This window comes from Leptosomus discolor, chromosome 8 (genome assembly GCF_034619465.1).
Source record: "Leptosomus discolor isolate bLepDis1 chromosome 8, bLepDis1.hap2, whole genome shotgun sequence".
NCBI classification, from domain to species: domain Eukaryota; kingdom Metazoa; phylum Chordata; class Aves; order Leptosomiformes; family Leptosomidae; genus Leptosomus; species Leptosomus discolor.
This window is the reverse complement of record NC_141398.1, coordinates 38,444,486-38,586,661: the sequence shown is the minus strand read 5'-3', so window position 1 is coordinate 38,586,661 and position 142,176 is coordinate 38,444,486. Positions and strand designations below refer to the sequence as shown.

Genomic DNA, 142,176 nt, shown 5'->3' with positions numbered 1-142,176 from the left:
CACTGGGTGCTGCTGTGGGAAGGGTGGCCAAGGGGTGTGGAGTTACATGCAGCGGGGTTGGTGGTCCCAGCTCGCCTCTGCCAGGTCCAGATGGCACTGTGGTCCTTGCAACAGGAGCTTTGGGGAGGAACAGCACCATGCTGGAGCATTTTTGTTAGAGTTTTATGGCCTTTACCCTCTTTTTCATGAAATCTCTCCAGATTTCTTCCAGGGGTGGGGGAAATGAAAGGTCTCAGGGCCTCAGGCCCTGCCACCTCCCCTCTGCCAGCAGTGGCATCGCTGGGTTTAGCAGTTCTGGCCCTTCTGCCTCTCCACTTGCAGGCATGACTGCTGAGGCAGCTCCAATGCTGGGGATCCCAGCTAGAAGGACAGCCCATTGCTGTCAAGCTGGTCTTGTTCAAGATGGGTAACTTGGAGAGGGAGGTGGGCTTGCGCTGGTTTTGCTCTGGAGCCCCAGCAGCATCCCCATCTGCCCCACATCCTGCCACACCATGCTGAAAGCAGAGCTGTTGTTAGGTGCCTAAGGATGCCTTGTGGGCCTGGCAGCCCCTGCCTGGGCCCAGCTGCTCTGTGCCTCAGTTTCCCTACCAACAAATCCCAGAAGAAGACCTCCTATATGGAGATATGGGAAACCTTCACGTGGATGTTTCTGGCTTGCAGTGGAGCTTGCTACAGCTAGATGGTGTAAAACCCCATCCCCACCCCTGCGTGTAACCCTGGGCTTCAGGGAGGATGCTGTCACTGCATAGGGTCACCCAGATCTGTCCCAGGGCCTGGGACCGCAGGTGTCCACTGCTCTCTGGCTATGGTGCTGTGACTCAGAGTGGCTCTAGCCTGGGGACAGAAAAGAGCTGCCACTTTTGCATTGGTGACCGCAGCCCCTCCTGTGCTCCCCACACCGCTGCAGGCATTGGCAGTGCCATGGAAAGTTACTCTGTGTTGCTGGTGGAGTAAAAGCCTGCATGGGGGAAGGAGGGGGCTGCAAAATTATGCTGGCCGAGATGTGTCCTTGGGGAATAGGCAGCCAGAGTAGAGGGGACCAGCTCCGTGACAGGAGGCTTAAAATAGTATCTCCTGCTGCCTGGCTTGGCCCCCTCTGCTCACCATGGGGGAGGACAGAGGCTGGTGGGGGACGAAGGGGTGAATGGCCCTGGGATGGCACACTCTGCTCCAGCCCACCAGCCCACAGTGGCAGGGCAGAAGGTCAGGTCTGGTGAGCGGCACCATGCTTCTGGCAGCCTTTCCTATGCCACTTGTGACCTGACTCACGCTGCAGCACCCAACTTCTTCCTCCCACTTTTGGCTCCCATCCTGCTGGGGCAGACACCCGGCACACTGTGACACAAACAAGGTGGCTTCCAGGCTGCTCGGGCTTTGCAGGAGCCCAGCTAGGACTCCCCGTGCTGTTGGGGGGGCCAACAGCTGGCTGCCAGGTAGGGATGCCAGCCCTGAGAGGCATGGGGGGACAGCTTGCTGTGAGGTGTATTCAGAGCTCAGTTTGTCCCCTCAGACCCACTTGCTTTGGTGGACCGAGGTTCAGGGTTTTGGCCTGATGGCCAGCCTGAGCCTATATCCATCACCACTCAATTGCTCTGGTATGTGTGGCAGCACAAAGAAGGTGGGAGTCTGGCCCCCAGTCCCAGGAGACTATAGCAAAGCCCATTTGGGAGAGCCCAAGGGGTTTGGCTGTGGCAGCACTTGGTGGATAACCCTTTCTGGGTGGGCCCTGGGGAACATCTCCTGTGCTTCACATATCCCCAACACGATCCCCCCTCTTTGGTGCAAGGGATGGGACATCCCTCAGACAGCTATGGCACAACTGCAACCTCATTGCTGATATCTCCAGGCAGAGGGCTCCTTGGGAAGCACTTGTGCCACAGCAGCACCTGGAAATGAGCATCAAGGGGGTGTGACTAAATGCTGGGAGATGACAGAAGTCTGCAAGCACCATCCCCAACCCCCCAGCAAGGTCCTGGGGAGTCCCTGTCCAGGGCTGTGCCCTCCCTGATCGCATCTCTGGAGCCAGACCTCTGTTTGACTGTCTTAGTGTCGCATGGCTGAGCTAAAAGCACAGGGAAAGCCACATGGAAAAAGCCATGTTGATGTGCATTAAAAGCACAATAAAAAATAATGTGGAAAAATCCATGCTGTAAAACTCACTTGCTTCCTTTTAATCACGCAATTCAGGGTGCGGAAGGCTCCATGTGCAGACAATTTCTGAACCCCCATGGGGGGTGATACTCCAGTCCCTCCAGCTTAGAGCACGGAGAGCTTGTGGTCTTCTCAAGCCTAATTAACTGTGCAATTATTTCAGCCACATGGCCCTGCTCCTTTGGCAAGGTAGCCAACTAAAAGCTGTTATTTGATAAAGTTGGACTTCACGCAGAGAAGATAAATCCCCAGTGTGAAAAATCATTTATTCCCTTAGAAATCCCTGGCAATTGGAGGAGGAGGAGGTTTATGTTTGCACAATGTCAGGAAGATCTGAATTTGATCCTATCTCATCCCTGACCAGTTCAGAGGAAACCCCTTGGTTGCTGGACCCACAGGAGAGGGAGAAAGGTGGCCATGAAGGCAGGGAAGATCAGGCCCCATTGAAGTGCTGGGTGCTGGCCTGGGTCCTAACTGAGGGACTAAAGGGTCCCTGGGCTCCATGACATCCCAGGTGTTTTCTCCCTTCGAGGTGAGAAGGTGAACACAGCCTGGATGCAGAGCTCCTGGTGACTCAGCAGGAGAGGCTGAAATCAGCTGAGAACTGGTTGCCATCCAAAAAGCCTGGGACAAGCTGTTAAAACAGATGTACCAGGGATGGAGATGAGTGTTGATATCAGCAGACATTCTTCCAGCTCCTCAGCAGGCGTTTGTAGGATATGGCTGCTCTCAAGGCACCCCATGGCCCAGCAGTGAAAGGTATCGTGAAGCACAGGGCTTTGTTGGTCACTGCGGCTGGCCAAGGGGCATTGAGGCTGAGGTCTGGGATGCCTGATTCAACCCAGGTGCCGAGAGCAGCCGCTGCCATCCTGGGAATTTAGTGTTGGGTGCAAACTTGGATCTCTGGATTAAGGTAGTGCTAACAAGACCTTGGTTCAACCTCCTCGAGATGCCAGCACTGCTCCCAAGGCCCACGGCTGGTGGTTACAGGGACCACCAAGAAATCCCTTTCCAGGGCCACCCTAGGTGTGCTGCCAGCTGGTCTCCAGAACCTCCAGGGCAGAGGTTGTCTCTGAGATTGCAGCACCCAAATCCTGACCCTCTTGGAGCATCTTGAATGGACACCTCTTGATGTAGGAGAACCTGAGCCTCATGTGTCCTACAAGAAACCTCTGCTCTTGGGGACCCCCAGACCCCTTGGCCATGGCCCCATACTTGGGGTTCCCCAAGGCTCCCACTGTCCCCTGTTCCTGGGACCCTATGACCACAGGAACCCCCTGGACCCATTGAGCATCATGGTCCAACACTGGGACCTCCATGGTTGCCTATGGGGTGATGTGTGCCACCCTCCCCGGCACTGGTCCATGTCCTGTTTACCCCCCCCCCCCCGCACCGCTCCATCTCCCGTGTAACCCCCCCCGCACTGCTCCATCTCCCTGTAACCCCCCAGCACCGCTCCATCTCCCGTGTAAACCCCCCCCCCCCACCGCTCCATCTCCCTGTAACCCCCCAGCACCGCTCCATCTCCCGTGTAACACCCCCCGCACCGCTCCATCTCCCGTGTAACCGCCCCCCCCGGCACCGCTCCATCTCCCTGTAACCCCCCAGCACCGCTCCATCTCCCTGTAATCCCCCTGCACCGCTCCATCTCCCGTGTAACACCCCCCGCACCGCTCCATCTCCCGTGTAACCCCCCCCCCCCCCCGGCACCGCTCCATCTCCCTGTAACCCCCCTGCACGGCTCCATCTCCCGTGTAACCCCCCCCTGCACGGCTCCATCTCCCATTCAATCCCCTCCTCTCCCAGCCCCGGCCCGGGTCCATTGTCCTCCCGGTGCCCCCCGTTGCCGGCCCCGTCCCCTCCCCTCCGGCCGCGGCGAGGGGAGGACCCGGCCCGGCGGGGCCGTGCCCAGCCTCGCCCCTGCGCCGCCCCGTGCGCCTCGCACCGCCACCGTCACCGGCTCCACTCGCTCCCCGCGCCGGGGCCCGCCGCCGCCGCCCCCCCTCCCTCCGCCCCGCCCCCCCCCGCCGGCGGCTCCGGGACCCGCGGCTCCGGGATGAAGGTCCTCCGGCACAAGATCGAGCTGCTGACAGGTACGGCCCGGCTCGGGGTTGCTGGGGCGGATGGGGGCGCTGGGAGGAGCCGGGCGCTGGGGTGATGGGGTCGGGGTCGCGGGGGGAGGGGGAAGAGCCTTCAGCCCCTGCCTGGTGGATGAGGCTGGCACACCCCCCCGCCCCCACACCCCCCCCCCCCCCTCCGCCGCCTGCATCTTCTCCAGATACGGGCTGCTGGGGAAACGATGCTTTTGGGGGTAGGGGAGGTGGTGCCAGTGCTGCAGCGGGGGAAGCCCAGCTGGCGGGGGGAAGCGGGGGGACACACACTGAGTCGGCAGCCTCCTGGCACGGCGGCCCGCCAAGCAGCCATCCTGCAGGGCCAGCTCCTCTGCCAGCCTGCCCCGGGAGTCTCCCCGCTGCCCCGAGGATGGGGCTGGGGCTGGGAAGGAGGTTGCTTTTAGCAACAGCCCCTGCGAGACAGCCTGCGCCCCCGCAAACCGCCTGTCCTCTGCTGCCACCGCCACCCCCTGAGCCCGGGGTGCTCAGGCCCTGCGTCGGTGGCACCCGATCACCTGGCCTGGTGGGTCTCACACTGTGGCCTGCCCGCTCCTGCGATCCCCAGTTGGACCACAGCGCTAGGCTGGTTTGTGGGGGCCGCTGGGGTGCAGACCTGTGCCCTCCCGTGGTGGCAGAGCAAGCTGTGAGTGTTTAGCCTGTACCGGTGGGGCAGGAGGTGGCCCAGGCTGTGTGTCTCACTGGGGTTTTCCTCCACCCTATCGCAGCTCCTCAGTGGTCCTATGCGGGGGGCGATGCTGTGGACATGCTTCCACGTCTTAAACTGGGCTGCAGGTTCCCTTCCTCCCTCTCCCCGCCTCGCTGGAGGTTGTCTTGGCTTTGCAGCCTGGTGGTAGCCAGCTCTCGCTCCTCCGGATTTGCCTCCCTGTCTGCCACGCACTGCTGGTTAGTCTAGGGAATCCATGCTGACGTCCCGTGGGTGCCACAGCCATGCCAGGGCAGGACACAGGTGGTCAATGGAGAGACTCCTGTGACGCTGGTGCATTGTCCAAGGGACCCCTGCCTTCCAACAGCACGGCTGCCCAGTGCTAAACCCTTCCCACAGCCTTGTCATGACGATGATGGTGATAATAATAATAGGGTGTTTCTTTGCTGTGAGCTGGTTCTCCTCCGATAAGCCAACACTGGGCTGCAGATGCCTGGGGAAGGTAAGCCAACATGGCTGTTTCCATCCCTGCCTGTATATGCGGTGCCAGGGCCCCAGCGGGGCAGAGCACTAGTCCCAAACAGAGCACCAATATCCTGCTGGGTTTGGGAATGATTTGGGATTAGTGAGGAGGCATGTCCTAGCCGTGCCCAGGAAATGGTGGCACTGCCCTGGGAAGGCAGAGTGGGAGCAGAGATGGGTGCACTTGGAGCGGCACCTTGGGGACGGCTGCTGTTGGGGAGCACTGAGGGGAGCTGGAAGGAAAAGGGCTTGTTGCCAGCCACATGCGATGGGACCCAAATTGGTTTGGCTGGGAGACCTGGAGCCGTGGCTTCCTCACCAGCCCTCCGCAGTGACAGTGACCCAGCCAGCCTGGGTGACACTGCTGACAGCCCCACTGCTGTGCTGGCAGGAGAAGGGACAAGGACACCTGTGGGGTGGCATGGGAAGCACAGCACCCACAGGAAGCCAGCAGCATGGCTGTGATCCTGCTCGCAGCCTCTTGCACCCATGGGACTCCCCAACTTACCAATCTTTCCTCTGTTCCTGCTCTCAGCACCACTTAGGTGACTGTCCACCCTGCGCTGAGGATGCTGGTTGGCGCAGGGCTCTGTCATGTCCCTTGTGAGTCAGCTGCCCCCCCACCATGCGAGCAAGGTCATGGGGCCTTTCCTCATTGCTCAGCCACCCTCCCTCCCATATTAGCTGGAGGCTTTAATTAATAAAGGCGTTCACTATATGCTAAGTGCTGTTCCCAGCTGCCCTGGGGCTGCAGCCACACGGTGGGTTGGTGCGGTCGGCGTGGGACGCTCCTGCTCTCTTCCAGACCCAGCTACTGGTGAGGCTGATTTTCCTCCCATTTTTAAACCCCCGGGATTGTGCCACAGGGGATCGTGGGGTTGCTGGGTCCATGGCTTTGCAGGCTACGTTGTCTCAGCTGTGCTGGTGGGCTGCAGGGGAGGGCTGTCCCCTTGCACAAAGCCCAATTTCCCCAGCAGCAGCCCAGCCTGAAGCAGCATGCTCCAAACGTGTGCCTCTCCGTGGGGCTGTCGGCACCTCTCCCCACTGGGGTTTTGTGCGGCCTCCGGCCCAGCAGGAGCCTCTGTGCAGGGAGTGATGTGGAGACTCCTGGTGCTGGGCACCCGGGGACTCCTGAGAGGCTTTCCGGTTGTGCTTCTCCCTCCAAACAGTTCTAGTTTTTGGATGGCTCCCAAGGAGCAAAGCAAAGTGCTGTGTCTGCAGAAAGCAGCCAGGTGGCACAGCCTGCTTGGTTTTTCAATGGAAAACTCGGTCAGATGAGCAAACGCCAGCTTTGGAGGCGAGTTTATGACCAGCTCCTATATTCCTGGTGGCCTTGCAATGCTGGTGGCATTGCTTGGCCTTTCCACATCACCAACCCAAGCTGACCCTGGTTTGAAGATGGACAAAGCGCGGAGCAGGCTTGGCCGAGGCTGTGGATGGGGTGGGATACGTGCCTGCTGTGGTGCTAGCACCAGCCCCATATCATCCCGGGTATTGCTGGGGAGATTGCAAAGGGTGGGTAGCCAGCGGAGGGGGTGTGAGACCGGTGCTGGCCCATTCGGAGCAGCAACGATTTGTCTGAAGGTTTGGCCTTATGGAAGGCTTGTAAACGGAGAGTGTGAAGGCAAACACTTGAGGTCTGGACTCTGTCTGAGTGCAGATAATCCCCTTGCACTGGGATTTGTGGGTTACCCACCCCATCTATACACAGCAGAGCCTGGATTGTCCCCTGTGTCCCCCGTGTCTGTCACCCACCATATGCAGCCAGCTGCTGGGGGCACAGGCATCCCCTTGCTCTCCTCTGCTTTCTAAGCTGGGCTTGTGCCTGGGGGTGTTTTTGGAGATGCCGGTGCTGGGGGGTACAAAGTCCCGGTGCCTTTGTCAGCAGCAGCCAGTCTTACACCTGAGCTGAGTGGCAGCTCCACGGTGAAGTCTGTCCCTGCAAGCCCCGGGACTAAGCTGCCAGCTGGCCGCCACTCGCTTCACAGGCAAGGAGAAGAGTTTGGGAGTAAAGGCTTCACATTTGATTTTCTCCCATCATTGCAATACAAACCCAGGGCTGTCCCTCTGCTCCTCTGCTGCTCAGAGTATCCCTCTGCCTCCCAGCACGGCTGGGAAACATCACCCCTCATTCTGGCTGCGCAGATCTCCCTCTGTCCCACCCATGACTATCTGCAGTCTAAAACTAGCCAAAACGTTGGCTTTTCTCTCTCTGACTGCTGCTGGAAACTGGGGTGGGAATTGGGATGTTCTTGCTCTGGATTGAGTGCTTACAGGGCTGACCTGCATGGACAGACCAGGTTGGTCTCCCAGTTTGCCTAAGCCCTGGAGACAGGTCTGTCCTTAACTGGGAGAACTGGATCTGGGTGGCAGCTGGGAGCTGAGCTCCTCTAGGCACCGCCTGCCCTGTGCCTGCTTCCAGCTCCCAGCGCAGGGGCTCGCTGCAGCCCACGGACAAGCCGAAGCGCCAAGTCACCCATGGTAGACAGGTGGAGTGAAGCTGGTTTGGGTCTCATCCCCATGGGCAGGGAGACCTGGGAGGCTCCGGGGGGCTGGGGCGAAGGGGACAGAGGCAGGACCTGCCCTGACATCTCCCGCACCCTGGGCAGGGCTGCTGCTGCAGGAGATGACCATGGCGGGGCTGCATGAGCTGCGCTTCACTGAGGAGAAGCCATTGCTGCGGAGCCAGGACGCCGAGCTGGTGAGTCCAGTGACTACACTGGCTCTGGCTCCTGTGCGTGGGGTGCCAGGACATGGGTGCTTAAGTGGGAGTTTGGTGGAGTGTGTGTGCTGGTACTGGGTACACATGTGTGCACATGTGTGTTGCCGTTTGGTGTCTGTCTGTGTGCAGATGTATGATGGTATTGGGTTCACATGTGTGCACATGTGGTATACAGTGTGTGTGTGTCAGATGTGTGCTGGTATCGATGCATGTGCACGGGTGAGCATGGGTTCTGGTTGGCGTGATGGTGTGTGTGTGAAGATGTTGCAAGTACACGCTAATACACATGTGTGTGTGTGCACACACAGGTAAGTGCATGCATGTGTATGCGGGTATTGTAGCTGTGCGTGTATGTGTGCATATGTGTGGGTGTTGTGTCCCCCTGCAGCCAGCGCTGCCCCGGGGAGTGGGTGCTGGGGGTGTCGTGGGTTAGGTGGCAGGAGGACACCGTGTGAGTGAGGCATGGCAGGGCGATGTTCCTGTTCCTAATGGCTCCTTCTCTCCCCAGGAGAACTCAGATGTCTTCCTCTCTGCTGTGGACACAGACTGGAAGGTAGGACCAGCCACAGGGGGTGCCCCCCACCCCTGGGTCCCCTGTGGTACAGGAGCCTGCAACTGGGGAAGGCTGCGGGGCACTGAGCAGAGCCAGGGGTGTTACTGTCCCCATCTTCCATGGGGACACAATGCCTGCACAGTGTCTGTGCATGGGGCTGCACCTCCATCGTGGTCCCCAGCAGGAGGAGACGGTGTTGGGGGGGGGTGGGGGGGGGGGGGGGGGGCAGTATATGTCTCTGTGCTGGTGCTCAGATGTGGCTGACGGGGCACTTGGCGACGAGCTGGGGACAAAACCTCTTTAAAACTTGCAACTTCTTCTTAGGAGGGCCGAGCTGCTTTTCCAGCCCCTCTACCATTGCCATGGCAATGGTTTCCCAGGTAATGCCAGCTCCCTCCTTACATAAGGATGTTTGAAAGCCTCTTTCTTTTTTTTGGAGGGCTGAGGCATTGCCCCCTGTACCACCCACCTCTCTCAGAGAGCAGGGCCCTTCTGTTCCTCTGGCTGTCACCTGCCTGCCTTGTACCTTTGTTTCACCTCTTTGGAGGAGCCCCACGATGTGGCCTTGGGGCTCGCAGGGGTTCAGCTCGTGCCTGGCTCCCATGTTGGTCTTCATCACTCTCACACCTCTGCCCAAATTCATCCCGCACCAGGATCCCCATGGAGAGACCATGGTGCCGGGGAGGGAGGGTAGCAGGGCTGCTGGACGCCAGCTCACTGCCTGTCCCTCTCCTAAAGCATCACCCCTCCCAGCGGACACCAGTGACCCCACTTCAGGTTGTATGTTGCTGCTTTGCCAGCGGATGGGACCGCTGGGAGGGTGGGTTTGGGTGGCGCTGGCTGAGCTCTGCCAGGTCTGGCACTGAAACAGCAGCACCTGCAAGGATAAAATAAATCTGGATTTCATTCATCCTGGGAGGGGGACAGGGGAGTGCAGGTCCCTGTTTTGGCAAACCCAAAGTGGTGCCCAGGCTTTTGGGGCTGGCCTGCTTGGTCTCCACCACTCGTGCAGGTGGCAGGGTGCAGTCAGGCGGGGAGCAAGAACTTTTGTCAGAATGCTGGGCGATGGCTGCTATGGTTCATGGAGTGGATTTCTGGTGGCCCTCTTGGAGGCCACGAAACTATTCAGCAGTGGGAAAGAAGTGGAGCTCCAAAGCTGGCGAGATGCTGGGGCTGGGAGAAGCAGGGTGTGCAGGTCTGGGCTGCTCCTTGCTCTGCTTGCTCAGGGTCCCCGTTGATCACTGGAGGGGAAACCAAGTGTCCTGGTATTACCGAAGTAAGGGTGAGGAGGGAGAGGGAGGCAATGAGGGAGGGGGAGGCAGCAGTGCTGGGGTGCCCAGAGCTCCTGGTAGTGCCATGGGCTCCAGTATGGCTCTCGCTCAGCTGTGCTGGGGCAGGACTTGGTTGGCATGCAGAGGATGTTAAGGAGCAATGACTCTCCCAGGACAATCTTTGTATGACGGTATTTCAGGGATTAGCCCACGGCGACGCTGAGCTGTGTCCCCAGAGGCACCCAGGCGGAGCGGGTCCAGACAGCAAATGCCACAGCAATGTGCCTTCATGCACTTGGTACCTAAAAAAATGAACGGGGCAAGGTTCAAGGTGTCTGTTTCCAAGGCAACCAGGCTCTGTGCCCTTTTGTTTCCCCTCCAAGAGCCTCAGGATGGGGATGGAATGAGCTTCCCAGGCTGTGCTGGGACAATCCCCTCCTTTTCCCCACCCCTGCACTTTGCAGTTTGGTTCCCTGCAAAGGCTGGAGGCTGCCTGCCCTTCCTCGGGGAGATCTTACCCCATTTTCTAGGCTCACGTCTTTGGGGTAATTCAGACCAGCCCCCAGTGTAACTCTTTGTCCCTCTGCCTCTTCCCATAGCCAGTAACTGCTCCCTTGCCAAGATGCTCTGGCCTGGCTGGGGCAGTGCGGAGGGGAGCAGGGATCCCCCACGGCCACCACCAGCCGAAGTCAAGCCCTTGGGACGGCTGGCATAAGCCAAGGTGTGGGAGTGCAGTGGGGCAGATGCCTCTGCCCTGAGACCTGGGTGCCCTGGCCCTGCTGGATGTCTGGGCCACCTGCCAGGTGGATGGGCTAGTAGCCAGTGAGGTGGTGATGCCATTCAAGCGAAGTCAGCCTTGCTCAGCCCTCCAACTTACTGCCGCCCTTTCACATTCATGTCTTACTTCACCTCAGCTTTTCCACCCCTTCTCCCCTCTATTTTGCCACCTTCTGTCTTTTTTTTGCCTGCTCATGCCCCTCTGCATCTCTCACTTTTTCCCAGAGGCTGTGGCTGCTTGTGCTCTTTGGCTCCATGGGCAGCAGGGCTGAGGAAAGCAAAAGTGGCACCTGGACCCACAAACAGCTTTGCACCTGAGCCAGGAACCACCTGGGAGCTGGACATCCCCCTCCTATGTGGTCCTTTATTAGCATCCCTCCGGGCTTGGGCCTGAGCTCCCTGCAGGACGAAGCAGTGCAGAGGAAAGCCTCTTTGTTGGAGGCAAGGTGGATGCCGTCCCGCTGACTGTCTGTCCTTTCTTCCACATCCAGACCCCCTGGCTGCCCAGCCCTGACTTGTTCACAGGACACTGCTTTCAGTGGCTCCCTACCAGCTCTGGGTGATCATTTGTCCTGGTCAGGGAAAGGGCTTTCCCCAGGGAAAAGTGGCTCAGCCCTGTTATTAGACATGAGATGCTCCACAGGAACAAGCCTGCTGGGTGAAGCCAAGGACACAGGGCTTTGCCATGTGGGGAAGCCCGAGCATGTGCTGGTGGTGGCAGCTGGACCCCCTCTGCCCATGACTGCGGTGCTTGCCAGGGTATGGTGGTGGAAGCAAGCCATGGGGATGATGGGGAGGTGATGGCAGGCTCCAGCTGGCATGGAGCATCCCTGCAGTGGGCAGAGAGGCTGGAGGGTCCCCACTGAATCCTGCCCTGGTCCGGCACTGGCACATGGCTCCCAGACCCTTTGGGCAGGTGCTGGAGGGACCGTGGGACACAATCTGTGATTGCCCAGCTTTGTGCTGGAGCAGCTTGGGTGCCATTGTGCCAAGTTGGGCAGTGGTGTTGAGCTGCGCAGGGGCAGGCAGGGTGCAGGGGTATGGCCCCCAGAGACTGCTGGGGGGAGGGCGTTGGGGATGTGGCAGCATGAGGCCATCCATGGGTGCGAGCTGCAGGCAGATGGACTCACCCTCTTGCAAAGCCCCATTGGAATCAGGCCAGAAACCATCTGCCTATGTGCACATACACATGGGAATACACACATGTGTGCATGTGCACACAGCACGCAGCAGCCTAGGGCCGGGATCCAACCCCTCAGCGCTGCTGGGTTGTCTTTCCTTCTGCCTTATTTGCCTGCCACCGGTGATGTCCAGGTTGGGGCTAAATCCTGCACATCCCCGGCATGCCAGCATCCTGCAGCAGGCAGGATGACCGTGCTGCTGGGTGAGGTAACGCAGGTATCTGGGCAGTGTTCATGTGTGTACACGCATGTGCCCCTCTGGGCACGTGGTTCTGCGTGTGTGTAGGTTGTTGTGTATCCATAGGCATGAGTGATAGCTGTGGCAAACATGCTAAGCATATGGGAGAAGAATGCAGCAGGCATGCTCCTCTTATATGCACGTGACCATGCACATACATGTACAGGAACTTGTACTGATGCAGACACATAGCGGCCAGTCCCGTAGGAGTGTGCACAAGCATTTTGTGGGGTGCATGTGCTTCAGTGTGGGTCATTGTATTTATTTTTCCAAAGTCTGCATGCACGTGTGTAGGGGGACACAGTTTTGCCTCGCTCCTGTGTGTCTGTGTTGATACATGTTCCTGTGCATGTATGTACATGGTCACGTGCACATGCGGAGCGTGCCTGCTCCGTCCTTGTCCATTTGCGGGTGTGTTCATGCTTCCTAGTGCGCATGCATTGCTGCAGGGCCTTGGTCTGGGTGGCTGCAGGCTCGAGAATGATTCTGCATGTTTATGCAGAGCCGGAGCTGCATGTGTGTGTGTGCATGAACGGTGCGGGAGAGCGTTGCTGGGCTCTGCTGTGACAATGCTGTGCGTGTTGCGAATAGTGTGAGCGCAACCCTGTCTAGGCACCCCTGCCTGTCTCCGTCTGCTGAAGGAGGGAAGATGGAGCAGGGACCGCACGGTGCCAGGCGTTTTTTCTTCATAAACAAGGGTATTTGGGGCCAATTGGAGCACGAATAATTCCTGCAGCAGCCAATGGCTGAGGGCTGGCTCCATCACAGCGCTCGCTTGCAATGGAGGCCAAACCTGCCAGGGCTGCGTGTCGCGTTGAGGGGGAAGGGAGAGGGAGGGCTTAGCGCAGGGCTGGGGCTCTGCTATAAATCGAGGCGAGGGGCTGAGCCAGCGCAGAGCTCTGCTTCACCCCAACCTCCTGCACCACTCTGCCCCACGCCGGGACCCTGTGCTTGGCCCACCCTGCCTGTGCATCCTTGGCCACCCGGTTCCTCGCCATGCCTGAGTGCTGGGATGGGGTAGGTACCACCGTTCCCATGCTTACTGCCTTCCATTCCCAGGGAATTTTGCCCCAGGACACCCCCTGCTTGCCCAGGCTGGACCATTGCATCCACCAGGGCTTGATGCGGACCAGGCAGGTGTTGGTTTTGTGGGGGGATGACCTGCTGTTGGGGAGCCCTTCCTTCCCCCACCCCCCTGCTGCAGCCCTGACGTGCCGCAGGTTTCGGGGACATGTTGTCCTTGAGCATGTCCTCCCTGAGCCCGGCGGAGATGCTGCGCCGAGGGTGAGCGAGCGCAGCTGCAGCTGCTGTGGGCTGACGGCTGATGGGAGGGGCATGCTGCCCCTTCCCAACCCCACAGTTGTAGGGGGAGAGGGTCTCTCGCTGTTCTGAAGCAACCCCTCGGATACTTTCTGGCCTCTGCAGTGATGGCAACACCCGATGTCAACAGGCTGGTATGGAGTTGGGGGGAGGGCAAGCAAGGTAGGGGCACAGCGGTGGTGAGCAGCTAACCTGGGCAGGTGCTGCAACACCCACTCCCCTCCTCGCTGGGGCCACGGGTTGTCAGTGCCCCACTGCTCCTTGCTGCCAGCATCCCCTGCATCCCTAGCCTCTCCTCCCCAGTGAGCATCCCTGCGGCAAAGGGCAGGGCTGTGGTACCCTGCGATGCTGCAGAGGCTGCACCACAGGCAGGGATGTGCCTGGCTTGGCGGGGGTGGGGAGGGTGGGTAGCAGTGCTGGGGAAGGAGCCGCCACCTTGGGCACATGATTTTGAGGTGGGACTGCAAGCTGTTGGAGCTGTGATGGGGACCGTGGGCATGGGGATGGCAAGGAAGTAGCCCTGTGCCCAGGATCAGACCACATGGATGCCTTCTGCTCTGTGACCTTGGGCCAGGCCCTTCCTCTGCCTCAGTTTCCTCATCTGTTGTTGCAGAGGGCGATGTCCCCGCTCATCGCCTGCTGCCTGATACAGCCCCGAGGAGTGGAGGGACAGCGGTGGATGAGGGCTGTGGTCAGGGTGCCCTTGGAGAGCCCAGCATTGTCTCCACAGAGCCCTTGAGCCGCCCTCGGGTACTATGTCCCTCTGGGGACAGCGGATCTCGGTGAGGGGAGGCACTGCAGTGAGGAGACCCTGTCCTCAGGCGGTTCCTCCTACCCGAGGCCCATGTCCTTCAGAGTCCTTCGTGGCATGTAACTCCTGGGAGCATCCCTGTACCAGCTCCCCTCCTGCCAGCTCATCCATGGGACTGCCAGTAGCTGCAAGAAGGACCGTGCTGGTTGGGCACCCTGCCAGTGTCCCCTGCCCAGCCGTGCTTGGTGTGTGATGCTCCTGCACCCGCCAGATCCCAGCTTCGAGGTCACTGCTGGTGGGCTGGCTGACAGGCATGGACCTCTGGAGAGGACCCCAGGTGATGCCTTGATCAGCACTCGGGCTCGCAGCCTCAGTTTCTCTTGCTGTCTGGAGACGATGGCTGTGATGGAAAGGCTGGAGCCTTCCCAGCCGGGGAAACTGAGGCACAGGGTAGCCCTGGTCTCTGTATGGGGGCACAGCCATTTCAGACAAGGGATTTAAAAGTTACTTTAGCTGTCAATTTGGGATCAGGCTGCAGCATTTCCGAGGGTGGTGTGTGGGGTCTGACCTCTGCCTAGTTGTCCCAGGCACAGCGAATCCAGGCCAACTGGGCCATGCTGTGGTCCCCCACCCTGTTGCCAAAACTCCTTCAGTCTCAGGCCCTTGAAGATCTCCTGTCGCATCCTGCGGTCCACCTGTCCCGATCCTCCTCTCCCAAGCCCTCTTGGATTATTCCATCCCATCCCATCCCATCCCACCCCATCCCATCCCATCTCATCCCATCCCACCTCATCCCAAACCTCTGTCCCTTGATCCCATCCTGTGATCCTATCCCATCATACACCTGTCCAATCCTAAATCCTATTATCCTATCCAAAGTCTTCCCTTCCCTTCCTGGGTGGGGGAGTCGGTGGAGGCTGGGAGCATTTGTATGTGATCCAACCTTCTGCCACACCAGGATGCCCAGAGCTGGGTTTTTTTCCCAGGACAGCCACTCCTCTTTCCTTTGTGCTTCATGGCACCCACCACCCAGGGAAGGATGTCTTGGGGCAGGCAGTTGTCACCCCATCTCTCCTTTTCCCCCAGGAACATGACATTGAGACCCCCTACGGCCTGCTGCACGTGGTCATCCGGGGCTCACCCAAGGGGAATCGCCCGGCCATCCTGACATACCATGATGTGGGCCTCAACCGTGAGTGTTGGTCCCTGGGCCATGGGGTGCAGGGGCAGGTGGGAATGAGCCTGGGGCTGCACAGGGTGCTGGGACATTGGCCAACGCCCCTGGCTCAGCTCCTTTGCCTTCTCCCATGGAGGGTCCCCAGGCTGCACCGGGTCTCCCCAGGCATCGAAAGCACCAGGAGGGTTTGGATGCTCAGCTGAACCCAAAGCCTGGGCCAGGCATAGCCAGGAGCCCTTGGCCACCCCGGTGCTGGCTGTCTGCCTGCCCACACCAGGCAAGGTCCGGACGCAGAGGCTGCCAGGTCGGTCCCTACTGCTGCCGTCGGCCTGTTGATGTTCAGAGCACGGACCCAGCTGGTGGTGGGGCATAGTGGGGGCCGAAGGGAATAGCAGGGAAGGAGGAACCCCAAGCTGGGACTCTGGATGTGGGGATGCTGTATTCTCTGTTACCCTGCAGCCTTGGACTTGCGCCCCAGACCTCTGCCCCAGTCTGTGCCCCCTGGCTCAGCTGGGATGCCTGGTGCCCTGTGAGTGAGGAGAAGCATCTCCCCCTCTGCTGGTGGCTGAGGCTGAGTCACCAGCATGCTACGTGAGCTGCCTCACCATTACAGCAGCACGCTCGTGTCCAGGGATGTGTCATGTTGGTTGTGATGGATCTTACAACCTGCTTTGCCCCCACATTTTGGGAGGGGTGTCCCGGCACCGATGCTATGGGGCAGGACCCCTCCAAGCCTGGAAATGGCTGTATCCTGCTGCAACAGTGGTGGCCTGTCCACAGCAGCACTGGGACTATTTCTTCAGCTGTTTCCAAGCAGGGAGATTTGCAGCTATTTCTCAAGCCCCATGTTTGCTTGAGCCCTTTCTGGGAATTTTGTATAGGGCCAGTAATACCCCGGGCTGCAGCTGTGGATGGTCCTGCAGCTTCAGGCTTTGCATTCCCCTGTCCCATCCCTACAAGCAGACGAGGTTCACCCCAAACTCCTCATCCTCCTGGCTGTGTCTGTCCATCCTCAAGCCTCCCAACACCTGTAGGGATGCAGCCCTTGCTAACAGTGTCTGTGGTCTCTGCTGTGGGTATGAAGAGTCTGGAAGGAAGGGGATGGGAGGGCGTTGGTGGCATGTCACCTCCCGGTTGAAGGGTAGCAGGGGGGCAGGTGACCTCTCTCCATGCTCCCCTGGCCCACCGGGCCCCTGTGCTGGGGCATTTTGTCTCTGATCCCTGCCTGCCCTTTGACAGACAAGCTTTGCTTCAACACCTTCTTCAACTATGAGGACATGCAAGAGATCACGAAGCACTTTGTGGTGTGCCACGTGGACGCACCGGGCCAGCAGGCAGGAGCCTCGCAGTTCCCTCAGGGGTAGGTGCCAGCATCGGGGGCTCACTATGCCCGCCAACATGTCACCTCCCTGCCCGCTGGGTTGTTGCTGCCTGGACAGTCATGCCCTGCCTGCGGGTCTCTCCAAACCATGTCAAAGCCTGTGACAATGGGGCGGGTTTGTGCGTGGGTGGCATTTCCCTGCCCACTTTGGTCAGCCCAGCTGCCCTGTTCCAGCCTTCCCACTTTGCGTGGGTCCCATAACTGCTGTCCTATGCCTCCCTGGGCTGCAGGTACCAGTACCCATCCATGGACCAGCTGGCTGCCATGTTACCCAGCGTGGTGCAGCATTTTGGGTGAGTCAGCCTCTCCTCCTGGGGGATGGGCAGAGGGATGGGCAGGAGGCAAGGGTTTGGGGCTGGGGAAGTTATCCCTGTAAGCTGGCACCCTGCATGTCTTCTTGTGCCCCATGATGCGGGTGGAGGAGTGCCCCAGGGAACACATGCTGGGGCCCACCGTCCTCCCATACGCACCTCTCCTCTTTCCAGGTTCAAGTACGTGATCGGGATCGGTGTTGGGGCAGGAGCCTACGTACTGGCCAAGTTCGCGGTGAGCCTGGGGCTGGGATGGGCTGGCCCTGAGTTGCCCGTACCTCCTGTCAGCCCGGGGCATGGGGAAGAGCAGGAGCTGACAGCCCCAGACAAGCTGTGCTGCTGAGAAGGCTCCTGGAGGGCTGGGACGGCTGGCACCACAGTGCCATGGCCATGATTGCCAGGGAGTCTTGCCACAGGTCCCCCTCACTCCCAGAACAGGGCCATGTCAGCCCTGTGCAATGCCTGCGTAGCGGGCAGCGATGCTGGCGGGGGGCTGCCCTGGGTGCATCTCCCCTCCCCGCTGAGCATCACCCCTCTTGCTCACTGCAGCTCATCTTCCCTGACCTGGTTGAAGGACTGGTCCTCATGAACATCGACCCCAATGGCAAAGGCTGGATAGACTGGGCAGCCGCCAAGGTGGGCAGGGCCCTGACCCCCCCCCACCCCGCAACTCCCAGCTCCCTGGGGCCAGAGCCAGCCATGGCGGTGCTGTAACTCCCTGTGCTCCCTCCACAGCTCTCTGGTCTCACCAGCACACTGGCAGACACTGTCCTGTCTCACCTTTTCAGCCAGGTAAGGGCTGCGCATCCTGCTGGAACCCCTGCCACCAGCTCCCTACCCAGCATCCCAGCCCGGTCACCCGAGCTGTGCCCTGCCCTGCCTGCTGGGTGCTGCTGGACCTGACCCATGCCCAGGGATGGGGTTAGTTAAGCCTTGCCTGGATCCCTCCTGCCTGATCCGGGGCTTAGCCTTGACAAGTGTGCGACTCGTGCACGTGTCCTGCCTGGGAGTGCTGCCTGCAGCACTGCCATGCCCAGCTGCATTGCCCAGCATCCTCCCGCTCTGCCGTGCTGGCTGGCATGGCATGGGCAGGCCTGGGGGTGCAGGGTGTCTCTGTGGCACCCAGCAGGCCTGCCCTGATCTCCATCCCCTGCTGGCACAGGAAGAGCTGGTGAACAACACAGAGCTGGTGCAGAGTTACCGGCAGCAGATCAGCAGTGTGGTGAACCAGTTCAACCTCCAGCTCTTCCTCAACATGTACAACAGGTGAGCACCCTGGGTGGCCTTGCCAGAGGGCTGTCGAGAGGCTGCAGTGCTGCTGGGTGGCCCCGAGGACACCATGGGAACCTTGACCCCTGTTCGGTGCTGCCATCATGCTCTGGCAGAGTCAGGCAGTGGTGCAAAGCTGGCCACTGGTGCTGGCTGGGGATGGGGGAGTGGTGGTACCTGTGTCAGAGACTTGCCATGTCCCAGAGCCCATGGCCATGGGTGCACGTCCTCTGGTCTCCTCCTGCGCCGGGTGCTGGCATAGGCCTAGGGAAGGGGGTCAGAGATGCTGCCCCATGCATGCAGGGGGTTGGGAGCCTTGCTACTCCACTGGGTGCTGCATCCTGCAGTGTGGGTTTTGCTCAGGTCATGGCAGAGATGGCCTTGAGGTCCTCCATTGTGGTGTGATGCCAGGGTGCCGGGACAGCGGCGCTGGATGCTGCTTCCTGGAGTGGCGGTACCCCAGCTCTTGCACTGTGGCATTGGTGGCAGCACTTGCCCATGGGCTCACACTGGCCCTCTTTCTCCTCCATCAGCCGCAGGGACCTGGATATCAACCGGCCTGGGACTGTGCCCAATGCCAAGACGCTGCGGTAAGGGTCGTGCTGGCATGGTGAAGGGGGTCCCACAGCAGTGGAGTCCACCCGGGACAATCCCTGACTGTGCCCTTTCCTCCTCTCACTTCCAGCTGCCCTGTGATGCTGGTGGTCGGGGACAACGCACCGGCTGAAGAGGGGGTGGTGAGTGATGGGGTAGTGCCTGTGGGGTGGCACGCAAGCGGTGTCCACGCATAGGCAAACTCATGTTTGCTGCCTGCTTAGACATGTGTAAGGTACCATATGCAGGAGCATACCCATGTGCAACACCACCTGCTCATGTGGACATGTCTGCACGCGCATCTGTGCAAGGTTGCCACACCTGGAAAACCTCCCCTTCCTCATCTGCCCAGACATGCTCACAACGTGCATGCTCGGATGTATCGGCACGCAGGCACACTCCCTCCTTGGCCACATGCACCCAAACAACTCCTAGTACACGCGTGAGCTTGCACACATCCTTGTGGTTGTCCACACTTGCACAATCAGCCCCAGGTACTGTGCATATGGCCACATTTGTACATAATGTGTAACTGCATGCGCACACCCCCTCCTCCAGCACGTGTACCTCTATGCATAATAAGCACGTAAGCACAGTTGTGTGCTTGCACACACATGTGTGACACACAGGATGCCTCACCAGCCCCCCTCCCTTTCCAGCCCCCACCCTTGCCTGCGTGGGAGGTTGAAGGTCCCCCCTGTCCTGTGGCAAGGGACGGTGGTTCTGTGGACTCAAGGCTTGCCTAGCAACCTGTCTGCACCTGGCTGGGGTGGGATGTGCCAGCTGGAGTTCCACCAGCCAGGGGCAGGACTCATGGGCAATTTCTGCCATGCTCAGGGCACCCCAGGGTGGTATTATCATCCCTCTCTCCCATAGGTGGAGTGTAACTCCAAGCTGGATCCCACCAACACCACGTTCCTGAAGGTAAGCAGGTGGTAGGGGGCAGCCAGGCGGTCCCTGCTGCCCGTGAATTGCCCCATTGCCCTCTGCCCCAGGGTTGCAGGGTGTCCCCATCTCCCCATCCCAGGTCTGTCCTGGCCATGGGGCTGGGGACACGTGGGAAGAGCAGGGTGGCCACAGCAGTGACATCCTGCCAGTGGGTACCAGGGGACAGGGTGGATGGCAAAGGCACCCTCCCAAACTAAGCAGGACCTTCTCTCTGCAGATGGCTGACTCCGGTGGGCTGCCCCAGGTCACACAGGTGAGCCCCCACAACTTCACCAGTTAACTGGGTATATTGGGCCCTGAGACAGGCACTGGTGCTGTCCTTCGCTAGGAGGGGATGGGCTGAGGTGGGCAGAGGGGTCTTGCACAGGGGCTGCCAGAGGTGGCTAAGGGCTGAGCGGGGATCTGGGCCCCAGTGCTGCCTCAACTCAGCCTGCTCTCTCCCCGCAGCCCGGCAAGCTGACCGAAGCCTTCAAGTACTTCCTGCAAGGCATGGGCTACAGTGAGTGCCAGGGCTGGGCACGGGGCTGGCGTGTGCCTGTGTGTGCACATGCGTGTGTGTCTGTGTGCACGTGTGCTGACCCTGCCGCAGGAGAGGGGCCTGGCACCCCCACACACCTGTCCTGACGGGCAGCTGCCTGTACCTCTGTGGTGTTGTGTGTGCGGGTGTACAAGATGGCGTTCGGAGGGGCGTGCGGTGTACAGGCTCTGTGTGCACCCAGACGTGTGTACAAGGGCTCTGTGTGTACATATGTGTGTGGACAGGGTCTCCGTGCGTGCATGCACACTTATGTGTGTGTGTGCACACACAAGCAGGGGCTGTGTGTGTGCACAGACACACAGAGTCCATGTGCACAAGTCTGTGGGCCTATGTGTGTGTATAGGTCCATGAGCATGTGTGTGTGCAGGTCTGTGTGCATACCTGTGTGTGGGTGGACATGAAAGGTCCGTGTACACACATGTGTGTGTGTGTTTGCAGGTCCATGTGCGCATGCATGTGTGTCTGTGTGTGTGCAGGTCCGTGTGCACACGTGCAGGTTGTGTGCATGCACACACGGGGCTAGGCGTGGGCTCCTGGCCCTGTGGAGCGGCCAGCACAGCTGACACTCTCTCTCTGCCCTCCCTGCCTTCTCACACTCCACTCCTGCCAGTCACCCACCTGAAGGATCGGAGGCTGAGTGGAAGCACAGGTACCGCTCAGTGCTGCTCAGCCCGTGCCCGCTGCTGCATGGGGCCCACCTGGCCTGTGCCTTCGAGCTGCCTGGGCACCTTTGGGAGCAGCCTGGGTGCGGGGCTGGCTCTTCACAGCCAGGTGCCCTCTGCCTCACTCCGCTTTGCCTGAGATGGCACCCTGAGCCAGGGCCTGAGAAATGGCATTTGGAGAAGTGTGCCCGCTGTGCCCTCCTCCAGCTGGCCAGGAACTGTGCCTGCTGGACATCCTGGCTGGAGGAGGGTGTCACCTTCCCTCTGCACCCCAGAGGAGCCAGGAGAGCTCCCATTCCAGCTCACTCTTTCCCCAGAGTGTGGTGGACAGGGGTCCCCACTGCCTCATGCCTAGTGGTTGCATGCCTAGGAGATGTACCCGGTGGGCAGCGTGCCCCAGGACACCCCATCCCTTCCCTGCTGTCCCTTTCCAGTCTGGAGCTGCTCATGTTGTCACAGCACCACACGCTGCAAGCTCGTGCCAGGGGTCATTCGTATTGGGGAGTGGGATCGGCAGCTTTGCTTGCATGAGGCAATGTTGGCTCAGGTCCTGCTGCTTTCAGAGGGAGCTGAGCACCCTGGCTGTCTCTCTGTGCCTGTGCAGTGCCATCCGCCAGCATGACCCGACTGGCACGCTCCCGCACGGCGTCCCTCACCAGCGCCAGCTCAGTGGATGGCACCCGCCCACGTGCCTGCACCCACTCAGAGAGCACTGAAGCCATGGGGCAGATCAACCACACCATGGAGGTATCGTGCTGAGGTCCACGCCTGGTGCCAGCGTCTCCTCCAGAGCCATCTCCCATCCATCAGCATCCTGCCAACACCCACCCGCCCTGTGGATGTCCTCCACCAGGGCCCTCACTCCTTCAGGGTCGATTTGTCTTCTTTGCCATTGGCCTCATCCCCTTGTCTGGTACCGGAGAAGGAGAGGGGCTTCGCTTCACTGCCTCCGGCTCCTGGCTTCATCCAGCAGCCATGGTTCTGCATTGGTCCTCACCCTCCCTAGCATCGGCTTGGCCCTGGCTTGGGAGGGTGGGTGGCAGGGAGATGGGGCCAGGCTGGGGGTGCAGGGGCAGCATGGTGAGATTGGGACAGGATGGTGGGATGGGGCAGGACAGCAGGATGTGGAGAGTACACAGGAGGTAGGTTGGTCCACCGAAGTCAATTGATGGCTGGCCAAACCAGAAGGAAGATGGGGACAGGGAGCGGCGCTCACTGGGAGGTCACTGGGCCCTTCCTGGGGATGCAGCTCCCACTTCTCCCCACCAGCCCTCCCTGGGGAGAGCTAGCACAGGATCTGCCAGCACACCCAGGAGCTGCTGCCCCAGATCTGGTTGAGCATTGTGAGAAATCACACCCCAAACTGTCCCCTCGTCCTGGTCATGTACCCTGAGGGCTGCCCTATGGCAGGGGGAGAGGGCTCAGCCCTGCTCCAGGAGCCATAGGGCAGGAGGGTGACATGGGGGGGTCCCCCTGCCTCTGCCCATGCCCTTGCCTGTGGTGTCACTTCCTTGGTCCCTTGTGGCAAGAAGGACAATTGCCACCTGCCACCAAAAACGCACCAGGGGAAAGGGGGGCTGTATGCCCTGGCTTGCTCAGTCCCTGCCACCCCGGCAGTGGCACTCCCAGCTCTGGGACTGAGGCTGTCAGGGCCCAGAGGCCACCAGGTTTGGGGATGTTGTGTGGTAAATTCCCCCTCCAGTTTCACCACAGCCTGTGGGTGTCACCGCAGTGGAGCCATTAGCAATAAGATGAGACACTCCCCCGCCAGCTCCCCGCAGTGCTGTGGAGCCCTCAGCACTCTGCCCCGCAGGGTGCATCAGCGCAAGGTGCTGGCAGTGTGGGGTAACCCATGGTACACGGGGAGAACCCTGGTGTCTGGCTTTGCCCTCGGGCTGGCTTTGCCCACAGAGCTGGCCAGACCCACCACCATGGCCCCCCAAATCCACATCCTCCACCCCCAGCATCTTGCTTGAGCACTGAGCTGAGCATCTCTCAAGGGCTTGGCTCCCCTGGAGCTGCAGAGCCCCATCTGTCCAATGGCTCCAGGTGGATCCAGCCTCTTGTGCTTGGCATGGAGAGCCATGTCATCGCATAACCCCACTGTTGGCCACCCAGCCTCTGCTGCCATCCCTGTCCCACCCTGCAGGCAGCAGAGCCCAGCTCCTGCTGCACCCAGGATAAGGGAGCCCCCAGCTCTGATGATGGGTGCTCAGGTCTTTGTGGGTGGTCTGTGGGGGACCCGAGCAGGGACCTCTAGGGGACCTACCGGGTGCCACCATCCAGGTGAGCAGAACCAGCCAGCTGGGAGCAGGTCTGACACAGCCCCCCCTAAAAGAACTCACCCCCCTCAGACCCCATCCCTCCTCCCCAGCGAGGGGCACAGGGGTCCTGGGGCTCCCGGTGGGTGTATAAGGGCTCTTGGCCTGAGTCCTGTGCCCCACCCAGCCCCTCCCATATTGAATGGCCACCTTGAAACACTGGTGTCCCCATTTGTCCCCCACTTTGTTCTGCTGTGTGCTTCCTTCTCAGTGTGACTCTGAAAGCTACGTAGCTCGTTTTTACTGTAGATACCGCTGCAATCTCTCGTTTTCTCAGCGTGTCCTTCCAGATGATATATATATAAAAATACCTATACATAATATATATAAGGGTTTGTCCAGTCCCTGACCTTTTAGGGTTGATTCCCCCTTGCATCCTCGTCCAAGCAGTGCCATGTGATTCCCCTGGAGGTGGTCTGGCTGTGCTCGCCTTCGGTTCCTCACCTTGGTTTTGTTGGTCGGTTTGGTTTTCCCTGGTGGTTTGTTCTTTTGATTTTTGTTGGTTTTCCTTTTTTCCTTGTCACAGAGGAATTTAATGCATTTTTCCTGTCTGAGCATAACCTGGTTTTGTCATGGCGGCATCAAGGCTGCAGCACTCACGAGACGGCAATACGTAAACCGGATTTAACTAACCTGTTGCTGTAGAGAGGACTTACTATGTTGGAAACAAAACAACAAACTAATAAAGATGTTAAGAACCTGCTCTGCTCTTTTCAACTTCCTGCAGGGAAACAGATCCAAGCCCATCCTGGGCCTGCCTGCAGAGATCTGGTGGGCGGGGAGGACGAGGGGGATACCCTGGCCACCAACCCCACCAGGGGCTGCACAGCTGGGAGAGGGGGACCAGTGTGCCCAGGGAGGAGAACCCAGGAGCCCAGGGTGCATGTGGAGGGGAGCTGTGAGGTGCTTCGGCTTCAGTGCAGCCATAGGCTGAGGGCCCTATATGTTGGGAGTGGATGGAGACTGGAAAGTTGTGGCCCAATGAGGCTGGATCCAAGGAATGCCCACTGGGGAAGGAAAGACCCATGGCTGCACAACTCTGGGGATGAGCAGGGTCCTTGGGTGATCCAGCCTCCCTGCCGTCTTCTAGGACTGCAGGCTCCCCATCAAGGTCTGAATGTCACAGGCCACAGTCCTTTCCAAGTGCATGAAGCCCTCCCTCAAAGAAGTGAGGCTCTTGGATGACCTACTCCAATCCCTTTAGTTTGGTTTTCTGAAGCTAAGTGAAACAAATCCTACCCTGTGTCTGTTCCCTGCTCCGCCCCACACATGCTTCTGACCACCCTGCTGATTTTTTTCCCCTTCTAGTCAGCCTCTTCAATGCCAGCTTAAAAAGCCCTTCCACTTTCAAGGAGCTAGCTGCTTAATTTCTTCTGATGTGTCACAAATATTTGGGGATTTTACGAAGTCGCTTATTTGAATGTATTAAAATAATTAATTGTAGATAGTCTGTAAGTCTAACAAGATCTCTGAACACATACTTAATTTGTAGACACCTGATTAAGCCACAGTTATCAAACAGCCAAGGCTCTTTCAGCAGTTCTCTCTAACTCTGAAATGGACTTGCACCAATAGGCAACTGTGGGAGATTTTCTGAAAGATCCTGATCTATTCTGCAGCAATGCCTTGGAATACAAGCTTCTGGCCAAACTCGAACACGAAAGGAAGCATAAGAGGGTGGAAGCAAGGCCAGGTAACCTGGGAGGAGGTAACCTGGGAGGAATATAGATGCATTGTCTAAGCATCCAGAGACAAAATTAGGAAAGCTAAAACCCAAGTGGAATTGAATCTGGCTAGGGATGTCAAAGACAGCAAGAAGAGCTTCTATAAGCATGTAGGAGACAAAAAGCAGACTAGGGGCAATGTGGGCCTGCTACTCAATGAGACAGGGGGCTGGTTACCCAGGACATGGAAAAAGCTGAGGTACTGAATGCCTCAGTTTTTACTAACAAGACATGCCTTCAGGAATCCCAGGTCCCAGAGACTGGGGGTGGGGGGTCTGGAGCGAGGAAGATGTACCCTTGGTGGAAAAGGATCAGATGTGGGAATACTTAAGCAAACTAGACATACATAAGTCCATGGGCCCTGGTGGGATGTACCCATGAGTGCTGAAGGAACTGGCTGATGTCATTGAGAGGCCACTCTCGACAATCTTTGATTGATCGTGGTGACTGGGAGAAGTGTCCAAACATGGAAAAGTCACCCCCATCTCTGGAAAGGCAAGAAGGAGGACCCAGGGAACTAGAGACCAGTCAGCCTCACCTCGATCCCTGGGAAGGTGAGGAAGGAGCTAATCCTTGAAACCATTTCCAAGCACATGAGGGATGAGAAAACCATGAAGAGTAGTCAGCATGGCTTCACCAAGGCAAAGTCATGCTTGATCATCTCGATAAACTTCTCTGATGAAATGACTGAGGGAAGAGTGGTGGATACTGTCTATCTGGACTTAGTAGGGCCTTTGACACTGTCGCCCACAAGATCCTCCTCCTAGACAAGCTGTTGATGTATGGGCTGAATAAGCAGACAGTGATGTGGTTTGAAAACTGGCTGAAAGGCTGGTCCCAAAGGGTGGTGATCAGTGGCATGAAGTCTACTCGGAGGCCAGTAACCAGTGGTGTACCCCAGGGGTCGAGACTGGGTCCAGTCTGTTTAACATCTTCATCAATGACCTGGGTGTCCTCCCTTAGTGCTGGGGGCTTGGATCAGTCTCCTTGGGGTGCAGAGGGACCAAAGAAAGGTCCTTCATCCTCCTTGCAGACCCTGGATGCCATGGACAGCATGCTGCAGGTCTTGGTGCTCAGGTCTCCAAACACCTCCCCACTAGAACTGCAGAATAGCCTGAAGACCTGGCATCAGCAAAGTGTGGGGTTGGCAGGGGCTGTTCCTCACCCTGGAGGGACTGTCCATGTTTGAGTGGATGGTCCCCACCGCAGTGCCATGCACATAGAGCACTGTTACAGAAGAGTCCAGGAAGACATGCTCCAGGACTATTTTAATCCCCAAGAAGCACTCCGCAGGCAGGGTGCCCACCTCCCCTGGGTGAGCTGGGGGCTGCCTACCATGCTCTTCTGGAGCCCAGTGTTGCTTCTGTAGTCAAAGTCCCTTCTCCTCCACAGACTCCTGTCTCATGGAAAGCCTTGCCCATGGCAGTTCTGGGCTGTCTCTGCCCCCAGAGCTTTCCTCCCACCAAAGCAGTGGGAGGAATTTGACCTGTGGTGGAGGCACCACAGTGGTGGCAGCGCATCTCCCAGTCCCCCATGCTTTCTTCCCCAGACGTGACCAGGGCAGAGACCCACTGGGATCTAGCCATCTTGCATGGGGAGCCCAGGCCAGAAGCTCTGTTCTCCTGGCTTCCCAGGGGCCCATATCCCCACCCCCCATGGCAGGCACCATGAGAGGCTCCTGCCCAAAAGGCTGGCCTCCATGGAAAGGGGACACAGGGCTATGTTCTGGGCGAGGGCACTGAAAGCAGCAAGGGACCCTAGGGGAAGGAACCCCACTACAGCCTTTGCTCCAGCCTTGAGAAAGCCTTGATGGACAGCACAAGTCCAGCCAGGCTTAGTAATGCTGGTTCTGCTTGAGTGAGCATCAGCTCCCAGGGCAGACTGGCAGCTTTTCTCTTTGCAGATGCTGCTGCCCTTCACCAAGTCCTACAGAGCAGCTGCATGTGAGAGGGCTGTGGGGAGCATTAGGATGCTGAGTGATTTGCTGCCCAGCTGTTCCTCAGAGGAGGTGAGGGGCCAGGCCCCCTCTAGTCAGGCCACCTTCCTTCCCCTGCACACCAGAGCAGCCTGCAGCTCGGGATTGCCTGCAAGGCATACCTGGGCACCATTTGGGGCATTGAGCAAGGCTCTGCCCTGAAGCAAGGGTCTTTGCCCCTCATTTTCCCATGGGTTTCTCTTCCCCAGCCCCTCTCCACCAGAAGTCAGCTCTGCCCCCAGTCCTGTGCAGGACAGGACTGCCCAAGGAGCATAGAGGGAGCCCAGGCCTGGCAGCTCTCCCTGCCTGGGGCTACTGCCCACCTAGCTGCTTTGGGAGCCAGGGCCGGCAGGGCCCCCCAGAGCTCTGCCTCACTGCAGATCCATCCCTGGGCAGACTCTTGGGTTCAGGACTTTGCTCCCAGCTGCCTCCCCTCAGTCCTGCTGTCCTCCCTTACCCAGAACTGGCACCCCATTGGAGGAGATAGCGACAGCATTTTTGGCTCTGTGGAGATCCATATGCCTATCCCGGGAGACCTGGTGGGATGGCTCATTCTCTGCTGCACTTGCAAGGACTGGGACATCAGATGGGGGGTCTTTGGATGCTCTTCATTACCTCTTCAGATTCATTCTGCAGCCCAAATGTAAGAAGAGCTGTGGTGGGCTGCATCCCTCCACACACAGACATCTCCTGATGCATCTGCTTGTTTTCCTGCGTAGTGCGACGGACTGTTCTTGTGCTTGGTGAAGGCTGTCCGTAAAAGTCTGTCAGCTTCCCTGACCTCCTTTGCCCTTCACAGATGCTTCCCCTAGGATTCCACATATGTTTTGCTGCATGCTCATCTCAACTCCGGGATCTGTTCACTTCTGCTCTCTCCTGACCTACCTCAGGATCGCGAACCCTACTGTTTCATGGTCCCCCCAGCCAAAGCTACCATTGACTACCATGCCGCCAAACCAATTTTCCCTATGAGGGAACAGCAGATACAGCTGTGCCTATTCCCCCCCCACCGCCCCCTCAGGCTAGTCGCTCCAGTGCCTGTAGCAAGACACTCTCGCTGACACCCTCCAGAAATCTCCTTGCCTGGTATCACCCTGTTGCCTTGCAAGGCGATGTCATGGAGGTTAAAGTCCTCCATGAGAATCAGAGCTTGTGACACCATTTGGGAAACTTGTTGACAACAATGTTGTGTTGTACTAACTCTTCTGTGTTTCCCCTCCTGTTTAGGCAGGACACTGCCAGAAGATAATCCAGAACATTCACAGCTCCAAAGGAAAGCTGAGAACACCTCCTGGCTTTACTGCTGGAAGTGTGCTGGGGAGCAGGAGGTCTGACAGGAGCTCTGTGCCTAGGGCTGGCAGGGTGGCACCTGAGGGACTGAAGCTCGGAGAAGCTGAGGGAGACCTGCAATGGTTAATAGGGGCAGCAGCTGGTGCAGCAGGGGACAGAGCTCGGGCAGAGTGCTGCCTTGCCTTGCTTTGCTCCAGGGAAATGCTTCAGGGGCAGAGGAGCACTGTCAGAGGCATTTGAGGTATTCCTGAGCAGTAGCTTCCAGCTGATCTGTTTGTCCCACTTGCTCCCTCCTGACCAGGGAGAGAGATGGGTGGGACTGGCATGGTCTGGAGGGGATGTCTATGGCAGGGTCTCTGCAGACAGAGGGTTTTCATATCTGCTCCACTTCTTTCTGTCAAAGCCCTCCAGCCCTTGGTGGAAGACAGTGAACCCTCAATGTGTTTGCTGGCAGCTCAGACCCTGATGATACTGAGCTCTCCAAAGGCACAGACAACATCAGGACGGATCCTATGAGTGACATGCTGCTGGCCCTGCAAAGCCAGGGAGCAGTGAAGCTCTCCTCAGGAAAATGGCTGCATCTGATTAAAGCTGCAACAACTAGCCTGGTGTCCTTCAGACAGAGTCCTTGAGCTTCCTAGGCAGGCAGTGTCATTCCTGGCCTCTGCTGCTGCCTGCAGGACAGCTCGCCCTCAGCGCACCTTGGCCCCAATACTGTTTTCGAAGTTTACCCCTCAGTTAGGCCCTGTCCCACCTCCTCTGGGCTCCTGGCCCTTTGGGCAGCAGGGCTGCTCTGGCCTGCTTCCACCACAACAGCAGCAGCTGTCCCCTGCTCCTGACATGTCCCTTTTGCCAGTGCCACGGCACCAGCCAGATCCCGAATCCCGTTGTTGGCCTAGCAGCTGCCAGGGCTGTGCAGAGCACTATGGCTACAGGACAGGGCCAGGCCATGCCCAGTGCTATAGGCCAGGCAGTGGGGCCAGGGTGCACCACCTCCACACGGGCTGGGAGGAGGGAGGACATCGAGCTCCAGCAGAAGAGCTCCTCACCACTCCTGGCCAGCTCCCTGCTGTGGGGCCAAGCCCAGGCCATCCGCACGTGTTCCTGGGAAACCTCTTCCTCTGCCAGGGCCGGGCTGGAGGACTGTTCCCTACTGCCAGCCTGCCTGGCAGAGGACCCTGCCCTGCCCACGGTGTCCTGCTACAGGCAGCCAAGTTCTACTCCATGCACTTCGCCCTGAGATGCAGGGACACAGCCGGAAGGACAGCCCCGGGCAGGCCTGCGGGCACGGCCCAGCTGCACACCCCTGCATCTCTTCCCACAGCTCAGGCTTCATATTTTGCCCCTGTGCCCCTACTGTCTCCTGGGGCCAAGCCCTGGAGCTGCCCCGCAGGAGAGATGCCCCAGCAGCTCTGGGGACAGTCTCTCCCACTGGCCCAGGGCTGATAGTCTGGCCCAGCCCTCACTTGCCAGGAGACGGAGCTGCGGATGGGCCTGCCTGGCTGCAGGGGTGAGGACTCCAGCTCCCAGCATGCCACAGGGTGAAGGACTATTGCTCCCAGCGTGCTGCAGGGTGAAGCACAATGGCTCCCAGCATAGAATCATAGAATCATTAGGTTGGAATAGACCTCTGAGATCATGAAGTCCAACCTTTGACCTAATACCATGCCAACTAAACCACGTCCTGAAGTGGTTTTCGAACACCCTCAGGGATGATGACTCCACCACTTCCCTGGGCAGCTTGTGCCGATGTTTGACCACTCTTCTGAAGAAGAAATTTTTCCCATGTCCAATCTAAACCTCCCCTGGCACAACTTGAAGCCCTTTCTGCTTGTCCTATCGCTTGTTACCTGGGAGAAGAGACCAACCCCCACCTCACTACGACCTCCTTTCAGGTGGTTGTAGACAGCAATCAGGTCTCCCTTCAGCCTCTTCTTCTCCAGACTAAACAATCCCCATTCCCTCAGTTGCTCCTCACAGCACTTTTTGTCTAGACCCTTCACCAGCTTCATTGCCCTTCTCTGGACATGCTCCAGCATCTCAGTGTCTTTCTTGTAGTGAGGGGCCCAAAACTGGACACAGTATTCGAGGTGCAGCCTCACCAGTGCCGAGTACAGGGGCATGATCACCTCCCTACTCCTGCTGGTCATGCTATTGCTGATACAGGCCAGGATGCTGTTGGCCGCCTTGATCACCTGGGCATACTGCCTGCTCATGTTCAGCCAGCTGTCGACTAGCACCCCCAGGTCCTTTTTCTGCCAGGCAGCTTTCCAGCCACTCATCCTCAAGCCTGTAGTGCTGCATGGTGCTGTGGTGACCAAAGTGCAGGACTTGGCACTTGGCCTTGTTAGGGTGACGGACGATGACTCCCAGCATGCCGTGGGGTGAAGGGCCATGGCTCCCAGCATGCTGTGGGCCCGTCGCCCTTTGCTCACCACCAGGTGCCCTGGCTCGGCCCTTTCTGGAGCAGGTTGCCCTGCGGTGCCATGGGACTCAGCTCTGGCAGCGGTGGGTCCCTCATGGCATGCCAGACCTGGCTGGACCTGGCTGGGGCGCTCACGGTCATAGACACTGGCGCTGGTGCAAAGGGACACCGCAGCCATGGACCCTGCCACGTGCTTCATTGCAACCAGCAGGGAACCGTGTTTTCAAACAATTGCACTGCGCCAGTCTTGTTCACACTTTTATGTTCTTTCCTCAATTCTTAGTAAGGAAGAAAAGACAAACTAGCAATAAGCACCAATGAACGCTTAAGAACCCTGTTTATTTGTTCATGAAAAAGAGAATCTGTAGATACATGCAATTATTCATAATATTTAGCAAAGACGGGCACTGCCATCATCACAATGTCTTTTCATCCACTCCAGCTTCAGAGACATCCTTCTGCATCCAAAGCAGAGAGCAGGATAGAGAAGCTGTATGACTGTACACCAGGGATTTCAGCGCTCGGGAAGAGGAGGCGTTCCTGAAAAGCTCCAGAGCTCACCGCTGGAAAAGTTATTTTTTGCACTCTGAATGATCACCTGTTAGAGCCGGTCTCTTCATACAGCAGAGCTTGCTCCTTACTGACTTGCACAGTGCACTCAGAAGAGGAGAGATTTCTTTTGGAAGCAAAAGGAAGAAGGAGAAAGCAAAGAAATCCAATTGCTTTTCATTTAAGCATGAGCATTCCAGTTAGGAAAGCTCACAAGCCCTGAGGTACTGTAGATAATTCCCCTCTCAAGTTAACACAGCTCATCACGCCAGGTGAGAGAAGGGCACAATTTCCATGCATGGCCTTCTTGAACTCCTCACGGCCGCGCACACCAAGCAGCCAGTCTGCTTGCGTTTCCCTTCAGGTTGGAGGGAGAGGCTGAGATGGCCACTGCCCGAAGGAAGAGGCTTCCTGCTGCTGTGGCAGACCCAGTCTTAGCAATTCTCAGGTGCAAGCATCTCCAAGGGTTCCAGGAGCTTGAATCCAAAGACTGAATATCTAAACCAACTCCACCCTGGCAACGCCTGACTAGGACTAGGGATGCCTCTGGCAGATTTCTGCTCAGTTCTGGCAACTCAGAAATCCTTTTCTACAGGAAGACATCAGAGAATTGGACCAATTACCATAAACCCAGCATAGTTGTACCCTCTCCAAGTCATGCAGAGGAACCTCTTTCACCCACTGCAGCTAGGCCCATTTTGAACCAATTCTCCAGCTGTAGCCCAGGACAACCCCTTCCCTCCTCCTGGGAGGGACTAGCAAACCCTTACTGTGCTGTAATCGTACGAATGTAAAATTAGAACACTGGAGTTTGAAAGAATTTCTGAAAAGTAGATGTCTTAGTATGTTATCTATTATTAGCTTTGTGTCAGCCTACTAACTTCAGGTTTAAAGTTATCACTGCTGGAAACAGAGGTCCTTTGCAGGGTCATACATCAAAGCATGCAAAAAACCCCAACAAACCAAACAAAAAATGGACTGAAAGGCATTATAAAACCTGTTCACATTAATAACCAGCAGAACTAGCAGGTTGTCAGTGGGCTCTTCTAAAATTCAACATACCTTTTCGACTAGAAATTAGGAAGAGAATCTGGTCTACGATTCAATTCACCAAAAACAAGAAGAGCAGTCTACAGAAATCTACATGAGGTGTGGAAATAAAACAGTCACAGTCCATTGCAGGTGGAATTATTTCACAGCCTGTATCTCTTTGCCAATAAATTGTTGTAACTGACATTGTTTAGCAGGTGGCTCACTTGGCAATTATACATGTTGCAGGAGAATGTCCTACTTCCATATAAAAAAATTTGAAACTTGACATAGTTGGAACCACAGTAATCCATGGCTGGTGGGGAAGCTGGCACAGGGAGACTTTCCATCGCTTTCTCCACACTCATCACCCACTGCCACTCTGCTGGAAAACATCTACCCCAGGTATCTGGAATGACACAGATTTCTTAATTCGGGATTTCTGTTTATCTGGAGTACAGTATCACTTAACTATCCAGTACCTGGAGTACAATCTTGATCTGCAGTGACAGAGAGAGAAATCAGAAATAAGAGAATGGACAACCAAAAGAAGGCTAGAGCTAATAAATAGCACAATCCTCTTCAGCAAGAAAAAGGAGCTAAATGACCTGCTGGACCTTTCGCTTGCCATTTGAATCTCCCTCTTCAGAGCTTTCTGCTCTTTGGTAACCAGAAATTTCACTTTCCTTTCTTAGCTCTAAATATTCAGGAAGGTTAGCACTCTCCTTTTTAGAAGCAGATGCAGCTATGTCAAAGAAAAGTCTCTCTCATGTCCTGTCTTAGATTTATTTTCATTGCCATTTGACTGTCATTCCCAAAGAACATTTTCACTTCCATCTGTAGAAGAATACTGTGTGAATTTAACTTCATTGCAATCCATGTAAGACACAGATTTTCCCAGAAACTCTTCTCCCCCACTCCCTACTCCAACTCAGTCTTCCTCTGGAACTTTATTCTCTTTATCAAATTGAAAACTCCTCCTCCTCTCCATTATACTACCTGAAGACTGTTTGTCCTTTCTGTGTTTTCTTTTTGACACATCTACACAGAGAGAACAGAGAAAGTAATCCAAACCATACCAAACTGGTTCTTCCTTCCAAATCCCGCATCTTTCTTGACTCACAAGGGAAATGATCACAGGAACTGAAGTACCATTGTCTGTCTCCCTACATAAGTCTAGGGAAAGGGTTCCAAGCTAACAGGGTCTATTTGCTATTAGATGTTTGAAAGCCAGCTATATAAATTCATTTACAAACAACCACCTTCAAGAGCTCATGAGCAGAAATTTCAGACTTTGGATAGGAAGCTGTGATGGGTTGACCCTGGCTGGATGCCAGGTGCTCACCAAGCCACTCTATCATGCCCCCTTCTCAGCTGGGCAGGGGAGAGAAAATATAAGAAAAGGCTCGTGAATTGAGATGAGGACAGGGACATCACTCGTCAATTACCATCATGGGCAAAACAGACTTGACTTGTGGAAATTAATTTTAGTTTATTGCCAATCAAAGGTCAGAGGAGGATAATAAGAAATAAAACCAAATCTTAAACTCCCTTCCCGCTACCCTCCCTTCTTCCCGGGCTCAACTTCGCTCCCAATTTCTCTACCTCCTCACCCCAAGCAGCGCAGGGGGATGGGGAATGGGGGTTGCTATCAGTTCATTATGCACTGACTGCTCCAGCATGGGTCCCCTGCAGGGTCACAAGCCCTGCCAGAAAACCTGCTCCCACGCAGGCTCCTCTCTCCAAGGGTCCACAGGTCCTTCCAGGAGCCTGCTCCAGTGCAGGCTTCTCATGGGGTCACAGCCTGCTTCAGGTGCATCTACCTGCTCCAGCATGGGGTCATCCAGGGGCTGCAGGTGGGTATCTGCTCCACCGTTAACCTCCACGGGCTGGAGGGGAAGCTCTGCTCTGGCACCTCAAGTACCTCCTCCCCTTCCTTCTTCACTGACCTTTGGTGTCTGCAGCGTTGTTTCACTACATATTCTCACCCCTCTCTTCTGGCTGCTGTTGCACAGCAGTTTTTTTCCTCTTAAATATATTCTTGCAGAGGCCTTGACCAACAGCAGGTCTGTCTTGAGGCAGTGGCATTGGCTCTGTTGGACATGGGGGCAGCTTCTGGTATCTTCTCACAGAAGCCACCCTGTAGTGCCCCCCCCTACCAAAACGTTGCCACACAAACCCAGTACAGAAGCATTAGTACAAAGCAAGTTTATTAGGTCAAGTTGCTTACTCTCTTATTACATGAACTAATACAGATGAACAGCAGAAAAGCCTCTTGAGACAAGCTCTTTTTCAAAACTTTTTTAAAGTTGTAAACTTCAAATGAATACGTGTTGGGAAGAGCCGGAGACCATTTTGAGGGCATATTTGAAGGAGAAAATACTGTCTGTATTCTTTCTCTTCACGGAATATTGTGCAAAGCATGTCGGTGAAATCAGGGGCAAAATCCCCACACATGCCAGTGAGCCCAGGAAACTTCACACCATAACAGCAGCTTAGGGGCTGCGAAATATCAATCAGGTCGTCAAGGCCAGTGTTTTACAGTATAAACCAACCACCGTACTTGAACTTTAATTCATAACCATATTGAACAAATGACCTCTGGATTGATCTCGCATTGTGAAGTAAATCAAAAAATGTAACGCCTCTGGCATAAAGAGCCAGGCATCACAGAACCTGCTACGTCCCATGAACAGAGAAGATGTCAGTGATTTCAGCAACTTCACCAAGAAAGTCTGAATAAATTGCAGTTCGTCATTAGAGAGGGGGGTACTGGGATCTACAGGTGACACTGACATTTCCATTTTTGTATTGCATTTTTGATCTGTTTTCTCACACCCAGAGAGTTCTGCTTTGGCGTCACACAGCAGTAAGATGTACTTTGATGAGCTACAGTCTTGTGCTAAAGAATAGATACCAAAGAACGTTGTTTGGCATTTTTGGTCACAAATACTGAGGCAAGTCTTAAAAGCCTTAGCATTAAAACACATATGTCTTTTCTTAGAAGGTTCTTGAATTTCTTCACAAAGTTGTTGTAAAACCTCATCCATTTCTTCCATCACTATGGTGTATGCAGTACCTGTCAGAGTACAAGCTTGGTATCTAATGAGATGATCTGAAATTTTAGTCAGAACTGAGTATTTTCACACAGCCAATAAAGTCTTTTATTCCAATCACATTAAAATGTTACTCGTCATAGGTAGGTTCTGAAAGGTTAGCTGAGTGAATATTTTGAGCATAACAACATAAAAGTTAATTATAAATGCAAAAGCACTGGTTACTGATTAACACTTCTATCACAATTTTGTGTCCAAGTAGTTTAAGTCTACAATATTTACAATCTGGCCAGATATGCTCTCTGTGGATGTTTAAAACAATCTAATCCTAAGCCTACTGTCCACAGACAGCATTTCTCCATCTATACATTTTACAGGTTTTCTAAATGAAGGGTAAAAACACATACTCACGTCCAGGCTGGGCAGGCAGAAGCATTTGTGAGGCAGAGCAGGGAACAGACACCCAGGGTGGGATATGTTTCACTTTGCTTCAGAAAACCAAACTAAAGAGACTGGAGTAAGTCACCCAAGAGTCTCGTTGCTGTTGGCAGCAAGAAAAAGGCTGCATAAACTGTGCGTGGCTTTGAAGTCTATGCTCTGCGCATCTACTTTGGAAGTAGCTGGACCCAGAGGGGCCCATTTCTTCACTCTGACCATAAGAGGAGCCTAAGGACTCCTTTAGATGAAGACATCTTGAGGACGCTGTTTAGATTATACATACCTCAAAACTCAGAAGGAAGGGGAAAGACAACTCAGTGGATACCAAGGGGAATGCAATTGGCCCACATTTTCCCTAGCCTGCCTTTTGTTGCTGACATACTTAGAGAAGCCCTTCTTGTTGCCTTTGACATCCCTGGCCAGATTCAGTTCCGTTTGGGCTTTAGCTCTCCTAACTTCATCCCTAGATGCTCAGACAAGGTGTCTGTAGTCTTCCCAGGTTACCCATCCTTGCTTCCATCCTCTTGCGCTTCCTTTTGTGTTTTGAGTTTGCGCAGAAGCACCTTCTTCACCCATGCAGGCCTCCTGGCATTTTTGCCTGACTTCCTGTTCATTGGGACTGACCTCTCTTGACCTTGGAGGATGTGATCCTTGCTTATGAAGCAGCTTTCCCGGGGCCCCACTTCCCTCCAGGGCCTTATCCCAGAGGACTCTCCCAAGCAGACCTTTAAAGAGGCCGAAGTCTGCTCTCGGGAAAGCCAGGGTTAAGGCCAGGGTTGGGAGCTTGCTTGTCACCCTCCTCCCTGTCCTCAGGCTCCTGAGCTCCACCATCTCATGGTGGCTGCAGCCAAGGCTTCCTTTGATCATCACATCCCCAACAAGCCCCTCCTAGTTGGTGAGATGCAACCGTTGGTATAAAAATCACCCAACACAGGTTGGAGTAGTAGAAGTGTGAGTGCGTGTGCTACATGCACACATGTGACAGCATGAGACACAACTTCTCCCCAAAGGCTCATTGCTGCTGCTGCTGGTGCCGTGGAGGGAGCTCCCTGTGCAAGCCAGGGATGCCCTTGCGCCACCTGCACTGCTCTTTCTGGGGTGGTTTAGGGGCCCTGGGAGTTCTGTCCTGCTGCGGGGGGTTGTGCTTTGCACATTGCAGGGGCTGGAGAGCCAGGGGCAGTTGCCGTGGCCAGCTGGGCAGGGTGTCACCCTGGGGCTCTGGCACCAGTGATATCACGGAGGACAAATCACAGAGGGGTGTCCCCAAAGTCACTGGCCGACAGTGCTGCTGTGTCAGTACGGCTTGGGCCAGCAGTGAGTGGGGCAGGTGGGGGGCAGGCTGGGCTGGATGAGGACCAGGGCAGAAGGGCTGGCCCCTGGGGGGGTTTCTAAGGCCTCAGCCTTAGAGGAGGCTGGTGCAGGGCAGGTGCCACCCTCAGAGCTGGGTGCAGAGGTGCTGTGGGGCTGCGGGGATATGCCCCCATCCCTGCAGCGCTCACCAACCTTCCCCTGACTGCCTCTGAGTTCCCTCAACCCCTCTCCCACCCATCCCTGGGCCCCTGTGTCTCCTGCCCCTGCTGCCCCAGCTGCCATCTCCCTCCCACCCAGCCCCGCTGAGCCCTTTCTCTCCCTCCTCCTCCAGGCCATGGTGATGATCATCACCCACATTGTGACCCTGGTGAGTATCATGCAGTATGTGCTGCGGGTTGATGACCAGACAGATGTGGCCACACAAGACCTTGTGCGGCAGCACGAGCAGCAGCAGAGTCAGGAGATGGCTCGGCTTCTTGAGGAGGTGGAGCAGAGCCAGAAGACGTGCAACCTCTCTCTGGGAGTTGTGTTCCTCGGTGCCTGCCAGCACTGGTGGTTTTGGACCTCTGCTGAAACCCTGCTCCTGTTCCTTGGGCTCTGCTGGCTGCACAGGCAGAGCAGCACTGACTCCAACAGCGGCAGCCAGCAGGGAAGCTCCAGTGATGCGAAGTAGGAGAGAGCAGGAGGATGGGGAGGGCAATCCAGACCCTTGTGATACCCCCGGTCAAGACAAGTCTCTGGGTAAGGTGGAGATCTCTGCTGCCTTTGCACAGCCCTTCCCAAGAACCACTTTCTGACGGGGCTGCATCCAGCCACAGGAGCAGGCAGTGCCTGTGGAGACCTGAGTGCCACAAGGACATCCTTGGCTGCCTGCTGCTCATGCCCCTGAAACCACTCATTGGGCACCTTTGCCACAGGAGCTGGGCAGCGTGGGGAAGATGTCGGCAAGGCACTTCTGCATCTGCATGGGGCTGGTGTGCATGTGCGAGACAGGGCGGCTTTGATTCCTCCTACACCTTGAGGATGAGCTGAAGAGAAGTTGGGGCTCCCAGGTGCTCAGCGAAAGCAGCATCCAGCAGAGGATGTAGCTGCAAGGAGCCTTGCTTGCAGCAGAGACCTCTGTTACCACCGTGAGCGTGACCACAAAGATGCCAATAAAGTAGCTTGTTCGAACCAACACTCTGTGTTTGTCTGGGCAAGGCTTTGTCAGGGAACATGGGCCACTCTGAGATGCTTCCACGCTCAGCTGCCAATGAGTCAGGCAAGTGTTTTGTAGCAAAGTGGGTTCAGGGGGCTCTGTTTTCCCCCACACTGTAACTCGGGTTCCCCGCCTGCTGTTGCTTCTCCGCTGGGGGAAAGCAGGGTGGGAGAGGCCAGCACTGGCACATCCTGGGTACTGGCTGCGCTGCTCCCTGGGAGGCAATGTGTGAGCTCACCCGCCTGTCAGAGCTCTGCCAGGCACTGCTGGGAGGGGAGAGCCTCTCCTCCCATCCCTGGTGCTCCCACTGCCCCACTTCCCCCCCTCGAGCCCTCCTCTCTGTTGCAGGCTGCGTCTCTGGGGAACAAAGAGCTGTCTATGGGCACATACTCAATTCCCTTCCCTGGCTGTGCAGGTCGTGAAGCACCCTGCAGGTCTGTCAGAGCTTGATTTCCACCTCTCTCTGATGGGACTGTGTGCTTCAAGCAGTCTCCAGTCATCCTACACCACCTGGCCTCTATCAGCAATAGCGTGGCCAGCAGCACTAGGGATGTGATCGTGTCCATGTACTCGGCACTGGTGAGGCTGCACCTCGAATACTGTGTCCAGTTTTGGGCCCCTCACTACAAGAAAGACATTGAGGTGCTGGAGCGTGTCCAGAGAAGGGCAACGAAGATGGTGAGGGGTCTGGACAAAAAGTGCTGTGAGGAGCAGCTGTGGGAATGGGGGTTGTTTACTCTGGAGAAGAGGAGGCTGAGGGGAGACCTGATTGCTGTCTATAACTACCTGAAAGGAGGTTGTAGTGAGGTGGGGGTTGGTCTCTTCTCCCAGGTAACAACTGAGAGGACTTGGCCTCAAGTTGCACCAGGGGAGGTTTAGATTTGACATTAGGAAAAACGTCTTTACTGAAAGGGTTGTCAAGCACTGGAACAGGCTGCCCAGGGAAGCGGTGGAGTCACCGTCCCTGGAGGTGTTTAAAAGATGTGTAGACATGGCACTTAGGGGCATGGTTTAGTGGTGGACTTGGCAGGGCGGGTTAATGGCTGGACTCCACAATCTTAAAAGGTCTTTTCCAACCTAAACGATTCTGTGATTCTATTCTATGATTTTATAGACAGATCTACAGTCTTTCCCCCATAATCCTACATGCGCATATGGACATCCCTGCAGATGCACCCCCTGTACATCTGCAGATGCAAAACCTCTTACATCAACAAGGATCAGGGAGAAAAAACCTCCATCATTTTTACCCCAAAGAGTTCTCATTATAGAGCTGGAAATGAGGTGACAAAACCAGGAAATCCCATGACTCCAGGGGCTAGCGCTCGATGGACAGCATTGCATCAGCGCAGGTACCAAATCGTCTCCTGCCAGCTGCCTCCTCCCTCCTCCTCAGGGGTGTTTCCCATTATTACTTCTTTTCTTGCATGGAAGAAATAAACGAAGACACAGAAATGGGGCAAAAAAGGGGGGAATTTCATACCAAAACTCCCTCCCCAGGTCTCCTTTCCAACCGTGGGGAGATTTATGTGTGAGATCACTCCTATACATCACCGCCACCTTTTTTCCTCCAGCCAGAAATGCAAACACCTGCACCTATTTCTCTTTTAAACAGACAAACGGATGCCAACAGCCCCTGTGTCTGTGTCCATCCCTGCCAACCCTGCAAATATAAATCCCAGTGGAAATCCCGGCAGCAGGATCCATGTGTCTCCCTATGGCCATCTAGGATGACGTTGAAGCCACAGCGTCTCTGTTAATGGGGTGTAAATCCAGGGGCGATGGATACAGGATTTGCTCCCACACCACTTTTGCATTCCCACAAGGGAGATTTGGGGATAAGAGTGGGGTTTTGGGGTGTTCTTGGCTGCAGGCAGAGGAAATAATGCCCTTTTTCTGGTCTGTTTCGGGTGGTGGATGTGAATCCTCCTCCCTGGTGAGCTCAGGTTTAGGGGCTTTTGCGAGAAGCAGTCAGGCCCCGGTGATGAGGGGGATGGCCGGGGCACACCGGGGTTTGGGGCACTGAACTGCATCCCTGTCCCAAAGTGGCTGTGGCCATCAGAGCTGCTTGGACAGAGCCACGGGAGCATCCACCTCCCACCCCAGACTCCCTTCCCCAGCCCCAAATTCTCTTCCGCAGCCCCAAATTCCCTTCTCCAACTCATCCTGACTGACCCCATCTGGACCACCACCATGCCCGGGGGGAAAATCAACCTTTTGGGGTGACTCTGCCTGTACTCCAGTCCCCCATGGTGGGGATGGGATGGGCTGGCATTCATCCCCCAAATGACCCAGCTGTATCTGGGCCCATGGGAGAAGCAGCACCAGCTGCTCCCCTGGAGTTATTAGGAACTTGTAGTTCCCAACAGCAGTGGGATGGAGTGCCGGCAGCTGCTCCCGGCCCCAGGAACGCTGGCTTGGGCAGCACGACTCCGGTCACAGGGAAAAGCTGTTGAGGCAGAGGTGGGTGGCGTGTGAATGTCCAATTGTCCCTAGGGGCTTAAATCAGGGATTGCCGGGGGGGGGGGGGGGGGGGGGGGGGGGTGCTGTCCTTGGAATGGGGGTCCCTAAGGAGCCGGGAATGCAGTGGGGGGGGGGGAGGGGGGGAAGAGGAGGGGGTGACTGGGGGGAATTGGGGGAAATGGGTGGGGGGCAAATGGAGGGGAGCAAGTGGGGTGGGGGCAAACAGGAACGGGGAAAAATGAGTGGGGGAATGGGTGGAAATAGGGTAAGGGGGAATGGGGGGGGCACGCGGAGCAGGGGGTTGTGAGGTGTGGTGGTTGGGGTGGGGTACTGGGTGCTCCAGGGCAGGAGCTACCACACTGTGGGGTTTTGGGGGGGACTGTGGGGTGAGGCCCAGGGCAGGGCAGCTCGTGGGGTGTGAGGTGCTGGTTGGGGGGCACAGGATGGGGGGTTTCATATACTGGGAGGGTTTGATGCCCCAGACCTCACCTTGACATGGGACCACATGGGGGCTGCCCCTTCTAAACCATCTCTGTCCCTGCTCTGAGCCCCCGTGCGTCCCCTGCCCCCGAGGTGCCAGGTCTCGGGGCAGGTAATGGCCTTTGACCTTAACAATGCTGATTCATTAATGGCCAGATTAATACACATTGTCATTAGTCACAGCCAGGATGGCTGGTGGCAGGCAGGGGACAGTCCCCTCACAGAGGGGGGACCAGAAATTCAGCACCCCGCCTGCCACTCCCAACCTCTCCATGGATGCCTGGGTCCTCTGCCAGCTTTGGGGGGGGGCGGGCATGGGGACTGTGGAGGGGTGTCTGGGGCAAGCCCTGGGAGCACACCCAAAACGCCCCACGTTGGCTAAGTCAGTCTTTGGGGATCAGGAGGGGTTATACCCCCCACCTGCACCCCTAAAACAAGGTGTACCCCCATCCTGCACCCCCAAATCCTTCGGTGCCTTGGGGCCAGGGGACCACAGCAAGGACCACCCAGGAGCAGGTGACCCCCACCCACAGGGGCAGCACCCAAAAGACAACAAAGAGCCCACAGCCCTGCAGGATGCAGTGTTTATTGCTGGCAGGGGAAACTGAGGCACAGGGACATAAACAGACCACCCCAGGGAGCCCCTTAACACCCTGTGTCCCCACCCCCTGTCACTCCAGCCCAGGGATGCACCTATGCCTCAGCAAGCAGGGCCACTGTCTCCTTGGGTTAAATAGCTTAAAAAAACCCCAAAAAACACCGAATGGGAGATTTTATGGGAAATAAAAGGGTGAGTCAAGCCCCAAAGCTCGGTGGGGACCAAGCCCGGGACTCCCAGGCACCTCGCAGACGACATTGAGGCACAGGGCTGGGGGGGGGGGAATGTCACAGTCAGCACCCTCCATGGAATGCAGCACCTTACCTTCCCCGAGAGCCTGTTTAGTGTTAAACTGGTTAAACTGGGGAGACTGGAGGCTGACGGCTGAGTCCTTGGCAGAATTAGCCCTTGGGGTAGGGTCTGCCCCACAGCAAGGGGAAACTGAGCCATGGGGAAGGGGAAGGAGTCAGTCCCTCAACCCCGCAAACAGGACCCTGCTTTGCTCTCAGCAGGGGAAACTGAGGCACAGACCCATCCTCTCCCTCAAAATGAGACCCCAGGGTTGCTCCTGGAGGGAGAAACTGGGGCACAGACCCATCCTCCCCCTCCTAAAGGTGCCCCAAATCAGCTCCCAACTAGTGAAACTCAGGCACGGATCAATTAATGCCCCCCCAAACCTCAGCCTTGCTCTCAGCAAGGGAAACTGAGGCACGGGTCCACCTCCCCCACCTCCAAAACCCTCCCCCTCACCTCCCCACTGCCCCCCCTTCCTCCTTCAACAACTCCAGCACCCCCAATTCCCCCAGTCGTGCCTTGGCCAGCTCCTCCCAGCCCTGGTTGGCGCGGGGGTTTCGGGGCGAGGGATGAGGTAACCCCTCGACACGGACAGCCAGGCCGGCAGCTGCCAGGGCGCGCCGTGCCCGCTGCTCGGCATAACGCCCCACGCCCACCACCAGCCCCACGCCCAGCAGCCCCACGGCTCGTGCCAGCACCTGGTCACAGAGCCCCATTAACCGGTCGCGTTGGGCAGGGGGCAGCTCAGTGGGGGGCAGGTTCCGACCGCTGGAGGCAAGGAAGAGGAGGGGACAGTGGTTGTGGACGAAGCAGTGACGGAAGAAGACGTGTGGGTCGGGGCAGAGGGTCCGTACCAGCCCCCAAAAGCGGGCGCCGCTCACCTCTGCTCGTCGGCAGGTCAGGCCCAGCACTGGGCGCTTGGGGTGCTCCAAGGGTGGCTTCTTCACCCCCCCGACGACCTGCAGCCACTCCCGCACATGCCAGGCTTCTCCAAAGGGGACCTGCAAGACCAGGAGGAGGTTCAGGGGTGGCTTTCATCATCCCCCTGGGTGCAGTTTCCCTCCCTGGGAACTGGAGGAGGGGTTTGGGGGGCATCCTGGGGAACAGTCACCCCAAAACAGCCTCGGAGTTGACCCAGCTGCCTCTGTGCCTCAGTTTCCCTCCCCTGGTGCTCTGTAGAGATGCACAGGGACAGCACATGGCATCCCCCAGGCACCCCATGAGCAACCTCGTGCCTCAGTTTCCCCCTTCCTTTGGCTCCATGGGGATATACGGGGTGCACACACACTGTGCCCCAGTCACAGCTACCCTACAAACATGCCAAGCCCCATCCCAGCCTTATCTGTTCCTCAGTTTCCCTCGCCTGGCACTCCACAGGGATGGATAGGAACAACATGCAGCATCCCTCAGGCGCACTGTACCTCAGTTTTGCCCCCCACTTTGGCTCTGTGGGGACATGTGGGATGCACACACACTGTCCCCTGGGCACAGCCACCCCACAAACACCTACTGCCCAGTCCTAGCCTTGCCCATGCCTCAGCCTCCCTCCCTGACACGGTCCCCCATGGTGCCGCACCCCAGTCTGGGCCATGCCAAAGGGACCAGGGTTCATGCCGAGGAAGAGGACACGTTTGGGGGTGCTGCAGTAGCGGCGCACAAAATCGCAGTGGGGTTCCCAGGCATAGTCAAGGGGGTGGTAGATGTGGCTGACAGGCTCCCCAAAGGGTGGCAGCGCCTGCAACAGCATGCTCTGCTCCCGCTCCAGCCGCAGGAACTGCCCTGCCAGGTCATCCTCATCCTCCTCTGACACTGGCACCATCCCGGCTGTCTCAGCCCTGCTCTCCTCCATGCCGCCATCGCCCGGTGCCTGCAGAGGGGAGAGATGGGTGAGAGGGCAGACCCGGGGGCGAGGGCCTGTGGTCGGGGTGGAGATGAGGGGACGGCCTGTGCCCCCCCGGCTCTGAAACGGGGAAGGAAAAGCCCCAGCGCCACTCTGCCCCACCCCCTGCATCCCAGCGCCCCCAACTACTCCTTAATCCAGCCCCGTGCCCCCAGGACCCCCTAAATGCCTCCCTAACCCTGTCCTGGGGCCACCCCCAGTACCTGCCCCACGACGCAGTCCTGCTCCTCAGTGCCCCTCAACCGCCCCCCACCCACTGGCCCGCGGCCGCCCCAGCCTACCCCCCACCCCCGCCCCGGGCCTCCTCACGGCCCCTCAGGCCCAGCCCGGACCCCCCCCCCCCGCCATCACTCCCCTCCTCCTGCAGCCCCCTAAGATCCCTAACGATGTCACACGACATCACTTAACGCCATCCCCCCCCCCTCCCGGGCCTACCTGTGCACCACAGCCAGCCCCGCCGCCACCCGGCCGCCCTCCCCGCGCTTGACCCCCGACCCCGCCGCAGCGCCTGCCGAGAGCGACGCCTTCCCGGCGTGCCCCGCGCGGGGGGCGGGGCATGGGGGCGGGGCATGGGGGCCGCAGAGGCTCCCCAGACCCCCTTGCTCCACACCCGAGGGTCCCCGAGTGTCCGTCCCGCGACCCTCCAGCTGCCCCGCGGCCACCCCAGGGTCCCAGTCCCCCACCGACGTGTTTCCCCGCCCCGGAGTCCCCCACGTGTCCCCGTCCCCCGCCGCTGTCTGGGCCACGGCGCCGGGTCGCGCCCAGCAGGTGGCGCCAGAGGCACAGCCGAGGGGACCCAGGCGTCCGGGCGGGGGGGGTGTCACCCCGCCCCTCCCTCCGGCTAGGGGGGCACAGCAGGCACCCCCTTTTCTTATGGGGGAAAGCTGGCATACCTAGGTCCCCCTGAAATGGAGGGTCCCTCTCAGGGGTGGGGGTCCTGCCCCAGCCCGGTCCTGAGCCATACTGGGGACACTCTCCCGAGTTGCGCCCCCTAGACGAAGCAGCAGCTCCTGGAAAAGTGGCTATTTATTGGAAGCAAAAGGGGCGTGGGCGGGGGACACACACCCCGGGGACGGCGGCCTGGCTAAAAACACCGACCTCAGGAAAACAGCAGTAAAACGGGGCCGAGCCACCGCAAGCCTGCCCCACCCCCTTGTCTGTGGGGGCTGCAGGGTGGGAGGTGCCCCCCCTTCAGACACCCCCAAAGAGAAGGTGGGGCGAAGTGTTCTGTGCCCCCCCCCCCGGGCATGGCTGTCTCCTCCTTTACCCCCAGGGGGGTGCAGGCAGGGCCAGGGCGACCCCTGGGGACACGGAGGGGGGGAACATGAGAGGATGGTGGGGGGCCTATCATAGAATGTCAGAATAGTTTGGTCTGGAAGGGACCTTAAAGGCCATCTAGTCCAACCCCCCTGCACTGAGCAGGGACATCTTTAGCTGGATCAGGTTGCTCAAAGCCCTGTCCAGCCCTGTCTCCGGGGATGGGGCTTCTGCCACCTCTCTGGGCAGCCTGTGCCAGTGTTTCACCACCCTCAGTGTAAAAAATTTCTTCCTAATATCTAACCTAAATCTCTCCTCTTTCAGTTTGAAGCCATTACCCCTTGTCCTATCACTACATGCCCTTGTAAAAGGTCCCTGCCCACCTTTCCTGTAGGCCTCCTTTAAGTACTGGAAGGCTGCTATAAGGTCTGCCCAGAGCCTTTTCTTCTCCAGAACGAACAACCCCAACTCACTCAGCCTGTCCTCATAGTGGAGGTGCTCCAGCCTCTGAGTATCTTAGTGGCCTCCTCTGGACCAGCTCCAACAGGTCCGTGGACTCAGGAGATGTGGGAAGAGAGATTACCGCTGAAAACTGAGACAAAAAAATTGTTGAGTACCTCAGCCTTCTCCATGTCCGTTGGCACCAGATACCTTGTCTTATTCATCGGGGAGTGACATTTCTTTTGTCTTCATTTTCTGACTAAAACGTACCTATTGAATCCCTCTTCGTTGTTCTTCACATCCCATGCTGAATTCAGATCCAGCTCCACCCTAGCTTTCCTGATCCCATACCTACACTCCCAGGCAGTGTCCCTGTATTCTTCCCAGGATGTGTGTCCCAGGTTCCACTGCCTGTGCCTTTCCCTCTTGTGTTTGGCCAGGAGGTCCTTACTCAGCCATGCTGGTCTCCTGCTTTCCTTGCCTGATTTCTTGCACATGGGAACCAAGAGCTGTTGTGCTCTAAGAAAAAATAGCTCTAGAAAGGTGCCAGCTCTTCTGCTTCTTTAGCCAAGAAGGCAGTTTACCAGGGGGTCCAATCCATCAGTTCCTTGGACAACTGAAAGTCTGCTTTCCCACTGTTTAGGGTCTTGACTACACTTTTTGCCTTGCCTATCTCGCTCAAGAGAGCAAGACAGTTCTGCTCTTGCTTTTCTCCCTTCCCGAGCTCTGTCAAAGAGAGGCCATCTTGATGCAGCACCAGGATCTGAGGCACTAGAGGGAAGATGAGTGTGATGGGTTATTTCCCCAGCCAATTCAACCCACAGCCCTTTTTTCATTCCCATGCTATCTCCACTGGAACAGTGACACAAAGATAGCTGAGAGTTCTGCAGGAGGTGACAAGGTATCCATCATCATGTCGAGGGCCAGGGAAAGGGACAGCACTGTGAACTCTGGGTGTTACAGTGCCTGAAACAGAGAGAGATTTCTTTACTATAGGGTCTGGCAAGTGCAAGTTCTTTGAACTCTTGGAGTCGAAGTCTTGGTGTCCTCATATTTCATGATAATCCCTGCCAGGTGATGCAGAGGTCCACACAGGGCTGCACACCAAAAGCTCTCTAGCGCAGAGTTTACTGATCTGTTTTCACCCATGAGCCCCCAGACTAAGCTGAGGTGTGACAGGGAAAAGGCTCCACCTTCTTCCCAAAGCCCACTCTGATGGCTCATGGCAGGCAGAGGCGCTGGGGCCGTTTGGTGCTCTGTTCCCCCATCGTCCTGCAGACTCCAACCAGAAGCGGCTGGGCGCCATCCAGCCCCTCTCTGGCCCAAGGGGTGTCAGTGTTGGGAATTAAAGTAGTTTGCTTGTAGAATGTTAGAATTAATTGTGTAATTGCTTAAATTTAGGCTGAATTGAAACTTGTTTTGCATTGCTTCTGTGAGTAGGTAGATTTACTGAAGCCTTAGGCCACAAGTGGTGAACTTATGCTGAACTTATACTTCATATATGAAGGGAGGCCTCAAGACAGCTACATCCTGGGAAAAATACAGTAGCTTCATTCTCAGCAGAAACTGCACCCTGTGGAAAATAAGGTGCCCATATTCTCAACAGCAGCTGCGTCCTCAAGATAAGAAAAGCTGGAGACAGAAAAAGCATCCAATGAAGAACAAAAGGACACCAGACCTGAATATTGTTATTGGACTGAACTGTCGCGTGAGGGGAGAGGAACTTAGATTGTAAGAGTGCAATTGCCCAAGGATTTATTTATTTGGCGTACTTCTCAGAGACACCCAGCTCGTGCTGAAATAAACACACTCTGTGGCAGAACTGAAGGCCAAACTCTTCTTTGCAGTCAGGGGCTAAGACTGGATCCAGCCGCACCCAGACTCCTCTCTGAGAGGAAATTTAGAAAGCAAAGAGGGTCTGGTCTTAACCTCATGACTTGGCAAAGAGTCTCCCTGGACTCTACTATAACAGACAGCGACCCACGTGGGACCCTAAGATACGTCCCTGGAACCTCTTGACACCAAACGACCACATTGCCGGCAGACGGGTGAGTTCATTTGGGAATTTTGGAGAGGTAGGCTGCAGAGAGAAAGAGTTTAAATACAGAGATCGGAAATGAGGTGGGGTTCGAGTCCCTACACTCTGTTTTAAGAAAAAAATAGCGCGTTCAAGTCTCCTAAGTAAGGTAAGAATGGGGACTAAGGCTATAAAAAAGGGGATGCCCTTGGCCAAGATTCTCCAGAATTGAGAAAAAATATATGGGACAAAGGAACTGTCAAAAAGTGCACTACAGAATTGTGTCAAGAGGAATGGCCACTAAAAAACCAAGGAGAAATCCATAGGGTGCCTGTCCAGGCTGGGGAACATTTAATCAAATTCAACTAACATTTTTGAGAAGGTCTTTAGAGGACCCTTATCCAGATCAAATGGATTGTTGGTATATGTGGGATCATTTGGCTTGTGAAAGAAAAAAACCCTAAAACTAAAATTGGAAACTGAAGGATGGCTGCGGTCTTGGGACCTGCATCAGAAACTGAAAAAGACGCTCCTCCCTACACTGCAGCTGCTCTGTTACCTGCTTCAGATGCTTGGCTTGGTTCTGCTTCTGCTTCCCCACCTCCTCAAACTGTGGAACTTTTTCTTTCACCTGCTTCTGTTTCTGCTCCCTGACCTCTTCAGACTGCAGGGCTTTACCCTATGTCTCTGCAAGTGATACCAAATCTCACTGCTATGTGACCCAATCCTCCACCAAATACCACACCTCTATTAGCATCTTACAACCACTGTCCCTGGTCCCCAGGAGATTTAGCTCATTGGGGAAGTATAATGCCATGATTGAGGGAGGATGCTGAGAAATGTGCTTAACTTTTTTTCAAATATATGTACTAAATATATCCCAAGTTGGGGAGATACACAAGTATTATTGAAAGAACTGTTTAAAGCAGATGAGTGAGAAAAGATCCTCCAGGAAGATACAGAATTAGCTCAGAGGGCTGGAGGGGGACGGACTCCCCGGCCAATGAATAACCCCAATTGGGATGATAATGATACAATGGTAAAGCAGCATGCGAGCAAACTGTACAAAATTTAATAGAAGAAATTTGTGCATGCTGAGATGGGAGTAGACTGGACAAAGGCACACGAATGCAGACAGAGACTGGACGAACATGCCAGTGATTATTGGGGAAGACTCGGACAGACTTTATTAACATATGGAGGGATGAACCCTGAGAATTTTGTTGAAGCACTGGCTATCAGTGTATTTGTGAATCAGGTGGCTCTGGACATCCAAGAATATTTTAAGAAACATTTGCTTGGTTGGCAGGGACAGAATTTACAAAAAATACTGAGTGTAGCCACATTCGCGTATGATGGAAGGGAAGAGCAGCAAAAGACAGAGGGCAAGAAGGCGAAGAGGAAGTTAACGGAACAGGAGGTGAATTTGTTAGTGGCAGTGTTGGCAAAAAGTTTTCGGGGAAGGCACAAAGAGCAGACTCCCTGGGCAAGGCAGAGGATGGGATCATACAAACCTAGCGCTGTGCATCCCATACCAGGTCAGCAGCAGAGACACTCGGGGGAAAGTCATGAATGTTATTTCTGTGGTAATCTGGGGCACTTGCAACGGGACTGCCCTCTGCGCCCTTGTATGAGGGAACCAGACAGATTGCTCTGAGTGGCGTCCCTGAGCAAATTCCTGGTGCCTAGAAGAGAGATCAGAGGAGGCACTGATTAGGTACTACCTATGGAAAACAAAATTAGATCAATTGGGACATATAATGGGGAAAATTGAAGGAAAAGAAATAAAGTTCTTGGTAGACACTGGTGCAACCCTATATTATATGTATGTCACTCCTATATTATATGTATGTGATGGGTCTCCTGCAAAAGATCAAGTTTTGATACAGGGTGTGGTGGGGGAAGGAAAGAGAAATTTGACTAAACCATTGCTAATAATAATTTGAGATAAGAGTGTACTGGGTAGATTTGTGATAGCTGAGGATTCACTGGTGTGGCTTCTGGGAAGAGACCTGTTACAGGCTTTAGATGGGGAAATAAGGTTAACACCAGAAGGTGTGGATTTAGTTGTTATGGGGATGAATGTGATAAAAGAAAAAGGAAGGTGAGAATAGAAATTAAACTGAAATACCCTCAGAATTGAAAGAGGTTCCAAAAATATTGTGGAGTTGTAAAAGTACGACTGTAGGGTTATTAAAGTCAGCACAACCTGTGTGAATAAAGACAAAGGGGGGTGTTCCACCAGCAGTAAAACAGAATCCCACCCCAAGTGAAGTATTCAAAAACAAATGGATATGTTTTTGAGGGATGGCATTCTTCGGGAATGTGAGTCCCCGTGAAACACCCACATTCTCCCAGTTACCAAAAATAGAATTGATAAAGAGGGTAATCTGGAATATAGATTTGTACAGGACTTAAGGAAAATTGATGAGCATGTGATAGTACCACGTCCTGTGGTACCAGCTCCGTCAACCATTTTATTACAAATTCCACATTGGGCAAAAGTTTTTACAGTTAAAGATTTAATTGCTGCATTTTTCAGTGTACCAACCAAAGAGGAAAGGCAGCGGTTATTTGCTTTCACTTGCAAAGGGAAACAGTTAACTTGGACAAGACTGCCACAGGGCTTTGCAGGATCACCCACTGCATTCTCTGGAAGATATACAACTACCCAGACATTCAGTATTGTTGCAGTATGTGGATGACTTGCTGGTGTTGCAGAAATCACCAGTTTTAGGATTTTAGGATACTGCTTAGAAATCCCCTTACTTTTCCCATCTTGATTTGAATATCAAGAATTCTAATTAGTGAATATTAGTAGAAGAGACTAATGATTATATTGGGAAAATAAGTCTCAAATGGGATAAACGATTAAATATAAAATAAAATCTGTATTGCCAATGCTGCTAACATACTCCTGTAAAATTCCAGACCTAAGGTATTCATTAACCAATAATCTGTTAGTGGTTAGAAACAAGGACAGTATGTTGTAGTCCAAGATGTCTGCAAGATAGGATTTATGATGGTACCCATTGTGTATAATCTTTGAATCATGACCAAAACAGGTACGAGCCAAGAGCCTGCGAGCCAGGGACATGTTCCCTGACCATACTTGGTCAATTCGGGGAGTGATCGAGTCCTCCGACTCATGGACCACCTACCCAAATTATACCACCTACTCAAAAGAGAACAATAGAAGACTACGACAGAGGCTGCGTGCTAATTTGCATCAGAAGTGAGAGAAGAAGAACCAATCATCGAGAGGATGAAATTAAATATGCGTTGTATAAACTAAATATTTATGAATTTAATATATAAATATTTGTTGATTGCAATGTACAGGTGGACATCTTTGAGAAGGATCCCATGTCCCTGGTGTGCACAGTGCGCATCGTTAATAAAGGACGTCTCTACTTATCTAACTTTGTGTAGATAAGTTTTCTCACCACTGCAGATTTGCAACACTGGTAATGAGTAATTTGACAGACAGTTGTTTAATAGATGCTGTATAACTACATTCAAAACTGTTGGAAAAAGGACACCATGCATCTCCATCTAACAGCTGTGCCAAACAGAAGTAAAATATTTGGGATTTACCCTAGAAGAAGGGCAGAGGTTAATAGATCCAAAGAGAACAGAAGCAATCATTAACTTACCCCAAGCAGTAACAAAAAAGCAGTTAGGGTTTCTAGGACAACTGGGATTCTGTAGACCATGGATTCTGTGACTCAGAGAGTTAATAAAGCCCTTAACTGAAGGCACTAGACAGGAAGAACTAGAACCCCTGGTGTGGGGCCCGGAGAGAAGGGGCGTTTGAAACTGTAAAGAGAGCTTCACTGAGGGCTCAGGCATTAGGCTTACCAGATTACACTTGTGCGGAAAATCCTGGCACCAGTGGTCAGTGTTCACAAAGGAGACAGAGGAGTCCTGTAAAATAAACTTTAGTCAAATAAAGGGAGAGTCCACTGGGCATGTCCCGTGGGGTCTCTCAAAGTTGCTGGGGTCGCAGCCCCCTTTTTATCCTAATTTCCCAGCCGTATAGGACCCTCTCCTGTTCCTCATTGGCTAAGGTACTAGGAAGGCACAGGTTTCCCGATCCACCTACTACATATACTACATTTTTACCCCTTAACATGTACCCCGCTTTGCATCATGCATCGTATGTTTCATTATCATGTCATTATGCATCTCCTGGGCAGAGAAGTTAATATTAATAAGTCTATTAAACCTGCACACTGTTTCCTAAAGTTGAAAAGTTCAAACTTCTCTTGAAATTTTTCGAGGAAAAATTATTTTTTTTAAATGATTTTTCTCTTGCAAGTTGTCTTGTCTAACAGAGCTTTGTAGTCTTGTCCTTGGTTCCTGTTGAGATTCTCTAATTGATGAGATATATGGCACCTTTTGTTTTACAAGGCCTGCTGAATAGTAGTACAAATCCAGTAATGACCTTTCAGAGCCCAGCTTCCATTGGAAAAGGGACCTTGCTGTGTTTCATTGTCTTTTGGTTGTTCAAAATACAAGTGATTCCTGGATCCCAAAGACCCCCCCAACAACATTCAGCTCACTGTTGGACCCACAATAGTCACATTTCCATGCTCCTGCGGTCTTTTTCCATTTACAGTTACATGCCCATGTTCCCTTCCCAGTTTGATTAGTTCTAGACCAAAATTTCTGGAAATGGGTCCTAGTCCCATTTTGATGTTGCCATTGCCATTGATACATCCAGACCACAAGGTCTTTACTTGTGGTGTTAACTCGTTGACAGGCTATAAACAGGGCATCAAATTGCCCATCCCTTGCTATGGCTTTACATCTTTCCAGCCAAAACTCTTGATATGAACACTTTACCCAACTATTATTATGGAGTTTCACATGTGTTTGATTCCATTTCCCCTGATACAGAGCACAATCATAAGCACGGCAGTAGGGATCATAACAATCATACCCTGGGGAAAGGGTCCATTCACAAACACTTTTCCCCAGATATGCTCCCCCCCCGCCTTGTCCTGTTAAGACAATAAATGTCCTTCCCAGGATAACGGAGCTGCCATGGGCTATCCTCTGTGGTCCAGAATTCAGTTCCATTATGAATTGTACTCAAATCACTAACCCACCATTTAGATTGGACAGGCTGGGCTACCCATGGTCAGTGTTCAGATCCTCCTGGACTTCCGCAAACCCAGCAATTACTGAGGTTAAAGGATTTGGCTATTTCTTCCCTTAATGTTAAAAATTGGTTTTCCCACTCTTGACCTTGACCCTGCCAACAATATAAAGACATAATTATTATTATGAAAGATACCATGTTGCTCTCTGCTCCAGGTGTGGTAAATAAACACACAGACACAATTCAGTATATAGAAAGCAATGACAGCATGCCCGTTAGTACTAGCCCACCAGTCACTGGAGATTCCAAAGGAGGAAGGTCTTTACAGACCAGTTCAGTGGATAATCCGTGGGTAATCACACAGGACTCCTCCTGAAGTTGACCCGCTGACTCGCTGACTATTGGTCTGATCCACCCTTGCGAAGAGTTAATCGCAGTCTCCCATCCTTTTCTTCCAGCTTAGAAGTCCAGTTTTCTGGGGCTTTGGAAATCATGACTCGGCTATGATGAGTCCACTCGAGCTCTGCCATCTTGACTGCTGTTTCTGTGGTTAACAACACTTGATATGGTCCATGCCACATTGCCACTAATGGTGCTTCTCTCCACTCCTTAACCAGTCTCCTGGTTGGATGCTATAAACAGCAAAGTCCAAAGGCAGGATTTGTGCCAGCTGAGCTTCTGGTTGAAGACATTTTACAAGAGACAGTATTCTGGCCACATATTGTTTTAAATATACATCACTTATCTCCACCTCCCCACTGAGTCAAGAGTTGGCAGGGTAAGGGATTCCAAACATTAACTCAAATGGGGGTAGTTGAATATCTCCCCTAGGTCTGGCCTGTATTCTGGCCAAAGCTAATGGTAAAAGCTATATCCAAAGCATTTAGTTTCTAACACTAATTTCAAAAGATGTTTCTTGATTTCTCTGTTCATTCTTTCCACCCAGCCTGAACTCTGAGGATGCCATGGTGTGTGTAAATCCCATGGTATCCCCAAAGCCTTCATAACCCCTTGAAGAACTCTTCCTGTAAAATGAGTTCCCCTGTCTGAGTCTATGGCCTCCACTATTCCATATCTTGGAATTATTTGTTCCAGAAACACTTTAATGACTGTTCCAGTGTTTGCTGAGGCAACCTGAAATGCTTCTGGCCATCCAGTTAATTGACATACTACGACTAAAATATATTTAAACCGTCCCACTCGGGGCATTTCAGTAAAATCCACCTGACGTTGTTGAAACAGGCGTACAGCCCAGGGTTACCCTCCCCTAGCAACTTCCCTTGCGACCTTGTTATTAACTTTGGCACAAATCAAACAACCCTCACTAGCTCTTTTTGCTAATCCGAAAAGACCTATGGCAGCATACATTTTAAGGAAGGCTTCTGCCAATCCTCAAGATCTCCTAATGATTCCCTTCATGGAGTTGTTTCAATATCTGCAGGGCCAATGCCCTTGGTACCCATTGTTTACCATCCTTTGTAAACCAATTATCTTCCCTTTCTTCTGCCCCACTATTTTTAATTATCTCTAGTTCCCCTGGTGGAAAACACATTTTCTCCGGTAGTGATTGGGTCACTGGGAGCAAAGGGAGAATCTTAGATACTTCTGGCAGAAGTGCTGCTTTCTGAGCTTCTTCATCTGCCAGTCAATTACCTACTTTCTCCTCCGAATATCCCGCCTGGTGTCCCCTGACATGTATTATAGCCACTTTACTTGGTAAGTTCACCACCTTTAAAAGGTGAATGATTAAATTCTCACGTGCCAGTGTTTTTCCTCTGCATGTTAATAACCTTCTTTCCTCCCATAATTTCCCAAATGCATGAACTACCCAATATGCATATTTTGAATCTCTGAATATGTTTACCACTCTTCCCTGATACAATTCACAGGCCCTTACTAAGGCATACAATTCCACAGTCCGTGCTGACCAGGTGGAAGGTAGTCTTCCTCCTTCCTGCAGTCTTCTCCCTTCTATTACAGCATATCCTGTAAGTCGTTTCCCTTCTATCAATCTCGAAGATCCATCGATAAATGCATTTTCCCCATTTGGCCAAGGAGTATCTCGTAGTTCTTCTCTAGCCTGGGTCTGAAGATCTATTACTTGCATACAGTCATAAATTTCCTCCAGGTCCCTTTCCTCTGGACCGGTTAAACAGGAGGCCGGGTTAAACCCTTCCCCGCTTCTTAATTCTAAGTTCTCTTGTTCCATTAAACAAGTTTCATATTGTAACAATCTGGTACTAGTCACCCATTTAGAAGCTCTCTCAGTTAACAATGCCTTAATTTGATGAGAAACTTTAACTATGAGAGATCCTCCTGCTGTTAGTTTTCGGGCCTCAGTCACCATTAAGTCTTGGCTGCACAATTTTGCAGGCAATAAGGCTGCCCCCTGGCCACGGGGTCTAGCATTTTAGAAAAATAGGCTACTGGTCTCCAACTGCCTCCATGTTCTTGCACTAAAATTCCTTTAGCATGGCCCTGTTTAACATCCACATATAATTCAAATTCTTTTTCCTGGTCTGGAAGGGCCAGGGCTGGAGCTCCAGTTAAATTGTTTTTCAATGCTTCAAAGCTCTGCTTCCCCTCTGGTGTCCATACTATGACATCGGGGCTGTCTTGTATCCAAAAATTATACAAGGGTCTAGCCAAAACAGAAAAATCTTCAATCCATGTTCTGCAATACCCTATTAACCCTAGAAATTGTCACAGTTCTTTTTTAGTCTTAGGTAATGGTATTTCTACAATCCCTCGGATCCTTTCTGGATCAATACATCGCAAGCCTTTAGTCAAAATATGTCCCAAATATTTAACCTTCCTTTCCACCAGTTGTGCCTTCTTTTCAGATACTCTAAACCCCTTTTCAGCTAGAAAATTAAGTAATTCCACTGTGGCTTCTGCTACTACTTCCTCCTGTTCTCCTGTCAGGTGTAAATCATCCACATATTGCAGTAATTTAACCTCTGGGGGCGGAGTAAAGTCTTTCAGTGTTTCTTGTAAAGCTTGTCCAAATAGGACTGGTGCCTCTGTATATCCCTGTGGGAGGACTGTCCATGTTAACTGTTGTTTAATTATTTTCCCTTTTTCCTCTTGTTCCCACTCAAAGGCAAAATATTGTTTACTATCCTCTGTGAGGGGGCATCCCCAAAAAGCATCTTTTAAGTCAAGCACTGAATGGTAATTATGTGAGGAGGGAATATGGTTTAAAATAGCATAAGGATCTGGGACTGTGGGATGCCTTGGTTTAATAATCTCATTTATTATCCTTAGTTCTTGTACCATCCTATAGGTCCCATCTGGTTTCTTAACTGGCAGAATGGGAGTGTTATAGGGAGACATACAAGGTTCCAAAAGACCTTCCTGTAGCAAAGACTCAATAATGGGCTGTAATCCCTTTCTTCTTTCTTTTGAAATAGGGTATTGGTTTTTAGAGACTACCAGACCAGGCTGTTTCAAAGTAATCGGAAGGGGATCCATATCTAATTTCCCATACTGCCCTAGGGCTGCCCATACTCCTGGGTTTATTTTAGCATAATCCTTATCAGACAGTTTGCACAAAGTCACCACAGTATTTACTTCCTCATTATTCTTTATGATATTAATTTGTATTCCCAGTTTAGCCATTAAATCCCTCCCCAATAGATTGCAATCGCAATTAGGGACAAACAAAAATTAATGCATTTCAAATTTATCTCCTACATCAATTAGCAGTGGCTGAATAATTTGTACTTGTTCATCCTCTCCACTCACCCCTTTGATAGTTAAAAATCCCTTTGACAATTGTCCTCCCTTTGGAATAAAGTTCAAAGTGGATCGAGAGGCCCCCGTGTCCACTAGCAAGTGCACTTCCTCTCGATCTGGACCCACCCTATAAGTTATCAAGGGCTCCAGGGTGGTGGGTCCCTGAAAACATGGGAGGCTCTGACACCCCTAACAATCCATTGCCAATAACCAGTGGACTTCCTCCTCACAAGTGTCCACCTGTCTCTGTGGGCACTCCTGTTTCCAATGCCCTTCCTTTTTCCAGATAGCACACTGATTTCTTCCCAATTGACCCCTTGGTTTACCCCCCCGCGCTGAGAAAGACATGTTTTTGTTAAATGCTGGTGTTCCCCCTGTTCTTCTGATCCTGGGAGTCCCTGAATTTTTACCCTTGGGGGTTGTAAAAACTGTGCCATAACTTTCGCCTTTGCCCTCACCTTTTCCTCATCCCTTCTTACATACACCTGCTGTGCCTTCTTAACTAATTCTTCCAAGGGCCTGCTCTGCCACTCCTCATCTTTCTGTATTCTCCTTCTTATGTCAGGCCAGGATTTGGTGACAAATTGCACCCTTAACAATGTGTCAAAGGCTGGCCGGTCAGGGTCCATTCCCCCTTGTTTTCTTAAGGCACCCCTAGTCCTTTCCAGCCAGTGGGAGGGACTCTTCTCTTTTTCTTGCTCTAAAGACATAGCTTTTAGCAAATTGTTGGGTCTAGGAATTGCCGTTTTAACTGCCCTAATTAAATAGGTGTGACAATCCCGGAGGCGGGCCAAAGTAACCTGATTATTCAGATCCCAGTTAGGGTCCACCTGAGGAATTGTGTCATCAAATGTGAGTGCGTTTGGGCCTCCTGCTGCCTGTCGGTGTTCATCTTCCCGCAACTGACGAGCTTTCTGTAAAATCATCCATTTTTCTTGCTGTCCAAATAGGATTCACAGGAGGAAATCCCAGTCCTTCCAGGTATAATCAGCATTCCCCAGGTACTCATCTATTTTCTCCCCTACCCCAATAGGATCGTCCAGGTAGGGGAGGTAATTCCTTCCTTAGACCTCTTATGTCATGTGTTGTTAGAGGCACAATAACAAACCCAAAACCTCCCCCTTGTCCTCCTACAGGGACCTGCCTCAAGAGCATTTGATGAACTTTTTCAGGCTGTGTTTTAGGTTCTTGAGGAGCCTCATATTTGGTTCTTCTCCTGGTTGTAAATGGAGAGATCACTTTTGAATCATCCTCCTCTTTACTACTATCACCTGGAGGGGCTGTTGGGGCCCCTTGAGAGCCTGAACCCAACATCCCCTGATCTGGTATCAGGGGATACAATGAAGGCCCTCCTGCTGCTTCCTTCTCCTGGTTAGGTAAATTTAGAGGAGGTTGTGCATAAGGTGGGGGTAAATACTGGAAAACATCCCATCCTTCCTTGTTCTCTATTTTCTTCTCCTCCCTTTCTCCTTCGTTTGCCACATATATTCCCGTTCTTATTATTATTCTTCTCTCAACTATTCTCCCTCTCAACCACATTTGATCACATTCTTGTTCAATTAGTCCTTTTTCAGTGTCTGTTAAATATAGACACAAATTCCGACAAAAAAATGTATCGTCTGTACCTAAAGGTGGCCATCTGTACCCCTTATTCAATTGGTATTCCGGCCATACAAAATAACAATATTTTACCATAACTTCTTTAGTCACTTCGGGGTGCAGCTCTAAATCATCCCAGTATTGTAACGATTTCCCCAATGGGCTGTTTGGGGTTATTGCTGGATCCTTTCTCCTCTCATTTTCCTTTTCATTCTTTTTCCTTTACTCTCACTGTTTCCCATTTCTCTTACATAAACCAAAAATGTAATTCAAACTAAGCCAGAAGTCAAATTTCGCACATAAAAGGTTCAAAGCTGCTAGACTTCAAAAACGCAAACCCCAAAACCATAACGCAGACAGAGCAAGGAGGCAAAATCTGTGTTTCAAAAGTTCACAACTATCAGGGCAAAACCAAACATCATAGTCCAACAGACAAAGCACATAGTCCAGAATCACAAAATTACCAAATCAGACGGGGACTCAAACCCCAAAAACACTGCAGTTGTGATTATTCTGCACAAACTACAGTACCCTAAACTGACACCAAAACCAATTCCATATTCCAAATACACAAAACAACTCCGCTAGTTCAAATACCGATCCAAGAGTCAGAGACCAATCTAAACAGTTTACCAAGTTGGGGACCCTACTCCCCTTCACCAGTTCCCTTTACACCCCCCTGGGTGCTCCGTGAGAACCTTCCCCTTATTCCTTTCACCCCCCTTGGGTGTCTGTGAGACCCTAGCCCAAAAGTTTCGAGAAAGCGTCCTCCCTCTGCCAAATGTGCAGGTTGACCACCTTAGGTCACCTGTCCCCGGCTTATAGTCTGGCTCGGTTCTTTACATCCCCCTTGGGTGTCCTGCAAGAACCTTCCCCTTGTACTAACCAGTTTGATTTTCAGTGGTCCTTCCCTGCGGACCCCTTCACAGACCCCTCTGGTCTGCCACTCGTCAGTTTCTGAACAGTCTTGGGAACCCAATCAGACATCCAGTGCCGGCAGCAACCGAAGGGAGCTGATCGCCGAAATTCAGGTAAGGCACGCCATCAGTCCCATTCGCTGTCTGCCGTCCCTGGAAGGTGGAAGGATCCTGGATGAGCCCCCATTTGTGCGGAAAATCCTGGCACCAGTGGTCAGTGTTCACAAAGGAGACAGAGGAGTCCTGTAAAATAAACTTTAGTCAAATAAAGGGAGAGTCCACTGGGCACATCCCGTGGGGTCTCTCAAAGTTGCTGGGGTCGCAGCCCCCTTTTTATCCTAATTTCCCAGCCGTATAGGACCCTCTCCCATTCCCCATTGGCTATGGTACTAGGAAGGCACAGGTCTCCCGATTCGCCTACTACATATACTACATTTTTACCCTTTAATGTGTACCCCCCTTTGCATCATGCATTGTATGTTTCATTATCATGTCATTATGCATCTCCTGGGCAGAGAAGTTAATATTAATAAGTCTATTAAGCCTGCACACTGTTTCCTAAAGTTGAAAAGTTCAAACCCCCCTTGAAATTTTTTGGGGAAATTTTTTTTTTTTAAATGATTTTTCTCTTGCAAGTTGTCTTGTCTAACAGAGCTTTGTAGTCTGGTGAGTTCTCCTGATTGTCTCTTGCAAGTTGTCTTGTCTAAGAGCTTTGTAGTCTTGTCCTTGGTTCCTGTTGAGATTCTCTAATTGATGAGGTATACGGCACCTTTTGTTTTACAAGGCCTGCTGAATAGTGTCGTATATCTGTTAAGATCTCCTTGTCTTAGTCTTATTACTTAATAAACACACGGCTCCTCTGGATAAACAGTGCCATGTACTTGCAAAAACACTTTCCTCCTTATCTATTCACTGTTTAGGTCTGTGGTATCTTGTACCAGTCTGGGTAAATGGTACTATATTTTTGTAAAGACACTCTCATAATACTATCACACTGAGCCTTTTTATTTGCATACTCCTGAGAGAAAGGGAGCAGCCAGCATAGTGACCACACAGAAACTGGGACTGCATCAGAGGCCTGTGGCCTATTACCCAGTTACCTTAGATCCTGTTATACTGGTACTCCTCAATATGTTAGAGCAGTAGCAGCAGCAGCTGAGATGATAGAAAGAAGCTGCCTTTGATTTTAGGGCATCAGTTCAGGTATGAACTTTCTTTATTGATGGCAGATAACCTTTTAAAGTGCTGTAATACCTTGAACCCTGCTACGCACTTGTTATTGCCAGAGGATGGTGCCCCACACCACCACTGTGAGAAAGTCATTACGACTCCTAGTAAACCAAGAGAGGATTTAAAAGTTGAACCCATGTTAAACTCTGATTTAACTTTATTTGGATAAAAATATGTGGATGAATCCTCATATTACAACGTGTCACTCGACATGCAGCAGTGGATGATGAAGGAGTCTGAGAATCAGGAGCTCTACTGATACAAAATTCGGAGCTTCCAAACCCCCTTGCTTTCTAACACTCCTCACCGAGGTGGGAGGCTAGGTGCAGCTGGGTAAGGATTCTGAGATGAAAACTCAGTAACAACACAGTGTTATTAAGCAGGCATTCTTTATAGCAGCACTAGGCAGCACTGGGGATGTTCCACCATGAGTGCTCCAACGGGTCAGCAAAACACATCTGTTCATATACACAAAAGTCATACCTATTCATCAGATTTCCTGAGAAGGGCAGTCTTCTGGTGATGAGTTCCTGAAATTCATCTACATAGTCCAAGCATGCGCAGTAAATTTAGGGTTAGGGTCTTTTCCCCCTCCAGTGGTTGCTCATAGTCTTCCTCATGCTAGTTGAATCCTTCTTCTTCAGCACAAGCCAGGGCCCATTTTCTGATGCAACCTCTTGTAACAAGCAGACATGTAGATGTTTGCTGGGTGTCTCCTTGATGTCTCCTTAATGACTCCGTGATATCTGGACCTTTGTGTCCTTGATGTCAGGCAAGATGTTATCTATTTATCAACTTTGCTCAGCAAATAGATAAAATAATCCTTGCGAGGGAAGGAGAACTCAGAAAAACAAAGACATAAGGAAAACTAAACAAAAATAATGTGAGTAAAGCTTTTATGCTTCTCAAGCTTGACTGCAGTGTAGGTCATGAGCAGAACTTGGAAAGGGCCACTCCACTTCTCTTCAAGAGGATCACTTGAAATATTTTTGACATAAATCCAATCCCCAGGTTTAAACAAATGCACTGGGGAATCTAAACCCCATGTTCTGGTAGATATTACTAATCCATTTACTTCTTCTAATTGTTTCCCTAATGCAATCAGATATCATTGTAGATTAATCTCTCCTCCTTGAGTGAGATCTTGCCCTTGCTATCTAGTTTGAAGTGGTCTTCCATGCAGAATTTCAAAAGGACTTAGTTTTTCCTTAGTTCTTGGTTTGACTCAGAGCCTAAGCAATGCAACAGAGAGGGCTTGATCCCATCTTAAATTGATTTCTTGTCAAATCTTACTCAATTGTGTCTTTATTAAGTGATTCATCTTTTCCACCTGTCTGCTTGCTTGTGGGAGATAAGCGATATGCAATTTCCAACTAATTTCTAAAAATTTCCTAACTTGTTGAAGTATTTGTGACACAAAGTGTGGTCCTCTATCAGAGGAGATCATTTCTGGCACTCCAAATCTAGGAATAATTTATTTTAATAGAGTTTTTGTTGCCTCCCAGGCTTTATTTGTTCTGCAAGGGAAAGCTTCAGGCCATCCATAAAAGGTATCAGTTAATACTAATAGATACTTATACCCCCCTTTTCTAGGGAGTTCTGAGAAGTCTATCTGCCAGTTTTGACCTGGGACATTCCCTTTATCAATACTTCAAAATCTTACACGATTTTCTACCTTTGGATTATTTTTCAAGCATATTTCACATCTATTAACCATGGGTTTTATAGTTTGAAAGAAATTTCTGGCTACTATTTGCTTCATAAGGGAATTATACAAAGCTTCTGTTCCCCAATGAGTCTTGTCATGTTCTGGTTTTACTAGTTTCCATAATATCATAAAAGGAACTATTATTCTATTATCTTTTAATTTTTCCCAACCTGATGATTCAATCTCTGCCTCCAAGCCTTTAATTAATCTAAGATCCTTTTCATCATAATCAACCAACTCTGGTAGTGGCAAAGCCTTTTCAGGAATTAAACTTAATAACTCACCTAGTTCCGCCGCTCTTTTTGCCTCGTAATCTGCCAATTTATTCCCCATTTCCTGAGCAGTGTTACCCCTTTGGTGCCCCGTGCAGTGCATAATTGCAGCCTCCGAAGGCAACTGTACTGCATTCAAAAGTCTTAAGATCATGTCAGCATGTTTAATATGTTTTCCTTGGGCCTTCAAAAGCCCATGTTTCTTCCAGATAGCTCCAATGGCATGAACTACACTGAAGGCATATTTTGAATCTGTCCAAATATCTATCCGGAATCCTTCAGCAAGCTGTAATGCTCTTACTAGAGCAATTATTTCGGCTCATTGTGCAGATGTGCCCTTAGGGAGCGACTTTGCTTCTACCACTTGGGTCTGTGGTAGTCACAGCGTACCCCACCATCTGAACTCCATTCTTTCTAACACTACTCCCATCAGTATACCAAGTGTGGTCAGTTTCCTTCAGTGGCTCCTCCTTCAAATCAGGTCTGCTTGCATACGTGGTCTCAATGGTCTCTATTGCAGTCATGCACAACAGTCTCCACCTCCTGCTTATCACTTAGGAAAGAAGCAGGGTTGATAATGGTAGATGTGACAATATCTACATCATCTTGCTCCATCAGGACTGCTTGATATTTCAGGAACCTTGATGGCAAGAGCCAACGTCCTCCTTTTTGTTCCAAAATGGAAGTTACAGCATGGGAAGTGTGCACAATCATCTTCTGTCCCAAGGTAAATTTTCGGGCTTCTTGAATGATTAAAACAACGGCAGCCACTGTCAAAGGCAGCCTCCTGGCCATCCTTTACTGACTTCATAAATCTTTGAATGCCCTTTTGGCTTTGTCCATCCATGTTAATTGTGTCTGTCCATTTTTCAAAAGTTCATACAAGGGTTTAACTAGAAGTCCATAATTATAATTCCATAATCAGCACCAACCTGTCATTCCCAGAAATGTTCGGAGCTCTTTTACCATGGTTGGTTCTGGGGTCCTGCAGACAGCTTCCTTTCGGTCATTCCCAAGCTGTCTCTGTCCTTTAGAAATCACAAATCCCAGATAGATTACTTCTTTCTTCAAGATCTGGTCTTTCTGCGACGATATTTGATAACAACTTAGTCCAAGAAAATTTAACAAACTCACAGTCCATTCCTTACATTCTTCATCCTTCTCTGTAGCTATCAAAATATCATCCACATACTGCAAAAGGATGCCATTTCCTGGAGGTCTTCCCCAGGCCACTAATTCTTTAGCTAGTTGACTTCCAAAGATCGTGGGGTTATTTTTAAATCCTTGAGATAACACTGTCCAGGTTAGTTGGGTTTTTCGTCCTGAGTCAGGGTTTTCCCATTCAAAGGCAATTAAACTGCGACTTTTGGGGGCCAAGATGAGGCAAAAGAATCCTTCTTTCAGACCTAATACTGTGAACCATTCATAGGTTTCTTTTAAATTAGTCAATAAGGTGTATGTGTTTGCTACTACCGGGTGCAAATCTTCAACTATTTGATTTATTGCCCTCAGGTCTTGCACCAATAGATAGGTTTTGCCATCAGGCTTCTTGACAGGCAGAATAGGAGTGTTATACTCTGAGGAGCATTCAATTAATAATCCAAATTTTACAAATTCTCCTAGAATACTTTTCACGGCTTGTTCGTCTTCCAATTTTAAAGGATATTGTTTTATCATTACGGGTCGTGCTCCTTCTTTGAGTTTAACAACAACCAATTCTGCATTTTTAGCCTTTCCAGGTATTCCCGAGGCCTGTATACCTGGTCTTTTATTTCTTCTGTACAATTTCTTCTTCTCTAATCTGGGGTACAGTGAGGGCCAAAGTTGAGATTTCAATGTAGTTTTCTTCTGGTATTTTAAATTCAATTTCTCCATTGTTAAATTTTATTTCAGCATTCAATTGCTCAATAAGTTCCTTCTCAAAAAGTGGTTTAGGGGCTTCAGGCAGGTAGAGGAATTCATGAACCCCTACACTTTTCCCAATTTTGAATTTTAATGGTTTCAGAAAGAAAGCCTTCTCAACCTGCCTGGTTGCTCCCACAATATTAACAGTTTGCCCACTCACAGGTAATAAGGTCTAATTTAATACTGAAAATGTGGCACCTGTATCTATTAAAAATTCTACAGGTTTCTCTTTTTTCCTAGCTGAACTTTTACCAATGGTTCTGCTAGGGAGGGTTCTCCTGGTCCCAGTTCTTCCATGTTGGCAGCTGTCACTGATTTGCCCAATCTCAGGCATTCCTTTTTCCAATGCCCTATTTGCTTACAAAACCTACATTGTTCCCTTAAGAGAGGTTGACTTCCTCTAGGTGGGGGCACTTGTACCACTTCTTATAACTCTTAGCGTTATTCAAAGGCGGTTTCTGACCTCCTGCTGTGCGCAAAGCAGTTACTGTGGCATTAGCAATTGTTTTGCCCATTACTCTCTTTCTGTCTATTCCAATATACTTGCCAAGCAGTCTCCAGCAATACCGCAATAATAAATTCCTGGCTTTTGTTTGGTTGGGGTCCCAGCTGGGACTGGTAACTGGAACATGATTATCCACTGTTACTGGCAGAGTCCCAGCCAAGATTAGAGCCTGTACTTGAGCTCTAGCTACCCTCACAACCATCTCTTTCTCCGACTCACTGAAACACCACATCCAACATTGCATCCATATCCTCCCAGTCAGAGTCCTGAGGTTTTTTTCTTTACATTCTCTTCTCTGACCCCTGCCTCTGGTTCTTCATTCCCTACAGCGCCAGAGCCTCCTTCCCTAGCACCTTCTTTTTCTGTCGGAGGCAAATAATCCTCCAGTCTTTCATTCTGCAAGCCAGTTTTTAAACATCTCTGTCCAATGCTACATGCTGAACAACACCTTTTTAATTTCTCTTCTTGCTTATTTTTCTCTTTTTCTGTTGCCAGAAACATAGGATCCTGGGGCACTAGATTGATTCCACATTCCTTTCAGGTGTAGAAATAACATGAATAGCAACAAAGTAGTATATTTTAAAGTTCCGTTAAAAGGCCATTTTTCTCATCATCAAGTACATAAAGGGGCCACCATTGGTTACAATATTTTATCAGGGTCTTCTTATTTACCATACCCCCCCAGTGGGCCCCCAATTTCCTTCCAATGCGCTAATACACACCCAAGAATGTTTTTCTTTAAAATTCCCCCACTCTGTGAAGATCCCATCCTTTAATTTTCCAATCTATTTTATCAGGACATATTGAGCCCTCATGATACTAATAACAATTTGAAAAAGATCCTAACTGTGCGGTTTTGACACCTCCGTAACCAGAGAGAAGGCTATACCTTTAAAAGGGTTTTTTCTACTGTTTCACAGACATACATTTAGAACAGTTCCCAATATCTTTGTCCATCTCCGGCCATGCCCGTCGTGGGGTTACGGAACCACGGATCGGGATTCCGCACTCACTTCACAGTACTGCTGCGTCACACTCACTCACGCATTCAAATATCAATAACCAGTTTTTACACTACCACACAAGGAGCTCCTTTACACCATTTACACAAAAAACGTAAGAGGACACTTGCAACTATGATTACTACAATAGCAACTATAGCATTAGGCAGACAAAGATCCAGTATCATACATACATCGGGGAAGTTCCAATTCATGTAGTCAAATACCAGTGCCAGTGGTCAAAATACACATAAAAGTCAATGCCGACCCGGTGCACAGTGCGAGCACTGAGCAAATTACAGAGCCAGACCAGAGTATGTTCCAGATCGAGCACTATGCACTATATTGGCGGACATATGGTGTCCATCATAGGACGTCTCCTATGTTTTACGGACACCTTCCAGAGGGTATACCCGAACCAGAAACAGAACCAGAAAGAATACCTTTTCTGTAGATGGTCCTTGTCTGCCCCTGCAGCAAGCCAAATGAGTCAGGGAGTCCCTCCGAGGAAAATCCTGGGGCGCACCCAGGGAGTCCCTGTCCTCAGTGGCTCCTGCAGCCAGACAGAGATCGTCCCATCTGGGTTGCCAACTGAATCAAAGAAAACTCAACACCAACTAAGTGTTATTAAGCAGGTATTCTTTATTATGGTGCCAGGCAGCATGAGGGATAGCTCTTTCCATACGTGCTCCAATGGGTTAGCAAAACACATCAGTTCATATACACAAAAATCATAAATATTCCTCAGATTTCCTGAGAAGTGCAGTCTTACGGTGATGAGTTCCTAGCATTCATAGTATTCCTTGTGCTGTCCTCTAGTTGAATGCTTCTTCTTGAGCACAAGCAAGGGCCCCTTTCCTGATGCAACCTTTTGTAACAATCAGTTGTGTACTAGACCTGTCTCCTTGATGTCTGGAACTTTGTCTCCTCGATGTCCGGCAAGATGTTAACTATGTATCAGCTTTGCTCAGCGAATAGCTAAAACCATCCTTGCAGGGGAAGAAAAAGTCAGGAAAAATTGAAGTAAAGTTTTTTATGTATCTTAGTCAGGGATTATCAGGAGTTTAACTCTTTCACATTCTCCCTGTAAAAAAATATCTCTTGATGGAACATCTTTTAACCAGATCAATCAGAATGTACACCTTACTGTTGTAAACCCCTATACGCTGTTAACGACTATTAGAGATACTGATCAGTGGTCTACAGTGCTGGATTTAAAACATGCCTTCTTTTGCATTCCTCTGGATAAGGGGAGTCATGAATTATTTGTCTTTTTTTTAATGGGAAAACCCCACAACAGGAATATGCTGTGCTGTACTCTACTCCCTCGGGGTTTTAAAAAAGGCCCAACTATTTCTGGAAATCAGCATGTGAAAGAACAGAGGAGTGGAAAGAAAACAATGCATCTGTGACTTTATTGCAATATGTGGATGATATTTTCTCCAAACAATGTCAAAAGAGGACTTTAAAAAAGTACGCAGTAAATTTATTGAACTTTCTGGGAGCCGCGGTCTCCCGGGCATCAAAGAAAAAGGCACAAATAACTCAAACTACTGTTACTTACCTAGGTTTCACTGTTTCCCAAGGAGAATGAAGCCTTGGCACAGAATGGAAGCGAGCCTACTTCGAAACAGGAGTTGAGAACATTCCTGGGAGTGGCCAGCTGGTGTCGCCTGTGGATTACAAATTTCGGATTGTTGGCCTAAGCCTTATAGGAAGCAATAAAGGGAATTGGAAATTTGCTTGAATGGACCCCTGGATGTCAGAAGTCCTTTGATCAAACGAAACATACCCTAACGGCTGCTCTGGCCTTGGGATCGCCTAACTTGGAAAAAAACATTTGAACTTTTCGTACATGAGAGGCAACACGTGGCCCTGGGAGTTCTCACCCAGAAAACAGGATTATGGAAGAGACCGGTAGGCTATTTTTCTAAGCAACTGGATCAAGTAAGTAAAGGGTGGCCTTCATGTTTGCGGGAGGTTGCAGTGACAGTCTTGCTAATTCAAGAGGCCAGAAAACTGATGTTGGGGCAAAAGATTATTGTGCAAGTACCCCATGCTGTTTTGTAACAAAAGAGGGGACACTGGTTGTCTGCTAGCAGAACGGTGAAATACCAGGCAATTTTGCTAGAAGGAGATGATATTGGAGTAAAGGTTGTGACAGCCTGAAACCCAGTGACTTTGTTACCCTTACCAGGGAACAAAGAACTGTCCCACAATTTCTTAACCACCATAGAGCAAGTGTAGTCCAGCAGGAATTACTTGAAAAATGTGCCTCTAGAAGATGCAGAAATGACTCGATATGTGGACAGAAGCAGTTCTGTGAAAGGAGGGAAAAGAAAATCTGGGTATGCTGTGGTCTCAGAAGAACAGGGAATAGAAGCACATGTACTCCCAACAGGGGCATCTGCACAAAAAGCAGAATTGATCGCCTTGATAAGGGCATTAGAATTGACTACGGGAAAGAAAGTGAATATATGGACAGATTCAAAATATGCTTTTGGTGTAGTCCATGCTCCTGGAGCAATACGGAAAGAAAGAGGTTTACTAACAGCCCAAGGAGCCCCAGTTAAATATGTGCAATTGATTAGAAGACTATCAGAGGCTGTACAGTTATCAAAGCAAGTGGCTATAATGCACTGTAAAGCCCACCAATTTGGCAACACAGCTGTAATGTGAGGAAATCGTAAAGCACATATGGTTGCAAAACAGGTAGCAGAAGAGGAATTACTGAGTTTGTGGCCAGAAAAACGTAAGAAATTGAACAGGCCCTGAAATATTCTGAAAAGGGTGATCAGCTGGTCAATGTGATACAAGCTGGAAAGAATGAAGAAGGGTGGTGGATAGCCTCTGACCGAAGGATAATACTTCCAGAAGCAGTAATGAAAGAACTATTGGAGAAAATCCCATGCAGAAACACATCAGGGAATAGAAGCATCGATAGACAACACAAAAACTTTTTGCTGTTGTGGTGGGAATGACTGGCGTTGCCTAAAGCATAGTAAAGAAATGCAAAATATGTCAAAAGAATAGTCCTCGGAGTAGACCAAGACCTCCACTAGGAGAAATAAAAAGGGCAATACTCCAGGAGATTACTGGCAAATGGACTTTTCAGAACTTCCCAGGCAGGATGGATAACTGGTACCTTTTGGTATCAGTCGATACTTTTTCAGGCTGGCCACAAGTCTTCCCCTGTCTCACCAATCCAGCCAGAGAGGTAGTGAGGATTTTATTGAAAGAAATAATACCTTGATTTGGAAAACCAATGGGAATGTCTTCAGATCAGGGTCCTCATCTTGTGGGTAATGTAATTCAATCATTAGCTAGTGCACTAGGGATCAAAGGGGATTTACATACCCCATGGAGGCCTCAGTCAAGTGGGCAGGTAGAAAGAATGAATCAGACTATAAAAAGGCAAATCAGTAAGATTTGTCAAGAAACACAGCTAAAATGGCTGGATGCATTACCTTTAGCCCTGTTAAGAGTAAGGATAACTGTTAGATCTGGGGATAAGACTAGTCCCTTTCAAATACTGTAATGGAAGACTTACCAGACACTGCACTCTCAAGGAATGGGCAGAGAACACATTTTAGGGAGACATGCTGTAGAAGGACACATGATGTCTTTGGGAAAAGTTCTTTTCTCCCTTAACAGGTACCTTCATCAAAGAATACCAGCAGGATTAGACACTCCAGTCCATCCCTTTGAGTCAGGAGACTGGGTATGCTTGAAAACCTGGAGTAATGGACCATTGAAGGAAAAATGAAAGGACCTTTTCAAGCTCTCCTGACATCTTGCACTACCCTGAAATTGGATGGGATCAGGCCATGGACCCACTCTGCACCAGTGTGAAGAAAGGACGGCCTCCAGCAGGACTTTGGGAATCACAAGTACAGGAAAATAATCCTCTGAGACAGAGAATACGGAGAAGGAGCACACGAATGGTACTTGGGAAACCGCAGAATCTTTTATACGGATAGATTGTGTTCAGGGGGAAACATTATTATATTGTTTAATACTGGTGGTGGGACTTGAGCTTTCATGGTATATATACACAAGGACTAACCTTATTAATCCGGTAGAAAATGAAAGAATGATGGAAGTGGGTTTTTCATTTCTCCCTTCTTTGGATGATTCAAATTAAGGGGAAGAAAGAAAGAAGTTTTGATGACTATCCTGATGCTCAAGGCAAGAATTTACATCTTGAAATGGTGGGAAAGACAATGAAAATAGCAAATCAGACAAATTGTTGGGTGTGTAGACCTTTTCCTGAATATGTCAATAAGCGGATACTGCTAACAGGAATCCTGATACCTTTCAGCACTTCCTGGAACAATTTATGGATAAACCCCAAATATACTCTGAGAAATGAAACTGACTTGAGAATCTGGGACATAAAGGATCCCAGGTCTCCTAAAGTAAAATGTCTAACAACTAATAAGACCCGGTCTGTGGGCAAAAGATTTGTAGGACACTACCCAGATTGTGATTGGTCTATGACTTTACAAAGTAAAAATAAACAAAGAGGGTATTAGAATGTCCCAGGGGGTAAAGGATGGTATTGGCTATGTGGGAAGACAGCTGGGAAGGCCTTACACAATGCTTGATATCACATGTGTGCAGATTATTTCTCAATGTTGTATATTTTTTGTTTAGTCTTGATCAGTGATATAAAGCAATAGTTCCTGAGTGCTAAGCTGTTACTAAAGGACAGAGTATCATGTGAGTACGTATCCGTATAGTGTATACGTATAAAAATATATATGGTTTATATAAACAAAGTACATACAGCAGAGATTTCAATTCTTAGTTAAGCCCTGGAACAGGCAGCAGACGGGCTCCTGCTAGTTTGACTGGCAGCTGCCTGTACACTGTTTACACTCTCAGTAGTGTAATTCTGACGAGTGCCACTGTCACTCAGTAGTAGATGGCAGATTGGCTGACTGCAGCGGTAACCACGCTTACTTACATGTGAGAAACCTAGCTACCATCCTTGTCATTCCTTTGGCTTTTCTCTGCTTCATTATGAATCAGGATGTTATTTTTAAAGTATGCAGGTTCCCAGCTGTCATGCACAGGTATCCTTAGGCATGTCCCATCACATTCCAAAAATTCCAGCTCAAGTTCCCATAGGTGCAATTCAAACAAATCAGCCTTCTCTCTTTGGATAATTGGCTGTAGCGGTAAGAACCATCCTTGAATATCAGTTTTCTAATCCATAAAGTAATGCCCATGATATGTGCTGGGGGTGAGAGGACTAGAGAAAAGAGGGAGTGTGAAGCGACCAGTCTGGGAACTGATTTTAAAAGAGAAACAGCCAGTGTGTTCATGTGAGAGAGAAATGATTTTTATATTTTTGCATCTGTAATGAAATATATATGACAACTACCGGCTGATAGTAATTTCTCTGCTCTACACAGCAGTCCAAGTTTTATCATTTTAGGCTGTATTTCAGTCACTGTTGCCCATGCAGAGTGGGAGGGGCTTGACAAGTAGTCTTTTCACAAGTACAGTGACTCCTCACATTCACTCAAGACCACAAACAAAAAATAATCATATGATTACTGCGTAACATCATCTTGGGTCAAGGTTAAGTTGTATAGATAATTTCACTGTGCTTTTCTATGCCTTAATATTTTTGGAATCTTTAAGTACTCTTTTTTGTAGTTGAAGTTGTAGATAACATAGTCCAATAATCAGTTTGGGAGACAGAGTTGGTTGCTTTGTTGGGTTTTTTATATAAATTATTTACATTGTTTGATACAGGCTCTTATGCTTCAGTCTTCTACAGTAGAGATTTTCTTTGGATTTTTTTCTTCCTGTCTGCTCTTCCTGTGAGAACACAGACGTAGGTACTATTTTTTCCTCCAGAGCTTTTCTTTTTGTTTCTCCTTTCCCATTTTTGCCTGCCTTGAACATGTTTTTGCTCCTCTGGGCTTCTGTAATGACAAGCCTACAGGCTTGCTGTAGAACACAGCCTCTGAATCTGGCCTTTCACACACGGGATTAATTTCTTACAAGAACTCTGTCTTCTAGCAGGGATAGTCAGTCAGGTACAAAATTATAACTTATGTTGCAAAAATAAATTCCAGTCTACATTTTTTCCTTGACTAAAGTAGGCCGCTGCGTTTATTCCAGTGGGATTTAATACCAGTGGGGAGATTGCAAGTCTTAACGCTTGTTGCACCACGTACAAATAGACCACTTGGGGAATAAAATTAAAAAAGAAAAAAAAAAAAAAAAAGTTGTATCTGGAATGTAATCGAAGGATGGTTCTATTTAAGAAAGGTCTGTAAGGGTTTTTTTTTTTCTTACTGGGCATGCATGATACAGAAACATGGAAGCTACATGCAATCAGATAAATTGTTATATGCCTGCTACCATAATAATGTGTCTTAAACACCACTGTATTGATTGCATAGTCTGTTCACCACATAAAAGGTGGTGCTTTTTGGTTAGGTCTGGGAAGGGAATATTTCTTTCCTTTCAGCCATAGAGAATGTAATCCATCTAAGTAAAACAGATCAAGTTTTATTCTCTGAGAAGTGTCAGAGGTCAGACTTTGTGCCTAAGTCTCTTTCTCCCAACCCAAGGTGAGCTCACCCAAACTGCATACGGGACACAACCTCCAGCCTCTTCTGAATGCAGAAACTTATCGATGCGCTGGCAGACGGCTAGCCAGCACAAGGCTTCCCTTCTCCTCTGGGGAAACATGGTGGTACACCACAGGGGATTAGGACACTGCTTTTACTGAAGTCCACTTGGAAACTTTGTCTGCTTAGTATGATGTAGTGCGTATAGAAAAACACTGCAAAAATAGTCCTTAACACTGTGATTTTCTTTGGTGTCTGGAGTATGGATGGCAATGCATGGCAGCTGCTGCCCAAAACTCAAGAATATTGTTAAGAAATGCGGCGTCTCTTAAAGGAGTATCTAGGGCCTTGATTTCTAAATCGACTTCAAATTTGCTTATCCCCTTTTTAGTGTATTTTAATGCTTGAACAATTTAAGAGTTGTTACAGCCAAAAGCCCTATCAAAAACCTTGAAAGAGATGTGTGTCCCAATTGTACTTGCAGTACCGAGAACCAGGAGATGGAGATTGTTCTCAACAGCCACACTGAGAACTTTAAACACAGTTTAAACCTTAGTTATCAGACAAGTATTTCTGACATGACTCTACGACTCATTCCATAATGCAGTCCCCAATTAGCTCCTCAGGTGGCAAAATCAGCGTGCTCCAATGACATGAAAATACTTGCTGCTAATGTACATCAGTTGAAGATCTGACAGTCAACCAAATACAAAATCTCTTCAAGGAGGCTGAAAAAGATGAGATTTTGTGTGCAAGATATGTCAGAGTTCTGACTCTTTCCTTAAAGCAATTATATAAACTTTTTGATTGGAAATGTGGATAGTATTTATGCCATGTGCTTTTTTTGTGCACGTGTGGGTTAGGATTCCTAGGAACAGTTGGCAAGAAAAAGAAATACTGAGGTTGCTTCTACATTTTTCTAACGATGGAAAGCAAAACACACCAAAGTACATTAGTACTTTGCCAATTAGAAAAATAAAACATTTAAAAGCAGATAAACTTCAAGAAAGAAAGGGATATTCTTGAAGGTACCAAGAAAGGCTCCACATTCAAGGTACAATCTGCACTATTAAAAATTAAGACTTTATGAAAATTTTTACTTACTTAATAGGCCAAACAATCCACATTATCCATATCCCAGGTGAATGCTTATACCCAGCCTACAGGTATAAACCCTTCAGTTTTGTGTATTATGGTATATACTAAAATCATGCTTCATCTAAAATCACCTACTATATCAGCTCCCATAGACAAGATTTGGGCTCTTCACTACCCACCATCACCTTGAATATCAAACAACAGTTGAGTGAGATTTTGAAAATCAACATTTTGGACTTTTCACCTACAGTGGCAATGAATTAAACTTATTTAGCCCTGTCCTTTCTGCACCGCAAAACCAAGGCCTGGTTCAGAACATCCGTACGGATACACCTTTGTCAGTGGAAGCAATGGGGTGCTGTTCCTCTTGAAGGAGGTGCAGGAGGACCCTGTTAGCACCTAGCTGAGCTATACGGTTGTTGAAGCACAGACTGCTTTCCCCTCTGGAGCTCAGTGCAACAGGTCTTGTGAGTGAAGCCTTTGTTTGACCTCCTCCAAGTCAAGCTCTATGTCAGCTTGAATAATGATCCATAAAGAAGTCAATGAAATGATTTCTCATGCCAGTGTCCACTAAGACTGCTAGAAAAAAGAAGCTCTTTCCCTCAACAGCCCCACTCCACCCCCCACCCCCCAAAAAATACTCATTCACTGTTCACCCTGAATCCTTCCTTCCGCAAAGCTGTATGGCAGCAATGTTACGACGAAGTGACGAAGAGCTTACCCTGGAGATAGAGGAGGAAAAAAAACATAGAGGACTCTGTGTAGCGTTGGACTACAACCAAACCATTGCTTTAATACATAACCAGAGATACAATCAAATTTAGAGAGATAGCTGTCCATTTAATATATTCCAATTAAGATTTTGGTCTCAGTCAGCACGGGGAACTGAATTGTGCTTGGGACCGTGAACAGAGAGTCCGTTTTAACATCTTCTGCTGTAACTGTTCTCTTGGTTTTCTCACACCTTCTAACAACTCCACCTGGGGAAATCCTTCATCCTCATCTCCTTTTCTTCTCTTCTGGTGTTTTTTATGTTTATTTCCTTTGCCATCTCCCAGTGGACTTTCCATCTCTTTCTCTTTTGTTTTTTACAAGATCTTTGATGCCACGGCTCTCTCTTCCCAGAAGCTCTTTCAGGTAATTTCCAGCTCTATTACGATTTCGGTGGCTCTGCCCACCAGGACAATCCTCTTTGCGGCCCCGAGCATATGGCAAAGTCTCTCGTCTGGTCCCAGATGGACCAAACCTATGTGGAGAACGGTCTCTGTTTACTGGTGGACGAGACTGAGCGCCCACAGCACAGCCCTTGTAACACACTTCATACCATTCTCTGTAGACTCTTTCCCATTCCCTGTATTGTTCCTTTTCAAGTGGATCTCCAAAGTCAACAGATCTGTCATAGTAAGCTTTCATATTGTACAGTAGAACTTCTCTGTACCTGTTAAAATACTCGCTTTCTCCTACCCCTTCAGGTACAGCCCGTTTAGCAGGAGACCGGCCTCTAACTACTGGAGATCTTGACCGTGAATGGGATCTTCTGCACGGGAGTGACCTTGACCTTGAACGATACTTTCGACTCTTCCCTTTGCCTCTTCTTGGATATGGCGGCGATCGCGAGTAGGAATGACAGCGGGAACGACTAAATGATGGAGAGTAGGACGGAGTTCGGGAAGAACCTTGTCTTGACTTGGAGCAGGTATACAATCTTCCAGAGTAAGGTGAAGCACTAGAGGGAGACTTGGACCTTAAAAAAAGCATAACACACACACAAAAAAAGAACTTAATTCAAAGCAGTCACTAGTGACTCTCCCCCATTTCTTTCCTCACCAATTTGGTTTGGTTTCTTCTTTCCTCTCCATATGCTTATGTCAAAGCTTCTTTCGGCTGCTAAAAAAGTTTCTGCTCATAAGACAGAACAGCTGCTGGTTCGCTAAGTGTTGAAACATACAGGAAGGGTAAATCTATTTCCACTCACTTCTGTCACATGAACTACCGTAGCTATGGATTGATTTAAGGTGGTGTATACTGGCCTTAACTGGTACATGAATGTGCACATTTTTCACTACTCCTCGACTACATGCAGTGTGAATCAATCTTGTCGCAGTAAGATGCAAAAAGAACAAATCTAAATCTTAAGGGCTGCAGTGCACTATAAACATCAAGGAAACATGACTCAGCCTGAAGGCAGTAAAGCTTGATTTTATATTGCCAGCTATTTAACTCCACTACTTATTTGGCAATTTGTACAGGATGCAAAATACTTGTACTGCCATGCTACATATGAGACAAGAAAAACGTGTGGAGAAAAAACTCAGGGTAGCTGATGTTTTCTACCCCCTAAATCACTTGGGCAGGAGTCTGAAGAGCTCTCTACTAGTTATTGAACCCAGATGTCCTAGCAAAATTTAGCGCATACCTCTAGCTCTAACCAAGGATAGTAACCGCATTTCAAGAGAAGTCGTATCTAAAAGCTTCTCAGCTCAGCCTCTAGTAATATGCCTCAATGCCATTACTCTAGCAAAGATACTGACAGCATAACTAATGGAGAGCTCTTCAGACTCCTGCCCGAGTGATTTAGGGGGTAGAAAACATCACCTACCCTGAGTTTTTTCTCCACAAGTTTTTCTTTTATTATTTATTTATTACATCCTCCATCTGACTGGGGGCAACCCCAGGCACAAATGCAGGCTGGGCAATGAGCGGATTGAGAACCGCCCTGCAGAGAAGGGCTATGGGGCGTTGCTGAATGAAAAACTGAATATGAGCCAGCAATGTACAAGGGAGGTGGAGGCACAGGCACAAAGACTGCTGTTGATGCTGGTAGTGCTGGCGCCTGAGTCCTTTGGGTATGTTCACTGTGTGGGCATCCTCGATTTGAACTTCTAAAGAAACCCCAAAACCTGCGTCACTGTTTGTTAACACTCTGCCCTGATTTTAAAGAAGAAAGCAACTGAAGCAGAAGCATGGTGCTGAGCACTTCTTGCTCTCAGCTTAAGCATTTTTCTCCCTGCTTTCTGTTCATTTGAGACTACTCTCATTTCTTGATCCTCATACTTGCCTTCCACATCCCCACCCCCAACAGTTCCATCAGTGGGCAAGGAGCGACTGTGGATTGAAGGCTGCCCATGCTTAAAAGAGACTCCCATCTCCCATGTGTCAAGTGCCCACCGCTCCTGTGCCACTCAGAATCACAGAATCACTCCTTGATGCTCTTCATACTTCACACTTCTGATGTTCAAAATACTGCACGGACAGTAACCCATCTTCTCTCAAACTTCTTTTAACTTCCTCCACGTACGCTTCCTATGTTGTTGCCTCATGATGATGTATTTGGCCTGTTCTTGCCCCTGAATTGTTATTTTCTTGCTTAATGAATTTGAGATTTTAGACAATCTGTGGGATGGATCCTGGTTTTGTTTTGATTTAAGATTTTATAAACACAATGCACCCTTACAATCTCTCTGTAACAAATATATATCAAAAGGAAGGACTAACTTGATACTGCAATAATAGATAAAATAGAATCCTCTCTCTCCAACTGAGAGAAAGCAGCTTGGCTATCTGAGATGACTAAATTGAAGAAGTTTAATATTGTCATAAAAGAACAGCGTTGACTTTTCCAACAATTTGCTCAATCAGCATCAATTAAGTTGTTAAAAAAAGAATGTTGGAGGCTGATTTCTATGGGAAATGAACTTCTTCAGCCCTATTCAGCCAGTAATCGAAAGGGTGGCTTTCTGTCTGGTCCTTTAATTATATTTAAGTTTTAGATGTACTTATGGTTTCCTCAAAAAGAGTCCATTTTTCATAGTCCTCTTTTCAATCACGTACTGGCGTTTTATTTTACGTCACCTTACTGCAAGCACAGATCCCCTTTGTCACAGCCAATTCAAACTAAGCCGTTTAACAATTAATTACCACGTGTGTTCTTCACAACTATCTGTGCATATGTATTTCATTACAAACCAGTTGTTGTATAAGTTAGGTGTTCCGGCGCCGTTTAACAGGTTACAAGTAGTACCATACTGAATTTCTGTAGAGTACTTACAGTTCGCAGCCTGGTCCGCCACCTGCTGAGCAAATTGTGCTGGACGTCACTGGATTGCCTTTGAGAGTGGGGAGAGGGGAAAAAAGAAAGTCTCATTCAGTTTACCTGAAGATAATTGTTTAAAAGAAATTCTAACGTTATAGTTACTTACCAGCTGTGGGTATTGATTGTCCTTGGGGGCCCACAAGACTTGGTAATGCTGATTGTCTTTGTACAGGAACCTGACAGCCCTTGTGAAGAAATGCAAACAGATGGAAAATACGCTCTACTAAAATACAAGGATCACTGCATATGTTGAAATAAAACTTACCTTCTCTTCCAACAAACTGCTGATGGTGTAGCCACTTCCATTGTTGAAGTTGTTCACAGCCTAGAGGCAGAAAAACATTTACAAAAACGTAATACGAAACTTCAGTAGACACACGAACAAAAGCCTTCACAGAGTAAAATCACTTGTGTATTCCTGTAAATGCTATCAAGCCTAAAATAAATCAATACACAGAGATATGAACACACCACATTAAAGACTGATACTAACGACTGGTAACTGAGAGTATTTCAGTTGGTAACTTCAGCATTAACCCCGAATTTGAAAGGGAGGCAATCACGTTCAACAAAAGTGTGACCTGAATTTGCTAGATTGTCTCTAAAGAGTTGTAAGCTTCTGTAACAACAGATAACGTATTTGAAAAGTCAATTCAGCCTTGCTTAAGGAGATGTAAATTACTATTTTCTCCCCCTTCAACTTTTTACAAATAGACTTTTCTTACAAACAGTTTACACAACAGTCACCACGTTACCTGGCGTAGGAGCTTGTTGGCAACTAAAGCATCAGGAGAAACATCTGTCTGATGACACGTAGGGCATGTATGTTCCTCAGATTCCAGTAATGCTGTTCTAATACCTGTGAATAATTAGAATCATCAAAATAGTTTTCAGTCAAACCAAGGAAATCTTTTGGGTTCTGACCAGTTATAAAAACACATAGATGATTAATGGATGAATAAGGCTTGGAATGGGCAGCATGAAGCTAGAAATGTTCAATAGCACAAAAAATTTCTAGCGGGCAGCAAATAACTACACAGGTTTGATATTTCACTGTTGTGACATTTGAAGATGCAGAGCAGGCTGTGTCTTGATGTTTTGACTAGTCTTTTTTCCACTGTCTAGTACAAGGAGAAGTCATCAACCTCAAGGTTAACGAATAAAGCACATCTCAAAAAACCATCACCAGGTTTGGGTTCTGAAGGTTTTAACCACCTCTCCCATGGAGAAGAATGTGGATTAAATGCCTAACTGTTTGTTGCGGACCGCAGTAAGTCACCAGAGCTAGCTATGTAATTTTGTATGAGAGAAAGGGCTGTGGACAAACTAAACGCTTTCAATATCTAATCCTGTAATCACCTGCACAATTATGCACTCTTCTCCTCCTCGTCCTTCCACACGTAAAGGGGATTTAACCAGATATGTAAAAAGGGAAAAAAGCTTTCTTTTTTTTTTTCCTTCATATGAGACAAGTCCTTCCTTTTCAGGGTACACTTAAGTTTTATTCAGAACTGGTAACAATTTTGATACCTCCTATTTGTGTTTTCAGAAGATCAGATACGATATTTTAAAATAACAAACATGGGAGTCACACTTACATTCATCACAGTAACTGTTTCCACAGCAGGGAATAACAGCTGCATCCGTCATTATATCTTTACAAATCACACACAACAACTCCTCTGGAATAGGATTATTTGAGGAGGAGGAGGATGGCTCCTCTGGTAAAAAGGAAGGCTTTTCCTTCTTTCCTCTAGCATAAGCTTCCCTGGAGTGGGGGCGGGGAGCGGGGGGAAGGGGAAGAAAAAAGTTACAGAGAGGTAAAGGAAAACTTTTCCAAGCTTTGGATTTTATCAAATAGATGGAATTCTTCTCACCCCACAGCAGCTGTCTAAAACCTCTCCTTTGCCAGAAGGCAATGTAAGTTGCAGGCTCAGGATAAAGTTAGTCTCTGAGTAAGTACATTTTATAAATGGAAGAAGTCTATGACAGCTGCTACAAAAGGAGTTCCATGACAGTAAAACAGAAGTGCTACCAAGTGCATTTGAAAAACAGCCACTGTCCTCGGCACACAGTAGTTATTTTCTTAGCTGTTTTCTTAGTTGTTTTACAGCAACAGGAAAACTTTGGTCTGTTTTGCCCATGAGATTCAACAAAAGTCAAAGGGGGGAGGAAATCTCTGTCCAACAGCTATTTGTTAATTTTTGCAAGAAGCCTTTGAAACATAAAACAGAAGCAAAATGAGCTTGCAAAGAGGACTCCTCCACTATAAACACTACTGAAATGTTTTGCAGAAATACAGGTTCTTAGCACACCACAACTTTAAACAGACTCTAGGGGCACGAACGGTAGGACAACCCTATTTCAATATTAGAAAGTATCACAGCTTTTAAGGTTAAGATGCAACGACAACGCTTCCTCCCCCGTAATTACAGATGCTGGCCAACTTGGTTGCATTGCCACTCAGACATTTACGCGCGGTTTCTCTCATTCACTTTTTGGTCAGTCCAACTAATTCCATACTTACGCATTAATAGTTGGTATTGCATATTTCCCAGTCTTCGTCAGCATAGCACCCTTTGTATTGGGATCTTCCACCTCCATCAGGAAACTCTTTGGAATTCCTGTGCTCCTTTTAATTCTGGGAACAGACTGGAAATTTTTGTCCTGTTCAGAAAAGAAATGCAGACAGATCTCATCTTAAGACTCGCACTTAAAAGGACATTTCAATGATTAAGCAGTAAAAGCCTTTAAGGATGTTTAGGCGTGTTAAGGAAGGTTGGAGCCACAACCTTCCTTTTTTGCTAGGTTCCTTTTCCCCAGCAGAAGGGTTGCTCCACTAAAGTACTTAATTTCCTACGCGAATATGGCCAGGATGTTCCAAAGGCTTGAGCAGTGTTTCGAACTCCATCAACATTCTTTGGCTTAACTTCCGATTCCTTAAGGGTGAAGTATCCCTTAGCCCAGCACCCGCTCGGAGATGAGGCACAAACCTGCTCCTTCTCCAAAGCGCAGTTCAGAGGGAGAGCTTAATGCAGGGCTCTCCACTAGTCATTGGAGAAACTTATATTCATCATCTATATGTGAAGGTTGAATTCACACTCCACAGAGACTCATAATTAAAACACGCAAATATTCAATGAATGGGGACAACAGAACCATCCCAGGGTTTATACAAAATACTTAAAACTGGGAACTGTCATTAAAGAGTTAAAACCAGAAAAAAAAACCACCAATATTGCAATACATAAAAATATGCATAGATCTTTCACAGAGAAAGATCTATGGATATATTTAATGCCTACGACCTAGAAAAAAGAAAAAAATTACATTTATAATTCCAGGTTTCCCGTCAATTTTGAAGGGCTTTGCAACATTGCCATATAACCTCTACTTCACCCCAAGAGAAACAACTTTTAATATGAGTATTCACGGTACGTAACTGCCGAGGTAAAAGAATTAAAAATTAAGCAACCCCAGAAGTCCCTCACAATCTTACCCCCTTTGTTGGGCAGTCCTTTCTATAGTGGCCAGGTATTCCACAACGAAAACAAATATATGATGGGGGAGGTGGGCCCAAGGGTTTCTCCACGTAACTAGAAGTTTTGGGGGGAAAAAAGAAAAAGGTATGCATACGTCACTCTTGTTAAAACAAACACCTCTGCAATTTTTCCGTAATCTTCAGACAGGTTTGACGTTATCAACACTTACTTGACTGGATCATACGCACGGCAAGACTGTATCATCATAGCCTTTATTTTATCTTCTTCGGAAGCATTGGCTTCAGTCAGATTGGCAGTCTGTTTAACAGACAATTGACACACACATTAGAAACACATTGAAGCCCACACAGCCAAAGACCACACCACTCACTCAATCCTGCAAAGAGCAGCACAACACCAGCTGAGGCTGCATGAAAACAGCTGCTTATCTAGAACAGAGTTGTCCTGAAGATGTTCTGGGGAGTCCTTATGCCGCTATATGCTCTTTATGTGCCCTTTAACCTACTCGAAAAGAGCGTTCCTGGGCACTCAAAACCTTAGGCTCTGTTTGTATCTTACATCAAGACACGTGTAACCAATCCTATTTTTTTCCAAGTGGACTGAAGCTATGTGTAGAAAAAAATAGACTATCCAGTATTTTTAAACTGATTTTTAAGCTCCAGAGTATTTGAAGGAGAAGATATCCACTGTACATTTAACTGAGAAAGATGGATGCAAGTATCATTATTCACATTTTGCAGCATTAAAAGGACACACAAGTTAAAGCATCAGGGCAGTTGTTCCTGCTTGCTGAAATTCAGCCTCAGAAACAGCAGCATTAAAAGGAATCAAGCTTTTTGTAATCCCTCAGCAAGACAAAAGGCTCTTTTCAGTAGAAATTTCAGTCATGTGCTGTAGGCTGTCCAAACTGCATGCTACCCCCCTGCTAACTTCTTCATACTAAGTGATTTAACTACAATAAACACAACCTGCAGTTTTTTCCAGTTGACTGTGTCCTTTCAATGTACAAATTGCAACATCAGCTTTATGCAGAACTAGATCTTCAAGTTATTGAAGCCAGCTGATACTTTTTAAGTAGTATTTGTTCAAATGAGTTTATTACACGCTAGTCCAGATACAAGCTGGGTCTAAGGGAGTGACTGTAAATGATTTGAACCTTCAAGCACCTATCATTCAGATTGGCCACTCAGGTGTTTGGTTTTATATGCCTTCATTCACAAAAGCATTACATAGCTGTTTCATAGACACAAGTTTCTTCTCAACAGTAACATAATCCAGATCAACATCTATGAAAAAACATTTCCATTATTATTTACAGAAAACTGTAAAAGTACTTGACTAGTTTGTTTGAATCCCAAACGGTTTACAAAACACACAAAGCATTTCTAGGAATAGACCAAAATTCAAACATGGCATTTCATACACAGTAATAACAAAACAGAATACTTTTCCCAACACATCGCCTCCATGTTAAGCCTGTTTGCACCAAAGAGGTTAGAGTAAGGAACAGACTTGAGCTGCTTTATGTTTTGTTCCTGTATTTTTCTGAAACACTTACATTTTCTCGAAAGCTTAAATGTGTACACCACTTGGAGAGTTTTTCATAACTTAGAGTAAAACTTCACATGCATTTACAGAAAGAAGGACACCTTTAGGGGCAGCACTAATGGAGACCAATTTCTTTTGGTGGCTACCTTCCAAACTAATTTTTTTTTCTTTTTTTTTTTTTTCCCCAAATGTACATGATTTAATTCCTGCAGTGAGAAAGGGAAGAAGTTACCGGTGGGAAGAGATTTCTCTTTCTTGGAAATGAACTCCAGCCTTTATTTTCAGAAGACAGAACTGGCTCCTCTGCATTAGGCCCAGCCTCCTGTAATCTTTAAAGGACTAGCCATTTAACGGACCAGCACTACACCTTTTCTCCAAGCGCAATCACTAGTGTTTGCCCAAAGTTACACATTGCTGCGCAAAAAATGCAGCAGTTCCATAGCAAAACAGGGCAAGGCAACAGTTTCAGAAGGGGACAGCTGCTAGTATGCCACGCATACACACTGGTGCATTCCTATAAACAATCAGGTGCATTTACACAATTTACACAGTCCACGTTCAAACAAATTAGATTGTGTGGTCTGCTGTATAGATACTACAATTTAGGAAATTGTGTAGCATTCAAAAAATGGATCCGTAACTATAATGAAATTCAAAAGCAGCCATGCATTTGTGCCATCTTCCAGAAACGTTTCTATTTTGGCTGTTGCAACCCCCCCGAAATGTCCATAACTTACAGCCAATTACATTCCTCTGTGAAAATTGTGTCAGTTTGCAACGCAAAGTTAACAAAACGTATGAAAAATGGTAAACAGCTGCTTCTTTGGGTCTTGAAGATGAGTAATGCTGCAACATTACATTGCGGCTGATAAGGTACTCCCCTTCTATCTTCCCAAACTGGGAACTACTCTTTACAGGATCCTATCAAAATATACACACATTTTAAAGTTAAAATAAATACTTTAAATTATTAAAAAAATAAATTAAAGTTTTGTTCACATTACAACAGTTATCCAGCTAGAATTCACAGTATAAGATTTAAAAATAGGAAGCAAACACTTTTTTTTCCAAGTATGTGACAAGAATATATCTATACCTTGATAAGCTGGGCCAGAGAAGTACATGCAGAAGGGTCATCAATCTGTTCACAAAAAATTAAACACATATTCAAGTTCTACAACTAAAACAGAGCAACAGTTAACCTCTACTCTAGTCTGAAAATCTCCACTATGTCCTCTGACTGTCACTGAAAGAGGCATATCCGACCTACTGTAATTTGTATTTGTTCAAAACAAAGTCCAAACCTATGACACCTTAAGAGAGTGCCTATGTGGTTCATGAGAAGAAACTAAAATAACCAAACCCACTTGAGATCAACTTCTTGCTCCAGAGTATCTCAGAGAGGGACCCTTGTTAAATGCTCACAGCTGCTTAAAAGTCAAACAGGTAAGGAAGCTGTCAATTTGCAGCTAAAAAGGACTGAAAATAAAATACTTCCGTTTCTTTGAGAAGGAAGCATCACTACAGGAAACTTATTTTACTTAAGTAGCTTGTAACTTAATCTGTCAATGTCTCATCATTTATAAATGCACACAGTTATGCTTTTATGAACACTGTATAGCTGCCTGCCAGAATAAACCACAGGCATATCAGCCCCGAAGCATGAACTCTGCTGTCAAAAAGTTTAAAAATGCCAAACCCACCATGCCCCACAAAACCCAAATAAAAACACCAATCCAAAACATCAGCCATAAAAGTAACCAACCACTTTGTCTAGAAAAAGATAATCTGCTCCAATTACTGAAATAAAGGCGTTTACCATGACGGAGTAGCCTACAAAATCTGAGAAAACTGAGTTCTTGTACTTTCTTAGACCACAGGCCATACTATCCAAATTAGTGTGGGAATTTAAAATTTTTCTCCTTGCTATCATACCAAAACCAATTTTTAATGATGATGAAAATGGGATTCAGAGCACAATCCTCTCACTTTTTTCCTCCATTGCCACCACATTCCTCCCTCCCAACGGCCTACTGGAACAGCCTGCAGGAACAAAGTCCCGAGGCCACTAGTTAGTGACGGGCTGCAGTGCCTGTTGAGAACTAATACCGAAGGGCAGTTTTTCCACAAGCCAAAAGGATAACTCTTGTTCCTTTTCCACCACACTGAATTATAGTATGCCACAACCAGCAGTTAAGCTTACACTAGCAAAACGTTATCAGAAAGGCACTGGAATCACTGCTTATTATGTCTTCAGTTGCTCAACAATTTAGACTGGAATTTCACAACATAAACTCAACAGCTCTCCTCAAGAAGTTCCTAAATTGATCAGAAAAGCGATGAAAACCCTTCCTTGGAAAAAAGTCTTGTCCTTCATTACCTAATGGAGTGGAAGAATTCAAGGGAGCAGCTTTAGCAGACTCTGGGGAAAAAAATATCTACAGGCAGAAGATGATTCCTCTCTCCAGTTAATCATTCCTTTTCCGTATGGTTAGCAAAGCACATACCAAATTACTGTAGCACTAACTAAAAAGTTATTGAAAATGTGCCTTTGGACCTGGAAAAAATAGCCGCCTTTCCCTTGCGAGTCTTACCAGAAGTTGCAACTTTCCTTCTTTCCAGAACGTTTTGTAGCCAGTTCTGTTAAAAATCAAGCCTGATCAAGAATTTTGAAGCTTCATGCTTCATGTGCCACTCTTTTTTACATGTGGAAAAACACCCTACATTCTCTCCTGGCAGGCACAACCACTATCATCCTGTGGTTTTTCAGAAGCAAACAAAAAATTAAGAAAGCTCTCTATTGGAGTCTAGTGTTAAACAGTCTAGTATTGGCCATAACCAAAACATAACAGTTAATAAACTATTAATTAGGTCTTGTAATTTTTTTAGGAAGCATTTATTATATGGCCTGTAGGCAGCAGTCTAATTTCTTATAGGAGGTGAAAGCACTCCTTTCTACCTAAAAGTTATCAAAAGCCGCAAATAGATAACTAATGTACTATTTAGTACGTTTGCACAACAGCCATCTTCCAAGGATCCTACATTCTTCTGGGGTTTTTTTCCTTTAAATTTCTACTGACGTATTTCCTGCCAGTCCTTCTAATTAGTCAAGCAGAATCAACACCTCCACAAAACTTGTATACAACCCTAAGATAATATTGCAGAAGAACTGGAAAGAAAACCAAAAGCCAAACCGAAAACCCAGACTTGACAGTCAATGTATTAACTCCCATTTTGAACAGGAGGCTAAACATAAACTAAGACAAAGCAAGTAGGAAAGGGGACAGAAAACAGGAGGAAAAGGGTAATCTCACTGCTGGAGTGCTGCACTTAAAATTACAGTGGTTGCTAATCTACCAGTGCAGCCAGGAAGGATCACAGTTGTGCTTGACAGCGCTAAAACAACGGGCACAACCCTCTGCATTTCTGTAGCCTCTAAGGATGAAGACCAAGTAGACATCCTTGCAGTTACTGAAATAGTAAAACTAAACCAAAATGATCCACTTGCTTGCTTTGGCTGTAGTAACTGTTGGATACAGCACAAATTTGCAAGTGTAGAATGACAGCTCATGTAAGAGCAAGACAAGGAAGAAATATTCAAAGTATAAGCTTTTGTGCATCCTTTTTATCCTTTTTAAAAAAAATCTGAACTAATTTTAATTTTGCTGCTTTACTGTTCAACAATAATTGGCAAGCTTTCCGGTCATTTCAAAATCAAATAAAAACAGCCCCCCCCCCCCCCCCCCCACTTGAGACCAAGGACCAAGACCTGAGTTCACTTTAAGACTAAAGATAATTGGGTCTCCAACACTAGAAGCACTCGAGGCTGCAGTGCTTTGAGAGCGAGAGGACTTGTCAAGAGAGAGGCAAGGCTTCCACCCTCTCTATGGCTACCCACAACTCAAATCAGGAATCATTTAGCTGCACAGAACCATCCTCAATACGTATGGGATATGTTGGTTTTGACATTTGTTTGAACCCCCAAGTCAAAAGTACAAACAGTACCCAGTTTAACAATGATGGTTTATTGGTGGGTTTTGATACCATTTTCAAAAACCATGAGGCAAAAAAGGTATTTAAGAACAAAAGCTAGGTGATACAATGTGCAAATGGCAATACAGGAAATATTCTAGTATATTCAATACAAAATACAACGCATTACTAGGCACCAATACCAGTATTCACTGGTATTCACGGTATATATTAGAATATAAGAGTGAGACTGTGTTTTTACGTACTGCTTTTGATGTTCCACTCGCTGGCTCAGTTTGACTTCTAGAAGAAATAAAAGTGATCAGAACTTAAAATAAAGCACTTGTACCCAACACACAGCAGTGAAAAAAAGACTATAAAACCTGAATAGCAAAACATTATGTTCTGATAGCCTGGTGAATGTGGAAATTTTTATGTCTCTCTTGGTACATTCAGTGCAGTTAAAAAAAAGCAACCCAAATCCCATTTCTACTCTGTCACAAATTACTCTCAGACTTACAGGCATATAACACAACAGTGCAAGAGGAAGTCCTCAGATATTTTGTCTCTGCTATGTAAGTATCAGAAAGATGAAGTCTGTACTAGAGTTTTGTGTTCTTAAATAATCAACCCTCCAACTAGGAAGGTAACTTTATCCAATCCATATATCCCTAGTATTACAAATAGGTACTGGATACAGTACTTTAGTTTCTAAGACAGGACAGGGATAGTCAAGGCACCTGGAAGTGCAAATTTGCTGAAGTGAAAAAAACCAGTCATCTGACAAAGAAATAACAAAATGTCAGCAGCGCAGTCTGTAGAACAGTGGTTCTTTGTGACAGCCCAAGCACTGTGTTCTACCATACTTCGCCATGAAAGTGCCAAAATACTAAATGCGTTATATGTGCTATGCTGACTAGAAACAGTGGTAGAAACGTCACCTGAAAGCTGATCCTGGGATTTTGTGCAATGTAGGAGCCCTGTGACAGAAAAAAAAAAAAAAAAAAAAAAAAGTCTTACTTGCCAGATTTTGCTTTAAGATCATCTTGAAAATGCTACAGTATTTTAGGAAATGTTTATTACATTTGAAAACTTGCTGAGATTCGACATACTCATTGATCTGTACCTGCATGCTACTCATCATGAATCAGACATGCAAACATTGATATAGTTAACAGACAAGTCATACATCATCCAAAGTGTCCCCTAAGCACAGGCAATTCCAAGGCTGCTGTGGAATTCAGGTACAAATAGAAAGGCTCAGGATCCCTGACACTGCTAGGACACCACCAGGCTCGCAATTACAGTCACTACCTCCCAGAGTTGAGGAAGCACACAAAATACTTTAGATTACCACACAATGGTTTCTTCACCCATTCACCTTGGAAGAACATACTACAAAGTGAGTAAGGCATTTTTGAAGGCCTCTCCATCATTCCAGCACACACTCCTCGCTCCCAAACACCAACCACTCTACCGGCTGTTTCTGCAATGTTTCCAGCCGAAGGAACACAAAGCTAATCTGCCTGGTTCATCTTCAGGGCTACCACACCAGTGCCAGTCTCTCCTTATTCCCACCCACACACAGGCATTGATTTGACCTTTGATGCCAGCAGCTTCTATCCTCTCCTTTTACGGCAGCGTTACAATACCAGGAGAGGTGCCATCCAGCCAGAAACGGAGGATGCATTGACAAGATAGCACTGAGCATGCACATTTAAATCAACCCCCAAGCAAGGCCATGTTTATAAGCACAATGCTGTGGCATCCAGAGTTGCTAGGTAGTGCCTGAAAGCACTGCAACAACTACTGCACTAATAGGCCCAAAGTTTACATGTACAGTCACATAAATTCGGGGCTTTTTTGCTTGCAGATGCTTCTTGGGTACTAGGACGCTGCTGTACTCTTTGTTCGAGACATGCTGTAAATCACCAGCATACTTTCTCTATTGAGAACCAACATGAGAAAGACATGGCAAAACCACAAGCTAATAACTAACTGTGGCGGAGAGGCACCCTGTTAAGGCAGCTGGAAAACATGACCATTCAATGTTAACATAGCTGATACAGAACTGTACTGTATGAATACATACACGACAGCAATAATTCTGTAGTCAGGATTGCTTCTCTGTAATTTTAATCAATACATCCTATTCTCTGTCCTCCACAAATCTTAGGAACACAGAATTAAAACCTGGAGCACAGATATCAGCTGGGGGTAAAACCAGGCTTAGAAAGACAACTAGTAACATTTGGTAATGTGCTAAACTGCTTAATCAGCTTTGGGTTCAGAAAGGATTAACGGTTCCTCCATTGTACTCCCACAAAAGGCAACACACTTTAGGGTATTGTTCTTTTTCTCTATGCAAAAACACCAGGTTTGTGGCATCAGAATACCTGCCATATCCACCCACCCTCCCCCAAATGCAAGAAACAGTCAAACATTGAGAATCAGACTCCGCTGAGAAGGGAACAAATGATGAGTTTACACTACAATGCGCATCTGTCTTCATTATAAAAGCCAACCCATAGAATAAGGAATCTCCCCACGCAGAGGGAAGAGGATCTACAACTTGGCTCTCAGAAAAAAGAACAAAAGGCCCAAGAACAAACCCAATAGAATCATCCCAAAAGTTACCATTGCTGGAGTTTGAACCCCATGTCCCAGCAGGCCTAAGAATGTCAGTCGACTTTGGGAGAGATACATTAAAATCTATCCCATGAGAACAAAAACTAACAGCAGCGTTAACAAGACAGACACAATCTGAATGCCTCTGTAAACTAATACCCATTTAAAAAGTTAACACACCAAAACCCCTCACAAAGAAGACAACGCTTTATGGATACTTACGTAACAAACGGTTTGCTGGTAGCTTTAACTCCTCCAACAGGGATTCTCCTAACAATTACTGATGAGTTCTTAGGAATCAGGGCATTATCATCTGTGTATTCTGAAAACAACACAAATAGAGAAAAAAAATTAGTCAATTCGTAAGAATGTATGTTAATACGTAATAGCACTTCAGAGAATCCCTTTACAGGATATACAAGCAAAACTTTCTTTGTAACACCACACTTTTATTGTCCCAACACACCAACAGTACATTTCAAGAAATCTTCAGGTTTGATCATCAAACACAAGCAGCAAAATCTTTTTCGTTTTTTTAAATAGTCTGAATGCCTACAGCAAACTGGTCTCAAAGGTCACCAAAGAAGAGCCTGCTAATGCATGAAGTTCTCTCCTGATCTAGCTTAAGTTGCTTTTGCTTCTGTTAGGCTACAAAACCAATAGATCTCTGGAGAAAAACAAACCACAGCAAAGTCTCACCTGCATAAACCAGATTCTAAAGTCTGACTAGCCCTGCAAGAAAACAGGCACTTTGCTAACGCACGAAAACTCTGCGCCATTGCTTTCATCGCCGTTCCCTAAACGCGATTCACCTCTGCTGCGAGTGCTCAAGGCTGGCAGAACACAGGAGAGAGCCTGCCACCTCTGTCTGTTCCTTGGAGCTTCGTCCCTCAACAACCCACTTCTCAGCTGCTCAGTGCCTTACATTTAAATGGAAACAAAACTGGCAGTGCCGGAATGTGGATCACAGAAACGTGGGGGTGTTTTGAGCTTGCTTTCACAAGCAGGGCAGAACTGGCTCCAACTAAAGGGGTCTGAAGCCAATCATCTACCTTGATTTAACCAAAGGGTCACAAATTCTTTCAATTCACTTTCTGCAGTGCAGAGAGATTCAAATGGAATTACTTACAAAGACAGCCTGGAAAAGCCTTTTGAAAAGAGTGTGTGCCTGAAGCTTTCCATGCTTTGCCTTGGCTTACACCATGTTGGTCTTTTGAAGAGGAGGAAAGCCTTCTGACTTTTTGCATAAGGCCCCAACAAAAAAAAAAACTACCTGAGACACTTTGACTGAGTAACTTAAAATGCAAAGATCTCTCCATGAGAATGGTTTATATATTGCACTTACACAAGCTGGATAAGACTAAATATTTTAAAGCACTACCAGCAGCCATTCCTGTAATCTGCATGCAGTTTTACATATTAATAGCCCTTGCCTTTGCAGACCGAATCAGAATGATGGTCTGAAAACCAAAGATGCTGTGTATCTAGTCAAGCTCTGTCAGGGTGGTTTTGATCTGTGGTCACACACCAAATAGGAATATTTCACAATTTATGCTCCGTTTTTCAGTATATTATTCCTATGGGCAGGAACCTCCCTTAGACCAAAACATACCTACCAGAAGACATCATTTCAACAACAAAATTAAAATTTTACTTCTATTTCCACATGACTGAATGCTTCTTCAGAAAAACTAAGAAATCATTTAGCTGAAACTAATTCCTGACCTTCCCCTCTAGGGAACTGAACAGCAAGCTTCCCCTGGACTTCAGAGAAGTGTAAAATTGTAGGGGAAAGGACTACCAAGGATGAAAACAGGAGCTTTTACAGAAGTCATATATCCTGAAAGCGACTCCTAGAGCTCTTCTCAAAAGGAACATCTCACCCTTACACAGCCACCTGTCAAGACAGGCCAGCACTGGGACTTTCTGGTGGAGGAGTACTGAGGCCCAGACAAAGCAACAGGGAGATGATGCGGTTCTGGAAGCCCAAAGCAGCTGGTCCTACCTGCTGGGTGGAGTAATACAGACTATTCTTTCTGCTCCAGATCACAAACCACCAGATTCAGACCAGTTCAGAGTCCCATTTTTGGTTTTATTTTCTTTTGTATTTTGCCTGGTAAGCAGAATAGAACATTCTACAAGTGTTTTGAGTCAGAATGTCACAGGGCAGAAAAGAGTACTCAAGAAACCTCAGTTTCTGGCGTCTGCAGTTCTTCCACAATACTGTGAGAACATCTATTATAAAAGACAGGTCAACAAATTCAGATCAAATTAAAAGGAGGCAAGTTTAAATGCATCATTCTTGAGTGTAGGCTTTTTGAAGGGAATTCTGACTTTGTTGAATATGCCTCTAGAGTAAGCATGGAAGAGGAGACTCAACCCACCCCACCCCTCTTTTTAAAACAGATCTCAGCCACCCATTTTGCCCTCCCAGCATCTTCAAAAGAGTCCATCATACCATTTTTTTCCACTGACATTTAAAATCCTCCTTACTCTTCGCTTTTATTAGCATTGCTTCTATTACTAGATTTCCATTATGAAACGTAACAGTTACTGAACTGTAAGAGGTTAGAGTACTCGGAAAAAGCTGAACAAGTAGGCCACCTTCCCTCAAAGTTCTCTTTGTTCTTGCCAAGATCATTTCAACATTTAGTCAGGACTCCTGCACAGACAAACTTATAAACCCCCAATACTTTATGACCACATGTAAGAACTCCAAACACGCCGTTTAGGTGGAATATCCCGGTCTAGTTTTTTCCTTTATCTTCTGAAGACGAGTTTAAACATCTACATCTGACTAATAAAACTGACCCTTCTGCAGCAAAGCCCTTAAAGCAAATTAATTTTTCAAAAGCTCTTGACAGTTCTATTCAATACTACTAGAAAAATTCTAGACTTCTGGCATGTATCTCTACCTACATATGCCATGCAATCCAGCGGCATCCCTAAGAGCCCCAACATTGTGCTGTTAAGTCTCTTCACAGACACTCTCCTGAAAATAGTTTAAATACCTGCAGATAAACAGCAAGCTTTAGGTCCAACCACTTTAAACGTTAGCGCTGAAGTTACAGTTACCTCAGCATACATATTATGCTGGCTAAGTTTTACTACATGAAACAGGAAGAGAAAAAAACCCACTAATACACATTTTAAAGAAAAAACTGTCATCAGAGTGTCACAAAACCATGGGGAGGGGGAGAAGTTTAATGTTTAAGGAATGAAAACACTCTACAAGTCTTCTTATTTCTGAAAAGTCACATCCCAAAGTCTTCAATCATATTCAAACTTATCCAGATAGCAGATTACCAAACTGAAATATACTAAGTAATTCAAAACCATTATAATCCCTGAGAGTCAATCACCATTTATTAGATTTAAAAGCATTTATGACTTCTCTAAGAACATTTCTGATGTATATTCACAATAAATGTTCTGCCAGAAACCTTCAGTACTGCCCTGATATGGTTAACACATAGTACCGGGAAAAAAAAAACATGGTTAGAAGTGAATGATGAAATGATGCTCAATAGCATCTGAATGACAATGTCTTTAGTGTAGAAAAGAAGTTACACCAAGAAGAAATTCCAAAGTCTAATTTAGATACAGAGAACACTCATGTGCAAGATGGCTTTAAAGGGTCTGCATAGCTTACAACTCACAGATACACTCTTGATCCAAATATTGCTAGTGAGCACCTTCTGCAACAGCCACAAAAACAGTGGTGGAGTAAAACAAGTTGAAGACCAAATCACGTCACCAAACCCACTTTTTTCCTCAAACTAGCCACCTGCTCTATTTCTATCACTTTCAGCTTTCTCTGCCAGATTTCTAAGAAATCTGTCAAGTCTGTTGTCATGAGACATCCTCCCACGTTTCCTTGTTATTTTACCTAGAGGAATTCCAGGAAACCAAAACTTCTGTAAGCACTGTATGTCACACATCAAGCCCGGATTCCTCTACGCCTCGCCTCATGCCTAAAACACAAATCAGAACAGCAGCTACAAAAGAACAGCTCTGTGAGGCCCCCAACACAAGTCACAGGTACCGATCACGGCCAAATAGCACTGTCGCTTCCCAGCCCGCCTCGTCCCTGGCGCCGCTTGCCTTCCTGGTCCCCCCGCATGCCGTCGGGACGAGCCCCAGGCTGACTCACATTACGTGGGGACAGCCACAAAGAGCAGAGCATGGCTCCTGCAGGCTGTGGCTGCCACAGGGCGGTCTGCACCACTGCCAGCCAGGAATATGGATTATACATATTCATTCCATCAACTAGCCATAGGCACAGTCCACACTACAGCAGCAAAAAGGGCATTTGAGGATTTGCCCTCAACCCGAGCTGAAAAGTGTATTCCAAGTGCATTAATACCACCCACACAGGTTAGAACCAGTATCTTTTCTGCCTCTGTAGCTTCTAACTACTGGTATCTATGGGAAAAAGTGTTACGGCACTAAGTTCCACCTGGAAGAACCAGGATAACAGCAGTGGCCTCGAGCCTAACCTGGTATTTAGGCCCTGCATGGCTGCCGTCCCAATCCTTAAGAAAGGCAATTAACAATTGTGCTTCTGACTGGCACCCCTGGTAATAGGGTTAGCATAATGAATGCCATTTTATGAGGCAAATGGCCAGGCTCTGTGACTGAGCTGGTCACCTATCAGTCCCCTTTCCCCTCCTCATCAGACCCTGAAGGTCCCGTGCCCAGGCAGCCTTCTTCTCCCCCTCCTTATTGGCCTCAAGGTTCCTGGGCACCTTGAAGGCCTTGAAGGCCCCAGGCACCCACCCAACCAGGTTGTGATGACCCCGTCACAGAACAGGGAAGCACAGCAGCACACAGAACATCGTCTATAAAATCAAGCAGCACTTCTCCCTCTTCTCCTCCAAGGGCTAATTTGTGGAGCAAATGACAAATGGCACCTTCCCCTCCTGTGGGGAAGACATTTTCTGCCTTAACGCAACAAATAAAACTGTACGGGAACGGTGTGAACCTCATGGAGTTGCCTGGGTCTTCCACCTGCTCTATAGACCCAAAACTAAGACCACTTAAATAACAACACTTTGACAACGGGCAGGTACCAGGTACCCACCAGATGCCCAGTGGAATGAGCTCCTTCTCCTGCTGTCTCCAACACACAAACCCTTCAAAACCCCCACTGCCAGCCTGTCGCTTTTCTCACAGTGACACGAGAAAAGGGCATATGGAAACCTCCTTTTATAATGGGGAATCCCTTTATCTACCACTGAGTCCCAGGCACCTAACCAACCAGGTTGTGATGAACCTGTCACAGAGAATTAATAGGAGGACAAACAGCAGGAGGAGAGAAAGCAGGAAGACAAGCAGGATGAACTGGTGGATGGCAGGAGGAAGACGAAGGGGATGAAGAGGATGACGAATATAGAAAGAGGATGAGGAGTGAGAAAGAAAAGAAGGAAGAGAAGGAGCAAGAGGAGGAGAAAGAAGTGGTGGGGGAGGAACACAAGGGGCAGTCAGAAGAGGAACAGGTGGCACAGGACTAAGAGCAGGAGGAAGAACAGGAAAAGAAGAAGGTTGAGCAGGAGGAGGAACACGACTCCCCTGATGCTGGGTATCTGACACATGTTTAATAAAACAACGTGCCCTCAGAGATTTTGTCTGTTCACCTTGAGCTGGGGGGGAAGGTGTGTATGTGGGTAAGGATGATCTGCTTCACCCTTGTAATTTTTACACCTCTGCAAAAACACTACCAGATTCGGACTAGAGGACAGCCCTGAAGTCAAAGGGTAACTGACCAAGAAGGCTCCCACGACACATTTCCACCTGATTGCCTTAAACAAACCAGACTTTGGATCCTGATTGCTCGCTTCACCCTGTCCCATTCTGTGCTGCCGTCAGCCAGGTGGTCCCCGAGACTCCGCACCCACAGCCCCCCTGCACCTTCTTTGGTCTCGGCATTGGCGATCTGCAGGTCACAGCGGGTCGCCTTCAGCTTCTCACGGCCCATGATCTGGTGCTTGAGGTCGCACAGGGAGATGTGGAGGCCATTGAAGGTGACCGTATCATAGTTCAGCTTGGCGAAGAACTTGTAGTGGATGCACGACATGGTGCGCTCCTCCTCGCAGCCCAGGTGGGCGGGTGGACGACGGGGAGAGGCTGCTGTGGCCCTGGCTTGGCCTCTGCTCCCTCTCTCGCACACCACGCTCCCAGGCTCAACTGCTTGCTCTGGCGACGCAGGTGCCCCTGCCTCAGCCTTCCACCGAGCGGTCTCCTGGACACCAACTGCATGACACACTGCACCCACGCGCCCATGCCTCTCAGGAGCAACGCACTATGACAAAAGGCCCACGTCACATGGCACAGGGCCCCGCCCTCTCCGCCTAACACCGAGTGCCCCCTAGGGGAGGGGGAGCTTGTCAGCCCCGGGTCTGTCACTGCCCCAGGCGGTGGGTGTCCCTGCTGCCACCACCTGGGCCTGTCACTGCCTGGTGTCCCTCCTGTCACCCCGCAGGCTGTCACCACCCGGTGTCCCCTCCTGTCAGCAGCCAGCCAGGGCATGACAGCCTGGGGGAGAGGCAGCGGGCTTTGCTGTGTGGCACTCGGCTGCCCGCACTGCGGGGCCAGTGAAGCGAGGGACATCTCAGGGTGTTTGAGTGTATCTTGTTGCATGTATGGGAAGTTCAGTCAAAGAAACCAATGGCCATTTCTGTTCATTGCCGTAAACAACGTGCTTCCCAGCTGTGGCACATCCACAGTTGCTTGACTTGCTGGAGAGGAGGACTAAAAAGTACACAATGAACCATTAGCATTAGGAGGTGCCCCAGGACAATATTTCTTGCTTTCTCAGTCATCACAGCTGCTGCTGCAACAGCCCTGGCACATGAAATCAGGCCTTGAATTACGGGGTCTAGTTCTGATGACTAATACGCTACGGCTTGCAGACATTTCTGGGCTAACTGGCTATTCCTTTCTCTTCATATAAAACTAGTATAAAAGGCTAGTTGTAGTCTGGCAGGGCTAAGAGGGAGCTTCCACGACTGCTTGGTTTAGATCTTCAAATGCCTTCTGGGTTTCCGGAGTCGGGATTTCAGTGCTGTCCTCTATAGCCAAGGGACAGTTATTTTTACTCTTTGTGCCCGTCTCTTTTTCCTGTTAATAGTGCTCTGGAAGCCCAGGTTTTAATATGGCAGCCTTGCTTACAAGTCTGTGGTGGAATATGGATTATATGTCTTCATTCCATAAATTGGCCATAGCCACAGTCCAAACTGCAGCAGCAGAGGCAAAAGAGCCTGACCATCGGATGTGCACTAGCGGCCCACCCTCTACCAGAGATCAACTCTCCCAGGTATCTGTCCCATTGAATTCTCAGTGGTCCAAGGACAGGCACCTACCTTAGGAATTTTCTCTGAAGAAAGGAAGCACACCGCCCTTCCGCCAAGACAGGTTTGCCACCAGTCTGAAAGGAGACCCCTGAGTATGCTTGGAGAGCAAACCTATTGACAAGCCTACTCACTCTGCAGGGGCTGGGAAATGGAAATGCCAACAGAGCCTTAAAATTAATAGACAGCATGGATGAAAAAGGACTATTCAGATCTTAGGACCATACAGGTGAAAAAGGGAGTCTTATGCCTGGAACGTCCCATAGATCTGTTCCTGTGCTTAAAGGCAATTGGTATTGCTCCACAGATTCTTCCAAAACCTTACGACAGACCACATCCACTGAACGTGGAAGGGAGATTCTCCAGAAGCCCTCACAGAAAACCTATTCTAATAAGCCATCATGCTGTAGATTTCCTCCTGGGTGGAGTTTATCATCAGGCCCTGCAGACTCTGAGACAACGTGGAAAGTTGCAGATAGATTCACTTGCTATTCTGCAGGTATTCTGCGTGCTTGCACAGGGGGTTCATGTGAGCAAACACTCAAAAGTAAATGGCGACAACTGACCTCATGGCCAAAGCCAACAGGGCTTTTAGACTGTAAAAACACATATGTGAGTAGCCTTAAGATTGCATGTAAATAATCAAGAATTGTAACACCGGGTCCTTCTCAGGATCCCAGCCAAGATGCACCTTTATGGCCAGCAATAAAAAGGTGTTTTAGCTAGTGTATACATCTGATGCCTTTTCTCCCGTACCCACAAGTGAACTAGAAGAGAAGTGCAAGCAAATCCATTTTAGTAAAAGTTCACGTCAACATTCAAATAGCCAAAACTCTGAATAGCTACACTGACCCTTACTTAGATATTTATTTTACCTTCCTTTGGTAAGTAACTAAGCACATTCCCGCCTACCCACAGTCTTTCCTCCCAGACTCACAGCTCTCCTACATAAGAAACATAAGCTACATAAGTTACAGACAAAAAAAAAACCTGCTTTGGTGAACACCAAAACTCCTATGACTTTCTCAAATTCTTCACTGCCCCATCTGAGAGTCAAGGGACAGGATCTCCCAAAGGCTCTTTCACAGGCACTGCCCTGAAACCCGTCCCCTGTTTCCCTACTAGCGCACAAAGAGATAAGGAAAAGTTTCACTTTTAAAGTCTATGTAGACGGTTTCTCAAATTAGACAAGTAATTTTTAATGAGGATAAACCCTTTGCCTTGCATCTGGCAACCAACAGGGATGTGGACCCAGCAGCACAGACCACTGCCATGCACAGACCACTACCCTATGCACAGGGAAAGCACAACAAGTCGGACATGGTAGCAAATAATGCCAAAAAATGGCTCTTCAGATCAGTTCTCTGTATGATTGGGTTAATTCTTTTAGTCAGACACAGAAATTGGAAGTAATTTCTTCTGCTGCTGCTGAAGTAGACTTTCAAGCAGATATTGCCAAAGAAAGCAAAACAACCAAAAAAAGTTAAAGCAGGTACTTTCATCCTCACTAGATGCACATCATTGAAGTGTTTCGCACATTCTCTTGTCTACACTAAAGGGCACCTAAGATGCATTTGAGTTACATGGCCGTTAAGCGCACACCACTACCAGACATTTCTCTACACTGAAGGATGACAGCAGTGTACCAGGACAGTCCTTTATGCACACCTCACTCCTGGGTAGAAATCCTACAGAATTCTTTAAGGACAGAAATACAAAGACCTGCAGTAAGCTCTTTAAACCAAGCACAGCAAATAAAAAGCAAGCAAAAACCCAACAGGTTAACCTCTGAGGCACTAATGAGGAACAAAAGGTCTCCCCTCAAGCCAACCAACCCTCACAAAACAGGCATGTGGCTTACAGAGATTCCAGCAAAGAAACGGCAGGTGGAAGGCAACCCTAATAACTCCAGCACAAGTGACCAACGTGGAAACGGCAGCACCAACCCTTCTGTTCCTCCTACAAGCTCTTCACCAGCCACGTGAAGAGGTGAACAGAAGGATGATTGAATCAGATCTGAGAAGAAAGAAGTTACCCCCCCAAATCCAAAAGATCAAGAAATCAATTTGAAATACGAATTCACATCCACTGTCATGGATAGTGAACCTCACCTTAAGCACAAAACATGCCTTGAGATAGGAGCTAAGAACTTGCCTGTCACCACCACGAGCAGAGGTTCAAACCCGAAGCATCCAGATCACACAGACAAACCTCCACCATTTTTTCAGCAATGGTTCAAGTCACACAATATTTGGTCCAGGACTTTACAAAATGTCACCAAACTTACTGACAGCAGCCTCTTTGCAGGTTTCTTACTCAAAAACAAAAAACAAAAAGCCACGTACCCTTGGGGAAACCCTGGTCCTTCCCTGTGGCTGCTGTCTTCCCACGACTCTACCTCAAGGCAGGAGAAATGCCCATGAATGTGGCAGTCCACCTAAAATCTATGTACACATAGTCCTCCGGCAGCCATTACCTATGAGCCGGAAGTCCTCTCACCCCTCCCCAGAACTGCCCGTTAGTTGTCTGGCAGCTGTTCTCCAGGGAGTGCAAGTCCTCCATACCTACCTCCCGTCTCGCCAGAAATGAGTTGGAACACACCAGAAGTGACACTGCCCGACCTGCAGTAGACATACTAGACTAGAAAGGACGGTTTCAAGACAGAAAACACAACACAATCCACCAGAAGAAACATCGTACGCAAACCAAAGGCCCCTATCCAAACCCTAAAAAGGCAAACAAGATAAAAAAGGACTCTCCACAAAAAACACCACGCAGAAAAACACAAGAGAAGGTAAAAATAACATAACCCCAGGAACCTATGGCCAACAAACCCAGATTCTGTCTATCACAATAACACGCTTTAATCCTACCTCACTTAATCCTGTCACACCATAACGCTACCACGTTGTAGCCCTAAGATATCAGAAAAGGGAACACAAACTCCCCGAGAGCTCTGCCAGGGCCTTCAGGTGGCTCCAGATCTCAGACGTTACAGCTTTGAAGTGGGAGGGAGACAGAGCCACCAGGACATCACCAGCATCCACCTTCACACCCTGAAAAAGCGCCTGGGTTAAACACTCCCAGGGAGCAAGGCTGAGGCACTCAGAGACTCTGAACCAGCCAGCCATGGCCATGGGGCTTCAGCTCACCATTTCTGTGTCAGGGCCACCAGGCAGATGACCCTGTCCTCCCTGTGAGACCCCTTAGGGCAGCTGTTGTCAGCTCCAGGGGGCTGGAGGCACTTCCTGGGAGCAGGATCTCTCACGGGGGCACTGGGAGACCCTCCTCAGGCCTGGATGCCTGAGGAACATCTCTGCACAGCTCCGTATCTCACCAAAATCAGGGGTGGAGGAAGGCTGCTTTGGTGGCCACCAAGAGAACCAGCTCACCTGGGCTGCTCTGAGGCCACTGGGCAACTTTGCTGTCAGGTGGCTCTCAGCGTTGCTCTGCAACCGGCTGCCACCTCCCTGCAGGACGCTCTCCAGTGCAGGACGCATCTGCACTGGCTCTCCCTGGGGACAAAGATTGAAAGGGAGGGATGGGGTTTACTTTGCCCCCATTCCCAGAGCGCTGCGAGAGAGACCTGCCACCCCCAAATCAGCTGTGTGATGTGGACGCCACGTACGCCCTGCAGACATGGGTCAGGACAGCTGTGGGGAGGGGGCATGACATTCTGTGGTGCCCCCAGTGCTGGCAGAAAGCAGAGCTGGAGAGAACGTGGAAAAGCCCAGGGCAGCTGGCAGCTGGCGGTGGGGCATGGCAGGGTGCAGAGCCTGCAGATATGCCTGGCTCTTTGAGCCTCAGCCCTGGGGCTGCAACACAGGGCCGGCACCGTCTGGGGCTTCACTGGGAAAACCAGGCACGGATGACCCTGACATGTACCAGCTCCTGGGATATGGCAACCTGCCCCTCTGCCCATCGCTACCACAAGATCCAGAAAGCAGCGCCGCCAGCCCTGGCATGGTCCTGAGCCACCTCTCGATGGACGAGTCTTTAACCAGCAGGCCTAAAAAGAGGGAAAATTGCCCAGAACTAAGCTGTGCTCAAGTTTTTGCAGGCAGTGTGGTTTTTTGAGCTGCCTGGTGGTGCCAATCCTGAGGAAGGCTCAAGAAACAGGGTGGCTGCCTGTACCTGCAGGCAGGTGGTGGAGTGTTTGCAGTGGGAGGGAGCGATGGTTTGTATGGCTGTTGAATGGGTTTGGGCTTTAAATGTGTCCATCCCGGTACACCTGGTTCCTTTCTCCTTGCAGGTTGTATTCAGAGCTTAAATAGTCGTTTTTAAAAGCAAAACCATCAAATGAACAACAACAAAAAAAATCTCAGCAATTTTTGTTCAATCCCTGATGGGCTTTTTCTCCCCAGTCCTGGCCACCCTGCCAGGCGACATTCACCACTAATATAGTATCATAGAATCATAGAATGCATTGGGCTGGAAGGGATCCCCAAAGGCCATCTAGTCCAACCCCCTGCAGTGAGCAGGGACATCTTGAGCTACATCAGGTTGCCCAGAGCCCCATCAAGCCTGATCTTGAATGTCTCCAGGGATGCGGCTTCTACCACCTCTCTGGGCAACCTGTTCCAGTGCTTTACCACCCTTATGGTAAAGGACTTCTTCCTAATATCCAATCTAAATCTACCCATTTCTAGTTTAAAACCATTGCCCCTCGTCCTATCGCTACGTGCCCTTGTAAACAGTCCCTCCCCAGCTTTCCTGTAGGCCCCACTCAGGTACTGGAAGGCCACTAGGTCTCCCTGGAGTCTCCTCCTGGCTGAACAACCCCAACTCTCTCAGCCTGTCTTCATACGGGAGGTGCTCCAGCCCCCTGATCATTTTCACGGCCCTCCTCTGCACCTGCTCCAACAGGTCCATGTCTTTCTTGTGCTGGGGGCCCCAGAGCTGGATGCAGCACTGCAGGTGGGGTCTCACCAGAGCGGAGCAGAGGGGGAGAATCACCTCCCTCGACCTGGTGGCCACGCGGCTCGTGATAAATCCCAGGATGCGATTGGCTTTCTGGGCTGCAATTGTGCACTGGTGGCTCATATCCAGCTTTTCCTTCACCAGTACTCCCAAGTCCTTCCTGACAGGGCTGCTCTCTATTACACCATCCCCTAGCTTGTATTGATTACGAGGATTACCCCAGCCCAGGTGCAGGACCTTGCACTTGGCCTTGTTGAACCTCATGAGATTCACATGGGCCCACCTCTCCAGCTTGTCCAGGTCCCTTTGGATGGCATTCCATCCCTCAGGGTGCAGGACTGGGCCTGGGGCAGGGCTTTTGCGGGCAGCACCTATTTTGAGGCTCCTGGCTGTGCAGTTCCTGGGCAGTGCTCAAGAAATGGCAGCAGTTGCCCACAGCCGATATTTTTGGTCTTTCTCCCTTTCTCTCAGGCTCTGTTTCCAGTTGTTCCCTTTCTGCCCTGCAGCCTGTTGCACTGCTTTTCTGCTCTTTCTCACTCTGGCTCCTCATCTCCATCTTTTTTAGTCTCCTCCCTGCCTGCCCCGGCCCCTTGTGCTCTCCCTGCTCCCCCACCCCAGAAGCCATCGCTGCTCTGTCCCTCTCTGCCACCCTGCCCCACACTCCCCGCTCCCGCTGGCCCTCAGGCTCTGGGAGCTGTTTCCCATCCCACTCTCAGCCTGTGCCGCGGGGAGGGGCCATGGGGCCCGCGGGGGTGGGTCCGGGCCAGGGGACGTGTCCCCACAGGGGCAGGCAGCCGGAAGGAGCCCCGGGGTATACTGGGAGATGTAGTCCTGGGGCACGGGCTGCCGGGCAGGCTAGTTGGTGCCGGGAGGTGTAGTCTCTGCTCCAGCCGTGGCCCGGCTGAGGTGAGGGCTGGGGCTGTCCCTGAGGTGAGGGAGGCCCTTGGGCGGGCCAGGGGGTGTCTCCCGCCTGCTGGCTGCCCGGGGTGGTGGGTGGGAGCTCCAAGCCGGAGCCAGGCCAGCTGCGGCAGCCCCAGGGGTGACCCGAGAGCTGGGGAGGGGAAGGAGACAGAACCCCCATCACAGGCACTGGGTACCCCGACTCCCAGAGCCCCCCTGAGCCGCCCCAGCCCCGCTCACCCCCTGCAGCTGCCCCACACCCAGCACCTCCCCTGAGGCCTGTCCCACAGCCCCAGGCTGCCCCACGGCCTGTCCTGGCAGTCACGAGTGGGGCTGCAGGCACGCTCAGTGCCCTGTTAACACAGGTGCCTTCAGCATCAGTGCGGGGAAGGAGGGGTGTCTGCAGGAGCTGCTGCAGCAGAAGGAGCTCCAGCCTCGGGCCTGCTGTGATAATCATGGTTCTTTCCCTCTGCCAGAGGCCGTGCCAGGAGCTCGGTTGTCTGTTCCTGCCCTGGGGATGTCATCAGCTACATACAGCTCAGGCTGAAGCTGAAAAGATCGAAAAAAAGGAAAAGCGGCTGGAGAAGGACACAAAGGGGATCTGACTGCAAGCTGCCCCCAGCTGCAGACAAGAGCCAGCCAGCCTCTCCGCGTGAGGAAGGGTCCCTGTGAGTAGTCCTCAGCAGAGCTGATCACCAACATGCACCACGGGGCTGTGCGCATAACCAAAGTACGGTACAGCCATGTAGTGCGTGTGCACACGTGAGGCTGTGTATCTAGGAAGCTTCATATTGTAAGAGCTGAAGTGATTGAACTGTAGAATTCTCCCAGCAGCACCGAGAGCAGGAATCACAGTGAGTCCTGTGCCCTTGAGGGCTCTCTTCTGTATCCAAGTGCCTCCCTGTGCCTGTGCCTCCCCCACTTTTCCCTTGTGGTGTTACTCTTCTTCTATACCTCTCTTCTTCTCTCTGTTCTTATATCCCACTCCCTGTTCCTCCCTGTCTAGTTTCCAAGACCCTCTCTTTCTCTGCCATTCTACCCACCCTTTTTTTCCCCCCTTGCTCTTCCCTCTGTCCGGCTCCCTGCCCCTCTTTTTTTCTTCCTCTGTCTGACAGCTCACAACTGTTTTTCATTCTCTGCCTTTTTGTCCTGATCTGCATCACTCACTCTTTTTCACAATCTCTCTGGCCTCTTGCCTATCCTGCTTTTTCTCTCTCTCCTGTGTGTCCCACTCCCTGTCCCTGTCCTCTTCTTTCTTTCTTTCTTTCTCCCTCCATTCTGCTTACTGTCTTTGGGGGTTTTTTTCATTCTGTATCCCACTGTCCCTGTCTTTCTTCCCATCCATCTCTTACTCTTGCTGTCCCTCTGTACTGCTCCCTGACCCTCTCTATTGTTATTCCTGTCGGTCGCTCTGTCCTGCTCCCTGTTCCACCGTTTCTTGCTGTGTCCCTCTGTCCTGCTCTGTGACCCCATTACTTTTTCACTCCCACTCTGTCCTGCTGCTCGCCCCAGATTATTTCTCCTGTCTTCTCCTGTCTTTTCTCTCTCACTGTCTTTTCCTTCTCCATCTCTCTTGTCCTGCTGCCCAACCCAGGCTTTTCCCCCTCCATCTCTGTCTTGCTCCCTGTCTCTTATTTTTGCCTGTCTGTCATTTCTTCCTGCCTCCCTATCCCTTTTTTCTCTCTCCATATCACCCTGTCCTGCTCCCTGTCCCTGCCTTTCTCTAACGCTCCATGCCCTGCCCCTGTTCTTGCCTTTCTCTCTTTGTCCCCTATCCTTCTGTCTTTTTTTCTCTCTCTATCCCACTCTCCCTTCTGCCTACTTCCCCACTTCTGTCCTGCTCCCTGACCCTTTTTTTCCTTTTGCTGTCCCTCTGTCCTGCTTCCTCTCCCATCTTTTCTGTCTCTATTTCTGTTACGGATTTACACATGCCGGCCACCGCAACAGGGTCCAACCCTAGGATACCGCTGAGAATGCGAAGTCCGAGTGAAGGTTTCCACTTACTCTTTTATTAGTTCTCAGGTTACAGCTTGAGCTGGGTCCTTCTGGAAAGGGCCCACTACCCCAATTCATGCCCCTCAATTATACCCGTACCACCCGTCACCCCATCCCCAAGTCCAACTCCAAGTCCAATCACTTAATTCTGGTCAATAGTCTCTTGATTTCTTATTGGTTTTCACTGTCTCTGGGCTGGCTTTCTTCAAAGTTACTTGGAATTGTTACAAGGAATTGTCTCCTTGACCCTTATCTTCTTCATTTCGCTTGTATTTGCTGGATCCAGCTAGTTCTGTGGTAGCAGCATTAGTTTTATCTAAAAGTTTACTCTTGGTCAGCTCTTGCCGCCTAAGGCTTCAACTACTTTAGCTACTGATGGTAACCCACTAATGCTAAACAAGACTATTCAGAGAGAAGAATGCACTTAATCAAATTTCTTCTGTAACAGTTTCTCTGTCCCACTGCCTGTCTTATTGTTTCTTGCTATATCCCCCTGTCCAGCTGGCTCTCCTTTTTCTTCTGTTTTCCCTTCCTTTGTCCTGCTTCTTGCCCTTTCTTTCCTCTTCCTCCATCTCTGTCTTCCAGCCCATTGCTGTTATTTTTCCTCTTGGTCTCTTTGTCCAGATCTGACCCTCTCTTTATCCCTTAGACCTTATTTTCTTTGTCCTGTTCACTGTCCTTCTTTTTCTCTCCCTGTCTGTATGTCCTGTTCCCCATCCCCATTTTTCTTTATCCTTCCTTCCTTCCTTCTTCTCCTTCCTGCCCTTTTTCTCTCTCTCTCTGTGCTGCTCCCCAACCCTACTTTTTCTTCCTCCATCTCTCTGCAAGAATCCCTGTCCCTATTTTTCTTGATTTCTCCATCTCTCTGGCCTTTTCCCTGCACCGTTCTTTCTCTCTTGGCTCCTCAGTCTTTTCCCTCATCTTATTTTTCTCTTTCTAGCCCTTCTCCACATCAGGTGAACCTGAATGACCAGGTGTCCCTGTGCTCTGGTATTTACCTAGCATTGCTCTAGGGAAGATCCGTGTCTTTAGGGCTAGAGATCGTTTGGGAGCTGATCTCCTTATGTAGCTGGCAGAGCTAGGCATAATTAACGCAGAGGTTATGCTCAGCTGGTGCTCTGTGCATCTCATTGAAAGAGCAGGCTGTGGGCCTTATTTTGAAGGCAGGTTTCTTGTGCGGCCCTTACTGCTTCTAGGGAGGCTGCCCAGGAGTGGTGTTGGGGTCTGCAGGGACGGGTGGGACCTGCTGTGATTCCTTGTAACCATGAACTGGACTTGTCTTAATGGACTTGGATGAAACCAGACCGACTGTCTGTGGTTTTCTTCCTCAGCTCCAATTCCAACCTGTGTGCTCGGCGCTAGTAAACAAGAGACCCTGAGCTGTTTTCCAGATGTCAGTGGCTGCCACTTAGCAGAGAACATCGCTTACTTCAGTAACGGTGCAGCTGGTCTCTGATCAGGGGTGTGTACTTGCGTGATGGGGCTTTCAGGAGTCTTCTCTGGTCTTGCCACTTCAAAGCTTTTCCTTTTCCCATAAATTTTTAAGATGACATTTCCTATTCTGGACTTCAGACTGGAGCTGGACTTAATGTTGAACAGCTGATACAATGGGCTCCATAAAATCTGAGAGAGAACTCTGCTTTGTTGTTGTTGTTGTTGTTTTCTAACACACTCTGAACTTTGGTAAGTAAGCAAAAGGAAGAGTGGTTCAAAGACCCTGTTCTTTGAGAGTAACGTGCTCCTGTAGCATGCCCGTCTGTATGGTGAAGGTTTCCTCCCTGCAGTATGATTTGGCTGGGATGTGAGGCTGTATTGGAGTAGCAGAGGTAAGAAGTTTCATCTTTATAGGTAATGAAGCTGTAGCAAAGCACGCAGGAAAAGCTAGTTGCTTCCTAGAACGATGCCTAGAACGACAAAAATAGTAACAAGTGAAGGCACTGGCAATTGGGTTTTTTATGTAGTCTTCAGATGGAGCTTTTGATACTGATTTCTGAGAAGCAAGAGAGCAGTGAGGAAAGAAAACTGGGGCTTGTCTAAACAGCTTCATCATAGGCAGGGTTTGAGCCTTTGCACTAGAACAGGTCTTTACTACAGTCTATGAACACAGAAAATGAGCCGCCTGTGAGGAAAGTTTCAGCAGAAGTGAGGCTCAATTTGCACAATTGTGTCCTCTGTATATGTGCTGCAAATAAGAGATAACTTGGCAGTGTTTACATCTCAAGTACGTGCCGGTGTGTTAATGCAGGCCGTCGAGGTCTTTTCAGGGGTACTTCTGGACTGCAGGTCGCATGCCTGAGCAGTACCAAGTCCCAGGATGGGCCAGCTCCTGCCAATGGTTTAAGCTGAAAGGATGCGACAGAACGGAAACCATCTTTATTGTGGACCCTGTTGAGTTAAGAGTATGGATTTGACGTTTGCCTGTCGGAGCCCTCTTGGGGACTTTCACTGAGGCAGTTTCACAAAGTTGCAAATATAGGTAATTTATTAAGGTGACAGATATAACAAGTACAGAATTGCCATTGATAAATGCACGTACTGCAATAGTGCTAATATATTATAATAACGCTGGCCAAGTTTTCCTGGGTATTCTTTGCCATTGGGCAAAGGCGCAACTCTTACCAAGAAGGTGTCCCTATCTCGGGTGGAGAAAGAGGCGTACAGCCCATCAACCATCAGTCCCTTTCTCCCAGTTTTTTACTCTGTATTCTCTTTTCATCTTCTTTGTTTCCTCTCCCACAGGTTACATAGGCGGAGAGTTGAGTAACATAGTCATATATGTGTAGCATGATCTCTGTAATTCTCATTGACATATGCAGGGCTGTTAACTTAATATTCATTTTCTAGATAATTAAGCAAAGGTTTCACTCTAGGCATTGTAGCCTTCGAAGTTTTGTGCGGAAACTGTTTTTCTCCGTAGTCCCTCACTCTTTAGCCAGAACAGAGCTGTCTTGCTGCCACAAGGCTCCCTCTTTCAGCTGTTATCTCCCCTTGCAAGGTTTGTAGATGGGAAAAGCGGATACCAGCGTTCTTCACCTTTTTCAGTTTTTTTGCCAGGTGAGCAAGTTGCTCAGCTCTCCTCCTTGCTCTCTCCAGGGCAAAATAAGCACGTTGCTTTACTTGCTTAAGTTGAACCTTACAAGCCTGGCATTTCTCCACAGACCCTGAATGTCAGAGGTGCAGACATGTTGCTGACGTCCCCAGGCCCAGAGATGTGGGGAGTTTTGCCAGCTGTCCAGTAAGGATTCTGTTTTCTGATGGAATGGGTTTCCAGATGGGTTTAACAAGTGATTGTCTCTCCGCTTGCTGCGGCTGTGTGCAGAAGGGCCCTCCTGTTTGTTTGGCTTTACCAGTGTAAGGGCTTTGGAGAAGAACTGGCTAAACCATCCTTCTCTCCGTGGAGATCCCTAGCATTTGCGTAGAAAAGTAGAGGTTCAGTCAGTAAAGCTTATAGCGTAGTGCTGTGCTCAGGCCATGGAGCTCTGCCTCCTGGAGACACATTTCATTTGGACTCATTATTTTCTCAGCTGAGTCTACTTGAGTCTTGCAGACTTGGGCCCCTTGGGATCGTGATGTTGTAGTTCGAGCGCTGAAGTGGCAATGTTTGGTTTGCCATCGCCTTGCCGAGGCAGAGCCCCTTGCAGGATAATGGTCCCACAGAGAACCCGGGCCTGCAGTCTTCTCAGTAGTCTCCTGTAGCCTTCATGCTGCCAGAGTGCTGATGCTGTTTCCTCTGAAGTAAAATTCACCCTACTCCTGGGATCTTTCCTGCCCTCTCTGGACAGAGTAATCCCTGGTCATTCATGAACTGGTCATGCTCTACTTTCAACCTAAGCAGGTTATTTTCCCTCATTCCCATCTTTTTTTGAAGTAAACATCACAGTTGAGATAATCATGAAAAGGCTGAATTTTTTTTTCCCTTGTACAAATACAACTTTACATAATAACCTCCTCATTTCCCTGTATACAACTTCAGGTGTAAGCTGGCGGGACTGAACTAGAGAGATTTAAGCTAGAATCGATGGGGGAAGGGGGATACCAACAGGATTGCAGTAGGTAAGCCAAGGGTTGGCATGGCATTGCCTGAGGGTGGCAACATTTACGCTGCTTCTGGGAGCACGGGGTGCTCAGGAGCATTTCTGAAATGCTAATACACCAGCGCACGCAGTGTAAGAAACAAACAGGATGAACTTGAAGCCTCGGTCCGTTCCCAGAGCTACAATATCATTGGTATTAGTGAGACTTGGTGGAACAAGTACCATGCTTGGAGTGCTGGGATGGAGGGTACAGGCTGTTCAGGAGGGTGAGGTGGAAGTATCTCAGCAGATGTAAGGGAGAGGTTTGATGGTGCAGTCCTTGTAGTCAACGATGATGTGGTTGAGAGCCTCTGGGTGAGGGATAGGGGAAAAGAGTAGTAGTGGGTGTCTGCTACTGATTGCCAGCACTGATGAGCTATTCTACAAGCAATTAGGAGAAATCTCTAGCTTGGCAGCTCTTGTCCTTATGGGAGATTTCAACTTCCCAGACATCAACTGGGCATACCGTACTGCTGTGACGAGCAGGCCTGGGAAATTCCTGAAGTTTGTGGGAGAGAACTTCTTGCAACAAGTACTCAGGGAGCCCACTAAGAAAGATGCCCTCCTGGACTTGTTATTTGTGAATGGAGAAGGACTGGTGGGAGATGTGATGGTAGGTGCCTGTTTTGGCAACACGGTTCCTGAGATAGATGAGTTTAAAATTGCCAGGGTAATGAGAAAAAAGAACAGCAGAGTTGCTACACTGGATTTCAAGAGGGCAAACTTTACACTATTGAGGGAGGCACTTAGCAGAGTCCTCTGGGAATCTGCTGGTGAGGGCTCAGGAGTCGGTGAGTGCGGGTCAGTTTTTAAGAAACACCTTTGAGAAGCACAGGAGAAGGCAATTCCCCTGTGTCAGACATCAAGCGAGCAGGACAGAAGACCAGATCAGCTGAACAGGGAACTGCTTGCAGAGCTCCAGAGTAAAAAAGAATTGTACACTCTCTGGAAGGAAGGTCAGGTTTTGCAGAAAGATTCCAGAGCTGTGGTTCACGTATGCAGACAGAAGACACGAAAGACTAAAGCTCAATTAGAGTTAAAACTGGCCAGCGGTTGTGTCAGACCACAAGAAGGGCTTTTTAAGTATGTTCATAGCAAAAGGGTGTCTAAAGATTGTGAAGATGATCACCTGACCGATAAGAATGGAGAAAAAGCGGAGGTGTTTAATGCTTTTTTGGCCTCGGTCTTTAATAATACTGGTAGACCTTGGGATGCACGGTCCCCTCAGTCAGAGGACCACAAGTGCAGCAACACTGATTTTCCATTCGTAGACACTGAAATTGTCAGGGAGCAGCTGTGTCAGCTGAATGTTCACAAGTCCATGGGGACTGACATTAAGGCTTGAATCATTAAGGAATGAGACATTAAGGCTTCAGACTTTAAATCTCAAGACATTAAGACTCGAGACAATAAGGAACGACATGTTAAGGCTCGAGATGAGACACTAAGGCTCGAAACACTACAGCTCGGGACATGAAGGAACGAGCTATTAGGGCTCAAGACAGTAAGGCTTGGACCTTAAGGGATGAGAGAGTGAGACACGAGACTTTAAGGGACGAGACATTAAGGCTCAAGACATTAAGGCTGCATGCTACAGGAGCACGTTACTCTCAATGAACAGGCTCTTTGAACCACTCTTCCCTTTGCTTACTTACCAAAGTTCAGAGTGTGTTAGAAAACAACAACAACAACAACAAAGCAGAGTTCTCTCTCAGATTTTATGGAGCCCATTGTATCAGCTGTTCAACATTAAGTCCAGCTCCAGTCTGAAGTCCAGAATAGGAAATGTCATCTTAAAAATTTATGGGAAAAGGAAAAGCTTTGAAGTGGCAAGACCAGAGAAGACTCCTGAAAGCCCCATCACGCAAGTACACACCCCTGATCAGAGACCAGCTGCACCGTTACTGAAGTAAGCGATGTTCTCTGCTAAGTGGCAGCCACTGACATCTGGAAAACAGCTCAGGGTCTCTTGTTTACTAGCGCCGAGCACACAGGTTGGAATTGGAGCTGAGGAAGAAAACCACAGACAGTCGGTCTGGTTTCATCCAAGTCCATTAAGACAAGTCCAGTTCATGGTTACAAGGAATCACAGCAGGTCCCACCCGTCCCTGCAGACCCCAACACCACTCCTGGGCAGCCTCCCTAGAAGCAGTAAGGGCCGCACAAGAAACCTGCCTTCAAAATAAGGCCCACAGCCTGCTCTTTCAATGAGATGCACAGAGCACCAGCTGAGCATAACCTCTGCGTTAATTATGCCTAGCTCTGCCAGCTACATAAGGAGATCAGCTCCCAAACGATCTCTAGCCCTAAAGACACGGATCTTCCCTAGAGCAATGCTAGGTAAATACCAGAGCACAGGGACACCTGGTCATTCAGGTTCACCTGATGTGGAGAAGGGCTAGAAAGAGAAAAATAAGATGAGGGAAAAGACTGAGGAGCCAAGAGAGAAAGAACGGTGCAGGGAAAAGGCCAGAGAGATGGAGAAATCAAGAAAAATAGGGACAGGGATTCTTGCAGAGAGATGGAGGAAGAAAAAGTAGGGTTGGGGAGCAGCACAGAGAGAGAGAGAAAAAGGGCAGGAAGGAGAAGAAGGAAGGAAGGAAGGATAAAGAAAAATGGGGATGGGGAACAGGACATACAGACAGGGAGAGAAAAAGAAGGACAGTGAACAGGACAAAGAAAATAAGGTCTAAGGGATAAAGAGAGGGTCAGATCTGGACAAAGAGACCAAGAGGAAAAATAACAGCAATGGGCTGGAAGACAGAGATGGAGGAAGAGGAAAGAAAGGGCAAGAAGCAGGACAAAGGAAGGGAAAACAGAAGAAAAAGGAGAGCCAGCTGGACAGGGGGATATAGCAAGAAACAATAAGACAGGCAGTGGGACAGAGAAACTGTTACAGAAGAAATTTGATTAAGTGCATTCTTCTCTCTGAATAGTCTTGTTTAGCATTAGTGGGTTACCATCAGTAGCTAAAGTAGTTGAAGCCTTAGGCGGCAAGAGCTGACCAAGAGTAAACTTTTAGATAAAACTAATGCTGCTACCACAGAACTAGCTGGATCCAGCAAATACAAGCGAAATGAAGAAGATAAGGGTCAAGGAGACAATTCCTTGTAACAATTCCAAGTAACTTTGAAGAAAGCCAGCCCAGAGACAGTGAAAACCAATAAGAAATCAAGAGACTATTGACCAGAATTAAGTGATTGGACTTGGAGTTGGACTTGGGGATGGGGTGACGGGTGGTACGGGTATAATTGAGGGGCATGAATTGGGGTAGTGGGCCCTTTCCAGAAGGACCCAGCTCAAGCTGTAACCTGAGAACTAATAAAAGAGTAAGTGGAAACCTTCACTCGGACTTCGCATTCTCAGCGGTATCCTAGGGTTGGACCCTGTTGCGGTGGCCGGCATGTGTAAATCCGTAACAGAAATAGAGACAGAAAAGATGGGAGAGGAAGCAGGACAGAGGGACAGCAAAAGGAAAAAAAGGGTCAGGGAGCAGGACAGAAGTGGGGAAGTAGGCAGAAGGGAGAGTGGGATAGAGAGAGAAAAAAAGACAGAAGGATAGGGGACAAAGAGAGAAAGGCAAGAACAGGGGCAGGGCATGGAGCGTTAGAGAAAGGCAGGGACAGGGAGCAGGACAGGGTGATATGGAGAGAGAAAAAAGGGATAGGGAGGCAGGAAGAAATGACAGACAGGCAAAAATAAGAGACAGGGAGCAAGACAGAGATGGAGGGGGAAAAGCCTGGGTTGGGCAGCAGGACAAGAGAGATGGAGAAGGAAAAGACAGTGAGAGAGAAAAGACAGGAGAAGACAGGAGAAATAATCTGGGGCGAGCAGCAGGACAGAGTGGGAGTGAAAAAGTAATGGGGTCACAGAGCAGGACAGAGGGACACAGCAAGAAACGGTGGAACAGGGAGCAGGACAGAGCGACCGACAGGAATAACAATAGAGAGGGTCAGGGAGCAGTACAGAGGGACAGCAAGAGTAAGAGATGGATGGGAAGAAAGACAGGGACAGTGGGATACAGAATGAAAAAAACCCCCAAAGACAGTAAGCAGAATGGAGGGAGAAAGAAAGAAAGAAAGAAGAGGACAGGGACAGGGAGTGGGACACACAGGAGAGAGAGAAAAAGCAGGATAGGCAAGAGGCCAGAGAGATTGTGAAAAAGAGTGAGTGATGCAGATCAGGACAAAAAGGCAGAGAATGAAAAACAGTTGTGAGCTGTCAGACAGAGGAAGAAAAAAAGAGGGGCAGGGAGCCGGACAGAGGGAAGAGCAAGGGGGGAAAAAAAGGGTGGGTAGAATGGCAGAGAAAGAGAGGGTCTTGGAAACTAGACAGGGAGGAACAGGGAGTGGGATATAAGAACAGAGAGAAGAAGAGAGGTATAGAAGAAGAGTAACACCACAAGGGAAAAGTGGGGGAGGCACAGGCACAGGGAGGCACTTGGATACAGAAGAGAGCCCTCAAGGGCACAGGACTCACTGTGATTCCTGCTCTCGGTGCTGCTGGGAGAATTCTACAGTTCAATCACTTCAGCTCTTACAATATGAAGCTTCCTAGATACACAGCCTCACGTGTGCACACGCACTACATGGCTGTACCGTACTTTGGTTATGCGCACAGCCCCGTGGTGCATGTTGGTGATCAGCTCTGCTGAGGACTACTCACAGGGACCCTTCCTCACGCGGAGAGGCTGGCTGGCTCTTGTCTGCAGCTGGGGGCAGCTTGCAGTCAGATCCCCTTTGTGTCCTTCTCCAGCCGCTTTTCCTTTTTTTCGATCTTTTCAGCTTCAGCCTGAGCTGTATGTAGCTGATGACATCCCCAGGGCAGGAACAGACAACCGAGCTCCTGGCACGGCCTCTGGCAGAGGGAAAGAACCATGATTATCACAGCAGGCCCGAGGCTGGAGCTCCTTCTGCTGCAGCAGCTCCTGCAGACACCCCTCCTTCCCCGCACTGATGCTGAAGGCACCTGTGTTAACAGGGCACTGAGCGTGCCTGCAGCCCCACTCGTGACTGCCAGGACAGGCCGTGGGGCAGCCTGGGGCTGTGGGACAGGCCTCAGGGGAGGTGCTGGGTGTGGGGCAGCTGCAGGGGGTGAGCGGGGCTGGGGCGGCTCAGGGGGGCTCTGGGAGTCGGGGTACCCAGTGCCTGTGATGGGGGTTCTGTCTCCTTCCCCTCCCCAGCTCTCGGGTCACCCCTGGGGCTGCCGCAGCTGGCCTGGCTCCGGCTTGGAGCTCCCACCCACCACCCCGGGCAGCCAGCAGGCGGGAGACACCCCCTGGCCCGCCCAAGGGCCTCCCTCACCTCAGGGACAGCCCCAGCCCTCACCTCAGCCGGGCCACGGCTGGAGCAGAGACTACACCTCCCGGCACCAACTAGCCTGCCCGGCAGCCCGTGCCCCAGGACTACATCTCCCAGTATACCCCGGGGCTCCTTCCGGCTGCCTGCCCCTGTGGGGACACGTCCCCTGGCCCGGACCCACCCCCGCGGGCCCCATGGCCCCTCCCCGCGGCACAGGCTGAGAGTGGGATGGGAAACAGCTCCCAGAGCCTGAGGGCCAGCGGGAGCGGGGAGTGTGGGGCAGGGTGGCAGAGAGGGACAGAGCAGCGATGGCTTCTGGGGTGGGGGAGCAGGGAGAGCACAAGGGGCCGGGGCAGGCAGGGAGGAGACTAAAAAAGATGGAGATGAGGAGCCAGAGTGAGAAAGAGCAGAAAAGCAGTGCAACAGGCTGCAGGGCAGAAAGGGAACAACTGGAAACAGAGCCTGAGAGAAAGGGAGAAAGACCAAAAATATCGGCTGTGGGCAACTGCTGCCATTTCTTGAGCACTGCCCAGGAACTGCACAGCCAGGAGCCTCAAAATAGGTGCTGCCCGCAAAAGCCCTGCCCCAGGCCCAGTCCTGCACCCTGAGGGATGGAATGCCATCCAAAGGGACCTGGACAAGCTGGAGAGGTGGGCCCATGTGAATCTCATGAGGTTCAACAAGGCCAAGTGCAAGGTCCTGCACCTGGGCTGGGGTAATCCTCGTAATCAATACAAGCTAGGGGATGGTGTAATAGAGAGCAGCCCTGTCAGGAAGGACTTGGGAGTACTGGTGAAGGAAAAGCTGGATATGAGCCACCAGTGCACAATTGCAGCCCAGAAAGCCAATCGCATCCTGGGATTTATCACGAGCCGCGTGGCCACCAGGTCGAGGGAGGTGATTCTCCCCCTCTGCTCCGCTCTGGTGAGACCCCACCTGCAGTGCTGCATCCAGCTCTGGGGCCCCCAGCACAAGAAAGACATGGACCTGTTGGAGCAGGTGCAGAGGAGGGCCGTGAAAATGATCAGGGGGCTGGAGCACCTCCCGTATGAAGACAGGCTGAGAGAGTTGGGGTTGTTCAGCCAGGAGGAGACTCCAGGGAGACCTAGTGGCCTTCCAGTACCTGAGTGGGGCCTACAGGAAAGCTGGGGAGGGACTGTTTACAAGGGCACGTAGCGATAGGACGAGGGGCAATGGTTTTAAACTAGAAATGGGTAGATTTAGATTGGATATTAGGAAGAAGTCCTTTACCATAAGGGTGGTAAAGCACTGGAACAGGTTGCCCAGAGAGGTGGTAGAAGCCGCATCCCTGGAGACATTCAAGATCAGGCTTGATGGGGCTCTGGGCAACCTGATGTAGCTCAAGATGTCCCTGCTCACTGCAGGGGGTTGGACTAGATGGCCTTTGGGGATCCCTTCCAGCCCAATGCATTCTATGATTCTATGATACTATATTAGTGGTGAATGTCGCCTGGCAGGGTGGCCAGGACTGGGGAGAAAAAGCCCATCAGGGATTGAACAAAAATTGCTGAGATTTTTTTTGTTGTTGTTCATTTGATGGTTTTGCTTTTAAAAACGACTATTTAAGCTCTGAATACAACCTGCAAGGAGAAAGGAACCAGGTGTACCGGGATGGACACATTTAAAGCCCAAACCCATTCAACAGCCATACAAACCATCGCTCCCTCCCACTGCAAACACTCCACCACCTGCCTGCAGGTACAGGCAGCCACCCTGTTTCTTGAGCCTTCCTCAGGATTGGCACCACCAGGCAGCTCAAAAAACCACACTGCCTGCAAAAACTTGAGCACAGCTTAGTTCTGGGCAATTTTCCCTCTTTTTAGGCCTGCTGGTTAAAGACTCGTCCATCGAGAGGTGGCTCAGGACCATGCCAGGGCTGGCGGCGCTGCTTTCTGGATCTTGTGGTAGCGATGGGCAGAGGGGCAGGTTGCCATATCCCAGGAGCTGGTACATGTCAGGGTCATCCGTGCCTGGTTTTCCCAGTGAAGCCCCAGACGGTGCCGGCCCTGTGTTGCAGCCCCAGGGCTGAGGCTCAAAGAGCCAGGCATATCTGCAGGCTCTGCACCCTGCCATGCCCCACCGCCAGCTGCCAGCTGCCCTGGGCTTTTCCACGTTCTCTCCAGCTCTGCTTTCTGCCAGCACTGGGGGCACCACAGAATGTCATGCCCCCTCCCCACAGCTGTCCTGACCCATGTCTGCAGGGCGTACGTGGCGTCCACATCACACAGCTGATTTGGGGGTGGCAGGTCTCTCTCGCAGCGCTCTGGGAATGGGGGCAAAGTAAACCCCATCCCTCCCTTTCAATCTTTGTCCCCAGGGAGAGCCAGTGCAGATGCGTCCTGCACTGGAGAGCGTCCTGCAGGGAGGTGGCAGCCGGTTGCAGAGCAACGCTGAGAGCCACCTGACAGCAAAGTTGCCCAGTGGCCTCAGAGCAGCCCAGGTGAGCTGGTTCTCTTGGTGGCCACCAAAGCAGCCTTCCTCCACCCCTGATTTTGGTGAGATACGGAGCTGTGCAGAGATGTTCCTCAGGCATCCAGGCCTGAGGAGGGTCTCCCAGTGCCCCCGTGAGAGATCCTGCTCCCAGGAAGTGCCTCCAGCCCCCTGGAGCTGACAACAGCTGCCCTAAGGGGTCTCACAGGGAGGACAGGGTCATCTGCCTGGTGGCCCTGACACAGAAATGGTGAGCTGAAGCCCCATGGCCATGGCTGGCTGGTTCAGAGTCTCTGAGTGCCTCAGCCTTGCTCCCTGGGAGTGTTTAACCCAGGCGCTTTTTCAGGGTGTGAAGGTGGATGCTGGTGATGTCCTGGTGGCTCTGTCTCCCTCCCACTTCAAAGCTGTAACGTCTGAGATCTGGAGCCACCTGAAGGCCCTGGCAGAGCTCTCGGGGAGTTTGTGTTCCCTTTTCTGATATCTTAGGGCTACAACGTGGTAGCGTTATGGTGTGACAGGATTAAGTGAGGTAGGATTAAAGCGTGTTATTGTGATAGACAGAATCTGGGTTTGTTGGCCATAGGTTCCTGGGGTTATGTTATTTTTACCTTCTCTTGTGTTTTTCTGCGTGGTGTTTTTTGTGGAGAGTCCTTTTTTATCTTGTTTGCCTTTTTAGGGTTTGGATAGGGGCCTTTGGTTTGCGTACGATGTTTCTTCTGGTGGATTGTGTTGTGTTTTCTGTCTTGAAACCGTCCTTTCTAGTCTAGTATGTCTACTGCAGGTCGGGCAGTGTCACTTCTGGTGTGTTCCAACTCATTTCTGGCGAGACGGGAGGTAGGTATGGAGGACTTGCACTCCCTGGAGAACAGCTGCCAGACAACTAACGGGCAGTTCTGGGGAGGGGTGAGAGGACTTCCGGCTCATAGGTAATGGCTGCCGGAGGACTATGTGTACATAGATTTTAGGTGGACTGCCACATTCATGGGCATTTCTCCTGCCTTGAGGTAGAGTCGTGGGAAGACAGCAGCCACAGGGAAGGACCAGGGTTTCCCCAAGGGTACGTGGCTTTTTGTTTTTTGTTTTTGAGTAAGAAACCTGCAAAGAGGCTGCTGTCAGTAAGTTTGGTGACATTTTGTAAAGTCCTGGACCAAATATTGTGTGACTTGAACCATTGCTGAAAAAATGGTGGAGGTTTGTCTGTGTGATCTGGATGCTTCGGGTTTGAACCTCTGCTCGTGGTGGTGACAGGCAAGTTCTTAGCTCCTATCTCAAGGCATGTTTTGTGCTTAAGGTGAGGTTCACTATCCATGACAGTGGATGTGAATTCGTATTTCAAATTGATTTCTTGATCTTTTGGATTTGGGGGGGTAACTTCTTTCTTCTCAGATCTGATTCAATCATCCTTCTGTTCACCTCTTCACGTGGCTGGTGAAGAGCTTGTAGGAGGAACAGAAGGGTTGGTGCTGCCGTTTCCACGTTGGTCACTTGTGCTGGAGTTATTAGGGTTGCCTTCCACCTGCCGTTTCTTTGCTGGAATCTCTGTAAGCCACATGCCTGTTTTGTGAGGGTTGGTTGGCTTGAGGGGAGACCTTTTGTTCCTCATTAGTGCCTCAGAGGTTAACCTGTTGGGTTTTTGCTTGCTTTTTATTTGCTGTGCTTGGTTTAAAGAGCTTACTGCAGGTCTTTGTATTTCTGTCCTTAAAGAATTCTGTAGGATTTCTACCCAGGAGTGAGGTGTGCATAAAGGACTGTCCTGGTACACTGCTGTCATCCTTCAGTGTAGAGAAATGTCTGGTAGTGGTGTGCGCTTAACGGCCATGTAACTCAAATGCATCTTAGGTGCCCTTTAGTGTAGACAAGAGAATGTGCGAAACACTTCAATGATGTGCATCTAGTGAGGATGAAAGTACCTGCTTTAACTTTTTTTGGTTGTTTTGCTTTCTTTGGCAATATCTGCTTGAAAGTCTACTTCAGCAGCAGCAGAAGAAATTACTTCCAATTTCTGTGTCTGACTAAAAGAATTAACCCAATCATACAGAGAACTGATCTGAAGAGCCATTTTTTGGCATTATTTGCTACCATGTCCGACTTGTTGTGCTTTCCCTGTGCATAGGGTAGTGGTCTGTGCATGGCAGTGGTCTGTGCTGCTGGGTCCACATCCCTGTTGGTTGCCAGATGCAAGGCAAAGGGTTTATCCTCATTAAAAATTACTTGTCTAATTTGAGAAACCGTCTACATAGACTTTAAAAGTGAAACTTTTCCTTATCTCTTTGTGCGCTAGTAGGGAAACAGGGGACGGGTTTCAGGGCAGTGCCTGTGAAAGAGCCTTTGGGAGATCCTGTCCCTTGACTCTCAGATGGGGCAGTGAAGAATTTGAGAAAGTCATAGGAGTTTTGGTGTTCACCAAAGCAGGTTTTTTTTTTGTCTGTAACTTATGTAGCTTATGTTTCTTATGTAGGAGAGCTGTGAGTCTGGGAGGAAAGACTGTGGGTAGGCGGGAATGTGCTTAGTTACTTACCAAAGGAAGGTAAAATAAATATCTAAGTAAGGGTCAGTGTAGCTATTCAGAGTTTTGGCTATTTGAATGTTGACGTGAACTTTTACTAAAATGGATTTGCTTGCACTTCTCTTCTAGTTCACTTGTGGGTACGGGAGAAAAGGCATCAGATGTATACACTAGCTAAAACACCTTTTTATTGCTGGCCATAAAGGTGCATCTTGGCTGGGATCCTGAGAAGGACCCGGTGTTACAATTCTTGATTATTTACATGCAATCTTAAGGCTACTCACATATGTGTTTTTACAGTCTAAAAGCCCTGTTGGCTTTGGCCATGAGGTCAGTTGTCGCCATTTACTTTTGAGTGTTTGCTCACATGAACCCCCTGTGCAAGCACGCAGAATACCTGCAGAATAGCAAGTGAATCTATCTGCAACTTTCCACGTTGTCTCAGAGTCTGCAGGGCCTGATGATAAACTCCACCCAGGAGGAAATCTACAGCATGATGGCTTATTAGAATAGGTTTTCTGTGAGGGCTTCTGGAGAATCTCCCTTCCACGTTCAGTGGATGTGGTCTGTCGTAAGGTTTTGGAAGAATCTGTGGAGCAATACCAATTGCCTTTAAGCACAGGAACAGATCTATGGGACGTTCCAGGCATAAGACTCCCTTTTTCACCTGTATGGTCCTAAGATCTGAATAGTCCTTTTTCATCCATGCTGTCTATTAATTTTAAGGCTCTGTTGGCATTTCCATTTCCCAGCCCCTGCAGAGTGAGTAGGCTTGTCAATAGGTTTGCTCTCCAAGCATACTCAGGGGTCTCCTTTCAGACTGGTGGCAAACCTGTCTTGGCGGAAGGGCGGTGTGCTTCCTTTCTTCAGAGAAAATTCCTAAGGTAGGTGCCTGTCCTTGGACCACTGAGAATTCAATGGGACAGATACCTGGGAGAGTTGATCTCTGGTAGAGGGTGGGCCGCTAGTGCACATCCGATGGTCAGGCTCTTTTGCCTCTGCTGCTGCAGTTTGGACTGTGGCTATGGCCAATTTATGGAATGAAGACATATAATCCATATTCCACCACAGACTTGTAAGCAAGGCTGCCATATTAAAACCTGGGCTTCCAGAGCACTATTAACAGGAAAAAGAGACGGGCACAAAGAGTAAAAATAACTGTCCCTTGGCTATAGAGGACAGCACTGAAATCCCGACTCCGGAAACCCAGAAGGCATTTGAAGATCTAAACCAAGCAGTCGTGGAAGCTCCCTCTTAGCCCTGCCAGACTACAACTAGCCTTTTATACTAGTTTTATATGAAGAGAAAGGAATAGCCAGTTAGCCCAGAAATGTCTGCAAGCCGTAGCGTATTAGTCATCAGAACTAGACCCCGTAATTCAAGGCCTGATTTCATGTGCCAGGGCTGTTGCAGCAGCAGCTGTGATGACTGAGAAAGCAAGAAATATTGTCCTGGGGCACCTCCTAATGCTAATGGTTCATTGTGTACTTTTTAGTCCTCCTCTCCAGCAAGTCAAGCAACTGTGGATGTGCCACAGCTGGGAAGCACGTTGTTTACGGCAATGAACAGAAATGGCCATTGGTTTCTTTGACTGAACTTCCCATACATGCAACAAGATACACTCAAACACCCTGAGATGTCCCTCGCTTCACTGGCCCCGCAGTGCGGGCAGCCGAGTGCCACACAGCAAAGCCCGCTGCCTCTCCCCCAGGCTGTCATGCCCTGGCTGGCTGCTGACAGGAGGGGACACCGGGTGGTGACAGCCTGCGGGGTGACAGGAGGGACACCAGGCAGTGACAGGCCCAGGTGGTGGCAGCAGGGACACCCACCGCCTGGGGCAGTGACAGACCCGGGGCTGACAAGCTCCCCCTCCCCTAGGGGGCACTCGGTGTTAGGCGGAGAGGGCGGGGCCCTGTGCCATGTGACGTGGGCCTTTTGTCATAGTGCGTTGCTCCTGAGAGGCATGGGCGCGTGGGTGCAGTGTGTCATGCAGTTGGTGTCCAGGAGACCGCTCGGTGGAAGGCTGAGGCAGGGGCACCTGCGTCGCCAGAGCAAGCAGTTGAGCCTGGGAGCGTGGTGTGCGAGAGAGGGAGCAGAGGCCAAGCCAGGGCCACAGCAGCCTCTCCCCGTCGTCCACCCGCCCACCTGGGCTGCGAGGAGGAGCGCACCATGTCGTGCATCCACTACAAGTTCTTCGCCAAGCTGAACTATGATACGGTCACCTTCAATGGCCTCCACATCTCCCTGTGCGACCTCAAGCACCAGATCATGGGCCGTGAGAAGCTGAAGGCGACCCGCTGTGACCTGCAGATCGCCAATGCCGAGACCAAAGAAGGTGCAGGGGGGCTGTGGGTGCGGAGTCTCGGGGACCACCTGGCTGACGGCAGCACAGAATGGGACAGGGTGAAGCGAGCAATCAGGATCCAAAGTCTGGTTTGTTTAAGGCAATCAGGTGGAAATGTGTCGTGGGAGCCTTCTTGGTCAGTTACCCTTTGACTTCAGGGCTGTCCTCTAGTCCGAATCTGGTAGTGTTTTTGCAGAGGTGTAAAAATTACAAGGGTGAAGCAGATCATCCTTACCCACATACACACCTTCCCCCCCAGCTCAAGGTGAACAGACAAAATCTCTGAGGGCACGTTGTTTTATTAAACATGTGTCAGATACCCAGCATCAGGGGAGTCGTGTTCCTCCTCCTGCTCAACCTTCTTCTTTTCCTGTTCTTCCTCCTGCTCTTAGTCCTGTGCCACCTGTTCCTCTTCTGACTGCCCCTTGTGTTCCTCCCCCACCACTTCTTTCTCCTCCTCTTGCTCCTTCTCTTCCTTCTTTTCTTTCTCACTCCTCATCCTCTTTCTATATTCGTCATCCTCTTCATCCCCTTCGTCTTCCTCCTGCCATCCACCAGTTCATCCTGCTTGTCTTCCTGCTTTCTCTCCTCCTGCTGTTTGTCCTCCTATTAATTCTCTGTGACAGGTTCATCACAACCTGGTTGGTTAGGTGCCTGGGACTCAGTGGTAGATAAAGGGATTCCCCATTATAAAAGGAGGTTTCCATATGCCCTTTTCTCGTGTCACTGTGAGAAAAGCGACAGGCTGGCAGTGGGGGTTTTGAAGGGTTTGTGTGTTGGAGACAGCAGGAGAAGGAGCTCATTCCACTGGGCATCTGGTGGGTACCTGGTACCTGCCCGTTGTCAAAGTGTTGTTATTTAAGTGGTCTTAGTTTTGGGTCTATAGAGCAGGTGGAAGACCCAGGCAACTCCATGAGGTTCACACCGTTCCCGTACAGTTTTATTTGTTGCGTTAAGGCAGAAAATGTCTTCCCCACAGGAGGGGAAGGTGCCATTTGTCATTTGCTCCACAAATTAGCCCTTGGAGGAGAAGAGGGAGAAGTGCTGCTTGATTTTATAGACGATGTTCTGTGTGCTGCTGTGCTTCCCTGTTCTGTGACGGGGTCATCACAACCTGGTTGGGTGGGTGCCTGGGGCCTTCAAGGCCTTCAAGGTGCCCAGGAACCTTGAGGCCAATAAGGAGGGGGAGAAGAAGGCTGCCTGGGCACGGGACCTTCAGGGTCTGATGAGGAGGGGAAAGGGGACTGATAGGTGACCAGCTCAGTCACAGAGCCTGGCCATTTGCCTCATAAAATGGCATTCATTATGCTAACCCTATTACCAGGGGTGCCAGTCAGAAGCACAATTGTTAATTGCCTTTCTTAAGGATTGGGACGGCAGCCATGCAGGGCCTAAATACCAGGTTAGGCTCGAGGCCACTGCTGTTATCCTGGTTCTTCCAGGTGGAACTTAGTGCCGTAACACTTTTTCCCATAGATACCAGTAGTTAGAAGCTACAGAGGCAGAAAAGATACTGGTTCTAACCTGTGTGGGTGGTATTAATGCACTTGGAATACACTTTTCAGCTCGGGTTGAGGGCAAATCCTCAAATGCCCTTTTTGCTGCTGTAGTGTGGACTGTGCCTATGGCTAGTTGATGGAATGAATATGTATAATCCATATTCCTGGCTGGCAGTGGTGCAGACCGCCCTGTGGCAGCCACAGCCTGCAGGAGCCATGCTCTGCTCTTTGTGGCTGTCCCCACGTAATGTGAGTCAGCCTGGGGCTCGTCCCGACGGCATGCGGGGGGACCAGGAAGGCAAGCGGCGCCAGGGACGAGGCGGGCTGGGAAGCGACAGTGCTATTTGGCCGTGATCGGTACCTGTGACTTGTGTTGGGGGCCTCACAGAGCTGTTCTTTTGTAGCTGCTGTTCTGATTTGTGTTTTAGGCATGAGGCGAGGCGTAGAGGAATCCGGGCTTGATGTGTGACATACAGTGCTTACAGAAGTTTTGGTTTCCTGGAATTCCTCTAGGTAAAATAACAAGGAAACGTGGGAGGATGTCTCATGACAACAGACTTGACAGATTTCTTAGAAATCTGGCAGAGAAAGCTGAAAGTGATAGAAATAGAGCAGGTGGCTAGTTTGAGGAAAAAAGTGGGTTTGGTGACGTGATTTGGTCTTCAACTTGTTTTACTCCACCACTGTTTTTGTGGCTGTTGCAGAAGGTGCTCACTAGCAATATTTGGATCAAGAGTGTATCTGTGAGTTGTAAGCTATGCAGACCCTTTAAAGCCATCTTGCACATGAGTGTTCTCTGTATCTAAATTAGACTTTGGAATTTCTTCTTGGTGTAACTTCTTTTCTACACTAAAGACATTGTCATTCAGATGCTATTGAGCATCATTTCATCATTCACTTCTAACCATGTTTTTTTTTTCCCGGTACTATGTGTTAACCATATCAGGGCAGTACTGAAGGTTTCTGGCAGAACATTTATTGTGAATATACATCAGAAATGTTCTTAGAGAAGTCATAAATGCTTTTAAATCTAATAAATGGTGATTGACTCTCAGGGATTATAATGGTTTTGAATTACTTAGTATATTTCAGTTTGGTAATCTGCTATCTGGATAAGTTTGAATATGATTGAAGACTTTGGGATGTGACTTTTCAGAAATAAGAAGACTTGTAGAGTGTTTTCATTCCTTAAACATTAAACTTCTCCCCCTCCCCGTGGTTTTGTGACACTCTGATGACAGTTTTTTCTTTAAAATGTGTATTAGTGGGTTTTTTTCTCTTCCTGTTTCATGTAGTAAAACTTAGCCAGCATAATATGTATGCTGAGGTAACTGTAACTTCAGCGCTAACGTTTAAAGTGGTTGGACCTAAAGCTTGCTGTTTATCTGCAGGTATTTAAACTATTTTCAGGAGAGTGTCTGTGAAGAGACTTAACAGCACAATGTTGGGGCTCTTAGGGATGCCGCTGGATTGCATGGCATATGTAGGTAGAGATACATGCCAGAAGTCTAGAATTTTTCTAGTAGTATTGAATAGAACTGTCAAGAGCTTTTGAAAAATTAATTTGCTTTAAGGGCTTTGCTGCAGAAGGGTCAGTTTTATTAGTCAGATGTAGATGTTTAAACTCGTCTTCAGAAGATAAAGGAAAAAACTAGACCGGGATATTCCACCTAAACGGCGTGTTTGGAGTTCTTACATGTGGTCATAAAGTATTGGGGGTTTATAAGTTTGTCTGTGCAGGAGTCCTGACTAAATGTTGAAATGATCTTGGCAAGAACAAAGAGAACTTTGAGGGAAGGTGGCCTACTTGTTCAGCTTTTTCCGAGTACTCTAACCTCTTACAGTTCAGTAACTGTTACGTTTCATAATGGAAATCTAGTAATAGAAGCAATGCTAATAAAAGCGAAGAGTAAGGAGGATTTTAAATGTCAGTGGAAAAAAATGGTATGATGGACTCTTTTGAAGATGCTGGGAGGGCAAAATGGGTGGCTGAGATCTGTTTTAAAAAGAGGGGTGGGGTGGGTTGAGTCTCCTCTTCCATGCTTACTCTAGAGGCATATTCAACAAAGTCAGAATTCCCTTCAAAAAGCCTACACTCAAGAATGATGCATTTAAACTTGCCTCCTTTTAATTTGATCTGAATTTGTTGACCTGTCTTTTATAATAGATGTTCTCACAGTATTGTGGAAGAACTGCAGACGCCAGAAACTGAGGTTTCTTGAGTACTCTTTTCTGCCCTGTGACATTCTGACTCAAAACACTTGTAGAATGTTCTATTCTGCTTACCAGGCAAAATACAAAAGAAAATAAAACCAAAAATGGGACTCTGAACTGGTCTGAATCTGGTGGTTTGTGATCTGGAGCAGAAAGAATAGTCTGTATTACTCCACCCAGCAGGTAGGACCAGCTGCTTTGGGCTTCCAGAACCGCATCATCTCCCTGTTGCTTTGTCTGGGCCTCAGTACTCCTCCACCAGAAAGTCCCAGTGCTGGCCTGTCTTGACAGGTGGCTGTGTAAGGGTGAGATGTTCCTTTTGAGAAGAGCTCTAGGAGTCGCTTTCAGGATATATGACTTCTGTAAAAGCTCCTGTTTTCATCCTTGGTAGTCCTTTCCCCTACAATTTTACACTTCTCTGAAGTCCAGGGGAAGCTTGCTGTTCAGTTCCCTAGGGGGGAAGGTCAGGAATTAGTTTCAGCTAAATGATTTCTTAGTTTTTCTGAAGAAGCATTCAGTCATGTGGAAATAGAAGTAAAATTTTAATTTTGTTGTTGAAATGATGTCTTCTGGTAGGTATGTTTTGGTCTAAGGGAGGTTCCTGCCCATAGGAATAATATACTGAAAAACGGAGCATAAATTGTGAAATATTCCTATTTGGTGTGTGACCACAGATCAAAACCACCCTGACAGAGCTTGACTAGATACACAGCATCTTTGGTTTTCAGACCATCATTCTGATTCGGTCTGCAAAGGCAAGGGCTATTAATATGTAAAACTGCATGCAGATTACAGGAATGGCTGCTGGTAGTGCTTTAAAATATTTAGTCTTATCCAGCTTGTGTAAGTGCAATATATAAACCATTCTCATGGAGAGATCTTTGCATTTTAAGTTACTCAGTCAAAGTGTCTCAGGTAGTTTTTTTTTTTGTTGGGGCCTTATGCAAAAAGTCAGAAGGCTTTCCTCCTCTTCAAAAGACCAACATGGTGTAAGCCAAGGCAAAGCATGGAAAGCTTCAGGCACACACTCTTTTCAAAAGGCTTTTCCAGGCTGTCTTTGTAAGTAATTCCATTTGAATCTCTCTGCACTGCAGAAAGTGAATTGAAAGAATTTGTGACCCTTTGGTTAAATCAAGGTAGATGATTGGCTTCAGACCCCTTTAGTTGGAGCCAGTTCTGCCCTGCTTGTGAAAGCAAGCTCAAAACACCCCCACGTTTCTGTGATCCACATTCCGGCACTGCCAGTTTTGTTTCCATTTAAATGTAAGGCACTGAGCAGCTGAGAAGTGGGTTGTTGAGGGACGAAGCTCCAAGGAACAGACAGAGGTGGCAGGCTCTCTCCTGTGTTCTGCCAGCCTTGAGCACTCGCAGCAGAGGTGAATCGCGTTTAGGGAACGGCGATGAAAGCAATGGCGCAGAGTTTTCGTGCGTTAGCAAAGTGCCTGTTTTCTTGCAGGGCTAGTCAGACTTTAGAATCTGGTTTATGCAGGTGAGACTTTGCTGTGGTTTGTTTTTCTCCAGAGATCTATTGGTTTTGTAGCCTAACAGAAGCAAAAGCAACTTAAGCTAGATCAGGAGAGAACTTCATGCATTAGCAGGCTCTTCTTTGGTGACCTTTGAGACCAGTTTGCTGTAGGCATTCAGACTATTTAAAAAAACGAAAAAGATTTTGCTGCTTGTGTTTGATGATCAAACCTGAAGATTTCTTGAAATGTACTGTTGGTGTGTTGGGACAATAAAAGTGTGGTGTTACAAAGAAAGTTTTGCTTGTATATCCTGTAAAGGGATTCTCTGAAGTGCTATTACGTATTAACATACATTCTTACGAATTGACTAATTTTTTTTCTCTATTTGTGTTGTTTTCAGAATACACAGATGATAATGCCCTGATTCCTAAGAACTCATCAGTAATTGTTAGGAGAATCCCTGTTGGAGGAGTTAAAGCTACCAGCAAACCGTTTGTTACGTAAGTATCCATAAAGCGTTGTCTTCTTTGTGAGGGGTTTTGGTGTGTTAACTTTTTAAATGGGTATTAGTTTACAGAGGCATTCAGATTGTGTCTGTCTTGTTAACGCTGCTGTTAGTTTTTGTTCTCATGGGATAGATTTTAATGTATCTCTCCCAAAGTCGACTGACATTCTTAGGCCTGCTGGGACATGGGGTTCAAACTCCAGCAATGGTAACTTTTGGGATGATTCTATTGGGTTTGTTCTTGGGCCTTTTGTTCTTTTTTCTGAGAGCCAAGTTGTAGATCCTCTTCCCTCTGCGTGGGGAGATTCCTTATTCTATGGGTTGGCTTTTATAATGAAGACAGATGCGCATTGTAGTGTAAACTCATCATTTGTTCCCTTCTCAGCGGAGTCTGATTCTCAATGTTTGACTGTTTCTTGCATTTGGGGGAGGGTGGGTGGATATGGCAGGTATTCTGATGCCACAAACCTGGTGTTTTTGCATAGAGAAAAAGAACAATACCCTAAAGTGTGTTGCCTTTTGTGGGAGTACAATGGAGGAACCGTTAATCCTTTCTGAACCCAAAGCTGATTAAGCAGTTTAGCACATTACCAAATGTTACTAGTTGTCTTTCTAAGCCTGGTTTTACCCCCAGCTGATATCTGTGCTCCAGGTTTTAATTCTGTGTTCCTAAGATTTGTGGAGGACAGAGAATAGGATGTATTGATTAAAATTACAGAGAAGCAATCCTGACTACAGAATTATTGCTGTCGTGTATGTATTCATACAGTACAGTTCTGTATCAGCTATGTTAACATTGAATGGTCATGTTTTCCAGCTGCCTTAACAGGGTGCCTCTCCGCCACAGTTAGTTATTAGCTTGTGGTTTTGCCATGTCTTTCTCATGTTGGTTCTCAATAGAGAAAGTATGCTGGTGATTTACAACATGTCTCGAACAAAGAGTACAGCAGCGTCCTAGTACCCAAGAAGCATCTGCAAGCAAAAAAGCCCCGAATTTATGTGACTGTACATGTAAACTTTGGGCCTATTAGTGCAGTAGTTGTTGCAGTGCTTTCAGGCACTACCTAGCAACTCTGGATGCCACAGCATTGTGCTTATAAACATGGCCTTGCTTGGGGGTTGATTTAAATGTGCATGCTCAGTGCTATCTTGTCAATGCATCCTCCGTTTCTGGCTGGATGGCACCTCTCCTGGTATTGTAACGCTGCCGTAAAAGGAGAGGATAGAAGCTGCTGGCATCAAAGGTCAAATCAATGCCTGTGTGTGGGTGGGAATAAGGAGAGACTGGCACTGGTGTGGTAGCCCTGAAGATGAACCAGGCAGATTAGCTTTGTGTTCCTTCGGCTGGAAACATTGCAGAAACAGCCGGTAGAGTGGTTGGTGTTTGGGAGCGAGGAGTGTGTGCTGGAATGATGGAGAGGCCTTCAAAAATGCCTTACTCACTTTGTAGTATGTTCTTCCAAGGTGAATGGGTGAAGAAACCATTGTGTGGTAATCTAAAGTATTTTGTGTGCTTCCTCAACTCTGGGAGGTAGTGACTGTAATTGCGAGCCTGGTGGTGTCCTAGCAGTGTCAGGGATCCTGAGCCTTTCTATTTGTACCTGAATTCCACAGCAGCCTTGGAATTGCCTGTGCTTAGGGGACACTTTGGATGATGTATGACTTGTCTGTTAACTATATCAATGTTTGCATGTCTGATTCATGATGAGTAGCATGCAGGTACAGATCAATGAGTATGTCGAATCTCAGCAAGTTTTCAAATGTAATAAACATTTCCTAAAATACTGTAGCATTTTCAAGATGATCTTAAAGCAAAATCTGGCAAGTAAGACTTTTTTTTTTTTTTTTTTTTTTTTCTGTCACAGGGCTCCTACATTGCACAAAATCCCAGGATCAGCTTTCAGGTGACGTTTCTACCACTGTTTCTAGTCAGCATAGCACATATAACGCATTTAGTATTTTGGCACTTTCATGGCGAAGTATGGTAGAACACAGTGCTTGGGCTGTCACAAAGAACCACTGTTCTACAGACTGCGCTGCTGACATTTTGTTATTTCTTTGTCAGATGACTGGTTTTTTTCACTTCAGCAAATTTGCACTTCCAGGTGCCTTGACTATCCCTGTCCTGTCTTAGAAACTAAAGTACTGTATCCAGTACCTATTTGTAATACTAGGGATATATGGATTGGATAAAGTTACCTTCCTAGTTGGAGGGTTGATTATTTAAGAACACAAAACTCTAGTACAGACTTCATCTTTCTGATACTTACATAGCAGAGACAAAATATCTGAGGACTTCCTCTTGCACTGTTGTGTTATATGCCTGTAAGTCTGAGAGTAATTTGTGACAGAGTAGAAATGGGATTTGGGTTGCTTTTTTTTAACTGCACTGAATGTACCAAGAGAGACATAAAAATTTCCACATTCACCAGGCTATCAGAACATAATGTTTTGCTATTCAGGTTTTATAGTCTTTTTTTCACTGCTGTGTGTTGGGTACAAGTGCTTTATTTTAAGTTCTGATCACTTTTATTTCTTCTAGAAGTCAAACTGAGCCAGCGAGTGGAACATCAAAAGCAGTACGTAAAAACACAGTCTCACTCTTATATTCTAATATATACCGTGAATACCAGTGAATACTGGTATTGGTGCCTAGTAATGCGTTGTATTTTGTATTGAATATACTAGAATATTTCCTGTATTGCCATTTGCACATTGTATCACCTAGCTTTTGTTCTTAAATACCTTTTTTGCCTCATGGTTTTTGAAAATGGTATCAAAACCCACCAATAAACCATCATTGTTAAACTGGGTACTGTTTGTACTTTTGACTTGGGGGTTCAAACAAATGTCAAAACCAACATATCCCATACGTATTGAGGATGGTTCTGTGCAGCTAAATGATTCCTGATTTGAGTTGTGGGTAGCCATAGAGAGGGTGGAAGCCTTGCCTCTCTCTTGACAAGTCCTCTCGCTCTCAAAGCACTGCAGCCTCGAGTGCTTCTAGTGTTGGAGACCCAATTATCTTTAGTCTTAAAGTGAACTCAGGTCTTGGTCCTTGGTCTCAAGTGGGGGGGGGGGGGGGGGGGCTGTTTTTATTTGATTTTGAAATGACCGGAAAGCTTGCCAATTATTGTTGAACAGTAAAGCAGCAAAATTAAAATTAGTTCAGATTTTTTTTAAAAAGGATAAAAAGGATGCACAAAAGCTTATACTTTGAATATTTCTTCCTTGTCTTGCTCTTACATGAGCTGTCATTCTACACTTGCAAATTTGTGCTGTATCCAACAGTTACTACAGCCAAAGCAAGCAAGTGGATCATTTTGGTTTAGTTTTACTATTTCAGTAACTGCAAGGATGTCTACTTGGTCTTCATCCTTAGAGGCTACAGAAATGCAGAGGGTTGTGCCCGTTGTTTTAGCGCTGTCAAGCACAACTGTGATCCTTCCTGGCTGCACTGGTAGATTAGCAACCACTGTAATTTTAAGTGCAGCACTCCAGCAGTGAGATTACCCTTTTCCTCCTGTTTTCTGTCCCCTTTCCTACTTGCTTTGTCTTAGTTTATGTTTAGCCTCCTGTTCAAAATGGGAGTTAATACATTGACTGTCAAGTCTGGGTTTTCGGTTTGGCTTTTGGTTTTCTTTCCAGTTCTTCTGCAATATTATCTTAGGGTTGTATACAAGTTTTGTGGAGGTGTTGATTCTGCTTGACTAATTAGAAGGACTGGCAGGAAATACGTCAGTAGAAATTTAAAGGAAAAAAACCCCAGAAGAATGTAGGATCCTTGGAAGATGGCTGTTGTGCAAACGTACTAAATAGTACATTAGTTATCTATTTGCGGCTTTTGATAACTTTTAGGTAGAAAGGAGTGCTTTCACCTCCTATAAGAAATTAGACTGCTGCCTACAGGCCATATAATAAATGCTTCCTAAAAAAATTACAAGACCTAATTAATAGTTTATTAACTGTTATGTTTTGGTTATGGCCAATACTAGACTGTTTAACACTAGACTCCAATAGAGAGCTTTCTTAATTTTTTGTTTGCTTCTGAAAAACCACAGGATGATAGTGGTTGTGCCTGCCAGGAGAGAATGTAGGGTGTTTTTCCACATGTAAAAAAGAGTGGCACATGAAGCATGAAGCTTCAAAATTCTTGATCAGGCTTGATTTTTAACAGAACTGGCTACAAAACGTTCTGGAAAGAAGGAAAGTTGCAACTTCTGGTAAGACTCGCAAGGGAAAGGCGGCTATTTTTTCCAGGTCCAAAGGCACATTTTCAATAACTTTTTAGTTAGTGCTACAGTAATTTGGTATGTGCTTTGCTAACCATACGGAAAAGGAATGATTAACTGGAGAGAGGAATCATCTTCTGCCTGTAGATATTTTTTTCCCCAGAGTCTGCTAAAGCTGCTCCCTTGAATTCTTCCACTCCATTAGGTAATGAAGGACAAGACTTTTTTCCAAGGAAGGGTTTTCATCGCTTTTCTGATCAATTTAGGAACTTCTTGAGGAGAGCTGTTGAGTTTATGTTGTGAAATTCCAGTCTAAATTGTTGAGCAACTGAAGACATAATAAGCAGTGATTCCAGTGCCTTTCTGATAACGTTTTGCTAGTGTAAGCTTAACTGCTGGTTGTGGCATACTATAATTCAGTGTGGTGGAAAAGGAACAAGAGTTATCCTTTTGGCTTGTGGAAAAACTGCCCTTCGGTATTAGTTCTCAACAGGCACTGCAGCCCGTCACTAACTAGTGGCCTCGGGACTTTGTTCCTGCAGGCTGTTCCAGTAGGCCGTTGGGAGGGAGGAATGTGGTGGCAATGGAGGAAAAAAGTGAGAGGATTGTGCTCTGAATCCCATTTTCATCATCATTAAAAATTGGTTTTGGTATGATAGCAAGGAGAAAAATTTTAAATTCCCACACTAATTTGGATAGTATGGCCTGTGGTCTAAGAAAGTACAAGAACTCAGTTTTCTCAGATTTTGTAGGCTACTCCGTCATGGTAAACGCCTTTATTTCAGTAATTGGAGCAGATTATCTTTTTCTAGACAAAGTGGTTGGTTACTTTTATGGCTGATGTTTTGGATTGGTGTTTTTATTTGGGTTTTGTGGGGCATGGTGGGTTTGGCATTTTTAAACTTTTTGACAGCAGAGTTCATGCTTCGGGGCTGATATGCCTGTGGTTTATTCTGGCAGGCAGCTATACAGTGTTCATAAAAGCATAACTGTGTGCATTTATAAATGATGAGACATTGACAGATTAAGTTACAAGCTACTTAAGTAAAATAAGTTTCCTGTAGTGATGCTTCCTTCTCAAAGAAACGGAAGTATTTTATTTTCAGTCCTTTTTAGCTGCAAATTGACAGCTTCCTTACCTGTTTGACTTTTAAGCAGCTGTGAGCATTTAACAAGGGTCCCTCTCTGAGATACTCTGGAGCAAGAAGTTGATCTCAAGTGGGTTTGGTTATTTTAGTTTCTTCTCATGAACCACATAGGCACTCTCTTAAGGTGTCATAGGTTTGGACTTTGTTTTGAACAAATACAAATTACAGTAGGTCGGATATGCCTCTTTCAGTGACAGTCAGAGGACATAGTGGAGATTTTCAGACTAGAGTAGAGGTTAACTGTTGCTCTGTTTTAGTTGTAGAACTTGAATATGTGTTTAATTTTTTGTGAACAGATTGATGACCCTTCTGCATGTACTTCTCTGGCCCAGCTTATCAAGGTATAGATATATTCTTGTCACATACTTGGAAAAAAAAGTGTTTGCTTCCTATTTTTAAATCTTATACTGTGAATTCTAGCTGGATAACTGTTGTAATGTGAACAAAACTTTAATTTATTTTTTTAATAATTTAAAGTATTTATTTTAACTTTAAAATGTGTGTATATTTTGATAGGATCCTGTAAAGAGTAGTTCCCAGTTTGGGAAGATAGAAGGGGAGTACCTTATCAGCCGCAATGTAATGTTGCAGCATTACTCATCTTCAAGACCCAAAGAAGCAGCTGTTTACCATTTTTCATACGTTTTGTTAACTTTGCGTTGCAAACTGACACAATTTTCACAGAGGAATGTAATTGGCTGTAAGTTATGGACATTTCGGGGGGGTTGCAACAGCCAAAATAGAAACGTTTCTGGAAGATGGCACAAATGCATGGCTGCTTTTGAATTTCATTATAGTTACGGATCCATTTTTTGAATGCTACACAATTTCCTAAATTGTAGTATCTATACAGCAGACCACACAATCTAATTTGTTTGAACGTGGACTGTGTAAATTGTGTAAATGCACCTGATTGTTTATAGGAATGCACCAGTGTGTATGCGTGGCATACTAGCAGCTGTCCCCTTCTGAAACTGTTGCCTTGCCCTGTTTTGCTATGGAACTGCTGCATTTTTTGCGCAGCAATGTGTAACTTTGGGCAAACACTAGTGATTGCGCTTGGAGAAAAGGTGTAGTGCTGGTCCGTTAAATGGCTAGTCCTTTAAAGATTACAGGAGGCTGGGCCTAATGCAGAGGAGCCAGTTCTGTCTTCTGAAAATAAAGGCTGGAGTTCATTTCCAAGAAAGAGAAATCTCTTCCCACCGGTAACTTCTTCCCTTTCTCACTGCAGGAATTAAATCATGTACATTTGGGGAAAAAAAAAAAAAAGAAAAAAAAATTAGTTTGGAAGGTAGCCACCAAAAGAAATTGGTCTCCATTAGTGCTGCCCCTAAAGGTGTCCTTCTTTCTGTAAATGCATGTGAAGTTTTACTCTAAGTTATGAAAAACTCTCCAAGTGGTGTACACATTTAAGCTTTCGAGAAAATGTAAGTGTTTCAGAAAAATACAGGAACAAAACATAAAGCAGCTCAAGTCTGTTCCTTACTCTAACCTCTTTGGTGCAAACAGGCTTAACATGGAGGCGATGTGTTGGGAAAAGTATTCTGTTTTGTTATTACTGTGTATGAAATGCCATGTTTGAATTTTGGTCTATTCCTAGAAATGCTTTGTGTGTTTTGTAAACCGTTTGGGATTCAAACAAACTAGTCAAGTACTTTTACAGTTTTCTGTAAATAATAATGGAAATGTTTTTTCATAGATGTTGATCTGGATTATGTTACTGTTGAGAAGAAACTTGTGTCTATGAAACAGCTATGTAATGCTTTTGTGAATGAAGGCATATAAAACCAAACACCTGAGTGGCCAATCTGAATGATAGGTGCTTGAAGGTTCAAATCATTTACAGTCACTCCCTTAGACCCAGCTTGTATCTGGACTAGCGTGTAATAAACTCATTTGAACAAATACTACTTAAAAAGTATCAGCTGGCTTCAATAACTTGAAGATCTAGTTCTGCATAAAGCTGATGTTGCAATTTGTACATTGAAAGGACACAGTCAACTGGAAAAAACTGCAGGTTGTGTTTATTGTAGTTAAATCACTTAGTATGAAGAAGTTAGCAGGGGGGTAGCATGCAGTTTGGACAGCCTACAGCACATGACTGAAATTTCTACTGAAAAGAGCCTTTTGTCTTGCTGAGGGATTACAAAAAGCTTGATTCCTTTTAATGCTGCTGTTTCTGAGGCTGAATTTCAGCAAGCAGGAACAACTGCCCTGATGCTTTAACTTGTGTGTCCTTTTAATGCTGCAAAATGTGAATAATGATACTTGCATCCATCTTTCTCAGTTAAATGTACAGTGGATATCTTCTCCTTCAAATACTCTGGAGCTTAAAAATCAGTTTAAAAATACTGGATAGTCTATTTTTTTCTACACATAGCTTCAGTCCACTTGGAAAAAAATAGGATTGGTTACACGTGTCTTGATGTAAGATACAAACAGAGCCTAAGGTTTTGAGTGCCCAGGAACGCTCTTTTCGAGTAGGTTAAAGGGCACATAAAGAGCATATAGCGGCATAAGGACTCCCCAGAACATCTTCAGGACAACTCTGTTCTAGATAAGCAGCTGTTTTCATGCAGCCTCAGCTGGTGTTGTGCTGCTCTTTGCAGGATTGAGTGAGTGGTGTGGTCTTTGGCTGTGTGGGCTTCAATGTGTTTCTAATGTGTGTGTCAATTGTCTGTTAAACAGACTGCCAATCTGACTGAAGCCAATGCTTCCGAAGAAGATAAAATAAAGGCTATGATGATACAGTCTTGCCGTGCGTATGATCCAGTCAAGTAAGTGTTGATAACGTCAAACCTGTCTGAAGATTACGGAAAAATTGCAGAGGTGTTTGTTTTAACAAGAGTGACGTATGCATACCTTTTTCTTTTTTCCCCCCAAAACTTCTAGTTACGTGGAGAAACCCTTGGGCCCACCTCCCCCATCATATATTTGTTTTCGTTGTGGAATACCTGGCCACTATAGAAAGGACTGCCCAACAAAGGGGGTAAGATTGTGAGGGACTTCTGGGGTTGCTTAATTTTTAATTCTTTTACCTCGGCAGTTACGTACCGTGAATACTCATATTAAAAGTTGTTTCTCTTGGGGTGAAGTAGAGGTTATATGGCAATGTTGCAAAGCCCTTCAAAATTGACGGGAAACCTGGAATTATAAATGTAATTTTTTTCTTTTTTCTAGGTCGTAGGCATTAAATATATCCATAGATCTTTCTCTGTGAAAGATCTATGCATATTTTTATGTATTGCAATATTGGTGGTTTTTTTTTCTGGTTTTAACTCTTTAATGACAGTTCCCAGTTTTAAGTATTTTGTATAAACCCTGGGATGGTTCTGTTGTCCCCATTCATTGAATATTTGCGTGTTTTAATTATGAGTCTCTGTGGAGTGTGAATTCAACCTTCACATATAGATGATGAATATAAGTTTCTCCAATGACTAGTGGAGAGCCCTGCATTAAGCTCTCCCTCTGAACTGCGCTTTGGAGAAGGAGCAGGTTTGTGCCTCATCTCCGAGCGGGTGCTGGGCTAAGGGATACTTCACCCTTAAGGAATCGGAAGTTAAGCCAAAGAATGTTGATGGAGTTCGAAACACTGCTCAAGCCTTTGGAACATCCTGGCCATATTCGCGTAGGAAATTAAGTACTTTAGTGGAGCAACCCTTCTGCTGGGGAAAAGGAACCTAGCAAAAAAGGAAGGTTGTGGCTCCAACCTTCCTTAACACGCCTAAACATCCTTAAAGGCTTTTACTGCTTAATCATTGAAATGTCCTTTTAAGTGCGAGTCTTAAGATGAGATCTGTCTGCATTTCTTTTCTGAACAGGACAAAAATTTCCAGTCTGTTCCCAGAATTAAAAGGAGCACAGGAATTCCAAAGAGTTTCCTGATGGAGGTGGAAGATCCCAATACAAAGGGTGCTATGCTGACGAAGACTGGGAAATATGCAATACCAACTATTAATGCGTAAGTATGGAATTAGTTGGACTGACCAAAAAGTGAATGAGAGAAACCGCGCGTAAATGTCTGAGTGGCAATGCAACCAAGTTGGCCAGCATCTGTAATTACGGGGGAGGAAGCGTTGTCGTTGCATCTTAACCTTAAAAGCTGTGATACTTTCTAATATTGAAATAGGGTTGTCCTACCGTTCGTGCCCCTAGAGTCTGTTTAAAGTTGTGGTGTGCTAAGAACCTGTATTTCTGCAAAACATTTCAGTAGTGTTTATAGTGGAGGAGTCCTCTTTGCAAGCTCATTTTGCTTCTGTTTTATGTTTCAAAGGCTTCTTGCAAAAATTAACAAATAGCTGTTGGACAGAGATTTCCTCCCCCCTTTGACTTTTGTTGAATCTCATGGGCAAAACAGACCAAAGTTTTCCTGTTGCTGTAAAACAACTAAGAAAACAGCTAAGAAAATAACTACTGTGTGCCGAGGACAGTGGCTGTTTTTCAAATGCACTTGGTAGCACTTCTGTTTTACTGTCATGGAACTCCTTTTGTAGCAGCTGTCATAGACTTCTTCCATTTATAAAATGTACTTACTCAGAGACTAACTTTATCCTGAGCCTGCAACTTACATTGCCTTCTGGCAAAGGAGAGGTTTTAGACAGCTGCTGTGGGGTGAGAAGAATTCCATCTATTTGATAAAATCCAAAGCTTGGAAAAGTTTTCCTTTACCTCTCTGTAACTTTTTTCTTCCCCTTCCCCCCGCTCCCCGCCCCCACTCCAGGGAAGCTTATGCTAGAGGAAAGAAGGAAAAGCCTTCCTTTTTACCAGAGGAGCCATCCTCCTCCTCCTCAAATAATCCTATTCCAGAGGAGTTGTTGTGTGTGATTTGTAAAGATATAATGACGGATGCAGCTGTTATTCCCTGCTGTGGAAACAGTTACTGTGATGAATGTAAGTGTGACTCCCATGTTTGTTATTTTAAAATATCGTATCTGATCTTCTGAAAACACAAATAGGAGGTATCAAAATTGTTACCAGTTCTGAATAAAACTTAAGTGTACCCTGAAAAGGAAGGACTTGTCTCATATGAAGGAAAAAAAAAAAGAAAGCTTTTTTCCCTTTTTACATATCTGGTTAAATCCCCTTTACGTGTGGAAGGACGAGGAGGAGAAGAGTGCATAATTGTGCAGGTGATTACAGGATTAGATATTGAAAGCGTTTAGTTTGTCCACAGCCCTTTCTCTCATACAAAATTACATAGCTAGCTCTGGTGACTTACTGCGGTCCGCAACAAACAGTTAGGCATTTAATCCACATTCTTCTCCATGGGAGAGGTGGTTAAAACCTTCAGAACCCAAACCTGGTGATGGTTTTTTGAGATGTGCTTTATTCGTTAACCTTGAGGTTGATGACTTCTCCTTGTACTAGACAGTGGAAAAAAGACTAGTCAAAACATCAAGACACAGCCTGCTCTGCATCTTCAAATGTCACAACAGTGAAATATCAAACCTGTGTAGTTATTTGCTGCCCGCTAGAAATTTTTTGTGCTATTGAACATTTCTAGCTTCATGCTGCCCATTCCAAGCCTTATTCATCCATTAATCATCTATGTGTTTTTATAACTGGTCAGAACCCAAAAGATTTCCTTGGTTTGACTGAAAACTATTTTGATGATTCTAATTATTCACAGGTATTAGAACAGCATTACTGGAATCTGAGGAACATACATGCCCTACGTGTCATCAGACAGATGTTTCTCCTGATGCTTTAGTTGCCAACAAGCTCCTACGCCAGGTAACGTGGTGACTGTTGTGTAAACTGTTTGTAAGAAAAGTCTATTTGTAAAAAGTTGAAGGGGGAGAAAATAGTAATTTACATCTCCTTAAGCAAGGCTGAATTGACTTTTCAAATACGTTATCTGTTGTTACAGAAGCTTACAACTCTTTAGAGACAATCTAGCAAATTCAGGTCACACTTTTGTTGAACGTGATTGCCTCCCTTTCAAATTCGGGGTTAATGCTGAAGTTACCAACTGAAATACTCTCAGTTACCAGTCGTTAGTATCAGTCTTTAATGTGGTGTGTTCATATCTCTGTGTATTGATTTATTTTAGGCTTGATAGCATTTACAGGAATACACAAGTGATTTTACTCTGTGAAGGCTTTTGTTCGTGTGTCTACTGAAGTTTCGTATTACGTTTTTGTAAATGTTTTTCTGCCTCTAGGCTGTGAACAACTTCAACAATGGAAGTGGCTACACCATCAGCAGTTTGTTGGAAGAGAAGGTAAGTTTTATTTCAACATATGCAGTGATCCTTGTATTTTAGTAGAGCGTATTTTCCATCTGTTTGCATTTCTTCACAAGGGCTGTCAGGTTCCTGTACAAAGACAATCAGCATTACCAAGTCTTGTGGGCCCCCAAGGACAATCAATACCCACAGCTGGTAAGTAACTATAACGTTAGAATTTCTTTTAAACAATTATCTTCAGGTAAACTGAATGAGACTTTCTTTTTTCCCCTCTCCCCACTCTCAAAGGCAATCCAGTGACGTCCAGCACAATTTGCTCAGCAGGTGGCGGACCAGGCTGCGAACTGTAAGTACTCTACAGAAATTCAGTATGGTACTACTTGTAACCTGTTAAACGGCGCCGGAACACCTAACTTATACAACAACTGGTTTGTAATGAAATACATATGCACAGATAGTTGTGAAGAACACACGTGGTAATTAATTGTTAAACGGCTTAGTTTGAATTGGCTGTGACAAAGGGGATCTGTGCTTGCAGTAAGGTGACGTAAAATAAAACGCCAGTACGTGATTGAAAAGAGGACTATGAAAAATGGACTCTTTTTGAGGAAACCATAAGTACATCTAAAACTTAAATATAATTAAAGGACCAGACAGAAAGCCACCCTTTCGATTACTGGCTGAATAGGGCTGAAGAAGTTCATTTCCCATAGAAATCAGCCTCCAACATTCTTTTTTTAACAACTTAATTGATGCTGATTGAGCAAATTGTTGGAAAAGTCAACGCTGTTCTTTTATGACAATATTAAACTTCTTCAATTTAGTCATCTCAGATAGCCAAGCTGCTTTCTCTCAGTTGGAGAGAGAGGATTCTATTTTATCTATTATTGCAGTATCAAGTTAGTCCTTCCTTTTGATATATATTTGTTACAGAGAGATTGTAAGGGTGCATTGTGTTTATAAAATCTTAAATCAAAACAAAACCAGGATCCATCCCACAGATTGTCTAAAATCTCAAATTCATTAAGCAAGAAAATAACAATTCAGGGGCAAGAACAGGCCAAATACATCATCATGAGGCAACAACATAGGAAGCGTACGTGGAGGAAGTTAAAAGAAGTTTGAGAGAAGATGGGTTACTGTCCGTGCAGTATTTTGAACATCAGAAGTGTGAAGTATGAAGAGCATCAAGGAGTGATTCTGTGATTCTGAGTGGCACAGGAGCGGTGGGCACTTGACACATGGGAGATGGGAGTCTCTTTTAAGCATGGGCAGCCTTCAATCCACAGTCGCTCCTTGCCCACTGATGGAACTGTTGGGGGTGGGGATGTGGAAGGCAAGTATGAGGATCAAGAAATGAGAGTAGTCTCAAATGAACAGAAAGCAGTGAGAAAAATGCTTAAGCTGAGAGCAAGAAGTGCTCAGCACCATGCTTCTGCTTCAGTTGCTTTCTTCTTTAAAATCAGGGCAGAGTGTTAACAAACAGTGACGCAGGTTTTGGGGTTTCTTTAGAAGTTCAAATCGAGGATGCCCACACAGTGAACATACCCAAAGGACTCAGGCGCCAGCACTACCAGCATCAACAGCAGTCTTTGTGCCTGTGCCTCCACCTCCCTTGTACATTGCTGGCTCATATTCAGTTTTTCATTCAGCAACGCCCCATAGCCCTTCTCTGCAGGGCGGTTCTCAATCCGCTCATTGCCCAGCCTGCATTTGTGCCTGGGGTTGCCCCCAGTCAGATGGAGGATGTAATAAATAAATAATAAAAGAAAAACTTGTGGAGAAAAAACTCAGGGTAGGTGATGTTTTCTACCCCCTAAATCACTCGGGCAGGAGTCTGAAGAGCTCTCCATTAGTTATGCTGTCAGTATCTTTGCTAGAGTAATGGCATTGAGGCATATTACTAGAGGCTGAGCTGAGAAGCTTTTAGATACGACTTCTCTTGAAATGCGGTTACTATCCTTGGTTAGAGCTAGAGGTATGCGCTAAATTTTGCTAGGACATCTGGGTTCAATAACTAGTAGAGAGCTCTTCAGACTCCTGCCCAAGTGATTTAGGGGGTAGAAAACATCAGCTACCCTGAGTTTTTTCTCCACACGTTTTTCTTGTCTCATATGTAGCATGGCAGTACAAGTATTTTGCATCCTGTACAAATTGCCAAATAAGTAGTGGAGTTAAATAGCTGGCAATATAAAATCAAGCTTTACTGCCTTCAGGCTGAGTCATGTTTCCTTGATGTTTATAGTGCACTGCAGCCCTTAAGATTTAGATTTGTTCTTTTTGCATCTTACTGCGACAAGATTGATTCACACTGCATGTAGTCGAGGAGTAGTGAAAAATGTGCACATTCATGTACCAGTTAAGGCCAGTATACACCACCTTAAATCAATCCATAGCTACGGTAGTTCATGTGACAGAAGTGAGTGGAAATAGATTTACCCTTCCTGTATGTTTCAACACTTAGCGAACCAGCAGCTGTTCTGTCTTATGAGCAGAAACTTTTTTAGCAGCCGAAAGAAGCTTTGACATAAGCATATGGAGAGGAAAGAAGAAACCAAACCAAATTGGTGAGGAAAGAAATGGGGGAGAGTCACTAGTGACTGCTTTGAATTAAGTTCTTTTTTTGTGTGTGTGTTATGCTTTTTTTAAGGTCCAAGTCTCCCTCTAGTGCTTCACCTTACTCTGGAAGATTGTATACCTGCTCCAAGTCAAGACAAGGTTCTTCCCGAACTCCGTCCTACTCTCCATCATTTAGTCGTTCCCGCTGTCATTCCTACTCGCGATCGCCGCCATATCCAAGAAGAGGCAAAGGGAAGAGTCGAAAGTATCGTTCAAGGTCAAGGTCACTCCCGTGCAGAAGATCCCATTCACGGTCAAGATCTCCAGTAGTTAGAGGCCGGTCTCCTGCTAAACGGGCTGTACCTGAAGGGGTAGGAGAAAGCGAGTATTTTAACAGGTACAGAGAAGTTCTACTGTACAATATGAAAGCTTACTATGACAGATCTGTTGACTTTGGAGATCCACTTGAAAAGGAACAATACAGGGAATGGGAAAGAGTCTACAGAGAATGGTATGAAGTGTGTTACAAGGGCTGTGCTGTGGGCGCTCAGTCTCGTCCACCAGTAAACAGAGACCGTTCTCCACATAGGTTTGGTCCATCTGGGACCAGACGAGAGACTTTGCCATATGCTCGGGGCCGCAAAGAGGATTGTCCTGGTGGGCAGAGCCACCGAAATCGTAATAGAGCTGGAAATTACCTGAAAGAGCTTCTGGGAAGAGAGAGCCGTGGCATCAAAGATCTTGTAAAAAACAAAAGAGAAAGAGATGGAAAGTCCACTGGGAGATGGCAAAGGAAATAAACATAAAAAACACCAGAAGAGAAGAAAAGGAGATGAGGATGAAGGATTTCCCCAGGTGGAGTTGTTAGAAGGTGTGAGAAAACCAAGAGAACAGTTACAGCAGAAGATGTTAAAACGGACTCTCTGTTCACGGTCCCAAGCACAATTCAGTTCCCCGTGCTGACTGAGACCAAAATCTTAATTGGAATATATTAAATGGACAGCTATCTCTCTAAATTTGATTGTATCTCTGGTTATGTATTAAAGCAATGGTTTGGTTGTAGTCCAACGCTACACAGAGTCCTCTATGTTTTTTTTCCTCCTCTATCTCCAGGGTAAGCTCTTCGTCACTTCGTCGTAACATTGCTGCCATACAGCTTTGCGGAAGGAAGGATTCAGGGTGAACAGTGAATGAGTATTTTTTG

The 142,176-nt window shown here is 48.4% G+C and overlaps 4 protein-coding genes across 7 annotated transcripts; 2 read left to right on the top strand and 2 right to left on the bottom strand.

The window, feature by feature from the left end:
- The first annotated feature begins 4,207 nt into the window (after nt 1–4,207).
- NDRG4 (NDRG family member 4) lies at nt 4,208–21,900 on the top strand. Of its 4 annotated transcripts, XM_086469241.1 has the most exons (17): nt 4,208–4,244; nt 8,058–8,149; nt 8,679–8,723; nt 15,348–15,453; nt 16,678–16,798; nt 17,050–17,112; nt 17,305–17,365; nt 17,680–17,766; nt 17,866–17,922; nt 18,293–18,396; nt 18,933–18,989; nt 19,085–19,136; nt 19,870–19,917; nt 20,159–20,194; nt 20,389–20,440; nt 21,090–21,128; nt 21,746–21,900. In XM_086469241.1, the coding sequence occupies exons 1-17, from the start codon at nt 4,208–4,210 to the stop codon at nt 21,898–21,900; spliced, it is 1,212 nt and encodes a 403-aa protein (XP_086325367.1). The 4 variants fall into 4 exon arrangements, with proteins under 4 accessions (XP_086325367.1, XP_086325368.1, XP_009945063.1 ...); XM_086469242.1 differs by lacking the exon at nt 21,090–21,128; XM_009946761.1 differs by lacking the exons at nt 4,208–4,244; nt 8,058–8,149; nt 8,679–8,723 and adding an exon at nt 13,187–13,207.
- Nucleotides 21,901–38,545: 16,645 nt separating this feature from the next.
- Nucleotides 38,546–44,750, bottom strand: SMUG1 (single-strand-selective monofunctional uracil-DNA glycosylase 1). Its single transcript, XM_086468800.1, has 5 exons — nt 44,628–44,750; nt 43,869–44,159; nt 42,749–43,293; nt 42,323–42,405; nt 38,546–38,607 (listed from the first exon to the last, which is right to left on the bottom strand). The coding sequence occupies exons 1-5, from the start codon at nt 44,748–44,750 to the stop codon at nt 38,546–38,548; spliced, it is 1,104 nt and encodes a 367-aa protein (XP_086324926.1).
- Nucleotides 44,751–74,420: 29,670 nt separating this feature from the next.
- Nucleotides 74,421–95,400, bottom strand: LOC147414976 (E3 ubiquitin-protein ligase RBBP6-like). The gene is given in 14 exon segments (XM_086468799.1): nt 74,421–74,524; nt 74,527–74,668; nt 74,670–75,324; nt 77,547–77,650; nt 77,939–77,998; nt 78,429–78,532; nt 79,272–79,441; nt 80,201–80,340; nt 81,173–81,269; nt 81,385–81,473; nt 83,821–83,865; nt 86,963–86,999; nt 89,547–89,646; nt 95,235–95,400. Coding segments are annotated over 14 exon segments (2,013 nt in total).
- Nucleotides 95,401–120,987: 25,587 nt separating this feature from the next.
- On the top strand, nt 120,988–141,967 carry LOC104343142 (E3 ubiquitin-protein ligase RBBP6-like). The gene is given in 14 exon segments (XM_086468798.1): nt 120,988–121,153; nt 126,742–126,841; nt 129,389–129,425; nt 132,523–132,567; nt 134,915–135,003; nt 135,119–135,215; nt 136,048–136,187; nt 136,947–137,116; nt 137,856–137,959; nt 138,390–138,449; nt 138,738–138,841; nt 141,064–141,718; nt 141,720–141,861; nt 141,864–141,967. Coding segments are annotated over 14 exon segments (2,013 nt in total).
- Nucleotides 141,968–142,176: the final 209 nt, after the last annotated feature.

Bases quoted from the DNA above. Each gene is read 5' to 3' on its own strand.
- NDRG4 (XM_086469241.1), top strand. From the start codon at position 4,208: ATGAAGGTCCTCCGGCACAAGATCGAGCTGCTGACAG. The intron at 17,767-17,865 runs GTGGGCAGGGCC...CTCCCTCCACAG, and splicing joins TAGACTGGGCAGCCGCCAAG to CTCTCTGGTCTCACCAGCAC. The intron at 18,397-18,932 runs GTGAGCACCCTG...CTCCTCCATCAG, and splicing joins TTCCTCAACATGTACAACAG to CCGCAGGGACCTGGATATCA.
- SMUG1 (XM_086468800.1), bottom strand. From the start codon at position 44,750: ATGCCCCGCCCCCCGCGCGGGGCACGCCGGGAAGGCGTCGCTCTCGGC. The intron at 44,160-44,627 runs GTAGGCCCGGGA...TCCCCTCTGCAG, and splicing joins GGGCTGGCTGTGGTGCACAG to GCACCGGGCGATGGCGGCAT. The intron at 43,294-43,868 runs GTGCGGCACCAT...CTGGTCTTGCAG, and splicing joins TTGGCATGGCCCAGACTGGG to GTCCCCTTTGGAGAAGCCTG.